The following is a 104,968-nucleotide window of genomic DNA, read 5'->3' on the forward strand; positions in this document are numbered from 1 at the left end:
TTTCCAAAGTATCCACCTTTTGCTCTTATTACTTTTTTTTAATCACTTTTGGCACTCTCTCAATGAGCTTAAAGATGCAGACACCTAAAAAGGTTTTCGCTTCACAGGTATGCCTTATTAATAAGTGGAATTTGTTGCCTTTTCAATGGGGTTGGGACCATCCCTTTGTATTGCATTGAATGAGGTGTTTCTAATTTTTTGGCCTGTACTGTGTATACATATACATATACGTATATGGCGGAAAACACATACAATGCTGAAAAAGCAGTTTCTGCTCTTGCAAAAACTACTGAATTTTAAGCCAAAAGAACTGTTATGATTGATGGAACAATGTGTCTATATGCTGCCATAGCAGTTTCATGGCGCATTAAGCCCCTGAATTATTTTTAATTTGTCCGTTTTACCCCGAAGACCCCCGTTTACAGACACCGCGCAACTACGTTTGTTTTCACCCTGCCATAAAAAGAAGCTAAGTAATTATATTTATTATTTGAAATGTCTGTCATTTTTAGCTTAGATTTATTAAATGTCTAATATTGAGTTAAAAAAAAAAAAAAAAAAAAACGACTTCAAAAAATTATTCACTCGAATATTTTAAACTTTTAAACAAATTACGTCACAATGAAAAAAATTGTGTCTGTAAATGAGTAACGGATACTACCTCATAACTATCGCTTAATTGTATTTATTTTGTTACTGTCGCATTTTCCCCGATATGATGATATATAATCAATCCGAACAAAGAAAAATTGAAAAAAAAAAGAAAAAAAGAAAAAAAACGGTTAAAAGGGTAAATATATGAAAAAGAAAATCTTCACCACTCCTTGATGTCTACGATTTCTGCATCGCGACCCTTGTTATATTACCATGTTTCACCCATTAAATCCCCCCAAAATCAACTGTGGCCATTCACAGCTGTGTCTTGGCACTCGGCGAGACATGCTACATGGAGTTTTTGGATCGAAACAAGGTAAGTATGCGATAATATCTCGCTAAAATCATGACGTCTTTAATCATGCTCTCTCATTCTTTCACCTACAATTAGGGCTTCGCTGTTTAAATGTATTTATTTATTTTTTAAAATGCCCTCCTGTTCAAAATTTTGTCCCCCCAGAAAATTGAGATTTTAAGCTTTCCAATGATGTATCACACATGCATACAGGACAGTTTTGAAATTTGGAACTTCAAATCACCTGAGTGTTTTCCGCCATATACTCTATATACATCTTGACACTGTTCGTGTTCAATCCTCGGTTCAAGCTCAGTTGTTGTTGACCCTTTGAAAGCTGAGGTTTAAAGAAAATCCGAATATCCATCTTGCCTCTTCAGGTGTAGTTTTTGCTAAGCAAAGCAAAGGACCGTCTTTAACGTGCTAGTCACATGATCAGTTTGAAAAAGAATTTGGACCCATTATGAAATACTTTGAAGGATTCTTGTTCATTTTTTTCTTTGTTTTATTGATTTACAACTTTTTTGGACAACATTTTAGCGGCTAGGTCTTTATTTTAAAGGAGAAGTTCAGAATTTTTGACATTAGGTGTTGAGGCAGCAAAGCAGAAAAAATGGTAAAAAGTAACCGATAAATTACTTTTAAAATAACTTGGTTACTTTGATAATAAAGTAATTAGTAAAGTAACTAGATTACTTATTTGTCAGTAATCAGTAATTAAACTTCTTCAAGTAATCTGTGACAACACTCCTGAGGATGTGAAGGGGTGCGTTACAACAATTTGGTTGAATGAAGCCCGAGTTATCTGATTTTGTCACACGTCAGCTTCCTGCCTGGAAAGAGCAGAGCGTGAGGGGGGAGCAGAGAAGGGGGTGGTTACGCCGCTGCAAATGCAATGATGATTGGCTAGGTGGGCGGATCATGCCCTGCTTCACTGCACGCTCTGGCAAACACAACAAGACAGTGATAATGTCGACGGCCAGGGAATTTCTAAGGTAGCGTTCTCAAACTTTAATTATATTTGATATTGTTGCTTTATGGAATATTTAAAGTGCATGTGACAAAAAAACAGCATGTTTATTTCGTAATACACGCGGTATTTTATGCTCCTGAATGATACGGACCGCTTGGATGTGTGTGGAAGCGATGGCTATATTTATTTAGTTTTTTGAATCCCGCGCCATGAAAATGAGTGACTTCCGGCTTCGGTCTTGCATTGAGGAGGAGGGCGCTGTGACGTGTACCGTAGAAGGCGTCCTCTTCACTATACAGCGTACTGTTGTGTATGAGGACGAAGGATTCAGCTGATTTTGCGGATTAATACGTTTATTTTTCGCATCACGCCAGCCAAACGGCTGCAGAAAAATCATTCTGTATGAGGGAGAGGCGTATGCGCCTTTTTGGAGTTTCAAAAGGTTCCCATTCACCGTGGATATTAACCAAAACAAGCTCGACTACTGTGGGACCACTGGACTTATGAAGAAGTGAGTAAACATCTTGTTTAGTATTGATAGGCATGTAAAAAGCTCTCCTCATGCACATTAGCAGCACGTTAGCTGCACAACAACTGCAGCCACCTTCCTCCGGGGAACGAACTGTAAATTGCTCTCCGCCGGGCGGTTTGCCGATCCGCGAAGACAATCGACAACCCAGTCGTCATGTCAAATAATCCGGGCTAGTTATGTGTGATTTTCCGCTTCGAAGACTTCGAAACATCACTCGGTTCGGGTTAGCATGTCGGCTAGCTGTCACGCCTTTTGGTTTGTTTACATTCTCCGAAGCCGGGGAAGGGAAATGACATATGTCCGATTTAGGTGTCATAAAATATCGTTCGGGAGGTGCGACAGTAAAGGTGAAGTCGACAGTTTTGACCATTATGGAGTAATTTTGCCATGTCATCCTGAATAAATGCATTTTTATTATTTCATATTCTATTTAGCACAAGACTGTTATTTGTCATGACCATGCCATTTATTTAGCAATTGGGGAAAATACTTGGATAAAAAGAATATCCTGTAAAAATATTGTAGTGAAGACAAAGAAACAGTGACATTTTGCAGCTCTCTTCATCGCGTTTTCCTCTTTGTGAATAGTTCCCCCTAGACGGGCTGACTGGTCCTTCTCAAGCCATTTATATAGCTATTGGGGAAAAATACTTGGATAAAAAGAATATCCTGTAAAAATATTGGAGTAGAGAGACTGAAACAATGACATTTTGCGGCTCTCTTCGTCGCGTTTTCCTCGTTCTGAATAATTCCCCCTCAATGGACTGAATAGTAAAACCGATGAGCCCAGTCTACCGCTGACGTCATCCACCTGTTGCGGACGCTAAAGCCCTATAGTGGTAGGCGTGGCTAACCGGCAGATTAAAAGACTAATTGCTCGTCATCTGCGCTTTGCTAAATTGTTGTATACAGTCGAATCGTCTAAAAATATGATTCTAATTCACATAATAATGCCATTTAAGACTTTTTTTCTCCTGTCGTATGCTCTTTAAGGATAGTATTCTGCTTATAATGCAGTAGGCCTAAGCAACAGTTTCAGAGATTTGCACTGGTTAACGGTCAGTTTTCATTTCCGTTTTCTTAACAGACTGTAATATGTTTCATCTAAATAAATACCAAATGTTCTAAAATACTGTATATTGTGTTTGTATTCTTCAGTCAGTTAATATAAACATCTTTGAGGTGAAATATGTTACAGAATGTATAATGTAATAACATGTAGAAGATGAAAAGTAGCGTCAGTTACTTTGCTGGGTATCTCATTCTTTTTATAATGAGGCAACTGAGTTACAAACTCAATTACTTTTTGGCAGAAGTAATTTATACCTGTAACTAATTACTTTTATAAGTAAGATTCCCAACACTTCTCCTAATACCTTAGTATATTGGCTTTGTATGAAGCTTAAAAAAAAAAATAAAAAAAGACACAAAGTATGTAAGCAATTCATTTCCAGTATTGGTTGTGACATATTGGAACACTTAGCACAAATGTACAAATTGACCATTATCAGTGTCTGTTTTCAAAAATGTCTACTTTGATATTTGGTTTCGTATTCTTAAGTATCCCTACAGAAAGTCACATGCTCACACGAACTGGAAGCCAAGTAGCGTTTCCCAGCTTGCTCCACCTTCTCTGCCAACTTTACTCAGTGATTCTTGGCCTTCTCCGTGAGCATTTTTAATAAATCATCCCGAAATATGATATGTCCCTCCATCAAGTTCCTAACAATCACTATCCACTCTGATCGTCGAACTAGTTGCTGACTTCGCCCCCATCGTGTCTCTGGAATTCTCGTTAATCATTTAGTCCTAACTGGGTTTGGAGCATCCCCATATTCTAGCGCTCTCGAATTACCTCGTCCCTCAGTGAAGTTTCCTGACAAATGGAGAGCGTTTTACAGCAGTACTTACCCTGCGTTGTTTTAAGATGTCACCACCTCTCATAGCTCCCAGTTGCTAAAACAACAAATCATTTTCTCATCGAGGAGTAGCAGAGGCAAAGTAACTATTAACTACAAATTAAACGATGTGTAAAGCCTTTTATACATGATTTATACATATGATGAGCAACATCTTGTAGGTATGCATATGTCAGCTGTCATCAAGTGGTTAATGACAGGGCTACATGTTTTTCTTGACTAGCATAATAATTCATTATTGCAGTGGCCATAAATCAGGCATTTAATATGTGGCTTGAGTCTGGCAATAATAATCATAATTTAATATAAATTCACAGTGGAATTATTCATGCAACAATGATTACAGAGCAGGAAATGAAAGTTAACAGTGATTCAGTTTGTTTGTTTTTAGATTAACAAGAAATCACTGTACAATATTGTATTTTTACAGTTGTTTGTACAGCTACCAACTGTAAAAAAGTGAAGGGTAGTTCACACGGTACAAATATGGTAATGTTTTACCGTAAATTCAACAGAATTTTTGTTGTTGTTGTTTTAAATTGTTTCATACAGTCATCCGGGCAGGAGATCAAATCCACAGCTTTTGGCTAGGGAAACAACTTCTCTACCATTGATCCATGCAGTCCAATTATTCCACACAGCCCAACATTATTCCAAACATTGAATATCATTCTGCATCATTCAATTCAATTCATACCATATTAATCCACATCAATCAACTTTGGTTTTCCGTGGAATTTCTTGTTCTTTCCTCTTCCCCGAACTAGAGTTTGAACCCAAGCTGCAACTGTGGCAGTCAGGTGTGCTAACTAATGAGTCAACCCCACAATCTCTCTTCACCTGTCAGTACACTCTTTTAAATTCTCAGAGAGTCATGGTTGCATCGTCTTCTACATGCAAAGCACTATCACCAGCTGATCTGCAAGAGCTCAGGAGTTAGCATGTTTGAGTGCCAAGAAAACGGTGTGGGTTTGAATCTCTGACTGGAGCAGTAGTACAACAAGAAAAGGAGTAATGTCACCATGCGCCATCAAGACCTATCACTTACAGTATCAAACATAACAATGTTAAATTTATACTATTATTTTTCAGTTAAAAAATAAATAAAATAAGTACAAAAACCTGCTATAAGATTGACATTTACCTAAGCTCTTCACAATTTTTAGTTCTTCATATTTTATGCTTTTCATGTTCTTTCAATGGTAAAATCGATGTCACGCTTCGTTCTTGGCATACAGCTTGATATCATCCATGTAGAGGAGGTGACTGATGGTTGTTCCACTTCGGAACCTGTACCCAAAACCACTCTTGGTGATGATCTGGCTGAGGGGGGTTAGGCCTATGCAGAACAGCAGGGGTGACAGAGCATCTCCTTGGTAGATACCGCATTTGCTGCTCACATGCGCAACTGGCTTTGAGTTGCCTTCTAGAGTTGTCTTCCACAGCCCCATTGAGCTCTGGAGGAAGGTTCCTTGGCATTGAGTCATAGGCTTTCTTGTAGTTTTGGGGGATTTTATGGGTGAAACATGGTGATATAACATGGGTCGCGATGCAGAAATCGCAGACATCAAGGAGTGGTCGAAATTTTCTTATTCATATATTTACCCTTTCAAACGTTTTTCTTCAATTTTTCTTTGTTTAGATCGATTATTTATCATCTAACATATCGGAGAAAATGCGACAGTAACAAAAAAAAAAAAAAAAAAATACAATTAAGCGATAGCTATGAGGTAAATATCCGTGACTTTTTTACAGACACCATTTTTTTTCATTGTGACGTAATTTGTTTAAGTTTAAAATATGCAAGTAAATAATTTATTAAGGTCGTCTTTTTTTTTTTTCTTTCTTTATAAACGAAATATTAGACATGAATTAATGATTCTAAGCTAAAATGACAGACATTTTGAATAATAAGTATAATTAATTACCTTTGTTTTATGGCTGGGTTGAAACAAAAGCGGTTGCGCGATGTCTGTAAACGGGGGTTTTCAAGGTAAAACGGGCAAATTAAAAATAGTTCGGGGGCTTAATATATATATATATATATATATATATATATATATATATATATATATAATGGGTGTCAAACGATTAAAATTTTATTCGAGTTAATTACAGCTTAAAAATTAATTAATCGTAATTAATTGCAATTAATCGCAATTCAAACCATCTATAAAATATGCAATATTTTTCTGTAAATTATTGTTGGAATGGAAAGATGAGACACAAGATGGATAAATATATTCAACACACGGTACATAAGTACTGTATTTGTTTATTATAACAATAAATCAACAAGATGGCATTACCATTATTAACATTCTGTTAAAGCGATCCATGGATAGAAAGACTTGTAGTTCTTAAAAGACAAATGTTAGTACAAGCTTTAGAAATTTTATATTAAAACCCCTCTTAATGTTTTCGTTTTAATAAAATTTGTAAAATTTTTAATCAAAAAATAAACTAGTAGCCAGCCATTGTTGATGCCAATAATTACTTACAGAATGCTCATGGGTGCTGAAGCCTATAAAATCAGTCGCACCCAAGCGCCAACAGAGGGCGAGAAAACTCCGAAAAACACAACAAGTACATATTTCACTGTGCTGTCGTTTTAATGTTTGAGCGGGGCATATGCGTTAATTGCGTCAAATATTTTAACGTGATTAATTTAAAAAATTAATTACCGGCCGTTAACGCGATAATTTTGACAGCCCTAATATATATATATATATATATACATATGTTTGAACTGTAGACTATCTCAAAGAAAGTTGAATCAGTAATGGCTGCAGCAAATCGCAAAAAGAAACGAGAAATCCAGTGAATAAACAGGACTATGACGGAACTAAAACATAATTTGATTTCACAAATGTATTTTTTACTAAACATCAATCATACAGATAAAGAAATTAACATTGTAGTCATGTTTACAAACGTTTTAAGCTACCTTTGTAGAGGGTTAACTCTCTTTGGCCTTATGTATCATATTTGATAAATGAATTTTGAGCAATGTAATGTTTTTTTTCCCACTGGAAAAAAATGATGTATCATATACTGTAAATAATGTTCGCATTTATGAAATATTTTTAATTCGTTTGTTCTGAGGGGCGATTAAAGGTTGCAGGTTTAAAGAATTTTAATGTGCTGTCAGTTATTAAGTGGTTTAGGCTTAAACGTATTAACACTTTCACCCCCGCACCCCAGTGCATGCAAACGCACAAACAAGAGTAAAACAGCAACCAATATACCCTCAAAGATGAGAGGGACAATGAAACGTCAGTGGTGTGTTCACAAAGGTGAAGAGGGATGTGACATACAAGTGTTTTTGTTTTTTGTTTTTTTACAATTTTATTTTAGTATTACCATTTTTATGAAAAAGAAATATCTTTCAAGGAATTAATGTGAGCCATCCACATGAAAAAGGAAAACTGGACTAGAAACGTGCCATGAAAACATGGTTGAGGGCTCTAATAACCAAGTCAAATAACATTAAGCGGCCATATAATCTCTACTTTATGTTATTCCAAATTGTTACCGAGACCACTTCCTTCTTGGTACTAGGCCTATAGTACTGGTATATCCAAACCCATTATTTTCAAAACAGTGGTAAGATGCCTTCAATTAATCATAATTTCCATGTATGTGAGCGTTTCAAAGCTCAGGTTTCTTCCGCTTGCTACTTTTCACCACTAATTGTTGTTGGCGTGGATCAACATTGATTTTAAAGTACTTGCGCAGAGAACAAGCATGCTCGCCCGCACACACCCTATCAGATGTCGCCACCAGAGACGTCACCCGTGAGGACGTGCAGATGTGGAGTCAAGGCATATATACTGAGGATCTGCTGCTCAGAAGGTAAAAACGCGCATCAGAAAGTGGTGCCGCTTCAGTGTTCTTACACAAGCTCTAACAGGTTTTGCCAGGCAAACTTTTCTGACGCACGTACACTGAGGTTTGGCCGAAGGTGCTCATTATCCCCCTGATATAAAACTAGAAAACACCCCACAAATACTGAAAACGGATTACAAGATGTTCTGCTGTCTAGGGAACGTCCTCCTTCTCTGTGTATCTGTGTATCTGTTTATCTGCAAAGTCAATGATCATGCTTCAGGGCCACTGAGGGCGATAGATGGCCAATCCATTTCAACTGGAAGATGGATGATCACTGCCAGTCAAAGTGGATTTCAATCAATGGCAGCCATATGAATTAAAGGTTTGTGATATAAAGACAATACTTCATCCACCTTTTAAACCTGAGACGAAGCGATACAGAACGAAGAGATGACGTGCAACTTGTGTTTGATTACATTTTCCACCTCATTGGGAGAGTCCATCAATGTGATAAATACAGTATAAGCGCGATAGCAACCTCTTTCAACTCATACCAGTGGCGTATAATGTGCATACCAGAAGAAAGAATCTTGTTTAATAAAATGGAACCCAAAAAAAAGTTTCTATTGTGTAATAGTGGAGAAAAACGTTTTTACAAACTCCAATTTTCCAACACAGAAGAACTAGCCACCGTAAGTGGTGGCACACATTTTAATGCCAGTACTGTTTTAGCCAATAAGTTGCGAGTATCCCAGATTGCCTGCCCTTCCTGGTGACATCAGTCATACCCTTTGTCCTATTCGGATATATAGAATTAACACTGCTAAGACACTAGTCATCACATTAATAATTTGTTTTATACATAGATTTTTGCGAAAAACAGCAAAGAACAGAAGAGCCCAGTGTCTGAATACCACAGTATTTGGCTTTCAGCCATAGGCAGAGTTTGACTTTTGGGGCAAAGGGGTTGATGACCCCGAAACGAAGTGTCAGCAATAAAATTATCATACAAGAATATTTATAATAATATATTTAAAATGAGCGTTTTTTTGTTTCCCATCATTCTTCAGGGGAATTCTAAATCAGGCGCCTCAAGACAGCTATACTTTTCGCCAAGATCGTCATCCATTGAATATGGTACGGCCGCCGGCATCGTGCCAGTTTAGTTACCCGCGTCAAAAATTGTATCCCCTGGGCGGAGCCACTGCGCTGTACTGATTTGCTTGATTTCCGTGTTTTGGAACAAAAGCTTTTTTTTTTCAGTCGTATAGCATAAAAAAACGTACTGAACGTAAATAAAGCCATTGTTTTACTGTTTTACTCGTGGGATGACCTATAACTGTTATTACTTTAATTCAAGTCCTGTATGGAGTTTCTCCAGTTTAATAAACGTCGATGTCCAAAATATATGACTGTGGTTCTTTTCTGGCTTCAATCAATTGTTTAAATCAACATAACTCATAACTAATGTGCGTGCGTGCGCTCCCGCGGCCAGGGGGATACAATTTTTGACGGCATTGGCAAAGAACATTGGCAAGACACCGGTGGTGGCTCTGTTGTACAATTAGCGTCTTTAGAGGGGCATATTTAAACTCCGCTCACCATTTTGGCAGTGCTCTGTGGCGTTTCATGGTCCACATTTTCAATCCTTAGTTCTCGCTCAGTAGTTGTTGTCGCTTTTTGAAAGCATAGGTTTGATAAAATTACGTACATCCATCTTGCCTCTTCGGTCCTCGAGTGGTTTTGGCTAAGCAGAGCAAATGCCCGTCTAAGGTGCTAGTCACATGATCTTTTCGCGACATAATTTCGACCACTTATAAAAAATATCGTTTTTTTTTTTCCATTTCATTCATTTTTGTTGTTTTATTGCTTTAAAAGTTTTATTTACAATATTTTACTGGAAAACTTTAAAATCATATAAGGGAACGTCAGTTACATGCAATGACAATTTTCGGCCACCAGGGTATTTAGTCAACCACTAACTGTGCAAGTTCTCCCACTTGAAAATATTAGAGAGGCCTGTAATTGTCAACATGGGTAAACCTCAACCATGAGAGACAGAATCTGGAAAAAAAAAAACAGAAAATCACATTGTTTGATTTTTAAAGAATTTATTTGCAAATCATGGTGGAAAATAGGTATTTGGTCAATACCAAAAGTTCATCTCAATACTTTGTTATGTACTCTTTGTTGGCAATAACGGAGGCCAAGTGTTTTCTGTAACTCTTCACAAGCTTTTCACACACTGTTGCTGGTAATTTGGCCCATTCCTCCATTCAGATCTCCTCTAGAGCAGTGATGTTTTGTGATGTGATGTCGTTGGGAAACACGGACTTTCAACTCCCTTCGCAGATTTTCTATGGGGTTGAGATCTGGAGACTGGCTATGCCACTCCAGGACCTTGAAATGCTTCTTACGAAGCCACTCCTTTGTTGCCCTGGCTGTGTGTTTGGGATCATTGTCATGCTGAAAGACCCAGCCACGTCTCATCTTCAATGCCCTTGCTGATGGAAGGACATTTTCACTCAAAATCTCTCAATGCATGGCCCCATTCATTCCTTCCTTTACACTTTAATCAGTTGTCCTGGTCCCTTTGCAGAAAAACAGCCCCGAAGCATGATGTTTCCACCCCCATGCTTCACAGTGGGTATGGTGTTCTTCGGATGCAATTCAGTATTCTTTCTCCTCCAAAGACAACAACCTGTGTTTCTACCAAAAAGTTCTATTTTGGTTTCATCTGACCATAACACATTCTCCCAGTCCTCCTCTGGATCATCCAAATGCTCTCTAGCGAACCGCAGACGGGCCTGGACGTGTACTGGCATCAGCAGGGAGACACGTCTGGCAGTGCAGGATTTGAGTCCCTGGCGGCGCATTGTATTACTGTTAGTAGCCTTTGTTACTGTGGTCCCAGCTCTCTATAGGTCACTCACTAGGTCCCCCCGTGTGGTTCTGGGATTTTTGCTCACCGTTCTTGTTATCATTTTGATGCCACGGGGTGAGATCTTGCATGGAGCCCCAGATCGAGGGAAATTATCAGTGGTCTTGTATGTCTTCCATTTTCTAATAATTGCTCCCACAGTTGATTTCTTTACACCAAGCGTTTTACCTATTGGAGATTCAGTCTTCCCAGCCTGGTGCAGGTCTACAATTTTGTCTCTGGCGTCCTTCGACAGCTCTTTGGTCTTGGCCATAATGGAGTTTGGAGTGTGACTGACTGAGCTTGTGGACAGGTGTCTTTTATACCGATAATGAGTTAAAACAGGTGCCATTATTACAGGTAACGAGTGGAACCTCATTAGACCTCGTTAGAAGAAGTTAGACCTCTTTGACAGCCAGAAATCTTGCTTGTTTGTAGGTGACCAAATACTTATTTTCCAGTCTAATTTGGAAATAAGTTCTTTAAAAATCAAACAATGTGATTTTCTGTTTATTTTTCCACATTCTGTCTCTCATGGTTGAGGTTTACCCATGTTGACAATTACAGGCCTCTCTAATCTTTTCAAGTAGGAGAACTTGCATAATTGGTGGTTGACTAAATACTTATTTGCCCCACTGTAACATAATAAACGCATGAAGGAAAAGTACGAAAATGTCGAACCTTACCTTTCGAGTGAAGCGATCAACCGCATGCCATCCCTTTACTTCTTTATTATCTCCACTGTCTTCTGGGGACACATGGCTAGAAACTGAACAATGAATGCCGAAGCAAAATGCTGTCCCGATATTATACTGACGGGATATCAACAATAGGCCAGTAGGACAGCAGGATCATGGTGCTGAGCTTTATGGGAAAGATTCTGTCCAATAGGGGAGAAGGATCTTATACAGTACTAGCACATTTGTAGCGCAACTTTTGAAAAGTTCTACGAGCAGCACTGTTCTATTAAAGTACTGTACGTATTATCCTTTCGTATGCTGAATAATTTGCTGAATATTTTTTTTTGTAATATGAAGCGGAAAAATGAATATTTTGTGTACTGAAGCTAGTTTTGTGCCTATTTGTGTTGTGCTAACAGTGTTGTTTTTGGCAGCCCTTTTAATTTTCGTCTTAGTCTTTTGAACGATAATACTTATTAGTTTTAGTAGGACTTTATTCATCTCAAAATGTGTTTCTCTTTGTCTAGTTTTTGTTGACGTTTACTACAAATTTTTACACCTGTAAAATTTTTCAAAAATGACTCCAAACATAAATAAATAAAGGTTTCCAACAATTTCGAATGAACATTGAGCACATATGATAGCGTCTATCTACAAGGACAATGCCAATTGGTGATAATACACACTCAGCAGGAGAACAGTACATTATTTTCAATCAATTATATCCGCCTGGACGGCGTGTCGGGCTACGGGCGTCTTCTCAGCGTTCTCAACGGTCATCAACCATCTTGCCATCAACCAGAGCCCATCTCTCATCTTTTTCTTCTTCTTTCTAACTTTTCCATCTATCTCCCTCTCAAGAACATCTCACTGTGAGTACTGACACAGAAAGTGCACTTATTGTTTTTTTTGCTGTTAAAGCGAAACGGTCACTAAGTTTATGACCTCAACGTTCACAAGCAACGACTCAGGCCTGCAACGTTTTTTTTTTTTTTTTTTGGTGGGAAGTTTTTTTTCCTTTATACATTATTTGATTTCCTGTGTTTATATATGAGTGTGTGAAAAGTTTTGAAATATTTCTGTTGTGTGAGTTAAAACAAAATACACATTTTTAATTTAATGAAAGACTGAAATCTTATTATTATTATTAAATATATATATTAAATATATATTCTGAATTCTACTAAGTGGAGGCACCAAAGCATTTAAGTTGTTTTTCATACTTTATTCAAATTCTAGAAACAGCACCACTTACACTAAAAATTCGAACCCAGAGCCCACCCAGCGTGTCACGTGGGTAAGGGCTACATATACATGCATAAAAAATTTAAAATAATGGAGAAAATATGGTGTAAAATCTGGCCGTTCCCTAACAGAAGGCAAGGAGAGCCTGCCTAACTCATATTCCACCGCTCTGATTCGCTGGCCAGCATCACTCGGGAATATCGCAAGCTTATTGGCCGAGATGTTTAACCTTGCTGCTATCGAAGGAAAATGGCTCCATAGCGTCCTCCGCCTGCTCAATCCTCTAGCGAACCCAAGAAGAAAAGAAAAATGATGACGGTGCACGAGAAAGTTCAAATAGTAGACATGCTTAAAGTTGGCCACAGCTATGTGTCTGTTGCACGCCATTACGGACTAAACAGATCAAACGCTCGTTACATAAAAAGAGAGGAGGCGAAAATCCGAAAGACCGCCTCAATGTCGTTTTCCAGGGACACTAAGCGAGTTGTGACTCCTCGCAACAAGACGATTGTAAACATGGAAAATGCACTAACAGTGTAGAGATCGGACTTTCGGGAAAAAAAGGTGAGTCTTGACACAAACATGATTAGGGCAAAAGCCAAAGCGCTGTATGATAGCCTCATTCCTGAAAGAGAGTTGAATGAGGGTGGAGGTGATGCTGACTACGACAAAGATGAACCACAGCCTAGTACCAGTGCTTCAAGTGAAGAAAATTCTAGTTTTGTTGCCAGCAAGGGCTGGTTCGAAAAATTCAAAAAGAGGTTTGGACTTTGCAGCATTACGTTGCATGGAGTGGCCTCCTCGGCGGACCATGACGCTGCTCTTCGTTACGTTGAGGACCAATTTGCCAAAGTAATTGAAGAGGGTGGCTATCTCCCGGAGCGTATAACATGGACGAGACTGGCCTTTTTTGGAAGAGGATGCCATCCAGGACGTTCCTTTTCAAGGAAGAAGTGAAGAAGCGAGGTTTTAAGGCCCACAAAGATCGCGTGACTCTCATCATGTGTGGGAATGCTGCGGGATTCATGCTCAAGCCGCCTTAATTTACAAGTCCCAGAATCCTCACGCGTTGAAGAACAAAAACAAATCCTTGCTGCCTGTCTACTCTTCTCAATAAATCATCTTTATCTTCATATCCATTGTTCTGGAATTTTTTCTTCATTTATCAAGATCATCAGTTGGGTGAGTACATTTTCTTCATCTTATGCATGTTATTGTATATTAATATTGCATTTAATTCAATTCAATTCAATTTTATTTGTATAGCCCTCAATCACAACAGAAGTCTCAAAGGGCTTTACAGAGGCAATATGATACACAATTAGAAATGAAGCAACAAAGATGAATAGATGCAGTTCAAGTCCTGGGTATCCCCTATCCTTAAGACCCTCCATGCCGGCAAGGAAAAACTCCAAAAACTCCAGAGTCAATTGGGAGAAAAATGAGAAACCTTGGGGAGTACCACAGTCAGGAGAGATCCACTCCCAGGACGGACAGACAGGAACCCCAGAACGGCTAATGGGAATTAGCAAGCAAAATTATAGTCCGTAAAAATACAGTGGAGTGAAGGTGCAAGAAGAAGTCCCTCTAGTCAGATGAGACGGGGGTAGCAGCGAGGACGTCTATCCAGCCAGGGGTCCGGACAGTCAGGAGGCTGCAGCTGAAAAATAGCCCCTCCCCAGAGGGGAGAGGGGAAAGGGGACACCAGGTGACTAGTGATGAAGAGACTAGACAACTAGATATTAACATTGGAAAATAGAAATAAAGTAAGACAAGTGGTAGGTAGAGTAAGAAAAGGAGATAGAACTCAGCGGCTGTACTGCCCCCAGCATTATAGCTTCTAGTGCAGCTTAGACTAAACTGTGAGTCTACTCCGACTTCAACTAGCCTAACCATAAGCTTTGTCGAATAGGAACGTTTTTAATCTAATCTTAAATGTGCAGACTGTCTCGGCTTCTTTAATACTAGCTGGAAGCTGATTCCGTAAAACAGGGGCTTGGTGGCTAAAGGCTCTAGCTCCGACAGTACTTTTATGAACCCTGGGAACTACCAGTAGACCTGCATTCTGAGATCGGAGTGTTCTGTTGGGGCGGTATGGAACCAGAGCATCGGTGAGATAAGGTGGCCCCAACCCATTAATGGTCTTAAATGTAAGAAGAAGTATTTTAAATTTAATTCTAAACTCGACTGGAAGCCAGTGAAGTGCCTGGAGCACAGGGGTGATGTGCTCTCTTCTATTGGTTCCTGTTAAAAGTCTTGCTGCTGCGTTTTGTACTAGCTGAAGACCTTTTAGAGAGCTTTTAGGACAAGCTGCAAGTAGGGAGTTACAGTAATCCAATCTCGATGTAACGAACGCGTGAATTAATTTTTCTGCATCGCTTTTAGATAAAATATTTCTAATTTTGGCGATGTTGCGCAGGTGAAAGAAAGCCGTTCTACAGGTTTGTTTAATGTGTGCTTTAAACGATAAGTCAGGGTCAAATAAAACTCCTAGGTTTTTAACTGTGGTGCTGGAGGCTACACTTACATTGTCCAGAGTCACTATCTGGGCAGCTAAAGAGTCTCTAACACTTTTCGGGCCTATTATAAGGACTTCTGTCTTTTCAGGGTTAAGCAGAAGATAGTTAGTGCTCATCCAAGTATTTATATCTCGGACGCAGGCGCTTAGTTTTTCTACTTGCCTGACCTGCTCAGGTTTAATTGATAAATACAGTTGTGTGTCGTCAGCATAACAATGAAAGTTAATGCTATGTTTTCTGATGATATTACCTAGAGGAAGCATATACAGCGTAAACAAGATGGGCCCGAGGACAGATCCTTGCGGCACACCATAACTAACTCTAGAGTACGATGATGATTGTTGGTTTACATTGACAAACTGGTACCTATTAGATAAATATGATTTAAACCAGCAGAGGGCTGCTCCTCTAATGCCTATGTCACATTCTAATCTCTGCAATAAGATATTATGGTCAATTGTGTCAAAGGCAGCGCTCAGGTCCAACAGAACCAGGATCGAGACTAATCCAACGTCAGCGGCAAGTAACAAGTCATTAGTTACTTTAACTAATGCGGTTTCAGTGCTATGATGAGCTCGAAAGCCAGACTGGAACTGTTCAAATAAACTATTGTCCTGTAGGTGCTGACAGAGCTGTTTAATTACCACTCTTTCAAGGACTTTGGAGAGAAATGGTAAGTTAGAAATAGGTCTATAATTGGCCAAAATTTCAGGATCAAGAGTAGGTTTTTTCAAGAGCGGTTTAATAACTGCATATTTAAAGGACTGCGGCATGTAGCCAGTAACTAATGAGGTATTTATTATATTTAAGATAGTGTCAATAGTTAGAGGCAGGGTCTCTTTAAAAAGTTTGGTTGGGATTGGGTCGAGGAGGCACGTTGATGGTTTGGAGGACATTATAATTGAAATTACATCAATTTGGTCTACAGTGGTGAAGTTATTTAATATTTTAGAGGGGTTTATAGGAGATTCCGAATTCTTTGTCTGCACTTTATCAGATCTAATAACTGGAAGTGATTCATTTATTTTATTTCTAATAGTTGCGATTTTATTGTTAAAAATTTTTAGGAAGTCATCACAGCTAAGGGTGGTTGGGATATAAGGTTCTATTGAGCTGTGACTGTTTGTCAGCCTTGCTACAGTGCTGAACAGAAACCTAGGATTATTTTTGTTTTCCTCTATTAAGGATGAGTAATATCTGGTTTTAGCCGTACGCAAGGCCTGCTTATATGTCACTAAGCTGTGTTTCCAGGCAGAGAGGGTGTGCTCTGTGTTGGAACGGCGCCAAAGTCTTTCTAATTTACGTGTCGATTGTTTAAGAGAGCGTTTCAGCATTATACCAGGGAGAGGCTCGTCTCGGCTTGACAAACTTTAATTTGGAGGGAGCGACGACATCGAGGGTAGTACGAAACGTAAACATAACACGATCAACAAACTCGTCATTAACAGCAAGGCCGGACATTATTCCTTCATAATTAGATGACATGGAGGCAAATATAGGCTGAATTATCTGTTTATACTCTGAAACAGAGCGATCACCTAATGTCCTTTTCATCTGAGTTCTAGTCACTAGTGGCGGATTATCTTGAAGCACAAACTGAAAGGTAATTAGAAAATGATCAGACAGTACGGGGTTGTGGGGATGGACACTAAGATCACTAATCTCCGTACCGTAGGTTAAAATCAAGTCCAGGGTGTGCTTGTGACTATGAGTTGGTTTATTTACATTTTGAATGAAGCCAGTCCCATCTAGTAGGTCATTAAAGGCCTTACCAAGGGAGTCACCTTCATCGTCAACATGTATATTAAAATCCCCTACAATTATAATTCTATCCCAGCTTCGCAAAATACTAGATAAAAAGTCAGAGAAATCTAACAAAAACTGTGAGTAGGGACCAGGGGGACGGTAAACCACTATGAAAAGAACTGGTTTTTGGTTCTTCCAGTTAGCGTCTATAATTGATAGTGCTAGGCTTTCAAAGGAGTTATAAATGTAATTAGATTTACTTTTTGGGCTCATACCTAAACAAGAGTGTGATATTACTGCCACCCCCCCTCCACGGCCCGTGCTTCTAGCTGTGTGAAAATTCACGTGACTTGGGGGTGTGGATTCATTAAGTCTAACAAAGTCATCCTGCTGAAGCCAAGTTTCAGTCAGGGCCAAAATATGAATATTATAATCCCCAATTAAGTCATTAACTAACAGAGATTTGGGCGAAATTGACCTGATGTTTAATAATCCGCATTTTATATATTTATTAAGAGCTATTTTATTTTCACTGCTATCAGGGGCTATATGTATTAAATTCTTTGGTCTCGTTCCTATAGTACTCTGTTTTCCCCTGTTCACTATACGAGGCACGGACACAGTCTCTATCTTCTGTCCTGAATTTTGGATTTGTGACAGCTCGGAAAGAGGCGAGTGGTCACTACTAACAGAGTTGTGTTTTACACTACAACACTGCGCCCGGGCCCCCACTCTGAAGTGTCACTTTGGGAGACTTAGTTTGGCGGCCAAATTTCGAGTTAAGAGAGCAGCACCGTCCCAAGTCGGATGAATGCCGTCTCGGCGCATGAGCCCGGACTTGCCCCAAAACGCGTGCCAGTTATCAACAAAGACTATATCGTTTTCTGGGCACCATCTAGACAACCAGCGGTTAAATGATGAGAATCTAGAGTACATCTCATCATTGACCAAATTAGGCAGAGGACCAGAGAAAACTACGGTGTCCGCCATCGACTTAGCAAGTTTACACACCGAGGCTACGTTTAATTTAAGCACCTCAGACTGTCTCCGCCGGGCGTCGTTACCGCCTGCGTGAATCACGATACGGCGGAACCTCTTCCTACTCTGCTTTAAGAGCCTGAGGTTTCCTTCGATGTCACCGACTCTGGCCCCTGGGTAACACCTGACAGACACCACCGGGTGCTTCACGTCTCTAACTATGGAGCTTCCAATTACGAGAGTGTCTGGTTCAGCCGGTGTGTCGCTGAGGGGGGCAAACCTATTGCTGACGTGAAGCTGCTGGTGCACTAAGGTTGTGCGTTTACCACTGCGCTTCCCCCGTACAGTCACAAATCCGTCCTTAATTTCCCCCGGCTGCACGGGGCTCGCTGGGGGGCTAACTGCGCTAGCAATCCTACTACTGCAAGCACGACCTGCGGGCCCTGCCACTACCTGGCTATAGCTAGGACTAGCTTTCGTCTCTAGAGTGCAGAGCCGTGCTTCTAGCTCAGAAACCCTGGTCTCCAACCCTGAGACTAAGCTACACTTTACTTTTCAAACTAGTGTACCGTATACACAAAAAATATATAAAGAATGTAATATACATAAAATAAAATTCTCCTGTATCAAAGAAGCTGAACAAGACAGGTTTAAAAAAAAAAAAAAAAAAAAAAAAAAAAAAAAAAACTACTTCGCGGTTTTTCACTTATCACAGTGGGCTCTGGTCCCCATTAACCGCGAAAAACTAGGGATCACTGTAATGTCATTTATCTTTTGCTTTGATATTATTTTCTCCATTATTCTAAAAAAAATGTGCAATTTGCATACTTCAATACATTGAGTAACCATCTTTCACATGAAGATAATTTATACCAGATGTTGTCTGTCACTTTAAAAGAAACACGTTTAGGATAAGTGGTGGAACTCAGATATAGACTCCAATGATTATTATATCTTCCTTCCTTTCCTGATACTGACTGCTCAAGGCGACATACCACATCAATAAATATTCCATCAAGTATCTTACCGACATTCTGGATCTCATAATATTCTTTGAATAAATCACAAAAACCCACTTTAGGATAATAAATATTGGATCACCCAGCTGGCAGAATGCTTATTGCATCTGGGGAAGAGGGTGGAAGGGTCAACCTTTGAGTTTAGATTTTGGGATTCTCTCAAAAGGAAGAACATATTGTTAAACAGATACTATTGAGGAAAGTCCCTTTGTTTGTTTCCGCTCATTTTGAACTGTATACCAATCTATTGTGTGTCCAGTACAGGAAGAATATAGTACGTTGCATCATAGCTTCCTTCTTGAGCCTAACTGTATTGTATGATAACATAGTATAATATTAAATTACATCATTTAATCTAACATTGGCTTAATATGAGGTAACCTAGGGTTACATAACAAAGCAAACAGTAGCATCAAGTAATTTGGCATATTGTGATGTGAGCAGGGAAATATTGAAGCTATTCAGAGGGATTCCAGTTCAGCGTCACTGCAGATGCTTTGGCACTTTTATTGGATTTACTGTATGCAAAATTATTGTTTTCGTACATGACAGCGTAACTCACCGAAATGCAATAAGGAGAAAGAATTAGAATCACGTGACCTTCAACACCAGTTGCATAAGTAGCACACAAACATGTTGCAATTGGAAGACACTCTTCTTTGGGTGGTCAAATTAATCAGTGTTTTGCTTTCTGTGTGATATGATCCTCTTGTAAAAACACGGATTGAACTGTGGTAATGGTGTATCTCTGAGCTCTTGGTCAGCCAAGATGAAAGTCACTGTGTTCCTTTGCATATTTGCAACTTCCTCTTCATTTCCGTCTGAACAGTACATCCGTTTTGACCTACAAACCCTAAAGTTTGTTTTCAGGCAATTTTTCTTTTTCGTCTTTTTTTTTAATTTTTTTTTTTTACATGGATTATATTTCTTAATCACCTACAGTCATGTGCAAAAATTAGGACACCCCATGAAATATTCAGTTCTTTATTAAGAAATGTTCAATGTCTGATCTTGTTCTTCTTTATTTCTGGAAAAGAAAGTGATTTAATTGCAGGTAAACAACTAAAATTAACAATGTTTTACTCATTAAACCAAATATGTCAACAAAAATGCATATTCTTACTGAGGAAAAAGTTAGGACACCCTACCACCTAATGCATAGTGTTACACCCTTTGGTTTAAATAACGTCAGTGAGACGCTTTTTGTAGCCATCTACTAGTCTTTGACATCAGTCTGAAGAAAGTTTGTCCCACTCCTCAACGCAGAATACTGTCAGCTGTGAGATGTTTGAGGGGTTTCTTGCATGTACATCCCGTTTCAAGTCACCCCGCAGTATCTCAATGGGATTAAGATGTCGGCTTTGACTCAGCCATTCCAGGACTCTCAATTTCTTCCTTTTCAGCCAGTCATTGGTGGATTTACTGGTATGTTTTGGGTCATTGTCATGTTGCAGGGTACAGTTTTGCTTCAGCTTTCATTTTTTTCACAGATGATCTTACATGTTCCTCAAGTACCCTCTGATACACGATAGAATTCATGGTGGATTCTATGATGGTGAGCTGGCCAGGTCCTGCAGTAGCAAAGCATCCTCAAACGATGACACTTCCCCCTCCATGCTTCACAGTTGGTATGAGGTTCTTTCCCGGATTGCTGTATAGGGTTTACGCTAAACATGTCCTCTGTTTTGGTGTCCAAATAATTCAATTTTAGATTCATCTGTACACAGAACATTCTTCCAGAAGTCCTGGTCTTTGGCTACATTCACTCAGGCAAACTTCAGTCTGGCTTTCATGTTCTTCTTGGAGAGCAAAGGTTTCCTCCTTGCACACCTCCCATGAAGGTCAAACTTCTGAAGTCTCTTTCTCATTGCAGAGGTATGGACTTTCACACGAACAGTAGCAAGAGTCTGCTGTAGGTCCCGTGATGACATTTTAAGGGTTTTGGAGACTTCTATTAACGTCCTGTTGTCTGCTCTCAGGCTGAACTTGCTTGGACGGCCAGACCTGGGCATGTTGGCAGTTGTTTTGAATGTCCTCCTCTTGTAGACTATTTTCCTGACAGTGGAATGTAATTTTCTTTCTGAAGGCTTCAGACAGCTCCTTTGATATCACCATGGTGTTTTCTCTCATTTCAACAGTCAGGGGCACACCAAACGAAGCATGAGGTTCAAATAAGGCAAGCCTCCTTCAAAAAAACTGGGTAATGATGTTTTAATCATGTGCACCTGATGTGATACCCTGTGTATGATTTATCCATTTTAAGTGAGATTGAATGTGGGGGTGTCCTGATTTATTCCTTAACAGAAACTGCATTTATTTAAAATTACATTTTACAGAAAGTTAAAAAGAAAAATATTTTTTTCAGTCTTAATTGTTTAGTTGTATTACTTGAATCTCTCAAGATTGTTAAAATTGTCAATTATCAAAGGTGGAAAAGCGCTATATAAGTATAACACCATTTACCTTTACCACTGTTTTGATAAATGAATAACTATGAATGTTACAAGATTTCTAAAGAAAACACGTTAAGACAACAAAGCATTTTGTAACAAGGAATCATCAACATTAATGTAAAATCCTTTCATTTTCTTGTGCCTGAGTGGACAATGTTCAGCATCCCTACATTGCCTCATATGCAATTATTTTAAAATAAAATAATTACAAAAAAATAAAAAAATTAAATTAAATTAAAAAATATTTTTAAATGTTTCATGTGAAAGAAAAAAATTGTACTGTAAATTGAGGTTTTATGAAGACATGTTTGAGTGTAGAATGGATTATTACGTATGATTCCATCCATCCGTCCGTCCGTCCGTCCGTCCGTCCATCCATCCATATCTGTCATTTTTGTCTTTGCATTCCCATTATTTTATGAACAATGTCAAATATTCCCTCCCTCCCCGGGCTGGCTGGGTGGGGGCCGTGGCCCTGGGTTGGCGCCCGCGCGGTTTCTCCGCCCGTCTGCGTGGCTGTCGCGCGCCCGGTGGGGCTTGCGTGCTGCTGGATGTGGTAGGGCATGCTCGGGTTGGGGGTTCCGGTGCCGGGATTGGCGATGCGGCGGCGTAGGGTTGGTCGCCAACGGGCTTACACTCATAAGAGATTCACACGATTACTGGGTTCTAGATCACAGAACTGATTTGTGTACACTCTACCCCTTTCAATCACTTAGCTTATAGTCTTATAGACACCCCCACCCCCATTCTCCTCTTTCACTGGCCAATAGGCCCCCACATGGTGTAAACCGGAAATACATCTCGCTGACGATAGCACCAGCATATTAGTAACTAGTTTAGATGTTCAATGTATTTCTTGTTGTTGTTTGTGTATGTGTTTCTTTTCTTTCTTCTCTTGTATTTCTTTTCTTCTGTCCCCCCATAATCCCTTCCTGTTCGCTGCTTTGTCATAATAAAAAGGTATTTTGAATGATCACAATGGGAGTATGTCAGACTCTCAATGTGAAACATTAAAACTGTTCAGAATCCGGGCACTTAGACTTCCATTCTCTGTGTCAAACAGCTGAACAGGACAGGTTTAAAAAAAAAAAAAAAAAAAAAAAAGTCAAATATTTTTTTATAAGAGGGATATTTTAAAGATTGAAGCCATAAAAACATGACAATAATGTTTTATTATTTTATGCACCCTATTTTTAAGACAGAAAATTTTCAAAGTAAAGGCATACAGTTCTGAGATATAAAGTTGAACATTGTCATGATTAAAAGTTTTATATTTTCTAGATTTTTAAATTTGTAAATTACAATTGTAAGCTTGTTTTTGGCTATTTGCGCTACAATTGGCTGGCAACCACTTCAGAGTGTGTGAGTTGAAGTGGTACAGAAAATGACTGACTGAATGATTTAAAAATAGAAATACCTGAGTTTTAGTAGCTTTGAAAAAAAAATGTGTTTGACAATTAAGATAAATAACATAAGATGGTCATGTATGGTTGAGAAAACAAAAGAAATTTGTCAAAGAAAATGTCTAATTTATTTCGAATTGACTCAATAGTTTATCCCCAGTAGAAAAAAGGGTCCTACTATCACGGACCAAGCAAGAATCTTGGGTTGAACTCAGATGATGTGTAAGATATAAGCCCTTTGAATCTATGTTCAAACATGCTGCAGATAAACGTCTGGGTCTGAAGTATGAGAATCCACTGTTGCCTAATTGCTCCTCAGTGTCAATACGTTGGGATGTCCAGTTTATATTTTGTTAAGATTGCTGCCTGGAATTTTTTTTTCTTGAAAGACTTGTGGAACTCCCTTTCCTGTAACTTTATCACTGATAGGCCATTTGTAAACATAAGACAGGTCATCTAGGCGGTTATCAGTTTCTAACCTTTTAGATTTTCTCTTGTGTTGATGTATTTGTTCCTTTTCTTTATGTGTACATAGTCATCCAAATATTAGTCATTGTGATGCTTTTTTTTTTTTTTTTTTTTTTTTTTTTTCCTTACGCCATAGTGGCAGTGAATAATCACCTCCAATGAAAATAGAAAAATGCTTTGAAAAATGGATCCGAAATACGATCTAACCTGTAACGTTAAAGAAATATCCAGAAACACATAAAACCACCAGGTAAATTATTTGCAAACAGATGTCTCCCTCTGCTGCCAATAAAGAGAACTACATTAAAAAGCACAGGCCTAGCAAACACTTTTTTTTCTGCAATTGAACGCTCCAAGTATAATGGCAATATTTGTTTGGTCGTTAGCATTTTATAGAGTAAAATAAAAATGTTCATATACGTTACCTAAATTGCAAACTTTAAAAAAATGTCTCATTATGAAGGTGTCTCATTATTTTCCAGAGTTCCGTTGTAAACTTGGTCTGTGTTAAGTAGCTATTTAGTAGTATTGTCTAGTTTTGGATGTTTTTTTTTACCTCTTTTAATGGGTTGAGCTGTATTACATTTCATTTCTGACATTCACACATGTGGTATGTATTGAGCAATAACATAAGCAAAATATTTAAGCATAATTGAATTGCCATTCATAACTTTTTCTAATTCTCTCTTTAACTGATGGTTATCTTCTAGTTACTGTTAATTAACTGGTTGTGTGTTTTTTTTTTTTATTATTATTTTTTTTTTTACATCATGTTTAAAGTTAGGCATATTCAGTAACCTTATACAGTGGTATGAAAAAATATCTGAACCTTTTGGAATTTCTCACATTTATGCATAAAATCATCATCAATTGTGATCTGATCTTTGTCAAAATCACACAGATGTAGAAACGGTGTCTGCTTTAACTAAAACCATCCAAACATTTATAGGTTTTCATGTTTTAATAGCATGCAAACAATGGCAGAAAGGGGAAAAATAAGTAAGTGGACCCTCATCCTAAAGAGACTTAAGGAGCAATTAAAACCAATTTGCCACAAAATATTAAATGTGATGGTTCACTTACTTATTGTTCTCCCTTCTGTAATTGTTTGCATTCTATCCTCATCAAAATATGAAAACCCATAAATGTGTGGGTGGTTTTAGGGTGGTGTTTTCATCTGTGTGAGTTTGAAAACGATCAGATCACATTTTATGGTGTTTTTATGCAGAAATGTGAGAAATTCCAAACAGTTCAGATACTTTTTTATACCACTGTTGGCCTATTAATGTCACAGTCGTGATGTATGCATTGGCGGTCAGTCACTCATCTAATCACACTGACTGTACTAGTCGTGGTCAGAAACGCTCCAAATATATTAAGATAGGTTTATGATGCAAGAAGGTCAGAATACCAGACTATTAAACTATGAACATGCTTCTGTTGGGATTCTGCTGTTGCCATGTTCTCTCTTTACCTGTTCAACAGGTTGGGGTTAGGTTCATCATCATCAGACTGTCAACCCCGTTGCAATGTGTTCTGACTTAGAAAGAAATGTCACTGTGGATAGCAAAGTCATCAAAGATAACTACAACATAATACTAGTGTGTTTAATTTACAGTGCCTATCACCCCCTCGGATGTTTTCCCCTTTTATTGCATTCTTTAATCAATCATGGTCAAAACAATTTGGCATTTTCACCCAAAAATTTATTGAAAAAAACTTTGTAATATTAAATTGAAAAAAGATGTCTACAGAGTAATATCAATGAAATAAAAATATATAAATGTAAATAATTGTTTGCATAATTATTCACCCCCCTTCAAAGCAGTATTTCATTGATGCACCTATGGCAGCAATCACAGCAGTGAGTCTGAGTGGTTAAATCTCAATAGTCTTGTACATCGACCACTGCAATTTAGCTTCATTCGTCTTTGTAAAACTGCACAAGCTCTGTCAGGTTGCACGGATATCGGGCATGAACAGCCCTTCTCAAGTCCAGCCATAAACTCTCTGTAGGATTGAGGTTTGGACTTTGACTCAGCCACTCCAAAACATTTAACTGGTTCTTTTTTAACCATTCCTGTGTAGCTTTGCAGTATGCTTTGAATCATTGCCTTTCTGGAAAATAAATCTTCTCCCAAGCCGTGGTTCTCTTGCAGACTGAAGAAGATTGTACCCCAGGATTTCGGTGTATTTTCTGATATTCATTCTGCCGTCTATCTTTACAAGCCTTCCAGGTCCGGCTGCTGAGAAACATCCCTACAGAACGATGCAGCCACCATCAGTGTTGTGCATAAACGTGTTCAATGAACGATCGTTCATGGACACGTTCATATTTTGGGCGAGCGTCAATTGAATGTATTAAAGACAAGTTTCTGAGGTACTTCTGCTTTACTTCCTTATGTCTGCCCGCGACTTCCGTTTTCAGTTTTTTTACCATTGACTTCAATGGCGCTGGAGTGGCATCACTCACTAAAAACCTTGAAAAAACACGATTTGGAAATATTGCATCCTTCTGCCATCTCGACATGGTAAGACAACATAAAGAAGTGGCTGAGGGTGACCGCAAGTAGTATTATCGTATTTTTTTTACTCTACGGCAGTGGATGGAAACACCATCAGGAACCTGAAAAGCTCCTAGGCATTCCAGTACCTGCACAGCCACAAAGTTGGATGTGTCCTCATACACAAACACGGCTGTGTTATGGAAGGTATGTGCTCAAAAAATACGAAACCTAAAATCTGGCGCATTACACAACTTGTTGCCTTTGCTATTGATATTACGATGATGATTGTAATTATGAAGTTTAATAATTTTTACAACAACTACTGCTGCTGCTGCTAGCCTGTTGCTAATCAGTACGTGTTGGATGGCACCGCATAAATTCAAGTGTTACAAGTTTTTGTTCGTTTGTTTACAGGTGGAAAACACTGTTAGGCAAGGGAAGATAAGTTGATGTGCTTCACAGCAACACTTACTGTGCGTTGATGGACATATATCGAGACTTCGTCGTTTCACCCGGGGGTGAGAGTCGGACCATCCCTGGAATTACCGAGGACAGCAGGAGAAAGCCCGTCTGGAGGCCGTAATGCCAGGAGAAAGTTTGGCAAGGCTCCGGAGCGCTGCTTTCTGATATCACGTTCTCGTATGCTATTTTTCCCAATAATTTAATAAATTGTGATTTATTGACCTGTTTTGCACATCCACCGGTAATTTTGAATAAAAACAAGAAATGGAATCATGTTCTCCAAATGTTTTATTGCGATCAATATCTGCAATAAAAAAAAATTGACATACTATTTTTACAGTGATCACATTTTTATAGTTTTGCCATTCATAAATACACACTATTTTATTATGTTGTCCTCTTTAAATCAATCACCCTTTATGTAATTTTCCTTTTTTTGACACCAAAGGAGGTGCATGTTCCTTCCTTTGTCATATGACCTCATTAAGATGATCATTTTTGCATTTTTAATGAGGTCGCACTATGTGTTGTTATGGTGAGGGGTTTCCCCAAAGTCTGCCAAAACATTACAGGCAAAGAAGAACTAGTCAGACCTGTAGGTCACTCCTGTGCAGTCACAGGTCAGTTTAATCAAGTTTCACCACAACACGCAGGAATCGGTTTCAGGGTAGTACATAAATTAAAGATACCTACCAAAAAGAACAGCAGAGAGTCGAGGAGGAAACAAAAGATGTGGATGACGACGTGTCGGAGGATTGGCATCTAAAGCCCAAGAGGAAAAGTCAGAAGGTGAGTGAGGAGTTTTTAGAGCAGAGAGAGAAGAAGGAGGAGGGGGACTGTGATGAAGGTTTCAGCACTGAATAGCCAACTGCTGTAGGACGCGCAAAGAACAAAAGTTCAAGCCAACGCTTTAAAGAAGAGGAAAAACGAAGAAGTGTGCCTTTTTGACTTGGGCGACTAGTCGCAGAGCACAGACAATGAAGACGACAAATATGACTTTGAGGATGAAACAAGAGGGCGTCATCTTCCTAATGTGATTGTGACTGCTAAGAAAGCATCAGGTTAGGTATCAAAAGACAGGATGGGATCAAAGGATAAAAAATCCAAGAAGGACTCAGAGAAAGAGGAGGAACAAGCAGGAGGGGATGAGGAAGGGAAGAAGAAGAAAGACAAAAAGAAAAAAGGATCCGTAAACAGTAATGAAGATGCCAAGAAGACCAAAGGGAAGAAGAAGAAGGTGGAAAATTATGTGGAAATCTACGAGAGTGAGCTTCGCAATTATCAGGCAGAAATGGTGGAGAACTATGAAGATGAGTACCATAAAAAGAAAGGTAGGTTTGTGAATGCGAGCCCACTTTAGAAAAAGATACTGATTCCAAAACATTTTTAATAGATGTTATTGTTCCGGAGTATCAAAGGCATACTGCTAGTGCTTATTCTGTCCATGATGATTTCTATCAACGGCATGTTTTCTTCTACTTTAAGCAACCTGTTACACACAAATAGGGAGAGGTACTAAGGCTAAGGGAAGTGTTACTTAAAAATAATATTAATTAAGTAAATATAGTCATCCAAAAAAGTTACTCAAACACAGTACAAGTAAAAGAGTATTCAGTGAAAAGAATACATAACTAATGAGCAACTGCTTACAATTTCAGATTTTATTTTAAAGATGGTATATTTTTTCAGTACAATGTCACCTATATGAATCGTTGTTATTACTATATTGTACTATAACATTTTACATGACCATTCTAGGCAAAATATAATTACAAAAATAACTGAATTCCTCAGCTAAAAAATCTACAGAAATGAAACATCACCAGTCCAAAGATCATGAGTGCCCTCTAGTGGACAAAACATATTTCATATATTCTTAACTCCGGTTTTCCCTGATCCATTGGTGGCAAATAAAAACTGAAAAAGAGGTTGAAGTCCGCGCTTTCGAGTAAGAGGGTTGACAGCAGCGCTCTTAGAGAAATAGTTTATATCATATGGAACTGTAGTAAAGAAACAATGTGATGGAACAGGCCGGTGTGATCATAAGACTTCTGACTGCAATTTTGAGTGTGGTCATGTGACTGTATTGTAACATCTGATTGGTATATTGGAGTCAAGAGATTAATGTTGCAATGTCTCATTGGTGAAACTGGTAGAGTACGTAAGTAATATCTACTATGTAAAATAGAGAGCAAAATTGTAACGACTAGCGTAGCTGAGTCAGAGTGTTTCTTGTTCACAAATCTACTCTAGTATAAAGTATGGCGGGGTAAAACTACTCTTAGAAGTACATTTTTCGCAAAATGTTGCATCAAGTAAATATAACGGAGAAAATGTAACCCGTTGCTACCCACCTCTAGCAATAGACAACTTTTCCAAAAGTTTTTTTAAAAAGTTTTTTTTATGATAGTTAAACACTTTTTAAACACTTTTTTTCACTTAGTTTTCGAATTTCGATGGAAAATGCTAAAAATCAAGGTAACGCCTGAAACTACAAATTTGAAGTAGGGCTATCAAATGATTAAAACTTTTAATCGAGTTGATTACAGCTTAAAAATTGATTAATCGTAATTAATTGCAATTAATCGCAATTCAAACCATCTATAAAATATGCCATATTTTTCTGTAAATTATTGTTGGAATGGAAAGATAAGACACAAGATGGATATACACATTCAATATACGGTACATAAGGACTGTATTTGTTTATTATAACAATAAATCAACAAGATGGCATTAACATTATTAACATTCTGTTAAAGCGATCCATGGATAGAAAGACTTGTAGTTCTTAAAAGAAAAATATTAGTACAAGTTATAGAAATTCTATATTAAAACCCCTCTAAATGTTTTCGTTTTAATAAAATTTGTAAAATTTTCAATCAAAAAATAAACTAGTAGCCCGCCATTGTTGATGTCAATAATTACTTACACAATGCTCATGGGTGCTGAAGCCTATAAAATCAGTCGCACCCGGCAAAACCCCGTAAAACACAACAAGTGAGCGTTTCACTGTACTGTAATTTAAATCTGTCTGAGCGGGGAATCTGCGTTAATTGCGTCAAATATTTTAACATGATTAATTTAAAAAATTTATTAACGCCCGTTAACGCGATAATTTTGACAGCCCTAATTTGAAGTACACTGAAAATCAGTGAAGGAGTTCAAACTCAATTTTTTTAGTTAACCCGACTTGAGTTTAAGTACATATTTAATAAATTACGTCCGAACCAGGTCCACCATAGCAGTATACGGTGTACACAGTATAACGTATACTACTGCAATTTTCGCACTTTAAGGTGCACCTCACTATGAGCCCCTACCCACCAAATTTGACACGAATTTGTTCACAGATACAGTGGGGAGAACAAGTATTTGATACACTGCCAATGGGAAAACCCATTGACAGTGTATCAAATACTTGTTCTCCCCACTGTATGTCGCACTGGACTATAAGCCGCAGCTGTCCTCACTGTATTATGGGATTTTTGCACCAAAGATATTAACCGGTAACACTTTATTTGAGAGCAGCATCATATGACTGTCATAAGACCAAATGAACCACCATGAAGCTTTGAACTAATTGGCTGTGAAGCTTCATTGCTTCAAGAAGCTTCATTTGGCATCACTGTCAACTGACAGTCAACCTCCGCTGTCAACACTGTTGTCGTCCAACATGCCTCCTTGCATGCATTACTGTGCAACAGATGTGAATAACAATCAAAATTCATGTTCTGTGCTAATTATTTCTTCAATTACTTTACCAGTAGTTTCATTAATTGCTTGTTATGGTATTTAGTAACACTTTATTTGACCAGTAGCACCATAAGACTGTCAATAGACAATCATAATTATGACATGACACTGTCATGAGCATTAATGAATGCTTATTACAGATGTCATTTAGTGTCATCTGGCAAATGATCTCACTTTTGAATGGATCAAAAAGATCTGAGCTGGACATAAATGGAGTTAGTGACATAATTTGCCGGATGACACTTAATGACATCTGTCATAAGCATTCAGTAATGCCCATGTTAGTGTCATGTCATAACTATGACGGATTTATGACAATCTTATGACGCTGCGGTCAAATAAAGTGTTACCAATTAACCCAAATAAATCATCAAATGAGCCGCACTGGACTTTAAGCCGCAGGATTCAAAATGAAGGAGAAAAGTAGCGGCTTATAGTCCGAAAATTATGGTACAAATTTTAAGTACAGTGAGCATCAGTGAAATAGTTGAAAATCACTTTTTTAAGCTAACCCAACTTGAGTTTAAGTACATATTGATTAAATTATTTTTGAACAAGGTCCACAACAGCAGCAGCGCAATGCGCAGTGTACAGTGTACACAATATAACGTATGCTATATTTATATACTGTATATACGGTTTGTGTATATGTATGTGTGTGTATATATACATTTATATATATATACACACACACATACATACTGTACTTACATACATACATATACACAGATGTACGAAGAAATACTTGTGCGCTAACAATGGGCACTTCTTTTTGTGTGTGCTATGCAAATTTCGATTCAACCTCTTCAGTATACGAAGTGGTTACCGTCACAGGCGATGAGAGAGGAGCAGGCACAGATGCCAACGTGTTTGTCACTCTCTTTGGAGAATTCGGCATCACTCCGAAAGTCCATCTGGCCAGCAAGTGAGCTCCTCCATTAGGAGGATTTTGACTGATTTATGTTCTTACACAGTATATTTCATTTCAATTCAATTCAATTTTATTTGTATAGCCCTATATCATATGACCATATACAGTAATAACAAAGTCTGACAACAAATGAAAAATGTATACTGGTGTTAAACTGTATTCTATTTTACCCCAAACAGCACAGAGAAAAGGTATGTTTTCCTTGTAATGTAATATTGTAAATGATGTTAGTGTTGGTATGACCATCCCATGAGAAATCTTTCAAATTTTCAGGAGCCGCACAGCATTTGAGAGGGCCAAAACTGATGTGTTTAGAATAAGAACCCACAATGTTGGTCCCCTGAAGAAGATTCGGTAAATGAAGATGCAATTTTTGTCAGTGTCAAAAGACAAAATTTAGTTGCGTCATGTTTTGTTTCAGGATTGAGCATGATAACACGGGTATGAATGCCAGCTGGTTCTTGGACAGGGTGGTGGTGACAGATGTCATCAGGCCTCACCTGAGGTACTATTTTGCTTGTAACAACTGGCTCAGCAAAGTGGAAGGAGACCGCCTTTTTGTCCGTGACTTGTTGGGAACCGCGGACCCCATGGACATGCCCAAATGTATGAAACACTGACAACATACATACTTATACATACAACATACTTCAGATGAACTCATACATTTAAAATGCTTGGTTAATTTTACAGATAATAAGTATATGGTCAGTGTATTCACTGCAGATATAAAAGGTAGTGGAACAGATGCTGATGTTTTCATCAATATCTTTGGAGAGTTTGGAGATACAGGTAAGACGAATGCGTCAATGTGACCTTCTTTGTAGAAAATTTATTTTCATCGTGTTGTCTAGTAGATTCTGATGACGGAATATAGACGGTACTCGTCTATTTGTTCTTGAATACAAACTCTGAAATGGTAAATTAGGAATCCAGAGGGATCTAAAATGTTTTGTTCACCCGTTGCAGGGGAAAGGCTACTAAACACAGACAAAAACAACTTTGAAAAAGGCTCAGAGGACAAATTCACAGTTGAAGCGCCTAACTTGGGAAAAATGAGAAAGGTCACCATCGGCCATAATAACAAGGGCACTTCTGCCGGATGGTTTGCCGACAAGGTATTCTAAAGCATGCATATAAAACCTTCCATTTGTTTTGCAAAAAGTTTCTTTCTAAAGAAAAGTGGAAAACAAATAATTAAAAGGATTTTGAAAAATGGTGCACTTCATGCATTCGGAGTTGCCTTTGTAGAGGTACTTAAGATATGTGATCCTCTTATTTCGTCTCAGTCATCTCATTTGAGTCAGATATACAGTGAGATGAGCTCATAGCAGTTGCATACGCACACACATACACGCACACACACCCACGCACACACAAATGGGATGTTCATGATGTCATCCTAACCAACATGTAAAGGGAAACCCTTGCCCATTAAGGGATTAGCTTTCATCAAACGGACAGTTAAATTGGTGGATATGCAATGTTGAGCAAAGGCTGCATTTACACTCTTTCATAAAGTTAGGTTAATATTGGTTGCTCTACATTATTATCCACAAGTCCTATCGGTTTCGATTTTTTTATTTTATTTTTATGTTGACCAACCTAGAATGAATTGAGTTTCTTTTTTTTTTCTACCTGTGCTCTGAATGTTGCAACACAAGTGTATCAATGAGAAAAAAATGTGTGTTAATGGAAAATATGTTTCCATATTTGCAGATGTATGAGGAGAGCTTTTTTGTTTGTTTGTTTTACTCATGTAAGAGTAGCGTTACTTCAAAATAATATTACTCAAGTAAAAGTACTAAAAGTAAAAGTAGTGAAAAAGTTTTTAAAAAAGTATTCAGTAAAAAGTATTGAGTAACTGCTTGCAATGTCCGTTTTTTTATTTTTTTAAACAATGGTATATTCATGTTCATACTTTTTTTGGTCCAAATTATCTTCACCCCCCCCCCCCCCACCCCCATTCATTCTTATAATTCCCAAAAATATATGGCGGAAAACACTCAGGTGACTTGAAGTTCCGCTGTTAGACCCCCAATTTAGCCAACTTTCAAAATTGTCTGATATGCATGTGTGATACATCATTGGAAAGCTTAAAAATGTTCTGGGGGAAGAAAAATTTTGAACAGGAGGGCATTTAAATTTGTTTTTTTTTAAACAGCAAAACCCTATCTGGAGGTGAGAGCACGCGAGAGCAGAATTACAGACGCCATGACTTTAACGAGATATTATCGCGTACTTACCTTGTTTCGATCCAAAAACTCCACGTAGCATGTATCACTGAGTGTTAAGATACAGCTGGATTTTTGGGGGTTTTATGGGTGAAACATGGTAATATAACAAGGAGTGGTCGAGATTTTGTTTTTCACATATTTACCTTTTTAAACGTTTTTTTCCCAATTTTTATTTGTTTGAGGCGATTATTTATCATCTAACATATCGGGAAAAATGTGACAGAAACAAAAAAAAAATACAATGAAGCGATAGTTATGAGGTAAATATCAGTGACTTTTTTACAGACACCATTTTTTTCATTGTGATGTAAGTTGTGTAAAAGTTTAAAATATGTGAGTGAATAACTTTTCAAAGTTTTTTTTTTTTTTTTTTTTTTAATGAAATATTAGACATCCATTAAAGATTCTAAGCTAAAAATGACAGACATTTTGAATAATAAATATGATTATTACCTTCGTTTTATGGCTGGGTTAAGCAAAAAGCGGTTGCGTGACCTCTGTAAACGGGGGTTTTCAGGGTAAAATGGGCAAATTAAAAATAGTTCGGGGGCTTAATGCGCCATGAATCTGCTATGGTAGCATATAGACATATTGTTCTATCAAACACAACAGTTGTTTTGGCATAAAATACAGTTTCTTTTAAAGAGGAGTGCAAGAGCAGAAACTGTTTTTTCAGTCTTGTCTGTGTTTTCATCCATATATTTGCATGTAATATCTGATAAGTAGTATTACTTTGCTGTCATTTACACGGCCACGAAAATGCCTGCCCTTTTTTTTACTTTAATTACAAATTTAATGTCCATTACATGCATTTTTCTGATTTTCTATTTTTAGGTGATTGTCGATGATCTGGGGAACAAACTAGTCTATGAATTTCCTATCAATCGTTGGTTTGCCATCGATGAAGATGATGGCAAGATACAGAGAGACATTTTGGTGGGAGGAAGCCAACCCACAGGTTGGAGAAAAGGCTATTTGAAGTTTTTCATTGAATAAGAAACATTTTGCTACTTGACATAGACTTGTTCCTGCTTCATTTAGTAGTTATGTAATACTGTTGCCGTGAGTCCTGTGAATCATAGTGACACTCCATGCAGTCTCACATGTAACTATCGCTATCAGGGATTGTGTACAATGTCCAGATTGTAACTGGAAACATCCGTGGAGCTGGGACCAACTCCAAAATCCACATTGTAATGCACGGCAGCAAAGGCTCCAAGAACAGTGGGAAGGTCTGCAGATTCAGTTTCTTTTTTGTGATGCATTATCAAAGATGTTTTAGTGTCATCTCACTATTTACAGTATGTGGGTTTTGTAAAGGAATGCAAAGCACGATATCATGTTACTCCTTGTCAATTCAAGGTGTTTCTGGAAGGTGGCAAATTTGAACGCGGCCTAACCGATATCTTCAATGTGGAAATTGCCGCGCTTCTCAGCCCCCTCAGCAGGGTGACCATCGGACATGATAACGACGGGGTCAGCGCCGGGTGGTACTGTGAGAAGGCACGAAGCATCCACACAAAAGAAATAAAAATGCTAACAACCGCATTGTAGCCTTATGTTGCCTGTTTTGCAGGTAGTGGTGTACTGTCCATTCACGGGTATAGAGCAAACATTTCCATGCTCTAAATGGCTGGATGAGAAGGAAGGAGATGGACTGATTGAGCGAGAACTTTATGAGATGGTCTCTCTTAGGCACAGAAAGCAAAAAAGTATGTTGCTGATAATTTGGTGCAAAATAAGTTCAAACCAAACAATATTTAATGATGTGGTTGACCTACAGAGCATCCCTGGTCCTTGTGGATCTGGACGTCGGATATAGCCAACGCCGGAAGCGACGCAGATATTTATTTCCAGGTGTATGGAGTAAAGGGCAAGTCAGATGAGATCAAACTAGACAACAAGACTGACAATTTTGAGAGAGGGCAAGTGGACAGATTCATGGTAAGTGTCATAGTTTTCAGACTACCACTATGAATCGCACCGGACCAAAAAATGTACAATGAAAAGGGGAAGGGGGCATATAAAAGTTGCACTGGATTGTAAGGCACATTTTGGGGGGAATCATATTGAAAAGAAAGACCAAGAACAAATATTATATATATACGGTAATAATAATAATAATAACAATTACATTGAGAACAGACTAAATACGCTGCTGTTAAGGTAACTCATTAGCTGTCAGTGGGATAGATTGAGCTTAAACGTCACAACATAACTTGTTTACCAAACTTTCTATCTTACTCCTAACCACTACCAAATCCACTGCAGTGGTTCATAAGTTAAGTGAGTAAGTTCGGCCTATTTTCATTCACTGACTTGAGGCAAAGTGTTGCTTTGGACTGGTTTGCCCCCAATTTACAGGATTTATTTCATGTTTCTTTTAAATGCTAACCCTCTATATAATGGGAGGAGAATCTGGTTTGCTCAGTGGAAGGTTGACTCTCTTGTTATCAGGAAGTATAATAGACAAATTATATTAATATGTCAATAAAATGAGAATGTAGACATGAAAACAATAAAGGAACAGTATGAATATTAAAATCAACAGCAAAAGGCAATTTATTTGTTGTAAATTTGAAGAAATTTGAATGGGATTTCACTCAGATATTAGTTTGCCAGCTCAGCTATGTTGGTTTGGAATTTGGGAAAAAAAAAAAAAAAAAAAAAAACATTATTAAATTCCGAAGGGTTCGGTGAATGCACATGTTAAAACCTGTGGGGTTTGGTACCTTTAGCAAGGTTAAGAACCACTGAACCTCATCTTCACTATTACTTCTGAATTCAGCCAACTCTGGAAGTAGAAGACAATCCTCGAGCGCCCTTCTCACAGCTCACAATATATTGTATCGGTACACAGTATCCCCTCGATACACGCACCTGAGACACAGGCCCAGCCAAACAAGTGGCGGATGCTGGTCTTTCACTGAGGGGAAGCTCAAAGTATGTCCACTTGTGAGTGCTTTGTGACAGGGGAAGGGCTCAGCAGCACCCACTGCTCGGTAGGGAAAGAAATAAGAGTGCCAGAAGTCGAGTCTCCAAACACAAGCAACTATAGTAAAAATTAAAAAAATAAAAATTAGGGCTGTCAAACGATTAAAATTTTTAATCGAGTTAATTACAGCTTAAAAATTAATTAATCATAATTAATCGCAATTCAAACCATCTATAAAATATGCCATATTTTTCTGTAAATTATTGTTGGAATGGAAAGATAAGACACAAGATGGATATATACATTCAACATACGGTACATAAGTACTGTATTTGTTTATTATAACAATAAATCAACAAGATGGCATTAACATTAATAACATTCTGTTAAAGCAATCCATGGATAGAAAGACTTGTAGTTCTTAAAAGATAAATGTTAGTACAAGTTATAGAAATGATATATTAAAACCCCTCTTAATGTTTTCATTTTAATAAAATTTGTAAAATTTTCAATCAAAAAATAAACTAGTAGCCCGCCATTGTTGATGTCAATAATTACACAATGCTCATGGGTGCTTAAGCCCATGAAATCAGTCGCACCCAAGCGCCAGCAGACGGCGACAAAACTCCAAAAAACACAAGTAACAAGTTGGCATTGCACTGTGCTGTCATTTTAATCTGTTTGAGCGGGGCATGTGCGTTAATTGCGTCAAATATTTTAACGTGTTCAATTTAAAAAATTAATTACCGCCCGTTAACGCGATAATTTTGACAGCCCTAATGAAAATTTTTTAAAAATAGATATAGAAACTCAATTTTTCGAGAGTCGTTTGTAACAAACCAAGTGTCGCTCAGAACAACGGAATGAAAATGGCGTACGGCATGCAGGCTATTTTTAGACCGTGATGTCGCATCGTAAAGCGGAAGTAAAGCCGAAGTGGGACATTATAGACCCGCCCTCGCACAGACCCAACGTAATTAGTGCTACTTTTCTACGGCAATCTTTCAAAAACGAACATGTCGATCACGCATTGCTTTTTTGGAACTTGTAGAAATGACTAGACATTACGACACATGAAGGATGTTTTCTTCATACGTTTCCGGAAACCAAAAACTCGGGAGGATAAAATGTGAAGACCGAATCAACTTGCGCGGACTTTAACACCAGCTCGGCGAATTCATTCACGTTTCATATGCAGTAAACATTATGTTGGGTTGGCATGGTCTTTCAGAGGACAAAGAGGTAAGCCATTTTTATATTTTTAACTTATTTTTTTAGCGTAACGTTGTGCCGTACTGCTTCTGTCTGACAATGAATGACCTGAAAAGAATTACAATGGTATCTGACTGCCACTGTTACCGTTTCTGATATAAATATATATATATATATATATATATATATATATATATATATATACAGTGCCTTGCAAAAGTATTCGGCCCCCTTGAACCTTGCAACCTTTCGCCAAATTTCAGGCTTCAAACATAAAGATATATAATTTTAATTTTTTGTCAAGAATCAACAACAAGTGGGACACAATCGTGAAGTGGAACAAAATTTATTGGATAATTTAAACTTTTTTAACAAATAAAAAAATGAAAAGTGGGGCGTGCAATATTATTCGACCCCCTTGCGTTAATACTTTGTAGCGCCACCTTTTGCTCCAATTACAGCTGCAAGTCGCTTGGGGTATGTTTCTATCAGGTTTGCACATCGAGAGACTGACATTCTTGCCCATTCTTCCTTGCAAAACAGCTCGAGCTCAGTGAGGTTGGATGGAGAGTGTTTGTGAACAGCAGTCTTCAGCTCTTTCCACAGATTCTCGATTGGATTCAGGTCTGGACTTTGACTTGGCCATTCTAACACCTGGATACGTTTATTTTTGAACCATTCCATTGTAGATTTGGCTTTATGTTTTGGATCATTGTCCTGTTGGAAGATAAATCTCCGCCCCAGTCTCAGGTCTTGTGCAGATACCAACAGGTTTTCTTCCAGAATGTTCCTGTATTTGGCTGCATCCATCTTCCCGTCAATTTTAACCATCTTCCCTGTCCCTGCTGAAGAAAAGCAGGCCCAAACCATGATGCTGCCACCACCATGTTTGACAGTGGGGATGGTGTGTTCAGGGTGATGAGCTGTGTTGCTTTTACGCCAAACATATCGTTTTGCATTGTGGCCAAAAAGTTCAATTTTGGTTTCATCTGACCAGAGCACCTTCTTCCACATGTTTGGTGTGTCTCCCAGGTGGCTTGTGGCAAACTTTAAACGAGACTTTTTATGGATATCTTTGAGAAATGGCTTACTTCTTGCCACTCTTCCATAAAGGCCAGATTTGTGCAGTGTACGAATGATTGTTGTCCTATGGACAGACTCTCCCACCTCAGCTGTAGATCTCTGCAGTTCATCCAGAGTGATCATGGGCCTCTTGGCTGCATCTCTGATCAGTTTTCTCCTTGTTTGAGAAGAAAGTTTGGAAGGACGGCCGGGTCTTGGTAGATTTGCAGTGGTCTGATGCTCCTTCCATTTCAAGATGATGGCTTGCACAGTGCTCCTTGAGATGTTTAAAGCTTGGGAAATCTTTTTGTATCCAAATCCGGCTTTAAACTTCTCCACAACAGTATCTCGGACCTGCCTGGTGTGTTCCTTGGTTTTCATAATGCTCTCTGCACTTTAAACAGAACCCTGAGACTATCACAGAGCAGGTGCATTTATACGGAGACTTGATTACACACATTTGGATTCTATTTATCATCATCGGTCATTTAGGACAACATTGGATCATTCAGAGATCCTCACTGAACTTCTGGAGTGAGTTTGCTGCACTGAAAGTAAAGGGGCCAAATAATATTGCACGCCCCACTTTTCAGTTTTTTATTTGTTAAAAAAGTTTAAATTATCCAATAAATGTTGTTCCACTTCACGATTGTGTCCCACTTGTTGTTGATTCTTGACAAAAAAATTAAATTTCATATCTTTATGTTTGAAGCCTGAAATGTGGCGAAAGGTTGCAAGATTCAAGGGGGCCGAATACTTTTGCAAGGCACTGTATATATATATATATACATATATATACATATATATATATATATATATATATATATATATAAAACAACTTTAGTAAGGGGGAAGTGTAAATAAATTATGGGATCAAGATGTGTTATCAATGAAAAAATTAAAAGCGTTCATTGGCTGTCACTGGGTAGCATTTGCGATCGCTACACAAAGCTAACTAAATCACCCCCAGGAACGGTAAGAGACGTAGGACAACCAGAGGATATATAAGAAAGACAGGGCTGATGGTAAAGGATAGCTTGTTGAAACATGAGAATGTCATTGTCAGTCACGTCAATAAAAAAGCTAAAGCTATGCTTAGGTCGGCTCGTTTTTTTCGTCTTTTTCAGCCTTCAACAGTAAAGCCATCTCTTTAACTGAACATTTTTATGTTCTTCCACATCTTTGCCAGTCAATTTGGCACCAGGCACATCATTTTCGGAGAGAATTGGTAGGTTTAGCTCTGTAAACATCTCCTTCGTACACGATTTCCATTCATTTCCTATTAGGGACGAACGGTGGCTTGTCCCTACTTAGCAACAGTAGCTAATGTCATGAATATTAATGAGCGGAAGTGACGTGTTGCTTGCGGTACGCCATTGAAAAATGCCTCCCATGGATGTTAGTACGACAAGATCACTGATTCGCTTGTTTCGCTGTCAATCAAAAAGGGATTCAGCCTCAGACAGATCATCCAATCATCATGCAGAGAAGCGAGGGTCGAGGGCCAGGCGAGCCATGCCTACTGCCCATAGACCCCAAGAGAAACTCAGCGTCCAACTGGCGAGATAACCCAAGCCTTTAGCCAATGACTCGTCATGTTTTGCTCTGGTGGAACAATGCACTCTCAACTCTAGAGACACACCACCATCCACACTGTTTTAAAGGACTGTGAAGCTGCGCAAATGAATGAAAAGCAAGCAGCATCATAAACAGTGATAAGAAGCTAATTGCAACACAAGTGTATTAGTGAGAAAAAAAGAGTGTGTTGTAACCCATATTTAGTCAATGACATGTACCCACCACAGTATACATTTGATCACTTATTTTTTGACACTTTGAGGCCTTGCAGTTTTAGAACAATCGCCACTGAGCCAAACTATGAACAAAAGTGTGGTACAGTCAATCAACACCTATTGTTTTAGATAAAGTGCATGCCTGGTATAAATCAATAACGTTCTCTGGTACAGGTAGAGCTGCCGGATTTGGGGTGTTTGACCAAACTCCGAATCTGGCATCAGAAGAGAAATCCTTTTGCAGGATGGCATCTGAGTAAGGTGAGGACTTCCAAACAATGGATAATAAATATATCAATACAATGTAATAAGATATACAGTGGTACCTCGACATACGATGGCTTCAACACGCGATCTTTTCGACATCCGAGGTAAAATTGGACTCGCCATTTGTTTCTACATCCGACTATATGCTATATAAAATTGATTTAACAGAAAATAATTACAGTACATCCGAAACAAATGATTATAACAATATATTTGAGAGAAAAAGCATTTTATTTTGCCTCATTCAAATCTTAATATCTGAACATTTAAATATGTAAACTAAAGTACAATCGCATTCGTAAATGAATGGCTTCTGTTTTTTGAAATGTAAATAAACCAATCTATTGTGATAGAACAACAAAATTGCAATAACTGCATTAACCATCAAAGTGAAGTCTAACTGTAACTGTAGTCTTGAAACAAATCTGAATAAGGAAAACATTGCAATAAGATAATGCAAACTGGTTAGACTAAAAAGAGTAGCTGAGATCTGTCATGACAGAATATCGCTTCATTGCTATCTGGCGGCATCTAGCATCGTGAATGGTTAGAGTAGCTGAGATCTGTCATGACATCACTTCATTGATATCTGGCGCCATCTAGCGTCGTGAATGGGTATAATGTCTAGACCGCGAATATAGGACAACCCCCTCTTTTTCAGTGTTATTTCAATGCAAAAAACACCGTCTTATATTCGGGCCAATACAGTACGTATGACAGTGCCGCAGTTTCTTTGTTTTCCTGCAAGACGGATGCACGGCAGATTTTCTTGTGAGAGAAATCAACATGGGTTCCAAGAATGTGAGCGCAGGTGGTGAAAAAAAGGGAAAAGGTGAGGCTTACCATTGAAATGAAGATGGAAATGATAGAAAAATATGAGTGTGGTGTGCGCATCCGTGAACTGGCTCAACAATACGGCCGTAGAATGTCTACGATCTCAACAGTCCTCCGACGACCTCCATTCGCCAGTCTTTATAACATAAGGAGACAATTATCATTGTGTTAATCGCCAGCTTTGTCAGGTTTTTAATAATTTATTTCAGAACTTGTGCAATACAACATGCCTACTGTCCGCCGCAGCTGAACAAAGTGAAAGTAAAAAGTCCCTCTCTCACTCTGTCAAGTCAGCCACACAGTGTTTTGAGGTACTCATCGCAAAACACATTCGCCACATTAGAACCCGATTCGTTACATTATTACAGGCATTATTATTATTATATTACTATTATAATTTATATTTATAAATTATTTGCTTTGCTCTGTGTAATTGCTATTTGCAATAGTACCAGCAGCATTTATTACGGATTTAGTGTAAGTTTTCGGGCTGTGGAATGAATTGATGGAATTATAATGTATTCATATGGGAAAATCCTGCTCGACATATAATCATTTCAGTTTACAAACAAGGTCCTGAAACGAATTAACTTCGGATGTAGAGGTACCACTGTACAGGTAAATTTCTCGTCTCAAAATGTCTAGTTTGTTAACACATTTTAAATACTCAAATGCTGGTTTCTTCTAATTAGGCGACTCTGATGAAAACATTAACAAAGGAAAAATATAATTTTCCATGTGAGCGTTGGCTAGACACTAATGAAGATGATAATGAGGTTGTGAGGGAACTTCCAGCCACTGGGAGGCTAATTACTGACCCACTGCCTTGTAAGTATTCAGTAAATAACACATGATAAAACAACTTTTGTTCAACTTAAGGACTGATTATTGTTCTCTTCTGCAGTAATTAAGTACAGAGTGACCGTTTGCACCGGGAACATTGGAGGTAGTGGTACGGACGCGTCGGTTTTTCTCAATATGATCGGTGAGCGTGGTGACACGGGAGATCGAACGCTGGTCAACTGCAAAAATAACATCAACAAGTTTGAGAAGGGAAATGTGAGTACATTAGAGCAGGGCGGTAAACCGAAAATTTACCATTACCGAAATTCTTCACGATGACCGACGTAATTTTGACCATGTCGGTAAATTCGGTAATTTAATAAAAGAAGAAAATATAGTCTTTTCATCCCGCTTTGACTCTGTGTTGTTCGGCTATGTTCATTCCCCTTTAAGAAAGCAGACAGTGTGCTTACGTTTGGAGTCACATGGTTTTCAGGAAGCCAATCAAACAGAAGCCCGGTAGGCTAACGCTAGCTGCTAACGCTAGCAGCTAACGCTACAAGTAAACGGGATGAAGTCGGGCTTAAGTTAGCTTCGCCAAACTTTCACCCGACATTAAGTAAACTCTTGACGGGTTCCAGATAGGGATGGAAAAACCGAGGCTTTCTGAAACAATGAACCATTTTTAAGGCAATTGCCCTAAATTGAATCACTGTTTGACACACTGCAAGACCCCATCTACTGGATAAACAGTGCACGTTTCTTTTTAAAAGGAAAGTTGACAAATTGCCTCAGCATTACATATCTTCAACAGAATTAAGTGGATGTCGTCTATTTCAACCAGGAGATCGTGTCGTCATTAAGTGTGATTTACACAATTAAAGTTGACCTCTTTAAGCCTGTGTCATTGCTTTTGTCTGTGAAGATGTGTTCAAAGCAGTATTTGTAATACACGACAGTGCTAGTCTTGTAAGTGGCTCGTCCTAGATGGCAGGGAGTAACTATGTATTGTTTATTTTTTGTAAAAATTACAGTAGAGTAAGCACAGTGTTTGGGAACAGGAATATTATTTATTGCATACTGTAAGGATTTCCAAAATCATAAGATGTAAATAATTGAGCCGAATAAAAGAAAGGAAAGGTTTGTGAAACATTTTATTTTTTAATTAAGTATATTTTCTGGGGGGCGGGTGGATGTGTCGTATTTGTATCTATTCTAAATATCTAAACGTATGCCACTATCTAGTGTATAAAAATGCGGAATGAATTTAATGAAATTCAAGTGATGATATTTTTCAAGTCATACAAGCTGTTATAAATGTTCACACAAGAATTCTTATTGTTTACAAGATTTTTTTAATACTTAATGTTTAGACTGCATGTGCAATTGTTAAATTGAAAGCTGGTAAATAAATTTAACGAGAAACTGTTCATTTGTATTCCATGCATTGATTCAAAATTTCAAATTATATAACAGTTTGCTTGGGCGAATTTATCGTCATTTATCGTTATCGAGGTAAATCTGCTCAATTTATCGTGATACGTACTTAAGGCCATATCGCCCAGCCCTAGAGTACATTCACACCATGAATGTATTTTCATCTGTGCTTTGATCAGTGTTGTTAATAACGGCGTTAGAATATAACGGCGTTACTAACGGCGTTATTTTTTTCAGTAGTGAGTAATCCAATTAATTACTTTTCTCATCTTGGCAACGCCGTTACCGTTACTGAGGCGGGAAAGGCGTGCGCTACTATGCGTTCCTAAGTTGGTTGAATAAAAAAAGTCTGAGAGAAACGGACTCATGGAGACGAGAGAGCAGAGCAGGAGTGGGGAAGACGCCGTTGAAACCGCTATGCTAGGTGGCTCCAATAATACCTGACTGCAGCCATAGCCGACAAACTACGCCCACATGACATGGTAGATATCATATTATAAAACTAGATGCAAATTTAGCCACAGCTGCATTGGCAACATGTTTTAAGGACTACATGCGTTAGTAAACAGTCGCCATCTTAAAGCAGTAGACCTCTCAGGAAGGCTCTGAAGAAGAGATCCTTCCTAGCGAACCTAAGTAACTTCTTTTTTTTATTTATTTTGGGCAACATGTTTTAAGGACTACATGCGTTAGTAAACAGCCGCCATCTTAAAGCAGTAGACCTCTCAGGAAGGCTCTGATGTAGAGATCCTTCCTAGCGAACCTAAGTAACTTTTTTTTTTTTTTAATCTAAAAAATCTTAACTTAAATCTATCTTTAAATGATGAAACAGTTTTAAAACTTACACATGTTTAAAGTAGACAGAAGGGAACTAATGCAATAACAGGAGCAATTTTAACAACTTTAACGGTTGATTCACAACTTTAAATGACTTCCACACATATCAAAGGTTACTACTTAGTTACCGCAATACCCTTGTGTCTAGTTAAGTGGAGGGTAAAGAATTGGGCTAGGGCCAATTGTCCCCCAAACCCTTTAAACTTCACATTGCATGACCTGTTTTTTTTTTTTTTTTTTTTTTTTTTTTTTGGAGAAAAAAAATAAAAATAAAATCATCACTAGTTACTTTGCCAAGTAACTAATTACTCTTATATTCAGGTAACTGAGTTACTAACGCAATTACTTTTTGGGAGAAGTAATTTGTAACTGTAATTAATTACTTTTTTAAAATAAAATTAACAACGCTGGTTTTGATAAACCTTGTATAATGGCTGTGATGCTTATTTGCATAAGAACTACAGTGCATAAATAATGGCTCGGGCATCGCTCGAGGCGGTCCCCCACAGAAGAGGGTTTTTTCTCTTATTTCACATCTGATGCGGAGGGAGGCCAGGGCTGGTTTGCAATTGAACTTTCTAAAATGATTATTTCCTGTCTTTTTGTCCTCATTTAATTTGATATTTTGTTCCATGTTTTCTTCAAATATTATTTTGCTTTGTTGTTAATTGAGTGTCGTCATCTTCTGTTCATTTGAGACAACTGAAAAACCTGTAAAAGGAAACTGAACTCCAGCTATCCTAGCCTCGACTTTTGTCCTCTTCATCACGCTTACCAAAGGCGTACACAATTTTTACGTGTATTTTACGGTTCCCCCATTTTTTCACGAGTAAGATTCTGGCAACCTCAGAAATCCAGAATTTGAATATAAATTCCATGTTTTCATTATTTATTTACTGTATTTGTACAGTGGCCGTACTTGTCCAAACAGCAGAGTACACTGAATTAAAATATAGTGGTACTTCTACATACGAAGGTAATTCGTTCCAGAACCTTGTTTGTAAGTCGAAATGGTTGTATGTCGAGCAGGATTTTCCCATAAGAATACATTATAATTCCATTAATTCGTTCCACAGCACAAAAACCTACACTAAATCCTTAATAAATACTGCTGTTACCATTGCAAATAGCAATTACAAACAGCAAAACAAATAAATATGAATAAAAATAATGTGATAATAGTACTAATAATAATACCTGTAATAATGTAACAAATCGGGTTCTAATGTGGCGGACTTTTTTTACTGTACCTGAACGAACCGCCGGGCTGACGTGACGGTGAGCAAGAGAGCACGGTTCTATTTTACTTTCTGTTTTGATGCTGGCGTCAACAGCGTGTTGTGTTGCACAAGTTGATGGAATAAATGATAAAAAAAACCTGGCGATTTCTTTGGCGATGTTACTATATAGGTAGATTTGTCTTTATTATTCAATCCCAAAAAAAGTTGCTTCACTCAAAATATATATTTTCAACCGAAGAAAAAGTCACTTCAATCAAAAAAAATGTGTTTGAATGCAAAAATAAATTTGAAACTCAAAAAAATATATTTGAAAACTATTTTTCTTTGATTGAAATATATTTTTTTAATTTAAGTCGGGTTTTTTTTGTTTTTTTTTTAATTGAAACATCATTTTTGATTGAAGTCATGTAATTTTGCGTTTGGACCACATTTTGGCCAGGACATTTGTGTCTCTATTATTCAATCAAAAAAAAAGTTGCTTCAAACAGAAAAATATATATTTTCAAAAGAAAAAATCACTTCAATCAAAAATTTTAAAAATTCAATCGTAGAAAAAAAGGTTTGAATGTGAAAAAATATTTGAGATGCAGAAATTCGCATTCGAACACTTAATTTTTCATTCAAACTGTTTTCTTTGATTGAAGCAATCCTTTTTGTGTTTGAGCCATATTATGGGTAGGACATTTGTGTCTAAATCATTCAATCGCAAAAAAAGTTGCTTTAATCAAAAAACTATTTTTAATCAAAGAAAAAAAATAATTTGCAAAAATATATATTTTTTGAAAATATTTTTCTTTAATTTGAAATATATAATTTTTTTATTGAAGTGTCACTTTTTTTGAAAAGCAAAAACTTTTAAACTCTTTATCATTATTTTTTTTTAAAGTGGAAAAAGTTTTGAACGCACTTATTTTTTGAAGTGGAAAAAGTTTTGAAGGCACTTTTTTTCGATTGAATCATTTTGACACAAAGATTCAACTTCAATGCTACTTCCGGCATGTTTGAGTGGCAGGTGACTACACCAATGGCATAAAAGTATGAAGCTAGAATAATGGCCACCAGGGCTCCATTCAGCCATTGGACTCTGCTGGAGTCCAAGCTGAATATAGGGCACCGGGTTATTTTTTGATTGAATAATAAAGGCACAAATGTCCTAGCCAAAATGTGGTCCAAACGCAAAATTACATGACTTCAATCAAAAATGTTGTTTCAATAAAAAAAAAAAAAACTTGACCTGAATCAGAAAAAAAAAAAAAATTCAGTCAAAGAAAAAGAGTTTTCAAATATATTTTTTTGAGTTTCGAATTTATTTTTGCATTCACTTTTTTTTTTTTTTGATTGAAGTGACTTTTTCTTCGTTTGAAAATATATATTTTGATTGAAGCAACTTTTTATTTGATTGAAGCAACTTTTTTTTTTTTTGATTGAATAATAAAGACACAAATCTACCTCCATACGTTACCACAACAACAATTGTCACCTTAACTTATAAAGACTGGCGAACGGAGGAGTTCCGCCGGCCGAGATCGATATTCTACGGCCCTATTGTCGATCCAGTTCATGGATGCACACACCATGCTCATATTTTGCTGTCATTTACATCTTCATTTCAATGGTAAGCGTTACCTTTTTTTTTTTTCTCCACCTGCACTAACCTTTTTCGATCCAGTGTTAATTTCTCTCACAAGAAAATCAGCCGTGCGTCCGTCTTCCGGCAAAACAAAGAAACTGCAGCGCTGTCAAATATCGTCGTATTTCGAGCATGTCGTCGAACATAGAAACAAATGGCGAGCCAAATTTTACATCGGATGTCAAAAAGACCGTGTGTCGAAGCGAATGTATGTCGAGGTACCACTGTAGCAGAATTTGTATGAACTGGTTGTGCTGTTCCATCTTCAGCTGGATGAATTCATTATCGAGGCTGTCGCCATCGGGCAGATTCGCAGAGTAAGGATTGGACATGATGGCAAAGGTGGCGGCTGCGGCTGGTTTCTTGAAAAAGTCATTGTGAGAGAAGAAGGACAGGCTGAGGCACAAGCTATTGAGTTCCCCTGCAACAGGTGAGTGTTTAATACAACCCCTGGCAAAAATTATGGAATCGCTAGTCTTGATGGATGTTCACTTCATTTTTAATTCTGTAGAAAAAACTATTAAGATCAGTACATACTACATACATACTGAATTTTGTGCAGGTGGCTAGATCGCAACGAAGATGATGGCCAAATTGTTCGAGAGTTAGTCCCATTCTCAGATGGACAGCGTCTTTACAGTAAGAAGAGAACCTTTTTGCATATACAATGTATCACAAAAGTGAGTACACCCCTCGCATTTCTGCAGAAATTCAAGTATACTGTATCTTTTCATGGGACAACACTGACAAAATGACACTTTGACACAATGAAAAGTAGTCTGTGTGCAGCTTATATATTACAGTTAATTTATGTTCCCCTCAAAATAACTCAAAATATAGCCATTAATATCTAAACCCCTGCAACAAAAGTGGGTACACCCCTTTGAAAAAACGTACATCCCTAAATGTCCAAATTGAGTACTGCTTGTCATTTTCCCTCCAAAATGTCATGTGACTTGTTACATAAGTACTGTCAGCATTGCTGCAGAGATTAAAGAGGTGGGGGGGGGGTCAGCCTGTTAGTGCACAGACCATATGCCGCACTCTACATCAAATTGGTGTGCATGGCTGTCACCCCAGGAAGAAGCCTTCTCTGAAGACGGTACACAAGAAAGCCCGCCCGTCCCATCAGACCATAGGACATGGTTCCAGTAATCCATGTGCTTTGTTGACATGTCTTCAGCAAACTGTTTGCGGGCTCAGGGGCCGCATTGGGTCCTGGTCTTTGTCACAACTGATCCAGCACAGGCAGTTTAACCAATGAAGGGGTCGGGGACACAAGAAGCACCTGACAGCAATTAACTGATTGTACTTACAAGACACCAGATTGGTGAAAAGTTGTCATCTTGATGGGTTGCAACAAAAACCCGCACCCACTGCGGCCCTTTGTGGAATAGTTTGCTCACCACTGGTTTAGATGTTAATGTCTATATTTTGAGTTATTTTGAGGGGAAAATAAAATAACTCTATTATATAAGCTTCATACAGACTACTTTTCATTGTGTCAAAATGTCATTCTGTCTGTGTTGTCCCATGAAAAGATATACTTAAATATCTGCAGAAATGCGAGGGGTGTACTCTTGTGACACACTGTACACTAAGATGTATCCGTGCTTATTGACATGTGCACGTGCTCCAGATGCTGGATATCACATTGCAGTGAAGACAGGCAACATCCCCGGAGGCAGCTCAGACTCCACGGTCTATGTTAAACTGTATGGGGACAAAGGCGACACCAGTAAAATGATGCTGGTGGTCTCTGACAACAATCTGAGCAACTACTTTGAGACAGGTCGCATTGACATCTTCACAGTGGAAACATCTGATATTGGACAGGTGAGGTACTGGTTTCACCTTCCTACCTAGTGCCAAAAGCTGGCCATTCATTTTATTGTCACTTCAGATCAACCGCCTGATGATCGGCCACAACAACGAAGGCATGCGGGCCGGGTGGTTCTTGGACAGCGTTCAAATCCTTGCGCCTTTGAGTGGAACGCATTACATGTTTCCATGCCATCGCTGGCTGTCCAAGGGAGAAGCTGATGGCAAGACGGAGGTGGAGATTTACCCCAGCGAGATCCTAGACACGCATCAATGTATGCGACACATTTAAATAATGGTGCTTTTTGTTCCTGAAATGGTGATTTTGCTGGACATAAATTGCTATTGTATAAACTTATCCTCCATAAAAGTGTATTTTGTCATTTAAATAGAAATTGTATCATCATGTAAGTGATGAAAAAAACACGTGGAAGTTATGCGGAAACAGCAAAATAAGTCTAAATCAAACTTGCAAAAAACGTGCAATAACGTGTTTGGCTGCCTCTTATTTTTCCCAGTGATCAACTACGAATTAACAATAGTAACTGGAGATGAGATGTTTGCCGGCACCAATGCCAAAGTGTTCATCCAGATCTACGGCGACAAAGGGAAAACAGAGGTCATCAAGCTAGATAGCCGTTCTAACAACTTTGAGAGAAGATCAACAGACATATTCAAGGTATGGGCCTAACAAACATTCACCACTCTGGTAAAATACTCTATCACACTGCATTCAAGTGTAAACATATCATCACTACTGATCTTCAAGGTCGAGGCCAAAGACGTGGGTAAGTTGTTCAAGATCCGCATCGGCCACGACGGCTCGGGCATTGGATCCGGCTGGTACCTGGACAATGTGGAGGTCAAACACATCACAATGACTCTGGTGCCCAAAGAGAAGAAGAAGGAGGACAAGAAGAAGAAGAAGAAGAAAAAGAAGGATGAAGAGGATGAAGAAGAGGAAGGAGCGGAGGAGATGCAGGAAGTGGTGGTGACGTATTGCTTCCCCTGCTCGCGGTGGTTGGCAAGCGGGGAAGAGGATGGCGAGCTGCAGGTGGAGCTTCTGCCTGACGGAGCCGAAGAACTGGAAGGTACAGTACGCTCTGTTTATGGAATAGAGGGGATCAAAGGGTAAGCTCCAGTCTTGAAAAAAAGAATCCTACAAAGTGTATTTAAATCTTGCAGTACTAGATTCTGGCATCAAAACAGCAATCGCTCACAGGCCCTATAATAAAACATCCCATCTCACCATCCGGATAAGCCTGTTTTAAATCTACATATCTACAAACTTTAAATTTGGGCTGTATGGTGACATCGTTACTTTATGACAACTGTACAGGATGGGCATGAAATCTATTGTCGTTAAGTCGGATATGAACTTGAATGAGGTCAAATAAACACCATCAAGACCGTGTCAAGAAATCCAGATGGCATCGACGTTGACACCCGACACCGGATTAATTTGTGCTACACCAGGCTACCGCTTTTGATTGTCTACAACTGTTCACAATTTCTTGGAGCCAATCAGAAGTGGCAAACGAGCCATTGTGTTTCCACTGATTATTAAAAACCTGAACATAAAGTTGAACATAGAGTCTGTGACAAAACATCCAAGATTTACCCACCAAAATATCCTATATATGGGCTTCCTCAATGTGGATGGAAAATATGGTGCATGCTGTAATGGCGACACCCATAACGGTGAAAAGAAGGGAGTGAATGACGTCCAACTAACGATATGGGCATAGGCGCAGTTTGACTTTTGTGGCAGGGGTCAAAACATGTTAATGACCCCAAAAATGCTGTGTGAGAACTCAGAAACAAGATTAATTTACAAATTGTATGCCCGGTTAGTAGCTTAGCCCATGCTCGTACAGTGGGGTAAATAAGTATTTAGTCAACCACTAATTGTGCAAGTTCTCCCACTTGAAAATATTAGCGAGGCCTGTAATTGTCAACATGGGTAAACCTCAACCATGAGAGACAGAATGTGGGAAAAAAAACATATAATCGCACTGTTTGATTTTTAAAGAATTTATTAGCAAATCATGGTGGAAAATAAGTACCTGGTCAATACCAAAAGTGCATCTCAATACTTTGTTATGTACCCTTTGTTGGCAATAACAGAGGCCAAATGTTTTCTGTAACTCTTCACAAGCTTTTCACAAACTATTGCTGGTATTTTGTCCCATTCCTCCATGCAGATCTCCTCTAGAGCAGTGATGTTTTGGGGCTGTCGTTGGGCAACACGGACTTTCAACTCCCTCCTCACCCCGTGGTGTCAAAATGACAACAAGAACGGTGAGCAAAAATCCCAGAACCACATGGGAGGACCTAGTGAATGACCTATAGAGAGCTGGGACCACAGTAACAAAGGCTACTATCAGTAACACAATGCGCTGCCAGGGACTCAAATCCTGCACTGCCAGACGTGTCCCCCTGCTGTAGAAAGTACACGTCCAGGCCCGTCTGCGGTTCGCTAGAGAGCATTTGGATGATCCAGATGAGGACTGGGAGAATGTGTTATGGTCAGATGAAACCAAAATAGAACTTTTTTGGTAGAATCCAGGTTCTCGTGTTTGGAGGGAAAAGAATACTGAATTGCACCACACCCACTGTGAAGCATGGGGGTGGAAACATCATGCTATGGGGCTGTTTTTCCTGCAAAGGGACCAGGAAGACTGATCTGTGTAAAGGAAAGAATGAATGGGGCCATGTATCGAGAGATTTTGAGTGAAAATCTCCTTCCATCAGCAAGGGCATTGAAGATGAGACATGGCTGGGTCTTTCAGCATGACAATGATCCCAAACACACAGCCAGGGCAACAAAGGAGTGGCTTCGTAAGAAGCATTTCAAGGTTCTGGAGTGGCCTAGCCAGTCTCCAGATCTCAACCCCATAGAAAATCTGTGGAGGGAGTTTAAAGTCCGTGTTGCCCAACAAACATCACTGCTCTAGAGGAGATCTGCATGGAAGAATGGGCTAAAATACCAGCAATAGTGTGTGAAAAGCTTGTGAAGAGTTACAGAAAATGTCTGGCCTCTGTTATTGCCAACAAAGGGTACATAACAAAGTACTGAGATGAACTTTTGGTATTGACCAAATACTTATTTTCCAACATGATTTGTAAATAAATTCTTTAAAAATCAAACAATGTGATTTTCAGTTTTTTTTTCCACATTCTGTCTCTCATGGCTGAGGTTTACCCGTGTTGACAATTACAGGCCTCTCTAATATTTTCAAGTGGGAGAACTTGCACAATTAGTGGTTGACTAAATACTTATTTGCCCCACTGTAAATAGAGGCATCCCATCTATGTGTGTGTGGTTGTGTGTGTGTGTGAGCGTGCGCGTTTTCCTGTGGAGAAGTAAACACCGATTTTTGCGTTCCGCGGAGATATCCAATTTAATGCCAAGTTTTTCCAGTCACTCACACCCTTGAATGTGGGTTTTGTCTCTGTTTTGCAATTAACGTCTATAGTAGACAACCTGAAATTCCGCTCACCATTTTGGCGGTGCTCTCCGGCGTTTCATGGTCCACATCTTCAATCCTTGCTTCTCGCTCAGTAGTTGTTATCGCTTTTGAAAGCTTACGTTACAAAAAAAAAATACGTACTGTATATCCATCTTGTTTCTTTTGTCCTCAGGTGGTTTTGGCGAAGCAAAGCAAATGACCGTCTCTAATGTTTTAGTCACATGATCTATTCGAAAATTTATTTTGACCCATTATAATTTTTTTTGTTCATTTTATTTATTTTTGGTGTTTGTTTTATTACTTTACGAATTTTATAGACAACACTTTACCGGCAAAGTCTTAGTTTTAAATTCATGTATTGGAAGGTCAATTACATGCAATGACAATTTCGGCCACCAGGGGGGGGCTTTGCCCCCCCACCCCCCACCCCCATTTAATCTCCGTGAATGGCTATGGGTGATGTCACCAAGTGTCTATCAAGTTCACTTTTACACTCGATGCAGGACACCATCCAGTTGAATTTAAAGTTCAACATTTTCTGGAAATAAACGCTTCAAACACACACAAACGATGGGCAGTGTAGACAGGGGACAATGTAGAACAATTAGGAGTACACAATGTGAATCAACTCGTGATTTAACACGAGAAAGGTAAATAAAATCATCATACTCACCTAAGATGTTGATTGAAAAATGTATGAATAATTCCAAGCATTTGCTGGTCGAAGTGAGTAGCAGCAAATTTTGCTCTAACTAACAGAACAAAGACCAGAAAAACACTGACATCATATGGAACCAGTGCCGTGTGAGGAAAAATTGAAATCTGACTGGTTGAGAAAGTGTCACATTGCTAATTTACAGTAGTGTAAGTTATTACATCAGACAACACAAGTTATTCTGAGGGCCAGGAGCAGTTTATAGTACATTGCACCACAGATGCCGAAGTCTTTTTAAAGCTATGATATGAAAAGGTTAGACAAGTTAGAAATAAATAAAAATGACAAAAACAAATAATAATTGAGGAAATATTAAGTCCATGAGGTTTTCTGTTTTTTTGTAGAGAAAGCACTCTTGGTTTGATTTGACACAGTTTCCTGACTGAAATGTAGAACAGAAGGTTAAGCAGGTGTTAGCTATTCATCCCTACTATTGTCTCACAGTCAACACCTATGAAGTGTGCGTCTTTACGGGTGACGTGCTGGGAGCCGGGAGCGATGCCGACGTCTTCATTAATATTTACGGCGACAATGGAGACACTGGAGAGCGTTATCTCAAGAACTCAGACAACCTCAACAAATTTGAACGAGGCGAGGTACGTTGTGTCTTCAGGATATCTTTCTTAGAATGTTTTCAGTGGTGCATAATAAGCACCGTTTTATGTCCACTTTTTATTAGACATGATTTCAACCCTACGAATACTGATAACCCTCCTGCGGCAGGCATGCCAGCTGTGACTTAGAGTAGTTGAGGTGTCCACTGTGTCACTGAACCTGTCCTACTTTTACTCATTACTAGAATCCAATTTATGAATTATTCAACTCTGCATTACACCCAGCATTGAAGGCACATAAATCATGTCCCCACAGAATTAGACTTGTTTTATATCTTATCGCTCACAAGCGGTACTAGCGTACTTTGCTGTTCAAAAGGAGTTTGGTATGCATAAGCAAAACTGAATAAAAATAGCCACAAAATTACTCTACACCTAAACAATGTAATACCATCTATGTTGTCATCAGTCAGGTCGGGTATGAGCTAGAACATATTCCAGATAAATTTGCGCATGAATTAGGGTCCAGAAAGCCTGGACTGGTCCCCAACCAGTCGCAGTGCCCAGTCAGAGCTATGAACAATCTTTAAACAAAGGAAGCTAAGCATAGGAAAATGGAGCTCATTTTTAACCTCCTCGAATCTCAGAATTAAAAGATCACCATGAGGTCCAGAATTGTATCTTACAGCTAGGGTTGCCAACCGTCCATTGAAAAACAGAATCATCGTGTATTAAAAAACAAAGGTACACGTCCCGTATTTAGCTTTCAGGGGACACGCTTTGTCTCGTATTATCATGAAACTTGAAAATAGTGTCTTATTTGTAGAACGAACACAGACTGGTATGGTGCATCACAAGAGTTTCAGCTCTCAGTCATTCTAGCCATTCAATTTTCTGGGGTCGAGCCATGGGGGCAGCAACCAAATAAGGGAAGCTGGGACTTTCCTTACCACAGTCACTTTATCCAGATCTTTGAGAGGGCGAGTCCTGAGACATATCCATATCCAGACTAAGTCTCTTTAGCATGTTTTGGGTCTTTCCCTAGTGCCCGGAACACCTCTCCAGAGAGGAATCCAGGATGCCCAAGCCACCTCATCTGGAACCTCTCGTCTTAGTGGCAACAACTCTATTCTGAACCCTCCTGTGATGTACTCATTACTCTATGTCTAAAGGAAAATCCTGTTAGCTCCTGACCGTAGGTGAGGGCGGGCATGCAGATCCACAAGTAAACGGAAAATGGCATTTGTTCATAGAGATACCGCACTTGAATGTATACCGCAGCTGTCCTCACTATATTATGGAATATGTACACCCAAATATATTAACACTTTATTTACAGCGGCATCATTCGACTGTCATGAGACCAAATGATCCACCATGAAACTTTGAATCGATTGGCTGCAAAGCTTCATTGCTTCAAGAAGCTGCATTTGGCCATCATTGCTCCCTTGGGGGAGACAGTCAACCTCTGCTGCCACCTGCTGTCAACACTGTTTTTGCATGCATTACAGCGCTACAGATGTATATAACAATCAAAATTCATGTTCTGTGCTAATTAATTCTTCAGTTACTGTTCCAGTTGTTTCATTAATTCCTAATTATGGTATTTGGTAACACTTTGACAGTGGTGCCATAAATATGACATGACACTGTCATGAGCATTGATGAATGCTGATAACAGATGTCATTTTACGGTTATCCGGCAAATTATCTCACTTTTGAATGAATGTAAAAGATCCAAGATGGACATAAATGGAGTTAGTGACATAATTTGCCAGATGACACAAAATGACATCTGTCATAAGCATTCAGTAATGCCCATGATAGTGTCATGTCATAATCATGACAGTCTTATGACGCTGTCAAATGACGTGTTACCTATCAACCCAAATAAATCAACAAATAAGCCACACTGGATTATAAACCGCAGGATTCAAAATGAAGGAAAAAAGTAGCGTCTTATAGTCCGAAAATTACGGTACTTGAGAATAAGATACAATGGGATCTCCTTTTCAACCGTGAAAGGAAGGATCCCTTTTCCAGTTTAGGACCATTGCCTCAAATTTGGTGCTAACTTTCCTTCTAACCGCTTCACACTCAGCTGCACATCACTCCAGTGAGAGAAGATATGTATCTAATGTGCAAGTGGGCTCAAAGAACTTTTGCAATCATTATATCTTATTCATAACGTAGTGAAAGGGCTATTGTTGTGTCCTCATTACCAGCCCAACAACTGATTTTCTGTGACCTTCCACTCCATTAAAAGATAGCATATTTGACAAAACATGAGAAACTGCTTTCTACTTTGAGTATAAAATTATGTTCTTATTCCTAACTACTAGAAATACATTGTAACTTTTGGTCGTCTAAAATAAATGGGATACTGTCGCTTTGAGGAAATCACAGGGGTAATTGTATCTCTCGCAGGAGGATGTGTTCATTGTGACAGCTATTGATTTGGGTCCCCTGAAGAAGCTTCGGATACGTCACAACAATGCTCGACCGTATTCATCGTGGTATCTGGATCGTGTGGAAATAGTGGACACAAAAGATGATACGACGTGGGTTGAAACTGACCCTTAAGATAGACTTTTCAGTCGTTTAGTTTCAAATCTATTTGCCTTGTGGTTTTTCAGGTACTACTTCCCATGTAACCGCTGGCTGGCCGTGGATGAGGATGATGGCCAGATAGCAAGAGAGCTGGTTCCTGTAGATGAAGCCTTCATGAAGAAGGATGAGGATGAAGAGGGAGGTGGAGCCACTCTGGGGCTAGAGCAGAAAGGTAGCTAATTTACAATGCTGCTTCAACTGATAAAGGAGGAAAAGATAAAAGCAGATTCTCTTCAAGTATTTATTCAAGTGGTACAACTTTCCCTTGGTACATAGCAGATTAAATACACATTTTTTTTCTTCTCCTCTGAATATTCTCATTCAGGTCATATACTGTAGGGTTATGGGCATTGAATTGATCGCTCGCAACTGGACTTTTCTGGTTGGCTAATAAGACGTTTTGTCTCTCATCCAAGCTTAATCAGTTAATGTAACTGCAATGATACCTTTGTAAAATAGAAAAAAGCAAATGTTTTGTGATTTTTTGGAAAGGAGAGCTACAGACGATGGTACTCTTTTCAGACAACAGTAAAAGACAACACAAAGAGGAAATTCATGCAAGAGCTACAATCCAGTTGTAGAGATGACTTATGTTAAATATTTAAGACCTGAAAGCTTTAATGTCTGTTTCAGCCATGTCTACTACGTATACCATCTGTTTCAGCCATGTCTACTACGTATACCATCAAAATAAAAACTGGAGAAAAGAAGTATGCGGGAACTGACGCTAACATCTTCGCTATATTATTTGGAGAAAATGACGACACAGGTGAAAAAAAAACATCAACATCTAAGAGTGAGATGTAAGGCTTTTGTTCAACTGCAATTCACATGCCACTCACAGGTATCATCAATCTGAAAGCCTGTAAGAACTACAAGAACAAGTTTGAACAGGGCGCGATCAATGAGTTCATCGTAGAGGCTGTGGATTTGGGTGAGCTGGAAAAGCTTCGAATTGGTCATGACAATTCAGGTGTGGAAAAAAAAAAAGCATAACGTGATGACAAGTGAGGATTGTTAACAGGATTCCTACTCCTGACAGGGGGATCACCCGGTTGGTTTTTGGACTGGGTGGAGATTGACGCTCCCTCGCAGGGTCTCAGGCTCCGCTTCCCATGCGGCCGTTGGTTAGACAAGGGAGAAGACGACGGCAACATCATCAGGGATCTTTATCCTGCCGAGTTACAGACTGAGCTGTACACACCATGTGAGAGCAGCAGATATAAAATGTGTTGTGTCAATCGCATATAAATTTGCAGTGCTTTTTGTACTTAACTGTAGATCAGTGGTTCTTAACCTTGCTAAAGGTACCAAACCCCACAAGTTTCACATGTGCATCCACTGAACCCTTAGGAATATAATAATAAAGCTTTTTTTTTTTTTTTTAAATTCAAAACATTTATAGCTAAGCTAGCAAGATAATATATTAAGTGAATTACAATTCAGATTTCTTCAAATTTACTACAAATGATTTTGCCTTTTGCTGTTGATTTTCACGTTGGAAAATGAAATGAAACTTTTCATCCAACACGTTTCCATTTTTTGGTTGCATGTCTACATTCTCATTTTATAGTCACATCCTTGCATCACATATTTTCACAGTGTAAAATAATGCATTTTTAAAAATTATTATCTGTACAATCCACGCTACCTGTTGGTCTGCTATACTTCCTCTTACCAAGTGCGAACCTTCCACTTAGCAAACCAGTTTCTTCCCCCACAAGATAGAGGGCTAGCAGTTGAAAGAAATGGAGTAAAGTCTGTAAATTGGGGACAGACCAGTCCAAAACCTTACTTACTCACCGAACTCTTGGCTTCGATCGAACACAGGTTAAAAATCACTGCTTTAGTTGAGTAATCCATTAATCCAGATTTCCTCCATTGGTATCACCCAAAGACCACATACTTGGTTCACCTCCTACCTGTCTGCCTGTATACAATTTGTTAAATTCGGCCCCCACATATCCATATCCCTCCCTGTCTCTGCAGGCGTGCCCCAGGGCTTTGTCCTGGGGCCACTCCACTTCATCATTTACATTAGTCCCCCTCAGTTCCGTCTTCCGTAAATACAATATTCACTTCCACTGCTACACGGATGACACCCAGCTCTACATTTCCTCAAAACCAACCTCCTCTCTTCGACCCTCCTCTCTCACCCTCTGCCTGCAAGACATTAACTTATGGTTCTCCTTCCTTCCAACTACTTCCTACTACTCAATAGCCCAAATTCAGAAGTCTGTCTTGTAGGTACCCCCGCCATGTTCACTAATGACAATAATTTCTCTCTTACCATCAACAATGTACCCATCTCTCCTTCCACTCAGGTTAAGAGTCTAAGTGTCATCCTCGACAGCACGCCCTCTTTCAGCTCCCATATCAACGACTTCACCTGATTAGCCTACTTCCGCCTTCATAATATTTCTCACCTCCGCCCTTCTCTCACCCCATACACTGCTTCCACTCGTTTGCAGTCTTGTCCCCTTGCAGTTTGACTATTGTAACTCACTGCTCTCCCAAATGAATCCCTCCAGAAACTGCACCTCCTCCAAAACTCAGCAGAACGCCTCATCACTAGAACCCCCACCACAAACCACCTTGCCCCCCTCCTCCCTATACTCCACTGGCTCCCAGTTAAACAAGGATTGAACTGCAAGATCCTCCTCATCACCTTCAAAGCATGTCATAGCCTGGCCCCACCCTATATATGTATCATTCACTTCGCCCCCTAATACCCTCCACCTTTCTGTTCGACGTGCCCGTCTCACCACCTATGATTTCAGAGTGTTTAGTCACTGTGCCCCCCAGCTCTGGCACTCCCTACCCTCTGACCTTTGCAACATATCAGCTCTTTCACTTATTAAATTCTTTCTTACGCACCTTGATCCTTAGCTCTGTTTTGTCTCAACACTTTTATTCTGCTTTTAATCTTTGTGAATTTTAATCTGTCTCTTGTACAGTGTCTTTGAAAGGCACTTGGCATAATATGCATTATTATTATTATTGACATTAAGCTACTCAATAAGTTATAAGTATCTTTTGGCATATGGCATCCCCAACTCTAAGTTTTGTTACATGAATGTACCTATTCTTGAGTTGACCCCTCCAAAAGGTTTCCTGCAGTACCTTTTTACTGTCATCACAAATGTGTTCATGAATGTTTCTAACACTTAGTATTTTATCCCAGTGGTGGTAAACCTCTGTGGTCAAGGGCCCCATTTTATGAAATTGTAAGATTGATCATATTGGGATTAACAAAAAATATATATAATTAATACTAATTTACTAATTTCATTATTTATTATTCATCAATTCACATCGTGCAGCTTTTGTGTTTATTTCGTTAATATGTGCCATTTTTGCTAATGTTGCAGCTCGTTAGTAAATGTGCTTATGCATCAAACTACTGCATTTCTTCATTGTCTTTTGACCTATCAGTCGTGCCTTACGAACTGAAGATTTTCACCAGCGATGTGTTTGGTGCTGGGACGGATGCAGATGTGTTCATCGTTTTGTATGGCCAGAAAGGCGTGTGCACACAGCAGAAGCATCTATGTGTCAACAAGAGAGAGAGGAGACTGTACTTTGAGAGGGGAGCTGAGGACATGTTCATAGTGGAGGTATAGTATTTGATTATGACCTTGTTTTTTGACACGTATACTTACACTATGTGTATACTGTATATATCAGTGGCGGATGCTTTCGGATGTCTTTCAAAGAGGGGAATCTCAATTTCTGCTTACATCATAAAACATGTATGTTTATTTATACGTAATTTCTACCCTGTGTTTGCCTCACTCTACCCTTCCCCGTTAATCTATCTTTGAACCAATCAGGAGAAAGAGCGGGGAGCTCCTGACGTGACTATGAATCACCTATGTGGTTGAATACAATGTACAAAGCAGTTCTTGTAGATAGTTCAATTTCTGAAGTTTTCCCCCAAATACATTTCATTTACTCATTAAGAAGAGAGAAAAGAACGTCACGAAACATTTTCTTGATGGGAATTGATGTTCTTGCTCTTCTGCGAAACTTTCACCTGGCGAGCCAATCAGGGGAAAGAAGCAGGAGCTGCAGATGTGAACGGGAAGCAACTATCTGCTTGAATACTATTGCGGAATGCGAAGCGTTTTTTGTTGATAGGTCCATTTTCCAATTTTTGTCTGAAATATACTTAATTTACTCATTTAAAAGGAGCAAAAAACAACACTAAAAGTTTTTTGTGGGACGCGAAGCAATGTTTTCGTGGTGTCACGAGATCATTCAATCAGTAGCCATATATTTTTGAAGGTTCCTCCCATGAAACAGGTCTCAATTGGATCTTTCCCAGATTGATATGTTGAATATATTCATAACGGAAATATAGAAAAATCAATATGGCGTACTCAACCTTGTTTTCAATCCTCTAGCATTTTAGGATGTTTTCTTCAAGAAGCAGAAGCAAACCTTATTTATTTCACAATAAAATACTTTGAAATGGGATAAAGCAGGGGTGTCCAAACTTTTTGCAAAGGGGGCCAGATTTAGTGTGGTAAAAATGTTGGGGGCTGACCTTGGCTGACGTCCTTTACATAGAAAAATATATTTAAGCAAATTTTAGCAAGCCATTATGTGTGTCACATTTGCTTTATTATTTTTTTAAATTAATAATTTCAACAATCTCGCAACTCGCCTTTGTGGCGTTGTCTTTTGACACTCGGGCTCTTGCGATATACTGCTGCTGTAAAATTAAACTAGCTTCAAGTTGCTTCGATTTCATGCTACGTATCTTCCCTGTAATCCTGTCGTACATGTCAGTGTGTCTTGTTTGGTCATATCGCCTCACATTGAACTCTTTAAAAACAGCAACTGTCTCTTTGCAAATGAGGGAGACACAGTTGTTGCGTATTTTAGTGAAGAAGTAGTCCAATTTCAAACTATTCTTGAAGCGTCGGCCGTCGCAGTCAACTTTCTTTTTTTTTGTTGTTTGTCGCCATTTTAGAAAATTGGGAGTAAAAGGTCACACGGGGTAATGTTGCTTAGAGTGCTGCTGCCTTTTAGTGGGTAAATGAGGAGCAGCATTTAGTGTGTAAGCTATTTCATATGCTGGTAGCAGTACTGCTGACCAATTTATTAAGTATGTGTGTGGGCCAGACGTTATTGATTTTATGAGAGAGGCTGGGGGCCGGACGAAATTTGACCACAGACCGCATTTGGCCCCCGGGCCGCACTTTGGACATGTCTGGGATAAAGTATATAGTACTGAATTGCCGTGTTTGTAATATGGTACATTATATACAGTGTTCTGGATATATGCATTTTTTTGCTCAAATTGACCTCATACATTTCTTTTAATTGAGCCACTGAATGTATCTTGTACCAGTTGGAAGATGTCGGCGATATCATCGAGAAGATCCGAGTGGGACACGACAACAGGGGCTCCAATCCTGGATGGCACCTAGACAGAGTGGAGATCAGACGCCTGTTGAGGAAAGGAAAGGTAGCACAAAAATCTGTCAATAATAGCATTCTGAAATGACTTAGGCCGACCTTTTTTAAATGCCAGGGGTCCGAGACGACCATTTTCCCGTGCGAACGCTGGTTGGCTAAATCGGAAGATGACGGGGAGACAGTGAGGGAGCTGGTCCCGTCAGACATCATTACAGAAAAACTCCTAAGGGGAGGCACTCTCAAACGGACTGAAACCGAAGTGGAGGATGCTTTGGAAAGTGAGCTGAATGCACCTTTTCTTAACATTTGCCACACGTGAACGATAAAATGACAAAAATATTTATGTTTTGATTCATAGAAAAATATTAAGTCAAGGGATTCTATCAATTTTGATTGGTCAAAATGTATTGGACGTCTGTCGCTGTCAATGAGTTAAAATGATGTTAAAATAAATGGACAGAAAAACAACAAACAAACAGTCAGTAATAGAAAATAGAGAACAAGAAAAAAAACACTCACACTGTTCATTGATGTGGTCATCCCATACCAGCACACACTTACCAGGTGTCCGTGCGTACTGGTGACATGTACAAAGCAGGAACGGATGCCAATGTATTCCTAACCATCTACGGAGACCTTGGAGACACTGGAGAGCGAAAACTCTCCAGATCTGACACCAACAGAAACAAGTTTGAGAGAGGAGAGGTAGGAGAGTACAGAACTAAAAAAAGAAATTGTGAATCAAAGCTGGTATTACACATTAATGTTGTCTGACTTCCAGGTGGACAAATTTACCATTGAAGCTGTGGATCTTGGCCAAGTGTTTAAGATCCGAATTCGTCACGATAACTCTAATATAGGAGCTGACTGGTATCTGGACCAGGTGGAGGTGTTGGATTTGGACACAGAGGAGGTTTACATGTTCCTGTGTGAACGCTGGCTGTCAAAGAAAAAGGAGGACAAACGCTTAGAGAGGACCTTCTTTGTCAAGGTTTATTCACTTGGGATGGCAAAAACACAAAAATACAAACAGCAAACACACATTTCTGTTTCAGGGTTACGAAGGCGAAAGAAATACCGATCCCAATTCCAAGAAAATTGCTCAAGCCAAACTGGGGCTGGATCGGAATGCAAATAAGAAAAAGAAGAAGAAGAAAATGGCACTTGTGGAAGAAGGGCCAAGTAAGTGGAATCAAAGTCAGTTGCACAGTCTAGAAACTAGAGCCCTGTGAAACAAAACTTTTTTTTTTTTTTTTTTTTTTTAACCTGTCCTGTTCAGCTGTTTGACACAGAGAATGGAAGTCTAAGTGCCCGGGTTGTCTGAACAGTTTTAATGTTTCACATTGAGAGTCTGATATACTCCCATTGTGATCATTCAAAATACCTTTTTATTATGACAAAGCAGCGAACAGGAAGGGATTATGGGGGGACAGAAGAAAAGCAACACAAGAGAAGAAAGAAGAGAAACACATACACAAACAACAACAAGAAATACATAGAACATCTAGACTGATTGTTAATATGCTGGCGCCATCATCAGCGAGATGTATTTCCGGTTTACACCATGTGGGGGCCTATTGGCCAGTGAAAGAGGGGGACGGGGGTGGGGTAGGGCTGGGCGATATGGCCTTAAGTACGTATCACGATAAATTGAGCAGATTTACCTCGATAACGATAAATGACGATAAATTCGCCCAAGCAAACTGTTATATAATTTGAAAATTTGAATCAATGCATGGAATACAAATTAACAGTTTCTCATTTAAAATTATTTACCAGCTTTCAATTTAACAATTGCACATGCAGTCTAAACATTAAGTATTAAAAAAAATCTTGTAAACAATAAGAATTCTTGTGTGAACATTTATAACAGCTTGTATGACTTGAAAAATATCATCACTTGAATTTCATTAAATTCATTCCGCATTGTTATACACTAGATAGTGGCATACGTTTAGATATTTAGAATAGATACAAATACGACACATCCACCCGCCCCCCAGAAATTATACTTAATTAAAAAATAAAATGTTTCACAAACCTTTCTTTTATTCGGCTCAATTATTTACATCTTATGATTTTGGAAATCCTTGCAGTATGCAATAAATAATATTACTGTTCCCAAGCACTGTGCTTACTGTACTGTAATTTTTACAAAAAATAAACAATAGTAGTTACTCCCCGTCATCTAGGACGAGCCACTTACAAGACTAGCACTGTCGTGTATTACAAATACTGCTTTGAACACATCTTCACAGACAAAAGCAATGACACAGGCTTAAAGAGGTCAACTTTAATTGTGTAAATCACACTTAATGACGACACGATCTCCTGGTTGAAATAGACGACATCCACTTAATTCTATTGAAGATATGTAATGCTGAGGCAATTTGTCAACTTTACTTTTAAAAGGAAACGTGCACTGTTTATCCAGTAGATGGGGCTCTTGCAGTGCGTCAAACAGTGATTCAATTTAGGGCAATTGTCTTAAAAGTGGTTCATTGTTTCAGAAAGCCTCGGTTTTTCCATCCCTATTTGGAACCCGTCAAGAGTTTACTTAATGTCGGGTGAAAGTTTGGCGAAGGTAACTTAAGCCCGACTTCATCCCGTTTACTTGTAGCGTTAGCCGCTAGCGTTAGCTGCTAGCGTTAGCCTACCGGGCTTCTGTTTGATTGGCTTCCTGAAAACCATGTGACTCCAAACGTAAGCACACTGTCTGCTTTCTTAAAGGGGAATGAACATAGCCGAACAACACAGAGTCAAAGCGGGATTAAAAGACTATATTTTCTTCTTTTATTAAATTACCGAATTTACCGACATGGTCAAAATTACGTCGGTCATCGTGAAGAATTTCGGTAACGGTAAATTTTCGGTTTACCGCCCTGCTCTAGGGTGGGGGTGTCTATAAGCTAAGTGATTGAAAGAGGTAGAGTGTACACAAATCAGTTCTGTGCTCTAGAACCCAGTAATCATGTGAATCTCTTATGAATGTAAGCCCGTTGGCGACCAACCCTACGCCGCCCCATCGCCAATCCCGGCACCAGGACCCCCAACCTGAGCATGCCCTACCTCATCCAGCAGCACGCGAGCCCCACCGGACGCGCGACAGCCACGCAGACGGGCGGAGAAGCCGCGCGGGAGCCAGCCCAGGGCCACGGCCCCCACCCAGCCAGCCCGGGGAGGAAGGGTGGGCGGGGGGCCGGGGGGTCAAGCGCAGCCCATCCCTCCTCCCGCAGCCCAGCAAAGGAGCCATCGCCCCACCCTGGGATCCAGGGTGGTCCCCCGGGCCACCCGCGCACCCATCAACCGGCCTTCAGGGATGGCAGGAGGGGACGCACCACCAACCCCACGTCTACCCCCACCATCCCCCCAGGCCACCCGGGGCACGAGCCACAGCCGCAGCCCCCCAGCCGGCACGGCACGCCACGGGAACCCCAGCGGCCCACTAAGCCCAAGGCAGGGCAGGGCCCCCCGCCGGTGCAGGCAACACCCCGCTGATACACCGGCGCCAAGCCAGCGACCCGCGACGGAGCGCAGGGCGGATGTCCAGTCAGAGAAGAGGGGAAGGCGGAGGCAGGAGAACACCGAGGAACTGCCACGGGGCGATGCAAGATCGGAGCCCCGACCCCCCACCCCACTCTCGCGGCCGGCAGCCCAGGCAGAGGGGAGACAAAACAAAACTTTTTTCATCAAACACAATTTTAGCACAGCACATTAATGTGGCACACTTCTACAGTCTTATACTACAATGGAAAAAGGGGGGCGCTAACAATGTTCTAAAATGTTTATTTAACACAGCCAGAGAGGTATTCATTTATGAATGTGTTTATCATAATGCTTGTTTACATTTAGCATTATTACTAAAACACAGGTAGTCCCTGGTTCACGAACGAGTTCCGTTCCTGCGCTGGCGATGTAACCCGGAATTAACCCTTTATACTGTACATCAAAACACTCTCTAAATTAAGGGGAAAAACTATCCAAAACATGTATTATACGTCATTGTACTTTCCTCGCCAAGACGTTGAAGCTTACAGTGAGCTAAGTTCTGAAATGACTGTCAGACATCCGTGTGGTTCGCTGATTTTATTCAGCTGCTCATGACGTCAACACTTGCAGAATGACACTAAAAGAAAATGGAATTAAATCAGTCTCATCTTCAATAACAGCAATTCAAATTTATGTTTACAAGTAGCTGCTGATACAGCCATTACAAACGATTAGCATGTATCAGTTAGCGTCTGCACATTTTAAAAATAATCACATAAACTCACCCCAAGTATTCCGCCACAATTGAAAACGCACAATAAACAGTACGAAAAGAGTTATATATGTACAGCCTTGGCCTCTGGATGCTTCACAAGCAACAAATGTGCGCGCAGGCTGCCACCACTGTCACTCGGCTGCTCTGTGTGTGCATGTGTGGACTGCGGGGTGCGCGGGCGTGTCTGTACATGCCGTCGCTTCCTGCGCCAAAATAAAAGCATGCATCACAAAACAAAATCATGACACAGACGTTCAAATGCAAAAGTTGCAAAATTTTCTCTTATAATATACTGTAAATTAAGAGGATTTGATCAAGCATTGTTTTTGTACTCAAACAACAAAGAATTTGTCTCTCTTGTCTGGCTTCCAGTCATCCCCTATCATTTCACTCTGTCCACTGGGATGGAGCGCGATGCCAGCACCACGGCCAGAGTCTACGTCATCATAATTGGTCCTGGAGACCAGGAGACGGACCGGCTCTGGCTGGATCTGCCGGAAGGAAAGAAATGTTTTGCGGCTGGCAGCATGCAACATTTTGTGTGCTATGGAACTGACGTGGGAGAGATCAAAAGGGTGGAAGTAAGAATCTAGGACATCGGTCCTTTCTAGTTAAAATATTTACGCGTGGCAGCATTTCGTTGTCAACTAATATTATACCTTCCGAAACAACCACAGTGAACCTTATTTATCGGAAAATATTATATTTATACTTTACCTTGGTGGAAATCAGAACTTTCTTATTTATTTATTTGCATTCCTCAGCTAGGACACAATGGCGCCACACCAGAAAGCTGCTGGTTGGTGGACGAACTGGCCATCAGCGTGCCCACCAAAGGCATCAAGTACAGTTTCCTGTGCAAGTGCTGGCTGGCCAAAGACCGGGGGGACGGTCTTACGGTTCGACTGTTCAATGTGCTGGACGCCAGCACCATCAGTATCAACCGCAAAGCGAGTGCCGCCCGTATGACACCATTTTGAGATTAGTGGATGGTTATTGTAAAAGTCACTTCTTGGTGTTTGTGTAGGTGATTTATTCCACCACAGTTGTCACTGGTGACACCCAGTACGCTGGCAGCGACACTAACATTTTCCTGACTGTGTATGGAGCCAATGGGAGCACAGAGGAAATGCTCCTGCCTAAGAATGGGGACAGGTTAGTGTTGTGGGAAAAGTTACCCTATTGCAGAGAATATCCAAAATGACTCCTAAAGACAAAAGAGATGATGATGTTTCAGTGCCATTGACATTCAAATGTAATCCATTTTGAAGAGTAACTGGCAGTGGCCAATTAGTTAAAATGACATATACTGTATGCTTGACAACAATATTGCTAAGGTTTGAGCGAGACCAAGAGGACACATTCAACCTAGAGGTCGACGACATCGCACCCCTGAAGAAGATACGACTGAGGATTGATGGCAGCGGGAGTCGTCCCGATTGGTTTCTGGACAGGGTAAATGTCAAGCACAAAACCATTTCCTAAATATGTTTCATTGTTTTGGGGATAATTCTTTTGCATTCAGATCCTAATGCGCAACCTGACCACTGAGGAGGTTTACACATTCACATATGAGAACTGGCTGTCAAAAAGCAAAGGGCCCAGGAGGACTCTAGAATGCGAGCTGGCAGCCGTGGTAGACGAGGAGGAGATGGTGGAAAAAACCACCTATGTCATTCAGGTCCAGACCAGTGATGTCACAGGTGTTTTGCTCTCATCTTGCTCTGCTATTTAATTGAATTTTATTCATTTGAATAAATTGCTGGCAATTAACTATTAAAATAGTGACCAAAAAAACAAAAAAAACCTTTAAGTTTTTTTTGTTTTTATTTGTATTATTGATAACTTTGTATTAAAAAGGGCCACCAATAGCACATTATTTGGATATAAAGCAATTTTGAAGTTAGTTTGAAGTTAATCATGACAGAAATTTGCTGTAAATGAAAGCCATGATGATATTAATCAATTTCAATTTGATCGTTCAAAACAAATTGATTTATCGATCCAGATCTTCTTGCTACACTTCTACACAAGAATGGATCTAGAGGCCGTAATATGGTGGACTCTTCTCTAAAATGGGCACCTTTGGTTTATTTTGTTATTAGTTATTAGCTTTTATCTCAATGCTTATAATTGGTCTGCTCACAAAAGTACACAGGTAGCGGAAGCAGCAGCTTCAGCAGGAAAGCCCAGACTTCCTCTCTCCAGCCACTTCATCCAGCTCTTTTTGGGGGATCCCAAAGCATTCCCAGGCCAGCCGGGAGACATAGTCTCCCCAGTATGTCCTGGGGCGGCCCCGCGGCCTCCTCCCAGTGAGGCCCCACGGAGACATCCTTGTCAAATGCCCAAGCCACCTCATCTGGCCCCTCTCAATGCGGAGGAGCAGCGGCTCTACTCCGAGCCCCTCCCGGATGACCGAGCTTCTCACCTTATCTCTACGGGAGAGCCCGGACACCCTACAGAGGAAACTCATTTCGGCCGCTTGTATCCGGGATCTTGTTCTTTCGGTCACGACCCACAGCTCGTGACCATAGGCTAGGGTAGGAACGTAGATCGAGCGGTAAACAGACGGACCGGTGCAGAGTCCGCATCACTGCAGATGCGGCACCGATCCGCCTGTCGATCTCCCATTCCATTTTTCCGTCACTCGTGAACAAGACCCTGAGATACTTGAACTCCTCCACTTGGGGAAGGAACTCATCCCTGACCCGGTGGGGGCATTCCACCTTTTCTCGACTGAGAACCATGGTCTCGGATTTGGAGGTGCTGATTCTCATCCCGACCGCTTCACACTCAGCTGCGAACTGTTCCAATTAGAGTTGAAGGTCACGGCTTGATGAAGCCAACAACACTGCATCATCTGCAAAAAGCAGAGATGCAATATTGAGGCCACTAAACCGGACCCCCTTAACGCCTCGGCTGCGCCTAGATATTCGGTCCATAAAAGTTATGAACAGAACCGGTGGGCAGCCTTGGCAGAGTCCAACCCTCACTGGAAACGGACCAAACTCTGACACCTGTCTTACAGGGACCGGAGACCCCGTATCAGGAATTCTGATACCCCATACTTCAGGAGCACACCCCACAGGACTCCCCGGGGGATTCGGTTGAACTCCTTCTCCAAGTCCTGTAGACTGTTTGGGCGAACTTCCATGACCCCCCGAGAACCATGCTGAAGGTGTAGAACTGGTCCACTGTTCCGCGGCCCGGACGAAAACTACATTGCTCCTCCTGAATCCGAGATATGACTTCCCGACGGACCCTCCTCTCCAGTACCCCTAAGTAGACCTTCCCAGGGAGGCTGAGGCGTGAGATCCCACTATAATTGGAACACACCCTCCGGTCCCCCTTTTTAAAGAGAGGGTCGACCACTCCAGTCTGCCAATCCAGAGGCACTGTCCCCGATGTCAGAGCGATGTTGCAGAGGTTTGTCAACCAAGACAACCCCGCAACATCCAGAGCCTTTTAGAAAATCCGGTCAGATCTCATCCACCCCTGGGGCATTTAAGCGGGAGAAAATGTATGTATGTACGTATGTAAAAAAGTACACTCAGTGGCGTACTGCAAGCAACACGTCACTTCCACTCATTAATATTCATGATGTTAGCTAATGTTGGTAGGGGGGGACAAACGGGAGCTCGTCCCCAATAGTAAATTAATTGGAAATAGTGTACGAGGGAGATGTTTACAGAGCTAAACCTACCAATTCTGTTCGAAAATGTCGTCCCTGGTTCCAAATTCACTGGCAAAGATGTGGAAGAACATAAAAATGTTCAGTTAAAGAGATGGCTTGAGTGTCGAGGGCTGAAAAAGACGACAAAAACGAGCCGGCCTAAGAATAGCCTTAGCTTTTTTATCGACACCTTTTTCTTACGCGACTGACAATGACATTGTCTTGTTTCAACAAGCTATCCTTTACCACCACATGCCCTGTCTTTCTTATATATTATATCCTCTGGTTGTCCTACGTCTCTGACCGTTCTTGGGGGTAACTTATATTGTTTGTTTTGTGTAGCGATCGCAAATGCTACTCAGTGACAGCCAACGAACACTTTTAATTTTTTCATTGATAACAAATCTTAATTCTATAATTTATTTACACTTCCCCCTTACTAAAGTTGTTTTATTTTTTAAACAGAGAAAGTAACAGTGGCAGTCAGATATCATTTTAACTCTTTTCAGGTCATTCATTGTCAGACAGAAGCAGCACGGCACAACGTCACGCTAAAAAATAAGTTAAAAATATCAAAATGGCTTACCTCTTTGTCCTCTGAAAGACAATGTCAACCCAACACAATGTTTACTGCATATGAAATGGGAATCGATTCACCGAGCTGGCGTTAAAAGTCCGCACAAGTTGATTCATTCTTCACATTTTTTCCTCCGAGTTTTTGGTTTCGGCAAACGTATGAAGAAAACATCCTTCATATGTTGTAATGTTTAGAGTCGTTTCTACGAGTTCCAAAAAAAGCAACGTGTGATCAACATGTTCGTTTTTGAAAGATTACCGGAGAAAAGTAGCAGAATTAACATGGTTTCTATGCGAGGGCGGGTCTGCAATGTCCCACTTCTGCTTTACTTCCGCTTTACGATGCGACGTCATGGTCTAAAAATAGCATGCGTACGGTAAGCCATTACAGCATTACGATGAAAGAATTGAAGTGAACGTTTTTTAGGTGCTAGTTTATTCTTATGTCATTAAGATGATGTCCTCACAAAATATTTGAATAAAAAAACACATGTCTGCAGAAGGCGCTATATGACATGGTGCAAGAAGCGTTGGGTTTCGGTGGAGCCGCTAATTTTTGATAGGGTTGCCAAAAAGAAACCATGTGATATATGATTTAAAATTGTGAAATAATCATCATACTGTAATGTCCTCTCTCCTCATACTCTTCAGGCGCTGGTACAGATGCCAACGTGTGCCTGATTGTGTTTGGGGAGTTCGGCGACACAGGGACACTGAAGCTGAAGGAGAGCGCCAACAGGAACAAGTTTGAACGTAAAATGAGAGATGTGTTCCGCTTTCCTGACGTTCTCAGTCTGGGCGAGCTCTCCAAAGTGCGAGTGTGGCATGACAACAAAGGTAATGTCGTCGTCAGATCGGTTTCAGAATAACATAAGGATGCCATTAGATACGATCAGAAGCGTCTCGTCCCATTAGGCAAACCAGGCAATTGCCTAGGGCCCCAAGCCAGCAGGGGCCCCCAGGAGGCCAACAGATTTATCAGACGCAGCGTTACTGCACTGTCGCAGCAACAAGTGCGACAGTGCCAGTGAAAGCCTCGTGTCACACTTCACTCGCTCTACATTCTCCCCACCTCACGTGACTCAGAGTGAGAGTGAGCGACGATTTGGCTTTTTTTTTATTGGCGTATATCCAAAATGAATATCCCTCTGGAAGCGACAAAAGAAAGAAAAAAAAGCAGAAAAGGAGAAAAAAAAAGTGTACTATGTTACTGTAGTTTTATGTCCTAATGTAGTAGAAGCTGGGCACTTTGAGTGTCCTAAAAAGCTTTCTATGAGACGGAGACGTTATTATACTTTTATTGAATATGCTTTTGCTCCAAGTCCAACTGTCCCCCTTACTTCCACACGCTCGAAGGGCCCCATGTTGCTTGTTGCCTGGGGCCCCCGGGGACCCTTGCTACGCCTCTGGATATGATATATGTCTATGCAATCTTATGGCATGCAGTAGGAGATCAACTAAATAGTGTGTTGATGTTTTTTTTGTTTTTTTTTTTAACAAGGTGCGGCTCCGGGCTGGCACCTGGACTACATCGATGTCAAAGATGAGAGCATGGATCAAACATTCAGGTTCCCTTGTGACCGCTGGTTGGCCAAAAATGAAGACGATGGTCAGATCATCAGGGAGCTGGCTTGTGCCAACAATGATGCTGTGGATCTCAGCGACAAAACAAGTCGGTATTAAGAAAAAAAAATGGCAGAAAGAGGACATCCGTGTGATGCCTTCTATTTGATTTGAAACAGAATATGAAATTGCCATAACCACCGCAAACACAGAGGGCGCATCCACCAGTGAAAACGTTTGGATTGTTCTGGAAGGAAGAAAAGCCCGCTCCAAGGAGTTTGTTCTGGAGAATAAAAAAAATAAGTTCTCATGGTGGGTCTTTAAATAAAGGTCCATCAGTCTTTCTGGTGTATTTATTTTGTGATTTTGGTATAATTTGACAGCGGCGCCACTAGCACGTTTGAGTTCTCATCCAAGCATGTGGGTGAGATCGCAGGCATCTGCATTGGACACATCACTAAAGATGGAAAGAAAGTGAAGAGTGAATCCTACTGGCATGTGGCGGAGGTGGTAGTGACTGAAAAAGAGCTGGGAAACAAGTGAGTTATATCCCTCTAACAATATCCAGCAGGCACAGCTTCACACAATTAATCTTTCTTTCAAATTTTGATGTCGTTCATCATGTTCAAGCTCATTCACTAACTCCACATGACCGGTATCCTTGCATTCAGGTATTTCTTCCAGTGCGATGCACTTGTGCCCTTGGCGTCCAAAAAGGATCAGTTCCAAAACTTTGAGTGCTACAAATCTGTGGAGAGTTTTGCCAGCAAGGTCCGTAGTCTGGTGCCTGTCAAGTACGAGATCATCGTGATCACAGGCGACGTGAAGGATGCCGGCACAGACGCCAACGTCCACATCACAGTCTACGGTATCAACGGCGACTCGGGCCGACGCCACCTGCGCAAGAAATTCCGCAACCTGTTTGAGCGAGGCCGTACGGACCGCTTTGTGGTGGAGATGTTGGACTTGGGTGAGCTGCTCAGGGTCAAGGTAGAGCACGACAACAGTGGCATCAACAACGGCTGGTTTCTGGAGTGCATGGAGGTGACCAACACGGCCAACTCAGTCACGACTATCTTTCAGTGTGCCAAGTGGCTGGACAAGGACAAGGCTGACGGATGCACTGAGAGGGTCCTCTACCCCAAGTACTAGAGTACTTGTAAAAAGTCCACACACCCTCATTTAAATGCCAGGTTTTGGTGACGTTTAAAAGATATAAATCATGGGGAAAAAGTAACAATTGTAATCAAATAATTCTTTACACAGTTACAGAAATAAGGTGAGTTTTAGTTGAACCATTTTGTTCTTACATTGTACATTTGTGCCAACACTTTAGAGGACATTGATCTGATTGGTTGAAAAGAGAGGTAGGTGTCCCATGGAATTTAAAGGCTAAATTGGATTCACATTCAACAGTTTTGACATGTTATTGTGGGGGTTCTTTTAAAAGCAAAGATCACCACATATAATACTTGTATTTTTTTCCCATTAAAGTCCACGCGTTTTGACAGATCCTCACCGTTCCAAAATTCCGCTACAAAAATTGTTAATTTGAATTTCGATTTCACCCTCTCACATTTACGGTTGTCAAAAAAAGTTTTTTGACAAACAAAATACCGAATTCATTTCCAATGGCAAAAACATTTAAAATTTCAAATAGTTTCTCATCCTCTATTTAATATCCAATTCAAATAATTTACACATCTAAATTTCAGGATTTCAAGACGCACAGAAGTTGTATACCGTTTTTGCCAAAAACATACGGTTCTACCAAAATTTGACAAAAATATATTTCCAATGCACTCGTTCATTTCAAGTGGAAAAACATGGCCCGATATTAACAAGAAGTGGCCTGAAAAAGCCCCCAAATTTACAGAAGTGACCTAGAATTGTCCTAAAACAATGCAAACATCCTTCCCGTGAAAAAAAAGAAAAATATGGAAAATCGAAAAACCGCGGAAAAGTCGGAAAAAACCCTGGTAAACGGGGAAAATGTGGTAAAACAAAAATGACAGAGAGAAAACTAGTGGGAAATTGCAAAACTGCTGAAAACTGCGTTTAAAAAAAAAAACACAAAAGCTGACAAACCACAAAAAAACGACAAAACCACAATTAAAAAAAAAAAAACAACTATCAAAAAATGGGAAAAAAACAAAAACTTTTAGTTTCTTCTTCATAGGTCACTCATTGGCGGCCACTGACGGCACAAGACGTCCAATCCATTTTGACTGAGCAGGGCGAATGAATGAATATTAATTCTGACCTATAGGAGAGAGAGGGAGCAAAGCTTCTTCACATGATTTTTCCAGAAATTGCATTTTCTAGAGTTTACAAACTATGGCACCCTATTATGGAATTTAAAAAAATGTTTTTTAACATCATTTCAACCTGTTAAAACCAAGCCTCTGTACATTTATTTAGTAATTCGTTTTTGATAAGACAAAGTCCATAAATGTTTCTGACTGAGTGTGTAAACGTGTCCTAAATTAAGTGAGAGACTATGAATAAAGGAGTCAGAAAAAGGTGCGTTTGTTGTCTGCATTTTAAGCGTTTTATTTGAAAAACACATAGAAAAAGATCATATACAAGACAATAAATAAAAAAAGAGACAGAACAGTTTGGGTTAAGCTATGCAACTTTTTGCATTGTCATTAGTAATAAATACAGTACAAAATCCACCCAGAGTGAATCTAAAGGTTCTTTTTTTTTCTCTCTCCACAATATTCATCACTGATCAATGTTATTCTTCATTATGATTTAGCTATTGCTTTCATATTATTGATGATACATACTTCTACTTCTCTATAAAATACTCAAGATCATAAAACATTGCGCGGTTACAGCAAAACAGCAGTGTGTTGTACAAAGATGGCCACTTCCCTTTTTCACTGGCAGGTTAATAATCATAATCCACATTGTTTTTGATGTTTTTGTTTACTGTCAGCAGCAAAGAAAGAAATATTTAAGAAGATATACAGCATCATATGAAAGACATCTAAACAGAGCTACTCCCACATACACATAGGAAAACCTGAGAAGGACATGCATTGAAAAAGCTTGTGCTTTCAAAGTTCTACTGTTTCGTCGGCTGGACTTCATTTAATACTATGGCTACGCTCCCCTTGGCTTGGGAGCAACACACGGCGGGCGTACACTGTGGCGGGCGCGCGGGCTAAGGCCAGTGAGAACACACAAATCGTCATTCAAAAATGCTCAACATAAAAAAAAAAAATCAACAATAATAATAAATAGTCAAAACCAGCCAGCTTCATTCAATTCCAATACTTAGTTTCCCTTTTTTTTTTTTTTTTTTTTTTTTTTAATTTCCAAAAGAATTATTAGTATTGATAGGAAAAGCACACTGAAAAGTTAGCTTATTATGTCCACACTCCATTTATATTTGCAGTTGTTGTTTTTTTTTTTAATATATATATATTTGTCGATAATGGCTCAAGTTAGCATGTTAAGTAAGTAAGATACACCCCCCCCTACAAGTACACCAAGCAACAAGCCAGCAATACAAAGGGCAACACGCCGCCTCTGGATCCAGATATGAATGTCAGCAATGTGAAGTCAAAATACGAAGAATTAATTACCAAGCAGCATCGTATGGCGAAAAGAGCAATTACTAAGACAAGTGTGTCTCCGATCAAAAGCAGGGAACCTAAAGGGAATGTCATCTAGATCAACAGCACCATGCTGGCTTAAAAAATCTTCCACGTTACATTTTTTTTTCTGGGAGGGGGGGAGAAATAATAATAATAAAATCATAATCACACAGACGGCATGCAGAAGCATCCCCACCTACCCAATGCATAATGAGGTATTCTTTTTTTCATATTTTTTGTCTTATTTTAAATAAATATATCCATTAAATTGCAAAGTTATGAGACATTAAATATTCCACCACGATAGCTAGCTAGCTACAGTTAGTAATAAATAATGATTGTTAAATACTTAAGGCATCTTTAAATCACAGCATTCTATGTGAACTAGCAGAACCTCCCTTTATTTCAGCACGTTTTGTTTGTGATTTTTGTTTTACTTTTTTTTTTATGGAGGTCTCACATGTGAGGAAAAAAAAAAAACACAATCTGATTATTATCCAACAACAACCAAGCAGTGGTAGCGCCACGCTGACGGGAACAGCAACAACAAAACAAATAGGTCCATTTTTGACCCGTAGAAAGTCAGCAATTTGAGAGCAAAAAAAGTTGTATGATTGCGAGATTTTTTTTCAAAAATGGAGAATTAATTTGGAGTATTACATGTTTTTCATGCTCCCTTCATCTTACATGACAAAAGTAGTATTAACTCTTTCAGTGCCATTGACGATGATAGAAATCCAATCATGAGGATCTTTTCATCCTTATACTGTTAGTTGAAAGCACCATCAATGGCAGCCAATGAGTTAAGGTAATCATGAGGCCATCAGCATTTGACCGTTTCTGTGAGCATATCAGTCCCTTGCCCATTACTCACCAAAATTATATGCTGTGTTCACACTGGTCATGTTTTATCTCATGGGTTCCCATACAAAGTCAATGTAATCGCGTGTGGAAGGGCGACAGGCAGCGACACAATGTGGCCGTTTTGGCCATATTTGCCCTGCCCTGCGATGTCGTGCGATGAATTTTTTCACTGCAAAGAAGACAGCTTGGTTGATCTTTTGGCAACAAATTTCAGCGATGAAGAGGAAGCAGCCAATCAAATGTTTTTTCATTGTTGTGACTTCAGCTGCCGAGCTGGATGCCTGGCTCAACATCCAGTTAACAAAAGGCCAAAGGGAGAAAGAAAGAAAAATTGAACTATGATGATAATCATAATTTTAGAAGATTAAACTTGTAATATTACGAGAATGAAGTCATACATAATAATAATACCAAAAAAAGTCGTTATATTGTTTATTTTATTCTACTTGAACCAAAACTTGTTTGTTGTTGTCGTTTCACGGGCTTCGACTTTTGGCAACTTAAGGTCTGTGTCACACAAAACAGCTTTTGGCTAAATACTACAAGACTGAAATCGTAATTTTACAAGGAAAAATGTCATATTATGAGATTAAAGTCGTTATATTGTTTATTTTTACATTACGTGAACCTGAAGTTGTTTGGTTTCCTGAATTTTGACTTTTGGCAATGTGGAAGGTCTGTGTGAACACAAAACTTTGGCGACAGGCGTAGTGCGAGCAACACGTTTTTGCACGACTGTTTTACTTTGGTGAGAATGCAGCAATAAGCAGTTAAGCAGAGCAATAGAGACGGTTGGATGGATGTCACACTGTTCCAACACAGTTCAAATCCGTTACTCATGCTAAATTTCTCTAGGAGAATACGTTCTTGACAAACCACATGAGTAAAGCCTGTTACTGCCATCACTGATAAAAAGACTGAACTTCTAACGCATGCTTTTCAATAAAGTCAGGGAAAGTTCAAGAGACGCATCGAAGAATGATTTGTCTGCGTGATTTGTCAAAAACAGATCCTCTGTTGAGAAACTTGCCATGGATAATGATGTACATTCCCTAAATTCTAAGCCGTTAAATGCTGATGGCCTCTGAATTATGCCTTAAACTAAAGCAAAGGAAGTAAACAGATTTTTGGGACACTATGTGCTATGACAAGGAGGAATTCAAGTTCACTAAAAGAAAATGAAGTTGCAATGTTACCAATTAAACAAAATATCTTCCTTTTACATGGAAAAAATTATATATTGATAGAAAAAAAGGTCAGTTTAAGCTAAAAGAGGCTGTAGTATAGAAAAAGAAAAACAGGTTACAAAAACTACAAAACTATGAAATCTCATAGCATTACTACTTTAAATGTTTTATTTTTCAAATATCATTGACTGTTAAGCTTTACTCATTTAAAATTACAACTTTTTCCCCTCTTTATTCACATTATATTTTACTCCTTGACCTTATGATTCCAGCGTGGCCCTAACACATCCTGGTCAAGAACACACAGGGAAGCATGAAAATATTTGGAATCGAACCAAAACATACACCCCTAAGACATGAAGAACCCACGCGCACACGACCAAGACAAATAGAAAAAAACAGACAACTCCATATGATAGTGCATTTACAAAAAGAAAAACACAAGCTACATTACAATAAATATGTTTTGTCAGTTTTGCAGCATTGCAGCTAATTCTCTTCAATGTAACGTGGACACAGAGCAGGTGTTTAAGTACCATGTCCAAATTGGCATGTGAACTAAAACTAAAATGGCAAGATGACTGAACTCAGAAGACAATGTAAAGAATAATTGTTTGGTTGTTTGGTTTTTTTTCAAAATGGATGGCTTTTAATCCCTTTCGCCCTAAAACTACATGCGTCTCACTCACTCAGTCACACACACGCTTACACACGCACAAACACACAGGCCATTACAGTATTACCGTGAAGGAAGTGAGCATTCAAACAAACGCAAGCAAATTAGTGTGTTGTTTTGTTTCCCCTGTAACACCACTTGCATGTGATCGGGCGCAACTGAGACTGAAATGAGAGTAAAATTATGGCAAAAAATAACAAGACGAATCTCAAAAGTCACATGTGCTTGTTCGGTAGGCAATAAGGTTCTGAGAAATGTCACTCATCTCGAGGCAAGACGGCAGCGTAATTGTCACACACGGTCCCCAATGCGGGGGTCCAAGGTTGGTGTCTGAGTGTGTGTCGAAGAGGATTTCGGGGGCTGGGAAGAAGGGGGTCCCTGCGTCTACTTTGCACCACTACGACCACAATGAGCACGTCACAGCCCACAAGCCTGCCACACATGCATGCACACCTGAAAGATGGAGGGGCGGTGGGGTGGTTGGGGTCCGCCGCCCTGCTACCCACTACGACACAACACACATCACTGGAAGCCATGCCTGAAGTTAGCAGTGTAAGCGCTATGTTGTGGATTTTGGATGGTTTTTCAATTATGTTTTTACAGTGAAACCCGAGTTTAGAGTCTCCGGAGTAGTGCCGCATTTTGCCACAGCAGGCCGGGCAGCACTGAGATCGACTGGCAGGAATGCAGCGTAATTAAGAGCAAGTTCTGAGAGTATATTTTACGCCTGTGAGAATTGTTCTATGTTCATTCTGTATTCTGTATGTGTTGCTGTTTTGTATGCGTCAAAGTAGCAGTTGCTTAAAGGATTACACTAGTAATTACCATAAGATAATTACCGTTAGCTAGCCCATGGTGTTTCACATCGTACTTATATGTTAGCATTAAGCTAGCAGACATTCATTAGTTAAAAGTATAACGTTTGGTTGAACATTTTGAAATTCAAATGCACATCTTTTTTGTTTTATGGGTTTTTAAAGCAAACTTTAACATGGAAGTATTTTAAAGTTGTTTGAGTTAAAGTTGTCCTTTTGTTTCCTGAAAGTGATGCTATACAGTACTCTCCCATTTCTTGACAGCGAGAGTGAGAACAAAGGCTAAGTTTAAATGTACTGTATTCAAAGCATTAATGGGCTTAAACAATTATATATATTTTAAAAAGTGTTATTATATGGTCCCTCTAAATCACAGATTTTCACATATTGTTGTCCCGTGCGACACATGGCGGTTCACTGTAAACCAAAACACAACACAAAAGAAGGCGCGGGTTGTCCGCTTTTTTTGGCCTTTGTACATACAACGCACACTATTATGAATCTCCCCCTGCCAGGTTTCCTAAAGGTAGGCTATCCGTCACACAAACTCTCAAGTTGCTACACAACACTGTTACTTGGTAAATACTCAATCAGTACTAAAGCACACCACAAGCGTCGGGCTACACACCAATCATGCTTTTGTGTAATGTTTTGTACAGATGTGCTCGTGCGGGTGTGTGCGTGTCTGTGTGAGGAGAGGGAGCGCACTCAGCATGACTCAGCACATCCGTTAATGGCCACTCCCACCCTTTTGTTTTACATCCACTAAGTCAGCCCAGTCTTAAAACGTGTCCATCGCATCCCTGCTTGTGTTCTGCATGTAAGTGTGTGCATATGTATGTATGTGCTTTGTTGATCCTACCCTGCCCCCCCCACAGAAAAAGAGGGGGAGCGAGGAGGCCCCCCCTTGCGAAACTCCCCCAAGGAGAGAGAGTGGAGGATTGTGGGATGTGGCCGCGGGTGGCGGAAGCAGCTATCAACTGTCAGGGTTGAGCTGGGTTTCAATGTCCACCCTGCAGATGGGGCACTTTCGGCTGGTCGCCAGCCATTGGTCCACGCACGCCTGGTGGAACAGGTGCATGCAGGGTAATCTCCTAAACACACCAACAAAGAGGAGACAACTGAGTGAAAGAATATGAAGTGGAAGAATCAGATTTCCCTATTGAAATAAATGGAATATGTATTCCTGCCCTCCCTAAATGGTAACGAAAAGGAATATGACTAGAATGAAGCCCCTTTCAGACATACACTGAACTCCAGTTAAATCCACGGATTTAAATAAACGGGTTGCCCTTATGTCTGAAAGCAATTTCCTGGGCCGACTGACACGGCGATGACATGCACATTACCTGATTCGCGTCCTAGTAAAATGTCCGGGACTTACCCAGGACGCGACATATGTGAAAGCAGCCGTTTAATTGCCAAATCAGAGACTTAAATATCATTGCGGGCCGATTGTCATTTCCTCTTTCTTCGCGGTAAGACAAAAAGCGGTAAACAAACATTACAATTATCAACAAGGCAAACTGGAAATATAGAATAATTAAACTGGAACCATAACAAAATTAAATTGCTCCTGGAGCTTTGAGCAGAGGAAGAGACAGTCCATGGTCCATATTTGGAAACGTGTGGTTTATATTGTTGCCGATGCAGACCAAAAAAGACGTAACAGCCTTCCCAGCACAGAGAGTGCCGAGTCGCCAACATGGGACAAGTCTGAAATTGTCCAACCCGGGTAACTTCGGGTACATCTCCCCATGTCTGAAAGCCATAACACTGGTAAATCCTGCGTCACCTTACATGGGAATTTAGCGGGATACAAGTCTGAAAGGGGCTTTGCAAAGGGGCAGTTCTGTTCATTTGTCCATGGTGTATGTGTGTGTTAGTGTGGATATTTGCTGGTACCTGACATCCTCTCCGTCCTCCAGCATGGACAGACAAATGGTGCACTTCTCGTCCGTATCCAGCTCCTCATCATCCAGACACATCTTCAGGTCTTGGGGGAATCTCTGCAACACCCATTAAAAGTCTGCGTTATTTCAGCGTGCAAGCATGTGTATACGAGTGTGTCTTTGCCTCTGCCAGACTGTGTGGGTGTGCTTTGAAAGAGGAGGTGGAAAAAGTTGGGGGAAAAAATGAATTATGTCTCCTGTTAGAAAGTGAGCCAAATGATGTGACACCCTTCCACAAGTATTGGGGTCACGTTTGCTATTATGCTTATTAAAATTCACTGGAATGACTCATCCCTCATAGTGATATGGAGCAGTCTGCACAATAGTCTTGCTTAATCTGCTGCTGGAAATGAGTCTGATTTTTGAACTCATTAACATACAGTGCATTTACCTTCTTATACTTGTGGGGGAAAGTGAATCTCTCAATGGTGGTCTGGACCGCACCACGGTTCACGCTACCTAGTCGGTCCTCCAGCTGCAAAAGTTCCTGTATTTAAAAAAATAATAATAATAATAATATGTTGAAAACAAGAGATTTGGTGCCATCGGCTAAATTGGCAGCATGCACATACAGTGGGGCAAATAAGTATTTAGTCAACCACTAATTGTGCAAGTTCTCCCACTCGAAAATATTAGAGAGGCCTGTAATTGTCAACATGGATAAACCTCAACCATGAGAGACAGAATGTGGAAAAAAACAGAAAGTCACATTGTTTGATTTTTAAAGAATTTATTTGCAAATCATGGTGGAAAATAAGTATTTGGTCAATCCCAAAAGTTCATCTCAATACTTTGTTGTGTTCCTTTTGTTGGCAATAACAGAGACCAAACATTTTCTGTAACTCTTCACAAGCTTTTCACACACTGTTGCTGGTATTTTGGCCCATTCCTCCATGCAGCTCTCCTCTAGAGCAGTGATGTTTTGGGGCTGTCGTTGGGCAACACGGACTTTCAACTCCCTCCTCACCCAGTGGCATCAAAATGATAACAAGAACGGTGAGCAAAAATCCCAGAACCACACGGGGGGACCTCGTGAATGACCTACAGAGAGCTGGGACCACAGTAACAAAGGCTACTATCAGTAACACAATGCGCCGCCAGGGACTCAAATCCTGCATTGTCAGACATGTCCCCCTGCTGGAGAAAGTACACGTCCAGGCCTATCTGCGGTTCGCTAGAGAGCATTTGGATGATCCAGAAGAGGACTGGGAGGATGTGTTATGGTCAGATGAAAGCAAAATAGAACTTTGTGGTAGAAACAGAGGTTCTCGTATTTGGAGGAAAAAGAATATCGAATTGCACCATAACCACTGTGAAGCATGGGGGTGGAAACATCATGCTCTGGGGCTGTTTTTCTGCAAATGGACCAGGACGACTGATCTGTGTAAAGGAAAGAATGAATGGGGCCATGTATCGAGAGATTTTGAGTGAAAATCTCCTTCCATCAGCAAGCCCATTGAAGATGAGACGTGGCTGGGTCTTTCAGCATGACATTAATCCCAAACACACAGCCCGGGCAACAAAGGAGTGGCTTCTTAAGAAGCATTTCAAGGTCCTGGAGTGGCCTAGCCAGTCTCCAGATCTAACCCCCATAGAAAATCTGTGGAGGGAGTTGAAAGTCAGTGTTGCCCAACGACAGCCCCAAAACATCACTGCTCTAGGGGAGATATGCATGGAGGAATGGGTCAAAATATCAGCAGCAGTGTGTGAAAAGCTTGTGAAGAGTTCAGGAAAACATTTGGCTTCCGTTATTGCCAACAAAGGGTACATAACAAAGTTTTGAGATGAACTTTTGGTATTGACCAAATACTTCTTGTCCACCATGATTTGCAAATAAATTCTTTAAAAATCAAACAATGTGACTTTCTGTTTTTTTTCCCACATTTTGTCTCTCATGGTTGAGGTTTACCCATGTTGACTATTATCAGTGTTGTCAGTAACGCGTTAGTTAGTAACGCGTTACTGTAATCTGATTACTTTTTTCAGTAACGAGTAATCTAACGCGTTCATTTTTTCTACACCAGTAATTTGATTAAAATTAGTTTCCTTAGTGTCTCTGCGTTACTATTTTTTCATTGCCTCATAACGTATGTAGAATTAAGAATATTGTAGTCATGTACGAAGAGCATTTTGAATAGAAAATGCTAAAATAAAAGGTTCCCGGTACGTGTTTCCATGACAACCTCTTAGCTATTTCCTGTTTCGGTCTCGCGTCACGTGTTGTGGGACTGAAGGCGTGGGCCAGGCGGGTGGACATTCAAGCAGAGTGTTGAGACGTTGCGAGGGAATGTTGATCTGTGGATATCCATGAGTAAAGGTGAGTATTTTTCCTTCATTCTGGAGGGTATCAGCAAAAGGTTAGACCCCCTACTTGTGCGGCCGTTTCGTAGCTTTGCCCTAGCAACGACAGGAAGTCATCTCTCCAAGTTGGCAAGCTTTGTTTACATCATATGCGCGTTGCACATTTATGCCGTGAGGTGATGTGTTCGTTTAGCATCTGTGGGATGTGTTGTAAGTCCGATTGAGTGTAACATACTTAGTTGCCGCCACGTTTTGTGGCCAAATTGACCGCGTGTGTGTTGAGAGGAGTACTTCCGGGTTGTGCACGCGCATCCGCGCCCGCCACCACCTTTGCAATTTTGTGCAGTCAGTTTGCTTTACATTGGCACTGATATGCTGTTAACCATAACCCAAAATTCAGAAGTTTTGACATTAGGCTTAATCTTACAGTTAGCGGGGTTTAATTGGTCGGTGGAGTTAATTTCAACAAAATCCAAGCAGTTTGTCAGATATTTGTTAGTTTCAGGGCTCCGGAGTGGCTAAACTAGTGCGAAATTCTGATATTCCCCTTTAAATTCAATCATCGGAAAGTCAATTACATGTGATGACATTTTTCTGTTGTCATTCTTATGTTGAGGCGGCAAAGGCACAAAAACGGGTAAAAAGTAACTGATAGATTACTTTTAAAGTAACTTAGTTACTTTGATAATGAAGTAATCAGTAAAGTAACTAGATTACTTTTTTGAGGCGTAATCAGTAATCAGTACTTAAATTACTTTTTCAAGTAATCTGTGACAACACTGACTATCACAGGCCTCTCTAATATTTTCAAGTGGGAGAACTCACACAAGTAGTGGTTGACTAAATACTTATTTGCCCCACTGTATGTTAACTATAGTACTTCTCATTCTGTATTTCTTAGTGAGGTCATTGAGTAGTGAACGAGTTAATACTTAAAAATACAAAGAAATAAATAAATTTTAAAAACCTGATCTTTTACCACCCAATTTCCTGATCAAATGATCGAATCGGGGGCATCCTTCAAATCAATACACATGAATTCACGTCAGTCACCTCGTAGCTCTCCCTGACGGCGGATGCATGGCGTGAGGGGTTGAGACTCTGCAGCGCCAGCAGGTGTAGCTGAGGGTACGGATAGTTTCGGATCTCGTGAACGACCTGGAGGAGGAAGGGCAAAAGATAATGGTATCAGCGTGTGTCCATATGATGAATCATTGAGTAACGCCCCAGGTGGGGGTCGATCCTGATTCAGTTATAGCGGCTCACCACTTGTGTTGAAGCATTGTTCCTGGGAAAGTGGTGCATCCTGGGAGAGGTCAGGTAGTGCTGATAGTGCTGCGGCAGTGGGTGGATGTGGTACTGGTGTGGTGGGAGTCCTGCGTCCACACTTAGATCCCTAAGCAAATTTTAAAAAAAAAAAAGATACATTTTAAAAACTATTTTGGAACAACTCCATAGTAAAGTGGTAGCTTAAGGTTAAACTGATCCGTCTTGTTTAAACTCAAACTTGTTCAGCACATCTGCATCATAAGCAAAATAGGTAGGGTTAAAACCGCCTGCTTCTTTCCATCCACATTCCATAAAAGATGCATGTTATGTTTATTGAAGACTAAATCATGCATCACTTTAAATGTGTATGATTAGTTTGGGGTTTTTTGGTATATATATATGTCCTGCAATTAACTGGCTTGCCCACAGACCTCAGCTCACCTGCAACAAAAGAGGACACTATGGAGAATAGATGTAAAGGATTATGCCATAACAAAAATAATGGGCCAAAAATAATACTCAGTTTTTGATAGATGTGATTGCTGAAATAAATATTAAGATACAAAAATGAAACCTCAGCAAACAAAGTGTTTCAAGTGCAGTTTGCTGCTAACTTTAATGCCTCTAGGTTAAATCTGTGAACAACTCATTACTATCCATTAATGTTACAACCCCCACATGGATGCGCTGTTTACTGCTCACTTTGGCATTAAAAGGAAATGTATCTATGTCCTTGTTTCCTTGAATAAAACTCAACAGCAACTGCTTTCTAATTACACCTTATTCAAGATATTCAGCTTTTGATTACTCAAACAAAACAGAGAATTTTAAAGGGAATCTTGGACTTAAAGACTTGTAGGCGCTAATAAGCCACAATTGTTCTCCTTTACTAAAATATGTTATTAGAAACATATATTATTGCCATTGATTTAAAAATCTATAATAATTAGTACATGTTTTGACCTACGGAGGGCGCCATGTTTTACATGCGCAATGTATGCCGGGGGTGATGACGCGGTTGGGCTGGACTGGGAGAATACTGTAGCTGTGCTAGATAGCAAGTGAAACTAGTATGACGACTAACATGATTTTGTCACATTCTGCTGCTGGTCAGATTGTTTTGTTACAGAAATGTGGGATGAGTTCCCGACGTCGCACCTGCATCCAATGGCGTACCGCACGCAGGCTATTTTTAGACCGTGGCGTCGCATCATTATGCGGAAGTAAAGCCGAAGTGGGACATTATAGACCCGCCCTCGCATAGACCCAACGTAAAAAGTGCTACTTTTCGCCGGTAATCTTTCAAAAACGAACATGCCGATCACGCATTGCTTTTTTGGAACTTGTAGAAACGGATCTAGACATTACGACCATGAAGGATGTTTTCTTCATACGTTCCCGGAAACCAAAAACTCGGGAGGAAAAAATGTGAAGACCGAATCAACTTGCGTGGACTTTAACACCAGCTCGGCGAATCCATTCATGTTTCATATGCAGTAAACATTATGTTGGGTTGGCATGGTCTTTCAGAGGACAAAGAGGTAAGCCATTTTTATATTTTTTACTTTATTTTTTTAGCGTAATGTTGTGCCGTACTGCTTCTGTCTGACAATGAATGACCTGAAAAAAATTACAATGGTATCTGACTGTCACTGTTACCGTTTCTATTATATATATATATATATATATAAACAACTTTAGTAAGGGGGAAGTGTAAATAAATTGTAGGATTAAGATGTGCTATCAATGAAAAAATTAAAAGTGTTTGTTGGCTGTCACTGAGTAGCATTTGCGATCGCTACACAAAGCTAACTAAATTACCCCCAAGAACGGTAAGAGACGTAGGACAACCAGAGGATATATAAGAAAGACAGGGCTGATGGTAAAGGATAGCTTGTTGAAACCGGAGAATGTCATTGTCAGTAGTGTTGTATCGGTCGCGAACGATTCGTTCTTTTTGAACGAATTGTTTGGGTGAGCGAGACCGAACTAATCACCATCTGCACTGATTCGTTCTATGAAGTTGGTGCTTGTTCACTGCGTGGGAGGGCGTTGAGCAAGCGGCAGCATCTTCTGACATCGCACACGACCAATCAGACGCCAGCCTCATCGCGGGCAGGGGAGGGACCGGAAACAGAATCAGGGCGTGTGTCACTCACTTCCACGTGTGGCCAATGAGTAGCCAGCGTGCAGGCAGGGGGGCAAGACTGAGTTTTGTCACTTCCCGTTCAGTGACTCGGTCCTCCGGTTCCTGACCTAGCTTGCTGCTAACTTGACTTTCCAGTAATGACTATGCGGTGAACGAATCAAAAAATGAAAGGAAAGGACTTTGTCACATATTTGTTAACGTGGAGCCTATCAAATGCAGCTCAAAAAGACAAAAACACCACACAAATCTTTCGAGCATGGTTTAGTGTACTACTTTTCTCAACAGACTCGCGACTACCTATTACGACATACTATCAAATTTACAGTAATTTAAAACACGGGTAGCTACGAGGCAAGCAAAAGCTGAGCTGCGGTCGCGTGACGGCAATGAAGGGGGCAAAGAACTGTCACTATATGGAGGCTTCATGGCAGCGATATTTACCTCATATGTGCACAGAAAAAAAGAATATTTAGTATGATCACCATAATACTGATTTGCAATGAAACGGTATATACATGTCCATTTTTTCCAAGTGTTTTATTTTTTTTTTCGTGTCAGCTGTTGGTTGGTTTGACAAATTATGTCAATCCGTCCATCATGTGCTACTCAAGCGCCCCAAAACAACGCACATGGACACGGGAGATGTCGCAATATGTCTACATTTTTCTTAACAGACTAATGAGGGTAGAAAGGCGACATCGTAAAGAGCAAGCAATCATTTCTCGTCAGCATTTGACGATCTGAGATGCGGGGACGACAGGGGAGTTGACCGGATTATTTTATTTATTAATACCAGTGCAAAAATTCAATACGATCATCTTAATACTGATTTGCAATTAAACTGTCAAATATCAAAATGTAGTATTGTCTTTATTTCAGAGCAGCACATTCGACAACTAGCTATTTACACTTATAGTTTTAACAATAGTCACTAAAAATAATAGTGATGTGCATAAAAACAAAAATACAACAGAGCGAGAGGTAAATATGATGTGTTGGTCGTTCCATATTTAGAAATTAAACTTTCAATTTATTTTTATTTTCGTGACAGCAAGCATGCTGCGTTGGCTGGTAGCAGCAGCATTGTAAATGTGATCAAGAACATGCTAAAGAAAGTCCGTGCGCCCCCGACCCCAACCCCCCGCTCCCCCCACAAAAGGAAAATGTTTAACCGTGTCCTCAATCGAAATGCAAGCACGAGCCATGACTTTGAGCCCATAGAACTAGGACAGACGACGCGGAAGTTCTCCCTCGCTTTTGCAGCAGCGGGAGGGAGACGAGGCTGTCTGTGAAAGCAGAATGATATTGCCTGTCACTCATTACTGAAACTACGACGAGCGGTCAATGAGGAGCCTGTGTGCAAGAGAGAGGGAGGGACCAAGAATGTCACTTCCCGTTCAGTTATACTGCGAAGCGGTCTTTGGTGATTCGTTCAGCAACGTCACTTCCCGTTCACTAACCGAATGATTCATTTGGGCGGGGAGGGAGATGAGGGAGGCGAACGATTCGTTGAACGATTCGTTGAACGATTCGTTTGAACGAATCTTTTTACTGAACGATCCGGAATGGATTCGTTTACTCAAGTGAACGACAGATCCCGTCACTAATTGTCAGTCGCGTCGATAAAAAAAAGCTAAAGCTATGCTTAGGTCGGCTCGTTTTTTTCGTCTTTTTCAGCCTTCGACACTAAAGCCATCTCTTTACCGAACATTTTTATGTTCTTCCACATCTATGCCAATCAATTTGGCACCAGGCACATCATTTTCGGAGAGAATTGGTAGGTTTAGCGCTGTAAACATCTCCTTCGTACACGATTTCCATTCATTTCCTATTAGGGACAAATGGGGGCTCGTCCTTGCCTAGCAACAGTAGCTAATGCCATGAATATTAATGAGCGGAAGTGACGTGTTGCTTGCGTTACGCCATTCCATCGCCTCAGCAGTGTCTTTAAATTGATCCGGCTTGCCAAGACTTGCTGCCATTTGACAGTTTGTATATCCCTTCGTCGCTAGTTGCAACATTGCCTTGTGTTTTTTTCGTTTGTCTGCCTCTCACCATGGTTTTCCCTCGATTTTGTTTATTTTTTAAATTGATCCCAACCTCCTGTTACGGACCCTATTTGTCTCTCCCTTTTCTCGATCGCGTGGTTTTTTTTGTGCTCAATAAATCCTATTACGCAATCCCTATGTTATTGTTGTCTGCTTGATGTCTGAAGTGAGCCGCGTTCTCTAATTCCATGGTGAAGCCAGCCACAATTTCTTTTCAGTTGCGTTTTTCTTTCATGTTTTACCACACAGACAGACAACGCATGAGGGTTGCGATTGTTTTATAAGGAAAATCATAACTCTAACCTCACACGAAGTAAAGTCCTGTGTATTACACGCTCGTCTGTCGCACGGGAAATGCGGGTTCGAGTCCCGCTACAGACCGTCATTTAATTGCTTTTGCTGCTCATTTTGTGAAATACCAACAGTGTTGTCCTTCTCATCACTTTACCGCTTGGGTTCAAATTGGATGGGCAGAACCGACGACATGTTTATGTAGCTAACGAGTGACACTGTGGAAGTACGCTGTCCAGTGACATCACCGCTCAGAGTGCTTTGCGTCATCAACAACAATGGCAACCTACTAGTTAAACTAATTTTTCAAATTGTATAAAAACAAAAACATTAAGAGGGGTTTGAATATCAAATTATTATAACTCATTCTAACACTTATCTTTTAAGAACTACAAGTTTTGCTGTCTGTGGTCACATGAAGATATAGTTTGTGAGAGTTTCCTACCAGTCTGTGCCCTCGGCCAGGTAGCGGGGTTGCTGCACCACAGATTGTGGTGGAACGTGTAGAGGCGGGGCGAACTCATAACCTGGACGCAGTCTGTGAGGCTGGTGAGGAACCCTCTCTGATGTGCGTCTACTGACACAAACAGAGACACAGTTTTAAAAAAGTCATAGGTGTAGTTTTCCCCAAATAAATATCACCCTGGTGAGAAATATGATAAATGTAAATTACGACCTACATTCATATTTATTACATTCTCTGTAATGCAACAAACTCTAACACATACGTATATTATAGTGCTGGAACGAAAACAAGCATGTCTTCAGGGCTAAAAAATGTTTTCATGTATTGAAGTAGTGATTGAACATGATTTTTGGGTAATAGTTTGTTGATGTGAATTCTTTGTGGTTCCGAGTTTAATGTTAATACGGGTGAATGGAGAAATTTTAGTTGGTCTTAATGAATATTTCAGTTTTTATTAGCAATGTGAATGTTTTATGTTAGTCATGCCCTTGCAAATGAAAAGAGGATATTTTGCAATTGAAAAGGAAAATATTTCCATTTAATCATGTTGTATATGTATTCATTGCTGTTCTTTACGGTCTTCAGGCTTGTTCACAAAGTGCCTCTTCTCCTTTCTGTAAACATTTGATCTCTCCTCCTCAGATATGATAAACGGGACGTAAGAATTTATTGTTTATGTAACAGGTACATTCAGGTCCGCGTGTGTGAAGCGGAGCGTGGAAAAACCTTCCCTCCGTTGCCTTCATGTGGGGACGCTGGCAGCCGTGCCGTCGGCTCGAGCTTATGGCACAGCTGTTAGTGTCCCTACCTTTCGAAGTGAGCGTGTCATGCGGTGCAGTGTGGGTTCGTGGTCAGAGGCAGGAGCCTCGGGGCGCGGCACGTTTCACACCGGTTACATTGGTGCCGTGACCCGGATCGGCAGCGAAGGTTTTCGGGGGGTGAATGTAACGGGTACACGCAGGTCCGCGTGTGTGAAGCGGTGCCTGGGAAAACCTTCCTTCTGATGCCTTCATGTGGGGACGCTGGCGGCTGTGCCGTCAGCTCGAGCTTATGGCACAGCTGTTACTGTCCCTACCTGTCAAAGTGAGCACGGCGTGGTCAGAGGCGGGAGCGGGTCGGAGCGCGGCGCGTTTCACACCGGTTACATTTACACTTTGTATTTTTCCGCCGCGTATGATTTGATGGTTCAGAGAGGCTGGGTTGAACTTGCTCATTTGCCTCGGAACAATATAAACTCTTCCCCACTCGTCGCTTGGGACGGTCCCCCGCTGAAGGACCCATTTCTTTTGATTCAGTCAATGATGACGAGCAAGGCCTGAGCTGGTTTACAATTGTTCTCATTTAATTTGATATTATGTTCCATGTTTTATTCACAATCCTTATTTATATTTGTTAAGAATTGTGTTTTGTTAAACCCCTAGCAATTGTGTTTTAATTACTGTATTAAACCCTGCCATTTGCATGGATTGTAATTGGTTTCATCACTTTTGTCCACGTTTGAGGAAACAATACACCTGTACAATACAGTAAATAACCTTACCTGTTTGGTGGTAGGATGTGTCGGTGCTGGGCCTCGAGGATCTGCTGCTGGAGGAGGTATTGCTGGTGTAATGCCTGAGGTAAGAAGGGAGGGGCTGGGATGTCCTGGAATTGGGGTGTGGGCATGGTGTTGTGGGGCGGGTGGTGTAGCGGGGCTCCGTGCTGGTGGCCGGGCGGGGCCAGGTGGGGATTAATGCCCGACTGCGGCTGGCCCGGGTGGGGCATGGGGAAGTCCATGGGCATCGGGGCCTGGGGGCCTAGCTGGAAGTGTCGGCAAGAGGTAGCATGGCTGTGCTGCTGCTGCTGTTGCCGTGTAAAATGGGATCCTGAGGGCGGAGTAGGGGGGAGAAGTGGAACATGTCAAGTACACCAACACCAAAAATGAGCTGGAATTAATTCTGGGTGAAATGTGATATTACTGTACATGTACAGTATGTGTGTGCATGTGTGACATAGCATGTTAATGAAGCCCTACCTCATACCTACGGTGACAAAATGCTTCTGTGGGGGTGGAGCAATGATGGATACCACAAGTGTCACTGAAACCAACGACCAAAATGTGCTCCGGCATGTAAATACGTGAGCTGCCATTTCAGGATCCTTTCTTGTCTTGGAAGCGGACGAAACTCTTTACTACAGTGGAACCTCAGCATTCTGACACTAATTAACTATACAATGGTGCCTTGAGATACGAATGACTACACTAGCGACTTTTTGGACAAGCTGTTATTCGGTGGACTTTTGTGCAAGAATTTGAGTGCGCAGTGAACTCGTGCAGCTTTTATTACTATCAGGATGAATACTAAAAGAATAGTTAAAAATTTAAATCAGTCCAGCTATAGTGTAATGAATGATGAAAATTGCCAAAGACAGGCTAATGAACGCAATCAGTATCTTTATATTAAAACCATTTGAGTAAGGTATATTTGAAAATACAGGAGATGTGTTGCAACAAATTAAGGTGGACAAAATGATGTCAATTGCAAATATATTTTCATTACTTTGAAGAACAGCTAATATTAGCTTACCGAGTGATTTGCTTTATAGGTGGGTCTGTTTCATATTACTCCCAGCCCCAGGTGGCCAAGGTATGACTCCCAGCATTCATTTCTAATTAAGTTTTAAAAACTTTTTTTAAATAAAAAACCTGGTAAAAACAGTTGAATCTTTTTAGACTGTAATCAATCACACTATTACTGTATTTTTGATGAAAAATTATTGAGGGCTATTTTTCCTATTTTTGGGGTTAGCTGGAACACAATGGCCTTTACAGTAATTTAATTGAAAGTAAATACTAGTTTTGAGTCATGAGCGTGGTCACAAAACAAAATAAGTTTCTATCTCAAGGCACCACTTAAAAATCTGTTTACTAAAACTAATAAAACAAACGATGATGCAAAAACATTATTTCTTAGTTTACAGAATATTTAAAAAACAAATTTTAACCGGATTAGGTAAAAAAAAAAAAAAAAAGGCGGGGGGGGGGGGGGGGGGGCACAAAGACTGCAAAATAAGCTCCTTACCAAAAGACAGATTTATGTTGAGGCTAGATTTATCCTCAATGATACAATTACAAAATGTTGTTCAACAAATAGCTAAGGATAATCCACATCCGCCTTCCACATGGGGGTGAATTAAAAGTCAATTTGTGAACAATGAATTGAACAACTCCAAGGGTGCTCTGTATCGAATTGCATGTTGCTGTGATGTTGCATACCATCAACTCATTAACTAAAGCGGTGTTCAACCACAATTCAAGTATTCACTCAGGAATTCACTTCAGTTGGGCTTTAAGGACTTTTAAGGTTTCAATAAGGTGAACTGCCGAAACACAAATAAATTCAACAGATGAGAATTAAAGTGGCATCTGTAAATCTGAATGGGGTTACAAAGCTATTTCTAAACATGGTGAGCACAGTTATCCACAAATGGAGATATCATGGAACAGTGGTGAACCTTCCCTACAAAAATGACCCCAAGATCATAGCAAATGCTCATCCGGGAAGTCACAAAGGAACCCAGCGCAACTAAAGAACTGCATTATTGGCAGTGTTACAAGGTGAAAACTACTGCTGATCAAAAAGGCTCATATTAATTTTGCACTTTAATAAAAAGTCAGCTAAATGATTCCTAAAGCTTTAAAGAACTTTCTGGTGATTGGCGAAATTTGCACTATTAATATTGTGTCTCCTTCCTTCAGCCTTGTGGAAAAAGAACAATCCACCGACAAACTTGGTGGTTGTGTTTCGGTCTGGAGCTGCTTTGCTCATTCAGGATTCCGATAGTATGATTGATGGAACTGAATCCTGCTCTTTACAAAAATTCCTAAAGGAGAATGTTTGGTCACCCGTTTGTGACATCTTGGGTTCTGCAGCAGGATAATGATCAAAAACAAACTAGCAAGTCAACTTCTGAATGAGTACACCAAAATGCTTTTTTGAGTGGTTTACTCAGAGTACAGATTTGAATCCAATGAAACACTGTCACAACCTTAAAAGGCCACGTGATCAAAAACACTCCATTGTTGCTGAATGAAACCAATTTTGCATTGGAAGAATGGGTGAAAATATCTCCACAGGGTTACAAAAGACGTTGCCAGTTGTAGAGAACGCTTGATTTCAACAGTTACTGTTGAAGGTGGTCCAAAACAATTATTTTTTCATCGGGACCATCTTTTTAAAGTAGCTTTGTGGGTTTTTTTTCTCTGCACTAAAACAAAACCAATTTAAAAACTTCATTTTGTTTACTTAGATTATATTTGTCTGATTTTTACAGTTGTTTAATGATCTTAAAGATTGCAGTGGGAGGGAAAATAAAGGGGGCGTGGGCAAAAAAAAAAAAAAAAAAAAAATCATGGCACTGTATTAACAATTTAGAAACTGACCATCCTTCCGAAACAGAAGTGTTTGCCCTTAAAAGTTCCACTGTATTTCACCTTCAAATGTAACCCAAAGCAAGCATTCATGCCCTACATTAGCATTAACCATTTGGGCCTTTTTGCTCCCTGTCCACACATTAATTTTCTTGGAAATGGCTCTACTGTTTTTTTTTAATATTAACTTGTCCCGACCACAAATATTTGGCAAGCAGCATATACAGACAGTCGAGATTCAGCACGCTATCCGGTGCACCCTTGTTTTTAATGCATCACACGTGTCTTCTGAGAGGCTTTTTATGGCAAGAGCACTATTTGTGATGTTCATTTGGCAGAGCTAAATGTTCCACAAAGACAATGAATGACATGCTCTCGCATTTATTTGAAAAAATGGCTAGTCGGCATCGAATTTTCTGGAACGAAGCGGGGAAATAAAAACAAATGGATCAGAGCGCTCCTAACTGCAACCAGGCGGCAGACGGGGAGTGACCTTGCAAGGTCAAGTTTAAAGGGTCACCAAGGACATTTTGAGAGGTGGGGGATGACGGCCACTGCGAATGAGAGCAGATAGGCTGGTACGGGCGCTGTGATGGAGGAAGCGTGGAGAATCGTCTATCTTTTGTCACAGCAGGAGAGGAGGTGGGTGAGGGTGGAGGGAGGTGGGACGAGGGGTGGTAGAGGGAGCACAATAAATGGAAATCAGCAAGAAGCACACTGAAGGTTAGGAAAAACACTATATTCTTTATTGAAAAATATTAGTAAATTGTGTTTTTCTTTCTCACTTGGCTTTTTTTGGTAATAATAGTATAAAAATCCATGCAACCAAAAATAAACCACAGACTGAAGGCAAGGCCCACCATGCTCCGTAATAGGGTTAAAGGAACAAAAAGCAGCATCCAATGAGCTACAGCACATGATTCAAGTACAGCAGGGTAACATCTTTACTACAGAAAGATTACATTGGATTCTCACAGGTCAATGTAGAGTCAAAACCAAAAAATAAAACAAAAAATATGAATCATAAAATGTGACCATGCATTGAAAAGTACTATAAAGAGAGACCACAACCAAACAATAGAGACGTTATTTACTAATAGAGAATCTCTTTTAGCAGTGCAGGAAAATATAGGCATCCCTGTGAAATGGATAGCATTTTGGCCTTATGTTAGTTAGTGGGGGGATATTGGAAAGTGATGAACCACCAGTGAGCACATTTTGCCTACTGATACAGTGGGACCTCCAAGTCAAAACAGCAACAAAGAGTATTTTTTGTGGAGTGGGGTAACTTGGATGTATGCCACCTTTTGGTGACATTAGCCAGTATTAGAGGACCTCACAGTGCACGTGTTTTGGCTTTAACTTTGGCCTCTGGCAGCTCTTAACACATTCGAAGTGGCGGTTGTAATGTGTGGGCTTTATTAAGCCATTTTAGAGTCATTCAGTGTAGTTGCAGTGTAGTTGTGGGTTAAAGTGGCAGCAACTCAAAGGTTTCAAAATAAATTAACATCTATGTTAACCTTTTTTAACCAGTCCATGGCATTTCACACTATAAATTAGCATTAAGTTATGGACTTGCATTAGCTGAAATTACAGTACATTGTTAGCTTGACTATTTTAGGTGTGTAATTATACTTTTGTATAAGTTTGAGCTATGTCGTCTATTGGAGTTGGAGTGCTATTTTACAGGAAGGAGCACTAAGTTATGTCTGCATTTTGCATTATGCTAAGCATGTGTAAAGCGCATTTATTATTCCTCAAGTCATCAGATCTTACATATTAAGCAAGTTTTTTGCACCACTTTGATCCCGAAATAGCCTAATGGCCTTCTGTACGTGCAGTATGTGTTACATCCTAAAAATACTCTTACTGTATTGTTTTTTTTTTTTTTTTTTTAATGTTATTTTATGTTTGTAAAATGCTAGGGCAATGGAGATAATTCCGATAGGTACCTTTTGTTAATATTGGAATAAAAATAAAGTTTTAAAGGTTACACAAAAAATTGCCTGTGCATTTATTAAAAGTTATGATAAACGCATTTGGCAACAGTTTATGACATAAAATTTCTCCAAGTCAGGTTTTTTTCTTTTTTTTTGGCCTACAAGTGTTCGACCTTCAAACATCTATTGTGATGATGACTTAGTGATGGACAACTCAATTTCTGGGGATCGATATTAAACATGTTATTTCACTTGTATTGCGGTTAATTAAAGACTAAATGTGACAGAACTTGCATCCTGAAATGAATGGAAATTTATATCAACAGGAAATTTTGTTTGAGATTGAGGGGGACAAAACACTAGTTACGAAATAAAAGTACGTTCAACTTTCAAGGTACCACTGTATTTAATATATATTATTTTTGGAGCCTGTTAAAAAGAGAGGTAGGGCAGGTAGCCCTAACAATTCAGTGTGATTCAAAGATTTTCTGATTTTGTAAAAGGGGAACAAAAAGACTAGACAAAATGGAGACAGTTATGGCAGGTTGTTGTGTAGAGGTGCAGCGTACTTTTATTAGTTTTGAGAGGAGCCACTGAAAAGTGGTACAATATTCAAGCTGTATTGTTTTTTTCCTTGAATATGCCTCCGAAGTTCAAACCACCATCATATTTTTCATTTTCTAACACATAAGGCTGTTTCAACTTATTTTTCTTCAGAAAGAGATTAAATTAACTTCAATTTACTTATACATTTGTTCGATATCGTTTACAATTTTTCCCAATGTATCACGCTTCATGACCGCAGAAATATCTTATATGGTTTGGTTGAACAATTTAAGTACTTGAATAGAAAAATGTTCCTTTTCGAATCAGTTCAAACCTCAACTATCTAGGCGTGACAAACTGCTTGAAGAAAGCAAAGAAGTAGAGCAAGGACTGACACTAGGAATATTAAGCGTGTTTGGATAAGTTAGAATGTATTTGAAGCGTGTGGAAGCAGTTAAACTATTTTCAAAATGTTGTGTTTTGCAGATTTTGGGGGGCTAGAAAATGTACACCATGATGAACTGGTATTGACTGTAAACTACTGAAAACATTTGAAATGTAAAGTTCGGTTACCTCAGATTTTACTACTGCTGGACAATATTGGAAAAAACTTACAATGCGACTTTTTCGGGGTTTGCGATATATATTGCAATAATAAAATTAGAAGAATTTTCACCAGATGACTTGAATATTGTTTGGGATAGTTTGGATAGTATAGTTTGGGAAGAGTTTGGTTGACATACTATGGTAATGTATTAGTGTAGTATTGCATTCAGTATTTTATGGGATTGTTTTTCCCCTTTGAGTTTCCCCTTTTGTTTTTATTTTTTGTCTTTATGTTCTCTAAACAATTTATCATATTCTTCATTATCAAAATGTTATCTTAGTTTCTGTATTTTTTTATAGTTGCATTATTGATTTAAGGGGCTTCAATTTACTTTAGTTATATTTATTTTTCTTTCATTTAAGAATTGAAAGTGCAAAAAATTGCAAAACCGCGATATATGATTGTATTCCTATAATACCATTTAATCCAGGCTAAGAGGGTTTATCTGTGAATGATGAAGATTGCTGTATATAAAAAGAATACAGGAAGCTATGTTACGTGCTCAAATAATAGTAATCGCACATCTTGCGATAAGACTGTTGCGTATGTGCATATCGCGAAGGCGATATTCAAACGATATATTGTGTAGGCCTTGTTTTTACCATTTTTAAATCGTTTCTTTATTCCTGACCAAAAAGGATTCTATAACCCATATTCAGTAAATTTATGATGTATGTCAGTGATAGATCACTCTTATGACAAGATTGTTCTTGGAACAATTCCGTTCTCTTAAAATAATTTCCACTAGAAAATAACCAAAGAAATTAGAACAACCCGTTACCAACTTATTCAAGTTGAACTTTGGAGGCTTGACCACAACAGCAAAATGCTGATTTTGCTGTCCAAATTGTCACATGAGAACATGTACACTGCACCTCGAGTGAAGAGAAAGGAAGATGAGCCAAATTTGGTGTTCAACAATGCAAGTGCAGCCGTTTTTGAGATCATGCAAAAATGTATCCACTTGACAGGAATTTACAGCATGTTGTCTATCAAAAGACTGGATGGGAGGTACACAATGACATTCCATTAAAAAAGGAGCTACATGTCCACTCGGGTGCTACAGCAAAAATTTGACAGAAACAAAAGACAAAAAGGTGCTCTGCTCTAAGATGTTAGCTATGTTTTTAGTCGACTTGACATGGTTGGAATACATCTTGAAGGGAGGAGGAGGAGGAAGAGGAGAGGGGGGTGCTTTGTTTTTTGTTTTTGTTTTTTTAATACCAATGTCGTCTTCGGATGGAAAGAGGAAATGAAGAAGGGGTTCACAATACAGCTAAATGCAGAGAACAGGCAGAGGCCACGCCACACCACACAGCAGCAGATGATCATTAGCTACACAATGGGGGGGACGACAAAGATCTGATAAATGCAGAATGTAGAGCCAGCCTCCATACTATGAAACAGGGAAATAAGAACAGAAATAAAAGCACAATGAAATCACTTATGCCACTGTTGTCAAATTAATGTTGCACTGAAGCTTGTTGTGTTTTTAGCCGCTCGCTCGCGTCTGTGTGGGAAAAAAAAATCAAAGGCTACAAAAAAGGGGTATAAAACAGCTGACGGTTTGCAGCAAATGGGATTTATTTGTTTTCCGGGGCCAATTCTCGTGCGTATCGATTACCACTTGAGCCCATCGGCAGTAGTCATAAATAATTGCGGTGTCGAAAGCAGATGATCTTCAAATGACATCATCCAGCCACGGATAAACCGACTGGCTGGTGAAGGCTACGGCTATTTTGCGGTGTTTTTTTTTTTTTTGTATAGTGCAAATACAGCGTCGCGTGTGAAAACCTCAAGTGCGAATTGCTATGTAACCCAATTGACATCAGCGGGGGTACATGAGTTGAAAAGCCACTGCGTTGTGTACGGGAATGTTGTTAGCACACAACAGCCGGCGTTTGCTGATTCCTTTGTGATAATTGATTCCGCTTCAGAATGTAGCCTGCCCCCACAAGGCTCAGTTAGCTTATCACCAGTGGCGATATGTGAGTGTTAATCAGGGCCGAATACAGCCGCCAAAACACGTCATTCTGTATTTTGCGGTCATCTGTAATGAGGCAAAAAACGTCCAAGTATATTTGGCGACGAAATTAAGCGGAAACGACGACCTAGCTGACGCGAGCTAAACCAGCGGCTAAGTTGGAAGCTAACTAGCCAACAGCTGCAGTGAATATTAAGATTAACAGGGCACATGTTTTAGCGTGACTACGAACAATTTAGGACTTACCTCTGTTTCTTACTGAGCCGAATACAGGGAGAACCAGGTATCCGACATGCACTAACACCATCCTGGGATCCTTATCTCACGACTCCGCTCGGTTATTTGGAGAGAGAGAGTGCGGTAGTGGTGGCCCATGCGGATCTACATTCAGGCGGCTGGGCTGGCAAGCAGCGCGCGGGCCGGACAACTAAAAGGTTAGGTTAGGGTATAAGCTTCCGTCTCGTTGATTGACTACTACACTACTGTGATCAACTGTAGCTGCGATCTCGAACTACGCCTGTGGACTGGCACGACCACGACGCCTATGGCGGAGTAGACTCGACTGCCTAGTGATGACTGACAAAAGCAGACGTGTCGTTTCGCAGAGTCGGCGAAAGGGGCGCTGTTTCCCCGCGGCGTGACCTCGAGGGACCTACAATGGGAATTTCCAAGCACACTGAGATTACAAAAGATTTTAAGATTTTAAATATTTCAGGGACAGCGGTCACTACACTGGACAGCTATTCAGAAGTTGACACTTAAGACCTCTAACCTTATATAGGATAAGTGACTATTTTTAGCTGTTAAAATATCATTCTTATATATCTTTTTAGTTGTTAATGAGTATTGCATTTTTCATATTATTTTAAAATACATGTACAGTAGAATTTCTAGGGCTACAGCTATCGATTATTTTAGTCGTCGATTAATTGATGAACTTGTTAGTTCAAATAACCGAGTAATCGGATAAGGAACATAAAACATTAAAATACCTGAGCTGAGGCTGGAACGGTATAAAAAATAAATGAATGAGGATCTATGTACAACAAAAGAACAATTGGCTAACTTAAATAGTAAAAGTCCGCTATCTTAAATGCCATAAAATTCTAACGTGTTTTTTTTTTTCTTTCTTACCATGCTCTTAACAAATAGCTCAAACATATATGCCCACAAAAAACAGCTAAATATACCTATAAACTAAATTACAAATGCGTTTAAAAAAAAAAAACATTAGCTCAAACAAAAACTTAGCTTATGTTGGTCTTAACGGGGAGCAGCTGGATTCAGCCATGTGAAATGAGGCAGACTAGAGGGCAGTGTATCCACCCAAATCAATACAACTAAATGCAAACACTTTCAAAACAAACCATTACAACGCCACTTTAATTAAACGAATACTCGAAGCAGCAAAATTTAATTCAAATCATTTTTTCTAATCGAATACTCGAGTTAATTGATTAATCGCTACAGCACTAGTAATTTCATACAATATTAATAAAAGGTGAACTAATCAAGCCTTTTAGGGATAGTGGTCACCAAAAAAATATATACATATATTTTTTTTAATACTGGGGGGGCATATCTTTTATGTATCTGTTTCCAATGCTAAATCTGAATAATTACATTAAACACACACACATACACAAAATTGTGCAATTGTGCAAGTTCTCCTACTTGAAAAGATTAGAGAGGCCTGTAATTGTCAACATGGGTAAACCTCAACCATGAGAGACAGAATGTGGAAAAAAATCACATTGTTTGATTTTTAAAGAATTTATTTCTAAATTAGAGTGGAAAATAAGTATTCGGTCACCTGCGAACAAGCAAGATTTCTGGCGGTCAAAGAGGTCTAACTCCTTCTAACGAGGTCTAACGAGGCTCCACTCGTTACCTGTATTAATGGCACCTGTTTTAACTCATTATCGGTATAAAAGACACCTGTCCACAATCTCAGTCAGTCACACTCCAAACTCCACTATGGCCAAGACCAAAGAGCTGTCGAAGGACACCAGAGACAAAATTGTAGACCTGCACCAGGCTGGGAAGACTGAATCTGCAATAGGTAAAACGTTTGGTATAAAGAAATCAACTGCGGGAGCAATTATTACAAAATGGAACACATATCAGACCACTGATAAACTCCCTCGATCTGGGGCTCCATGCAAGATCTCACCCCGTGGTGTCAAAATGATAACAAGAACGGGGAGCAAAAATCCCAGAACCACACACATTTTCTCCCTCAAGCACGTTTTCTCCCTCAAGCAATACTGAGTTTACAAGAGCAGCAGCACGCTCAGAATTCACTGTTAAGCACACTTTTACCTTCATTTTCTTGTGATTACATTCCTAAGCATAGACTTCATAATCAAGGTTATGAAGTCTAGGTCCTAAGCTACACTTTTGTTTTATTTATATGCACATGCAGACTTGTTAAGCGAAGACCCTTAGCCCCACTATAGAATTTTAACATTGGTTGATTTGACGGATATAAAAAGTAGCTAAGTTTGCTACAAGGAAGGTGATATTCTAGAGCCGGTGCTAGTCAAGCTAGACACGCTAAAATGTATTTACCGAAGACTTCTCCCGTCTGGTGCCATTACACAAGTGCAATTTAATGTGAACAATGGCTCGGTATTTAAAACGGTTTTATAAAATTAAGGATATCCAGTTTTCAACGACTAATCTGCTGTGCTTGCAAGCATGCACTAAGTCGCTACCTGCACCAGTTTGGAATTCAAGGTAAAGTAGATTTTATTTTCTCCAATTCTGAATAGTAGGGGCCTGTGCCTATAAAACTGAAGTGGTTTTGTGGTTTCAGACGGGCACTGACACTGAATACCTTAATGGGCACTTGCATATGGCTGATCACGATGCAGCATATGACTGGAGAGGATGCAACTTGTTGCGTTGGTGTTAATTTGGTTAGAGAATTTTCTCATTTTTGGGAAATAAAGTGGTGCGGCTTGTGGTCAGGTGTGCTCCATTGTGTAAAAATTTGTTCTGTATACTAACGATGAGAATTTGTAACCAACCATCTGTGTTTCAGCTCTGACATTGTGCTGAAGTACTCGCAGCAGAGATTGCTGATGATCCTCATACTCAATCCTAATTGGGGGGGGGGGGGCAGCCCAACAGTTTAATGACAAACGCTGATTTATACTAAATCAGCTATTCCAGATGTCTACTGGCCCTCACATGACAGCTTTTTGTGAGGTGATTCTAAGTGGAGCTGATACTCTGTAAAGGGTCTCCAGGAGGCTTTGAGCTTCTCTCGTGTCATGGCGAGTGTAAAGCAGCAACCAGTTTTGCAGAGGAGGGCAGTTAATCAATGGCACCCACGCATCTCTCATGCTCAGTCAGCTGTCCGGGGGTTATAACTATACTGATAGGGACCAAGGTGACAAAAGTTTTGATATTAATTTTAACAATAACAAAAAAAGTTAAACAATGAATTACTTATACCGATCTGGATCCCTGAGAAATGATCTCTGGTGGAAGGACTCTGCCTTTCACATTTAAGAGTTCCTTGTCAAATCTGAGTCCCCACTTCGTCAGCTCTCCCTGTACTGTCGCATCTATGTAAAGGCATACAAAAGGTAGAATGACCATTTTTTTCTGGATTAACAGCCTGAAATAATAACTGTGCTTCATTTTAAAAGGCCTTTACTGGTTAGAAACAAATTGGGCCTGTCGACTGGCTAGTAATAAAGTTAAACCAAACATTTAAGACCTTTCAAATTAGACAATTGTGGGGACTTACTTGTTTGTGGTAGAGGAAAATCTTAGAAGGCGCTCTGCCCTCTTTTCTGGGACCAGTTTGGTGTGCACACTCAGGTCCTGCATGATGGTGTAGTCTGCTCACATCTTCAGGCCTGACAAAGTTGAATTTAGTTATAACTTGAAACATAAAAACTATGTAAAGTGTAACAAAGCCTGTGGACTACATGGAACACATTTAGTTTAAAAAGGTGAGGACCTGATGTCGATGATTGTTACCCCAACCTTGGGTGTTTTAGGTCACTTAATTCATCATTTCAATAGAAATCTGCCTGGCATTGTTTTACTTTAACTCTGAAAGCCCTGAGCCTATTTTGGCCATTTTTAAATACCGTTTTTTCCCCTCTAACCCACTAACACAGGGGTCGGGAACCTATGGCTCGCGAGCCAGATCTGGCTCTTTTGACGGCTGCATCTGACTCGCAGACGAGTCTTTCTTTAAAAAAAATAAATGAAAAAAGTCATGATACTACTTTGCGCATTGCGCGAAATGGCGACGGTCATCGGTGACTAGAAAGCCAGTTCGAAGTAATTTTAGTGGGGAAGTGGCAAACATACATGTCGTTGTGTCTATTTATCAATCGCATAGGCAACGCAGATAAGGCAGAGACTGTACAAGTGGGGTTGCCGTATTTTGTTGTCGAAAATAGCGGCCGATGTGCACATGTGCCTGAGATCAGGAAGTAAACTTCCCTCTTTTTCAGTTTCATTTTCCGCGTTGTCAGCTAATGTTAGAAACTCTTGAGAAGATGGCAAAAAGAAAAAAAGACGAGGAGTATCGTACTTTTCAGCAGGACATAGGGACATAAATGCGGCACCGGTTTTTTCTCTCGCTTTGGATGAGTCAACAGATATAAGCAATTTATCCTAGTTGAGTGTGATTGCAAGGTTTTGACTATGAAAGGGACAACAAGAGGGGAGGATTTATTCAAGTCGTTCACTTAGTTCACTAAAGAAAAAAAAATCTATTGATGGATAAACTTGTTTCGGTGTTCACTGATGGCACTCCGTGGATGGTGGGGAAAAACAGGATTCGTGGCACTTCGTGAGCATGAAAAGAGACACATCTGAAATTTCTCAACGCCTAAATGAAGCTTAACCCCACCAAGTATCAACCAGACTACAAAGCCATCAGAAAAAACATGCAGCACCAAAGGTCGCATTAATGGTAAAGAAATACTCATCATTGATTAGGAACAGCATGACAATGTTATTCAAAAGAATTCAGAGACCTATTGTACTTTAAAAGTGTTGAAATTACATAAAATGCACACATTACTTGTATTTTTAGTTTTAAACATATTGTATGGCTCTCACGGAATTGCATTTAAAAATATGTGGTGTTCATGGCTCTCTCAGCCAAAAAGGTTCCCGACCCCTGCCCTAACACATATACAGTACATTCAGTGGAAGCATATAAAACGGGTTTATTATTTGAGTGCAAGAAAAAATAAACAGCTGTAATTATTCATATTTTGTTTACCACTCACATGTGGCGAAATCACCTGGACCTGCTGTATATTCAAAATGGATGCTGCGATCCGAGCCGCAGATTGCAAATATGCTGTGATGAAGCCAAAAAACACTGATTGGATCGGAACCGACTGCAAGGGAAAACTCCTATATTAGCGCCTGATACAATCAATCACAGGGTTTCCCCTAGATATACAAAATTGTGCTGTTGTTGTTGGATGTGATTGGGTGCGCTCGGGTGGGGGGCCTTAGACTGGCGATGGGGCGGCGTAAGGTCGGTTGCCGATGGGCTTACATTCACAAGGGATTCACACAATTACTGGTTTCTAGATCACAGAGCTGATTTGTGTACACTCCACCCCTCCCAAT

At 39.8% G+C, this 104,968-nt stretch overlaps 2 protein-coding genes across 5 annotated transcripts; one reads left to right on the forward strand and one right to left on the reverse strand.

Moving 5' to 3' along the window:
• The first annotated feature begins 27,139 nt into the window (after positions 1-27,139).
• On the forward strand, positions 27,140-74,752 carry loxhd1b (lipoxygenase homology PLAT domains 1b). 2 transcript variants are annotated; one of them, XM_057831792.1, is made up of 42 exons: positions 27,140-27,935; positions 31,171-31,285; positions 31,565-31,645; positions 31,713-31,897; positions 31,985-32,083; positions 32,261-32,409; positions 34,363-34,486; positions 34,651-34,760; positions 34,891-35,031; positions 35,105-35,240; positions 35,312-35,472; positions 40,705-40,791; positions 42,324-42,459; positions 42,536-42,690; positions 47,829-47,989; positions 48,122-48,198; positions 49,199-49,395; positions 49,463-49,655; positions 49,899-50,059; positions 50,150-50,471; positions 54,013-54,164; positions 56,550-56,683; positions 56,759-56,904; positions 57,397-57,501; positions 57,577-57,705; positions 57,775-57,939; positions 60,168-60,349; positions 62,092-62,208; positions 62,275-62,437; positions 62,710-62,864; positions 62,941-63,150; positions 63,215-63,341; positions 66,796-67,004; positions 67,188-67,373; positions 67,451-67,578; positions 67,761-67,878; positions 67,949-68,126; positions 71,324-71,509; positions 72,174-72,344; positions 72,415-72,547; positions 72,619-72,774; positions 72,907-74,752. In XM_057831792.1, the coding sequence occupies exons 1-42, from the start codon at positions 27,686-27,688 to the stop codon at positions 73,385-73,387; spliced, it is 6,771 nt and encodes a 2,256-aa protein (XP_057687775.1). In that variant the 5' UTR covers positions 27,140-27,685; the 3' UTR covers positions 73,388-74,752. The 2 variants fall into 2 exon arrangements, with proteins under 2 accessions (XP_057687775.1, XP_057687774.1); XM_057831791.1 differs by lacking the exons at positions 27,140-27,935; positions 31,171-31,285; positions 31,565-31,645; ... (15 more) ...; positions 49,899-50,059; positions 56,550-56,683 and having other exon boundaries at positions 50,286-50,471.
• LOC130913304 (E3 ubiquitin-protein ligase RNF165-like) lies at positions 73,908-100,009 on the reverse strand. Of its 3 annotated transcripts, none has more exons than XM_057831793.1 (8): positions 99,596-100,009; positions 91,402-91,726; positions 89,841-89,972; positions 84,905-85,034; positions 84,692-84,796; positions 81,729-81,824; positions 81,291-81,394; positions 73,908-80,479 (listed from the first exon to the last, which is right to left on the reverse strand). In XM_057831793.1, the coding sequence occupies exons 1-8, from the start codon at positions 99,654-99,656 to the stop codon at positions 80,362-80,364; spliced, it is 1,071 nt and encodes a 356-aa protein (XP_057687776.1). In that variant the 5' UTR covers positions 99,657-100,009; the 3' UTR covers positions 73,908-80,361. The 3 variants fall into 3 exon arrangements, 2 of the variants coding, with proteins under 2 accessions (XP_057687776.1, XP_057687777.1); XM_057831794.1 differs by having other exon boundaries at positions 73,910-80,479; positions 89,841-89,969; XR_009062751.1 differs by lacking the exons at positions 73,908-80,479; positions 81,291-81,394; positions 81,729-81,824; ... (2 more) ...; positions 89,841-89,972; positions 91,402-91,726 and adding an exon at positions 91,733-98,761.
• Between the last annotated feature and the right edge of the window lie 4,959 nt (positions 100,010-104,968).

This window comes from Corythoichthys intestinalis, chromosome 3, assembly GCF_030265065.1.
Source record: "Corythoichthys intestinalis isolate RoL2023-P3 chromosome 3, ASM3026506v1, whole genome shotgun sequence".
NCBI lineage: Eukaryota > Metazoa > Chordata > Actinopteri > Syngnathiformes > Syngnathidae > Corythoichthys > Corythoichthys intestinalis.

Bases quoted from the DNA above. Each gene is read 5' to 3' on its own strand.
- loxhd1b (XM_057831792.1), top strand. From the start codon at position 27,686: ATGGGATCAAAGGATAAAAAATCCAAGAAGGACTCAGAGAAAGAGGAG. The intron at 31,898-31,984 runs GTATGAAACACT...TTAATTTTACAG, and splicing joins CCCCATGGACATGCCCAAAT to ATAATAAGTATATGGTCAGT. The intron at 40,792-42,323 runs GTGAGGACTTCC...TCTTCTAATTAG, and splicing joins CAGGATGGCATCTGAGTAAG to GCGACTCTGATGAAAACATT.
- LOC130913304 (XM_057831793.1), bottom strand. From the start codon at position 99,656: ATGGTGTTAGTGCATGTCGGATACCTGGTTCTCCCTGTATTCGGCTCA. The intron at 89,973-91,401 runs GTAAGGTTATTT...TGTTTGTGTCAG, and splicing joins CACATCCTACCACCAAACAG to TAGACGCACATCAGAGAGGG. The intron at 85,035-89,840 runs GTAGGAAACTCT...AAATTTGCTTAG, and splicing joins CTGGCCGAGGGCACAGACTG to GGATCTAAGTGTGGACGCAG.